Raw genomic sequence first — 144,179 nt, 5'->3', positions numbered from 1 at the left:
GTTGGTTCTAACAGAGCTGTTGGCTTTAGTCTTGTAATGGCTGAGGAAGGAAGGGGAAAGAACATGATGGGAATCCTTTAATGGCACAGTAGATAATTTCTCTTCTGCGTCCTGCACTAGCCTTTTGCTGTTCTATGGACCTTGCATTCTGCTAGGATGCAGGCTGAAGCCGACTAGCAGAGCAGCAGCAGTTACTCCTTTCATTCAGCTTTGTTGACTTCAGCTGGAGGAGTGGTTTGCCATTGGGCACATGAGTAATGGTTTAGGCCCTCCACAAACAAATGGAGGCAGTGAAAAATGTCGGGCTAAATTCATCCCTGGACTGACTGTTCTGAAGTCAAATAGCTTTTGGATAGAATGATCATTGAAGGTCTGCTAGGAGTGTGCAGAATGAATGCAAGTCACCCAGGCAAGATCCACTACCTTGCCTGATGGTGTGTGGAAATCAAAGGGGTGCAAAGAATATCCTTGGGTAAATCATTTGTGTTGATTTTCTGTTATTAGGTCCACCTTCAGCCTGTCTATAGTTGCTCCCTTGTAGCCCTAATAGCCTCTAGGGCTTAGGGTTTGCCCATCACTTGCTTGTTGCATCTATTGAGTGGGTAGTGCTAATAGCCTGCCCTTTTGTGGGGGACTTTGTTACCGGTACCCACTTGAGTGGTTTCCTTTTAAGAAGTGAGCAGCCTCTTCTCCATCAGTCATGCTAGTCATGTTTATAAAGCACAGGGAGAAATCCAGCATTAGCCAGAGGATGAGCTAGATTATCTACTTAGGATTTTCTCATTTTTAAGTTCTCTGCTCAGTAGGAGGCCATTTAAAAATTCCTGTTGTATTTTAACTGTAAAAGCAAAACTCTAACAGTTGCTTCCATGTGCTGAGGGGCCAGAGCTGTAAGTGGAACTTTCCTGTAACAAAAAGCAAGTTCTAATACTTGACTGAGGCAAACTTCATGTAAGACTGATTGACTTTTTATTTAGATGGATGATTTGACCCAGCATTGCAACTCCGTGGGACTGGTACTGTTATGACAAACATTGGAGCACGATTCTAAGGAATACTCTAAAGAAAGGAGTTTGATGATAGCTGACAGAGAAGAGGCCCACAAGACAGGCTGCCTGCAATGTGTACATGGCTTCAGTTCACGTTGGTCAAAATAGATACTGCACTTAGTTTCTCTAAAATGCAAGGACTCCCTCTGCTGTTTAGAGGCCATTATAGCTTCTTTGTGATGTGATTTTCCATGTACTAGAAAAGGGCATTATGAAAAAGGAATTTATGGGCCAGCACTCAAAAACATGGGGGTTTAACCATGAAATTACAATTAATGTTAATTTGAGCCATGGGGCTAAATCTCCAGCTGTGACCACCTCAAGACAGTAAAAAGTTGTTCTTCTCCCCCCCCCCCCCCAAAAAAAGATCCCAGTAACAGTCTTAAAATGAGTATGAAAAAGAGGTGGGTGTAGGGTATAATCAGTTGCAAAGTATTGAACATTTGAGTGCATTGATCAATCACAGATCACACATGATCCACAGAGCCAGCATGCCAAGCAGAGAGCCAACAAGAGGCACTGAGGAGAGGGTTGTGTACTTAACCCTGAGTTCAGCACTTAAATCCCAGCTATAGGGAGGCACCCCTATCTCTGCTAGTGATTCATGAACTGTGGAAAGATTGGCCTTAACATGCAGGTACCCAACCGCCTAGAGACCTCCCTTATAACCTTTAGCCCACTGGTTAGAGTACTCATCCAGGATGTGGGAGACTTCCCCCTCTCCTGTATAAGTCCCTGCCCTGCCTGATGAGAAGGGGCTTGAACAGGGCTTTGACACCTCTCAAGTGAATGCCGTACCCTTTATAGAATCATTCAAACTTTCTCTGACTCAAATAATATTCAATTACTTAATTAAAGTGGAACAACTAAAGTGAGATTGAAGAAGCCCCACCTCAGAATATTCCTTAGCCTCATCTGAGATGGGGTAGATTCTTGTTCAAACCCCTTCTCATCACGTGCGTGAGAGTGAGTGTGAGAGAGAGAGAGAGAAAAAATCAGGGTCTCCCACATCCTGGGTAAGTACCCTACACACTAAGCTAATAGTTAAAGAGAGATCCTCCTCTGCCTTCCCTCCTGCCCCCAGGCTGTTTGAGCTCTGCATGTGAATTTGCATCAGCTGTGTAGGCAGTCTCTGAACATGCACTGTGGATTGGCACTGCCCACACATTATGCACCTGAATGCCTATCTTCCCCAGTTTATGAATCACCACAGGACTTAGGGGCCCAAGCCCAGGCCCCTACTGCGAGGCAGCAGCGCACATGTTCCGAGGCAGAAACAAGCACCAAGGGATCTTTTATTGCAAAAACTTAGGCAGTGACTGAATTTAGGCCCCTACTGACTTTAGGCAGCTGAGCAGATTTAAGGATCACAGCAATGGCTGAAAATGAGACTTAAGCACCTTAGTGGATCTCATCAATTGTCACTTCTTTTATTCCTTCTTACTCCTCTCCCATGCTATCCTGAGCATAGATTTAGATTACCTGCTGTCCCAAGGTCTTTCAGATGAAAGGTGTTTTTGTTTTAAAAAGTAGCAATTTAGCTCCATCTACCATTGCAGATGGACAAATGGCTCCTTTATTTAAGTGCTCCTTCCTTGCAATCTCTTCCTTTGTAGTTTCCAGCACTGCAGTAGGGCACTCAGAAGATACTTTCTCCATATGCAGCCTGAGGCCTTGTCTAGACAAGGAGGAAAAAGGGGGATTCTTTCCTATTCAGATTAACTCAACACCACTTAACTAGGTCCATGTCTATACTAGGAAAGAAGCTTTTACGATGAGATTACCAACAGGAAGGATGGTCCAGAGGCTAGACATTAGCCTAGAACTTGAGACTTCAATTCCCTGCTCCACGACCATAAGATTTCTTATGTGACCGTGAGCAAGTCACTTAGCCTGTCTGGGTCTGTCTACACTATGATAAAAGACAATTGGCACAGCTGTAGCCAGACCATTCAGCTGACTCAGACTTGCAGGGCTAGAAAATTGCAATGTAGACTTTTGGGATGCACCCTAGGCTCTGGGACCCTCCCCCTCGTGAGGGGGTCTCGGAGCCTAGGCTCCATCCCACACCTGAATGTGTGCACTGCAATTTTATAGCCCCACAGGCTCTGCACCCCATGAACCCAAGTCTGCTGACCTGGAGCAGCCACCAGTCTTAGTGCAGTGGAGACACACCCGCTGAGCCTCAGTTTCCAAGGTGTGGATAAATATATTGAAGATTGTGAGGCACTCAAATAAATATGAGCAATGATAGGGGCCAAATGAGTACCTTAGATAGTTAGAGACCTAGTGCTTTTGTAAGTCAGGAGAAATTAGAATCCAGGATACATTTCATTAGTATTGTAGATCACAGGCATCCTTCACATGGAAAGTTGTTTGAGATTTTTAACGTATCCTCAGTGGGATTCATTGTAATGAAGCAAGGCTGACTGTGTTTAGACATGGATTGTTGGTGTCACCTTTCATCACTAATTGATAAGGTGGAGGTTGACAAATCTATCAGACCTATTCAGCTGACTTGAGGATAAACTTTAGTTCAGAACAAAAACACCCTCCACTCTTGCTTAACTGCATGATATCCCTCCTTCTTGCTAAGTCTCCTCTTTACTGCCATCTCACTCCTAGAAACTGGGACTTTATAGTTCCAAATAGGACAGATTAGATTAACACCAACAAGGAGCATGTTGGATATGCTATGGCCTCAAGGGTGGCTGCTGACAATGAGCTGAAAGATGCTCTGGCAGAGTACTTCACATGCGTTCAGAAATTACTGCAGCTGGTTAAGAAATCAAACTACCATTTGTTGGCTAAGTCTATCTTTAATACAGAGTTTCTGAACACTGGATGAACAAAACACACCGAGGCATCCTTGTGGCGCCTTAGAGACTAACACATTTATTTGCCCAAATAAATTTGTTAGTCTCTAAGGTGCCACAAGGACTCTTCGTTGTTCTTCCTGATACAGACTAATACGGCTGCTACTCTGGATGAACAAAGTTTATCCAAAGCATCAACACAACCTCACTGTAAACTGAACATATAGGGATTGGGTACTTCGAGTAATTAAGTACCAATAAAACACAATCTGTATTTTTTCTGTTTATCTGCTAAAGGAGCAGGCATGGGTATTTTAAAGACACTTCGCTATAGTTCTTAAAAGCTTGTAAAGAACTGAAGTTTGAGTTGTGTACACCATATTTCACATTACAACTCAACTTGTGACATTAAGTATTGATTACAGTTTGAGTTACCATATCATATATGCCTGCAAATCCTGCTATTATAAGGTTAACAGGTGCCCAGGCATTGTTCAGTTTTCCTAGTTATCTGCTGAAAGGACAAACTAGAAGAGAGTCCATGAACACAGCCAAATCATTTCTTGCTCTCAACTTCTCACCTGTCCTGAATTTGAAACCCACATCCAACCCCTCTAACAATAAATGGACAGTCTGATTGGATGTATAATATCCTGTCAACCAAAAGTTGCTACACAGTTAATGTGAGCAATTAAACTGAATTAGACTTTGGAGTCCATCTCACTGAAAGGGGGGAGGGGACACAAAGTTCACACTTCGTCTTGAGTCTAGAGCTAGACAGGCTATTCGCATTATCCTTTACAGCCAGAAGAACTACAAACTAGGAATGCTCAAATGCTACAGAATATGATAAAGATCCCTGAGAAGGCCCTCATACACCAACTAGACCTGGTCTACCCTAGGAAACTTAGCACACATCTTTAGTATCAAGTGCAGCTGCACTAGTGTTTGTTTTGGGGTTTTTTGACCTGTACTACTACTTTATGTGGTGCATCATTGGCAGCAGTGTTTCGGCACCAACAAATACAACAGCATGCAAGTGTAGCATGAAGCAGCCATTTTCACACAAAGTCTCCAGTACAAGTGTTAAGAGCTAATGTATACCAAACAAAACCCAATCAGATAAGAGTTACTGCTGGCTCAGTCTGAATCATGCTTATCCGGACTGGTTTTAAAAACCTGTCTGGTCTACACTTGCATTTAAAACATTTAGAACCAGCACCGCTGCTGCCAATGTTAAAAAGCTACACAAAATATCTCTGCATAGGCTGAGCTGTAGTCTCTTGTGTTTGCATCCATCCATTTCTATTGGACACAGTGATGTGTTATGGAGCCGGCCACAGCTTTCCTTCAGGGAGGAGCTGTGAGAACAATATGGAACCATGGGGGAAGTTACAGAAGTTTACATAAAGATAACATTTTATAAATTATATGAAATTTATTTATACCTTGTCTTCAAAAGCCAGAACAAGACAATTTAATTGCTTAGATGCTTTCTGAAACATTTTATCGGAATTACATGGAAGTGCACTTAAATAGTAGCAGAAATCTGGAATCAGTCAGTGTATTACAAGACTTTGGGTTCTAGCCAGAACCTAGAAATTCTATAATTCAATATTAGGAGCTTCCACCAAAAGTGCTGAGTGATGTTAACATCTCTGCCGAGCAGAGTATCAAAAATACATAGTAGTTTATATTTTCACAGCACTGTATGAAACTCTCTTCAAAATTCAACACACAAGTCAAGCAGATTACTGATCTGTTCCAAATTAGCAAAGTTATATTAAAAACAACATTCAATTTAAAAATGGTTTAAACTTAGCTTGCCCAGCCTGTGTGGATGAGGCCAAATGTCAAACAAACCATTTTAGCTAGAACTCTTTAAACCACTACTTAGAACAGTTCAAAAAAGTGAGTTAAAAGACCCAGTAGAGACGGGAGGCTTAGCCAATGGGACCCCAGTAATTTGAAGCTTCTAAGTGCTAACTTATCAATTAAAAAAAAAAAAAAAAAAGTTAAACCAAAACAAAAAGGATTTTCTAGAAAGGTAGTATCAACTGCTGGCCATTAATGAAATTAATAGTAAGCCACTTGAACATAAACCACCACACTAGTAGAGGTCATTGGATGACATGTCTGAAGTCTATTGTCACCAATACATGGTCTCAAAGTTACAGCCAGTTGACAAAGACTCTAAAGATGATTAAATTATACATAATTATAGAAAAATAGTTCCCTGGGGTATGCATCAACAAAACATACTCTGAGCCCTAGTTTTCAGAATTGCATGTTCTGAATTGCACAAGCATTTAGGTGCCTCATTTGTGCAAGTAATTATAACTGTGTGCTGAAATTAGATATGCAAATCCTGGTGCAGTTTTACTTCAGTTTCAGACAATGAAGTTTTTAGTGCAATAGTTACCATTAGACATAACAAAATCAGCATTAAGTCTTCTTTCATATCAGATTGAAGCTCACCCCCAACAGACATGAAGTAACAGTAATGAAGCTTTTGGCTCCATGTGTATGGGGAAGAGTTGGAGTGTTACACTTGACCTATCAAGAGAAGGGACATCATAAATCATGTGAGGCACTGCATATGAAATAGTAATTACACACACTATGATTTGCATGTTACAGTCACACATTTTAAATGGAATGCACCGTACCTTTGTGTGCCATATTTGAGTTGTGAGGCTTTCCACCAGTCCGCCACAAAACTATACCTGTATCTACACATTACATGAAGACCATATTCTAAGTACAGCTTCAGCTGTTTAAAATCACCTTTCAGAAGACACCTGAAAATCTAATTTAAATGAAGCTCAGGTGTTCAAACCTTTGTTAGAATTTGTAAAGCATACAGAGAGTGGGTATAAGCACTGCATATTATTAATCCAATTTGTTACTCTCAGGTTGTCCTGAGGAACAGGACAACTGAAAATGTATAGGAACATTTTATAGTTAAAAAAAAACAAAGCAGAGGTAAAAGTTAAGTGTTTTGCTTTTGAATTCCTCTGTCAGTGAAAGGCTGCATTTAATGGTCCAAACTATAGAAAATCAATGCTGAAGACCTAAAAAAAAAAAAAAAAGTTAAGACAGCACATAAGATTGATTAATATTAGATGTAACACTTACAAAGAAAAATACATCCTGTGGATTTTTTTTTTAAATAGTAAGAACTATCTTTTTAATACAGACTTTTACTTTCTAGGCTAGAAATTTGTCACCAGAATACAGTTATTTATAATTTATGCTAGTATGTAACATGCAGCTGCTGAACTAAATAAATATGGTGAATCAGTTTCTTATGCTGGTGCACAGAATTGTTAGCGTATAATTTAAAGACTCATTATTTAGGCAATGTATTGTGTATTAGTAATATTTTATTACTTATTACAATGTATTACGTATAGCCTTTAGACTGATTACCAGCATTATAAACCCCCGTTAAAGAAAGCATAGTCCATGGTTGTATTAGGTAATCTTAAAATTCAAACCACATTTCTGACAATTGCATTCCAAAACCAGAGTTTCCATTCACCAAAAATGGCTTCCAATGCTCAATCAACATTTAGGAAGTATATATTGCCAAGTGGGTTTTTTGTTGTTGTTTTTTTAAAACTAGTCTTCAGTCAATTTAGGCCATTCCTTCTTGAAGCTTTATAGTGTTTATGGGATCTGAAGAAATCAGAGAGGAATATAGAGAGCAGAAGGATACAGGGACAAGGGAAGGAAAATGAGAGCAAGCAGCAGTAATGTGGAGACAACTGACTAAACTTAAGCTATGTCTACACTACAGAGCTTTTACCAGCATGGCCCGCTAGTGGAGATGCAGTGCACATCAACAAAGTTTTTTCTGCCAGTATAGGAACACCACCACCACGTCTGTGCCAAGAGAAGCACTCTTATGTCAACATGGCAGCATCTACACTGGGAGTTTGTTGACATAACTATGTCTGTCAGGGGTGTGGGTTTCTCCACACTTCTAACCAACATAGCTACACTAGTACAAGTTTTAGGCACAGACCAGGTCTAAGGCCTGGTCTACATTAAAAAGTTAGGTCAATCCAGCTACGTCGCTCAGGGATGTGAAAAAATCCACACCTCCGAGTGATTTAGTTAAGCTGACCTAACCCTCAGCATAGACAAGGCTAGGCTGATGGAAGAACTCTTCTGTTGACCTAGCAACTACCTCTCCGAGAGGTGGATTACCTACACGGACAGGAGAACCCCTCCTGTTGGCATTGGCAGCATCTTCACTGAAGAGCTACAGCAGCGCAACTATGCCGCTGTAGTGTTTCAAGTGTAGTCAAGCCTTTGGAGTGAAGAAAGCAAGAGAACTACCCTGAAGTGGATGAGTAGCAGCAAAGAGACCACTAACATAGACAAGACCCATAGTAACATATGGAGAGATCAGATACTGGAGCCAAGAAACTGCAAGTCTTCAAAAATCTTCTATATTTATTTTCAGATGTGTGGGATCATCTTGGGATGAGAAGGGACAGGTGTCAGGGATGCTGTGTATTTTCATCTAATGGAAGGCTGGTATCATACAGTTTATCTCCCACTTAGTTCACTGATCCCTCAAGGAACGTAGTAAAACCTGTGCCATCATGTCATCTTCATCAGCATCATAATCCTAAAGACAAAAGAGGCAGTGTGCATTAGAAACTTGACTTCATAATAATTGAATAAGGATACTAATGAGAACAAAACATTCACAAAGTGAAGGTACTTAAAAAATCCATAAATGCCCACACACAAGCTATCTAACACAATTTGTCTACCTCATAAAACAATAAGGTGAGTTGCCTCTGTCAGGATTGCATCAAGATGGAACAGATTTCACAGAAACAGTTGAAAAAACTAAGTTTTAATACAATTAAAAAAAAATATTGTAACAGTTGCCATTTTGCTATAGCCCAAGATTAAGAAATATCCTAAAACAGCTCTTAGTGGCATTGCTATCTTCAAAAACCTAATCCAAGCCACAACAGATATTACAGGGGCAATAGATTTTAACAGTATGCACTCATTACATACCACAAAAGTATCATAGGAAAACTGATGTCGCCGTTGAAGATGTTCCATGAAGTTAGCACTCCTGTAATTTGGATCTCCCCATGGCATCGAGGCACAAATTGGGCAAACCTTAGAGAAAAAGCCATGAAAACAAATTTTACCCAAATACTGAATTATATTTATATTTGAGTTCATGGGGAATGGCCTCAGAACCAAAGACTTCTTTGGAGACCATTCTTATTACAACAGTCCTTGGAATCTAGGTTTCCCTCTTGAAATCCAGTTCCCTCCCTGGCAAAATATCTGATTTAAAAAACAGAACTGTATAAGAAATGAAAGGAAAAAAAAGATTTTATAGGCTTATGGCGATGACAACCACAACCATGACCTCCTCATAAGACACTCATGTCACAGGAAACAAATTTAGAACATTTTGCCAAATCATTTAACACTAGAATATTTGGTTCCTCACTGAATTCTTTTGATTCAGATTTCAGGTTTCTGAATTTAACTGATAATTTTGAGCTACCTCTGTGTACTGACAGTTAGAATATTGAATAAAGTTCCTTGAGTATTTCATTCTCCCTGTCTTTCAAGAATAAAAAAAATATTTCCTCCCCTATCATGCTCTTGCAGAAGATACATGTCTGCATAGAAAAAGAGAATATTCCTTTCTAAACCAAGACACTTGAGGCAATTCCTGAAGATACCAGAGCCACCCTTGGGACAAAGGAAAGAGCTATTAATTCTTAGAGCTGAATTTCTGTAAGTTTTGCAGCTTCTGTTCTACTTCCTGCCACACCTGCAGATAGAGTTTTCATCAATTACAAGACATTTTTATCATCACAGATTAGTGATCTACTCTTTTACTGAGGATGTAGGGAATGGTTTAGAGAGGATCTAATACTAAAACTTCATTCTACATGAGCCATTCTGAATAACCTGCAAATGCAGGCAGTTTAAGATTACTTTTTTTCTTTAAACTGAGTTTTTACAAGCTGCAGTACTGGCATGTGTTAATACTTGTTAATTCTAAGACACCTTAATGTCTTCATGAAAGTTTGTCTGTCCCGGGGCTTCCTTCCCCCAACCCGCCCCCCCAAAAAAGTGTTTTTTTGACATTATCTAAATTGGTATTTTATTCCAGATGTTCGTTTTATTAAATTACTACTACATGTTATTTTAATTTTGAGGCTGCAATACTTAGAAAAAAATAAAATATGAAAGAATGGCTTAAAATGGGTGCACCAGTGACCATGTCAGACCCAAGTTCAGATTTTTAACAGTTAGGCCCCAATCCTGCAAACAAATATGCACGTACTTAATTTTATTTGCATGAGTAGTCCCATTGGAGTCAACAGAAGTACTCAAATGCTTAAAGTTAAGCATGTGCTTGTGTGTGTGAGGGCCCCGATTCCATAGTTTCCCAGATTTCCTTATCAAAAAACTGTTGTACTGAGTTTGATACTGTAAATATTACCACTTGTTTTGCATCCATGCTGTGGTATTTTTTGCAATGTTCAACTAGTCCTTCCTGATCAAAGTTTTTCTCACTGCAGTAAGGACAAGGAAAGGTAAAACGATTTGGAACATTCCTGTTAAAAAAAATAAAAAAATTACATCATAGAAAGATGAATTAAAATCCAGAGAGTCTCTGGCTAGTCATCGTCACTTGACAGAGGATATTTCAAATACAAACTACTCGGAAGTTAAACTCTTAGTGTACAGTATACAAGAAAACTGAATTTAAGAACCTGCTTTCTTTATTAGTTACCAGATGACATCTTAAAACAGCGCAATTCTTAATACAATTAACATTTATACAGCGCTTATTCTTCAGCATTTACAAAAATTAGATCTAAGTATATACACACACACTATTCTTCAAGTTGCTTTCATTATAATTTTGCAGCACTTTAATAAAGCACACAATTAAGTGCTAGATATGCTACAGTGCAGATTCATAGAGCAACACAGTCATTTCCTTACCTCCTTTACCTAGGACCTGACCCCACAATAGTCTGCTTGGGCAATTTAAGTCAATGGAGCAGCATGCCTGTGCACTCAACTGCAGGATTAAGACCTCATTAACATCAGTATCAGAGGATTAATGTAAATATTGTGCAAAATAAGTGAAGAGCTACTACTGTTTTGCTTTTCAGTCTCACTTCCTGGCACAGAGGTGCAATGCACTAGAATGTTTAAAACCAAACAAAAAAAGAAACGAAAACTTTTCCAAGTTAATTAAAACCAGTACTGTCCAAAACCTTAGTTTTGGACAGCAGTTACCCAGCAGCATCCCTCTAACCAATCTGAAAAAGGAATGTTTCAAGAGGCATAGTCACCTGGTGTTACGAGGTGGTTCTTTAGTTACAGCTTTAACGCCTTCCATTATATAATTCTGGTATTTTGAACAAGAAGCTGCATGACTACGCATCTTTGAGAGGTACATCTAGGTAAGCAGAGAGACACACAGTTAACAGGCAAGGTTATTTTCAATTAAAAATTCAAAAAAGGATTGCAAATAAACAGTGGAATCTAGAAACAATCTGCTATAGAAAGAAGCTTCATGCTCAGATCAGACTGAAGTAGCGAAAGCTAAAAGTTTTGGCACATGGGACAGAATAGAATAGACAGCTATAAAATAGAAGCTAGGTTAGTGAAGCTATAACACTCTTCTATGAATGACACAATGCATTATATTGTGCAGGACAACTGACTCCTTGTTTACTTGACCATCGTAATTCTTATTTTATATTCCCTTTAGATGCAGAAAACTACTATATCCGTTTTGTACTGAGTCAGTTTTCTAGATCTTCCCTTCACTATTCCCTGCAACAACAGGATCAAGTGGCAGTAGGCTACTGTCAGATGACATACTCTAAAATCTACCCCATTGAGTATTATGCCAGGGACACATTAAGAGTGCCAAAGAAATGCAGGACAAAGGTTCTTTCCTAAACAGAACTTTAGTAATCAAAGTCCAGCTAGCTATGTTGTTCTGGTTAACATATTTACCCAAGTTAAACCACTAGCATCTTTATTAATTCTAAAAAGAAAATGGTTTTAAGTGTGGTCTTGCTCAAGAGCTGCATCATCAAGTGAAGATCAAAGATATTTAAAGATTAGTTATGAAGGGTGGGATCCACAAAGGTGTTTAGGCACCAAAGTCCTACTTTTGGTTCTACTGCAATACATAAAACTACAAATCTCTGTAAGCACCTACATTTTTCAGAATGGAAGTTCCCTCAGCACCTATGTTTCTGCTTGTGCGCATGCACACTGCTGCCTCTCTCTGGGTGTCTGGTCACCCATCTCCCACCAAAGCCCCAGAGGGGCCCACAAATGAGGGGAAGACAGGCATTCGGCAGTAGTAATGCAGCTGCCCACCTGCCTGATAGCTTTTAGCCTAGTGGCTAAAGCATTTGCCTGGCATGTGGGAAACCCAGATTTAATCCCCCATCTCTGCCAGAGAAGAAGAAAGGATTGAACAGTGGTCCCCACACCTCTTAGGAGGACACTCTAACCACTGAGTTACGTGGTATTCTGATGTAGGGCTCCCTCAATCTCTCCTGAGAAAGGTGCTCTGCTATTGATAAATAATGAGTGATTGGAGCAGGGGGACTGGACCTAGGATCTCCCAGCTCACAGCCGGATGCCTTCACCAACAGACTAGAGAGTAGTTCCCATTCTCTCTTTATGTCCAACAATTGCTTAAATATTTATAGATAGCAGAAGAATCACTGGGCCAGAGAGAGAATGGGAATGACTGCAGTTCCGTAGGATGCTAATCTAACATCATGGCACAAAAATGAAACCAATCAGAAACAAAAGTGAAACTCACTGGGCTGTTACACTTTCTTAAGCTACATTAAATACAAAAAGCAAACAGTATAAAAATGAGAAACTAAAAAAACAAAAAAACAACAACATTTTATTTAATCGGGAAGGGACTTTTAGTAGCCATAGATAGAAAAAGTATATTTAACATGACAATGTCCCTTAAAGAGCTTTTAATGCTTAATCTGATTCATCTTGAGGAAATTAACTTAATCTTTAGATGTAGGACTATATTCACAGGAGACATTTCAGTCTTTGTGCATATAACAAACTAACAAAAGTTCATTAGTGTTTCTTATTATTTATAGCATCTATCACCTGGTGTTAGGGTTGCCAATCCTGCAGGATTGTCCTAGAGTCTCCAGGAATTAAAGATTAATCTTTAATAAAGGCTATGTCATGTGATGAAACTTCCAGGCATATGTCCAAACAAAACTGGCAACCCTACCTGGTGTCCAATAATTCCTAAACCGCATTGTTGACATGAAGTACTAGTAACTCCACTGAGAAAGAAATACTACTTCCCTACCATTAGAAATAAAACGTATTAAAGTATTTTTCCATACACAGAATCTTCTTGTGAATTTCACATCTATAGAAAAGATTTCCCGTAGACAGTTTTGTCTTAAATAACTACCCCAAACATAGTGAATAAAATTCTGCTATACCTTTCTTTAGTAGAAAGTTTTCATTAAGAAACCAGTCTGTCCATCCCATAAGACATTTTTCACGTTGTACTGTATTTACAGAACAGAATTTACCCCTGCTGAAGTGCATGTAGCTCAGTAGCCTATTGCATCTTCTGCTTCATGTTAACTGTATATTTCTACTTGAAACCCACCTCCTAACGGAAAAAACAACAGGCAGGGGAAAGGGAAAACCTCTTAATGTTGCCCTACACGCAGTCCACGTGGATTATTTATCACAATTAAAGTTCTGTATCAGAGGGGTAGCCGTGTTAGTCTGGATCTGTAAAAGCAGCAAAGAATCCCGTGGCACCTTATAGACTAACAGACGTTTTGGAGCATGAGCTTTCGTGGGTGAATACCCACTTCCTCAGAAATTTCCAGGGGCAGGTATATGTATGCTAGCAAGCAAGCTAGAGATAACGAGGTCAGTTCAATCAGGGAGGATGAGGCCCTGTTCTAGCAGTTGAGGTGTGAAAACCAAGAGAGGAGAAACTGGTTCTGTAGTTGGCAAGCCATTCACAGTCTTTGTTCAATCCTGAGCTGATGGTGTCAAATTTGCAGATGAACTGAAGCTCAGCAGTTTCTCTTTGAAGTCTGGTCCTGAAGTTTTTTTGCTGCAGGATGGCCACCTTATGGTCTGCTATAGTGTGGCCAGGAAGGTTGAAGTGCTCTCCTACAGGTTTTTGTATATTGCCATTCCTAATGTCTGATTTGTGTCCATTTATCCTTTTATACCTGCCCCTGGAAATTTCCACTACATGCATCTGAGGAAGTCGGTATTCACCCACGAAAGCTCGTGCTCCAAAACGTCTGTTAGTCTATAAGGTGCCACAGGATTCTTTGCTGCAATTAAAGTTCTGATTGTTTATTCCTTAGAAAGCGGATGTGCAAATATTGTATTTCCATGTTAGCTGTTTGCCTAGTTCAGCCATGTATGTACTTCCTTTTTTTGTGCTTTCATACTTTTTTATTGCAGCCATCACAAGTGGTTTCTGTCATTTCAATTTGCTGTTCCAGGTCCACAGCTCTACTGCCAGGAGACAGGGTACTGCGGCAGACTCCACAAACTGGTTCAATAGGCTTCAGACATTCCTGCAGGCATGGAGTGCAAAAGCTAATATGGGAGAAATACGATTTGTAAAAATGCATGTTATAGAACAAGTTTGCACTGTTCTAATTAAAATACTCACAGACCTACCCTGCAGAAAATAGAAATCACAAGTAACAACATCCACTGACAAATAGCAATCTGTTGATATGCTAAGGAATAGTCAAGTCATTGTAAATCTAGTCAGTTTAAAAGCAGTTTCAAGTCACATCCCTGTCCCTTAATGCTCTTGCCAATTTGTGGTTTATGCCATATTTTCCTCTTTTCAAAGTTTCCCTTCACTGTTTCAAACACAAAAACCCAAACAAACCAATGATTACATATAGTGAAGCTGACTAAACAAAGTGCTATCAAAACACAAAGTAAACAAATTGAAAAAACATTCTTTTGATCTTTCAGTTATAGTAATATGAAACGCAACTGGCCCAACTATTCCCCTTAGTTGCATGCAGAGAAAGAAGGGGTCTCAGATACCTCTGCAAAGCCCTTTTCTTCAGACCCCAAAACTCCAAAGGGATGTACATTGTTCCTTCCCCATAAAACTTACAGTACGTTTCAGCTAAGAAAATTTCAAGTTAGAAAACATTAACTAGAACATTTTAACTGATAATTGTGACCACAACTTTGCCCTTAGTGCAGAAAAGGAAAACTGTGTTTAAAAAGGTATGTAAGAAGATTGTGGTTAATCTTAGGCTGGTTTAACTTGAGGGCATTTTTCCTCTCAGAGGCTGTCTCCTGTGAATTTTACTGGAAGGGAGGGCATCTTGTCCCAGCACAGACAGAACTGTAATTAAGTTTCATTTTAGTCACAGCCAATCAGAGATCTTGTTGCTGCCTACCCTACCCATCCTGTCAGTATCCCACCATACTCCTTCTATCCTTAGCTCATATCACCCACATTTTATTTAATATGGGGGGTAGCCATGTTAGTCTGTATCCACAAAAACAACAAGAGTCCGGTGGCACCTTAAAGACTAACGGATTTATTTGGGCATAAGCGTTCGTGGGTAAAAAACCTCACGTCACTTTCCATAAAAGACTTAACACCACTTCACAGCAGATTAGTCCACATACCCGAAAAGAAAAAGGCCGAACTCCTTTATTCCATTCAACACTTCCCCTTCGCCAGCGCACACTGCCTACAACCAAGTGCTTCGGTTTCTATTCCCTCCCAGGTATCGTTTCCAAGAATCTGCCCGCTGGTTCGCCACCCTTTCCCAGCCTTCGGAACTCCCCGCGCTCGCTGCTGCCCATTTGGCCCTTTGGATTTTCTGCTAGCTGCTCAAAAGCGATCCCAATAAGGGCCCAATCGCTCAATCCTTACTCAGGCAAAGCTCCCCCTCAACTACATGACCGGTGGCTTTGGGCCCCGCTGGCCCGCAGATGTTAACAGGCTCCGGGGGGGGGGGTGTTAAAGCCCAAGGAAAGCTTTTCGCGGGGATCTTACAGCACTAACAGGCCCATTTCTCCGGCAGGGTTCAGACCCCCTCCCCAGGGCTGCGGAGCGTAGGGGGCACAGGCGGCCCTGCACTCGGGCAGCTCCCTCCTAACCCCCTCCAGAAGCCGCTACGTGCCCGCGCCTAGGCACCGTTTACTCTGCGCCCCCGTGGATCTCCCCGCCACTGCCCAACCCCTGCCATCACGGAGCCCCCCGCTGGCTGCCAGATCCTCCCCGGCCCCGCGCCAGGCCATCCCCGGGGGTCTGCTCACACATGGCCGCAGGGGGCCCGCACGGGGCTCTCAAACACCTCCAAGCAGACGGGGCAGGTGAAGCGGGACAGCGGGTCCTGAAGCGCCGATCCCTCCGGGTACCGGGAGCTGCTCTCCACTCCCGCCATCTTCCACGAGCCGGCCGCCCCCAGTACACTTCCGCAAAGCAGAGACGGCGGCCCAAAGGGGCCGGCGCTCCGCCACGCCCACCCGAGTAGGCAACGGGCGGCGGCCTAACCCGCACGCGCAACACAGCAGCTCTTTCGAGCCACGCCCCGTCGCCGCGAGGCCACGCCCCTGGGCGGGCCCAGTTTCTTCAACTCCACCCCTCCCCCGCCACGGGCCTTTCTGCCCAGGGCTGAGCTGGGCGTGGCCAGACTGGGGAAGGGCGTGGGTAGCCTGGAGAAGGCCTGGCAGGGCCGGCGGCAGCCAGCGAGGGCGGTGCGGGCAAGGGGAGTGGCCAGGGGTCACAGCTGGGCAGGAGGTGATTCCAGTAAAGGAACATGTGGTTGTGGACAGGGAAGGGCACAGGCACACAAGGGCGTTCCTTGCGGTAGCGGAGCACAGCCAGGCAATGGAGAAAAGGGATGCAACCAGCCATTGGTAGATTAGCTAAAATTTCCTCTCTCCTTCACTCTATGGGTATGTGGCGTGACATGGGCCTTTGCCTGCCACCTTCCACCACAGATGTGGCTGCATTTCACTGATTCTCTGTGTGTACAGCTCATGCAGTACTTACTGTGGAGGCACTAGGACCCAAGTGATGCCTTTTCTCTCACACCTCCTCCCATGTGGCCTTTGTGGGAAAGGTAACCCCAGAGAGGACAGAGCTGTAGACTCCAGCTGGCAGCCAAAGCAGAGACCTCTAGACAGCCAGAGAGTGTCCTCATTTTTAGAGGACGTTCTCTGCCCTGTGCAGATTGGCTCTTTGCCCTAACCCTCCCCTTCACAGTCCTTTCACCTCTGCTTTACTCCACACTTGCCCTTCTTACTGCCTTCTCCCCTGCCTGGTCCTCCTGCTCTTCCCTTTCCTAAGTAGCTCCACTGTCCCCCAAAAGTGGCACTAACATGTTTGTTGCCCTCACATTGTTCACTCAGCATGTGTGGGGTACCCCTTCCCCCGCCCTGCATCTGTCTGGTCTATTTGAATTGTAAACTCCTCAGGCAGGGACCATCCATTACTCTGTTTGTACAGTGCCTTTTACAATGGGGCCCCATTCTTGGTTGACCTTTAAATACTATTGTAATAAACATGAGTAATAATACTAATTAATAAGTAGGATTCAGGTACTATATAGATGTAAGATTATTATAATTAGCATGAGAACACATCTTTCACTTCTACTGAAACAGCCTGGACTAGAAATGTGTAAGTGATACATAGGAGATGGAGCCTGAAGATGGTTAGAGACTGGGGTTGCACATATCTAAGGAGAGAGTGGGAGGAAATAGTGCTGAAGAATAAGGAGCTTTGGTTGAGATACTTCACATTAAGACTGGTTAAGTGAAAGGAGCTCAGCTCTATCTCTTCACGCCATCCCATAATATGGGGAGGTCAACAGGTGACAATATACTGGGGGTGTGTGTAAATTTAAAACTATACTTCCTCCCCCATATTGACTTGTTAGCCTGGAGAATCCACTGCATCCGGAGATCAAAGGCTGAAACCAAATCTTAACTTTAAAACAGGCTGGAAAATATGGCCAGAAACATTCATAGTAATGCTCAAATAGGAATGTCAAATCTCATGTCTCATGTCTTAAATACTTTACCACAGGGCACACTCTGTCATGCCATACACAATATTGAACAACTAAGTGAGTTATTGGCAGGTTTCATCTTCCCCTGAAATGGCAGGTATTGGCCACTATTTGGTGGCAGATCACCTTATGGTTTACGATTTGATCTTGTAAATCCTTGTTCACTGTGCAACAGGGAACATAAGGCTGCTGCACTGCAGTTAAGTGTGAGCAGAAGCTATGTGTGGGTGCAAGTACTAAGCACTGGGGGCCATTGAAAGCCCGGTGAAGTCAGTGAAAGGATTCCTATTGACTTGAATGGGCTTTGGATCAGGCCCAAAGTGTAGCCCTGTGGAATGAGCAAATAATAAGCTAAAGCCCCTTGTGTGTCTACTCCACTGCAACAGCGCAGGGTTAAAAAAAAGCAATGCCAAGGGAAGAATGGCTATGTCTGAAGAAAGGTGGTCTTAAATAGTGTCTTTATCACTCCAATTAAATATTTAGTTATATGATCATTGAGCCTTAATTTTGCTATTAGTCGGGAGTTACTTGTCAGTGATGCAGAAGCACTGCCATTGTAACACCCTCAGTGGCAGGCAGGAGCAAACTGGACTTCAGTACATGAGCCTCTATCACATGAGCTAAAAGCCTACTGGCTGTTAGCTAAGGCTGTAGAGCAAACTCATTAATCTCTCTCTCTCTCTCTGTGTTTCTAAGTGGTCTTGGTGCCACTAGATGAGACAGAACACCATACCCAGGACAAGAATGGTTTATACCAGTGGTTCAAGAAAAGCCCCTGGCGGGCCGGGCTGGTTTCTTTAGCTGCCGCATCCACAGGTTTGGCTGATGGCGGCTCCCACTGGCCATGGTTCGCCGTGGTTTGCCGCTCCTGGCCAATGGGGGCTACAGGAAGCAGCACGGGCTGAGGGATGTGTTTACACCATTATTGCAGAACTGGGTTCCCCTATGCTCCTGCTCATCATACTTACATATGCAACACGGCAGCTGTGAGATATAGGATCAAGACTTTAACAGACTGATGATCTGATACAGTACAGTGAATCTTTCGTGCTTAAGATTGCACTTAAGGGGAGCAGTGGGGGCAAAAAACCTAACTGGCTTCGAGACTGAGCTTGATAAATTTAAGAAGAGAATGGTATGATGAGACTGCTTACAACTGATCTGCAGCATATATCTCCATCAGCCAGCAATGGGACACTAGATGGGGGAGGCTTCTGAGTTACTACAGATCATTCTTTCCCAGGTTTTTGGCTGGTGCGTCTTGCCCACAGGCGAAAGGTCTAACTGATCACCATATCTGGGGTCAGGAAGGAATTTTCCCACACATCAAATTGGCAAAGACCCTGGGGTATTTTTGTCTTCCTCTGCAGTACAGTGCACAGGTCACTTGCCAGTTTAAACTAATGTAAATGGTGGATTTTCTGTAACTGGAAGCCTTTAAATCAGTGGTCACCAACACATCGATCGTGATCGACTGGTCGATCCTAGAGCCTCTGCCAGTCGATCGCAATTGCCAGGCTATTAAAAGTTGCCTCCACTCCTGACTGAATGGCCTTGAGCCCATCCGAGCTCGCCCAAGTGCCACTCCAGGTGAATCACTTGAGGAGCCGATCTTGATCCGGTGCATCGGGGCTCACGCAGGCAGCCTGCCTGCCCAGGCCCCATGCTGCTCCTGGAAGCAGCTGGCTGCAAGCACTGCTCCCACAGCTCCAATTGGCTGGGAGCTGAAGGACGGTGCTGGGGGAAGGGGCAGCACATGGAGCCGCCTCCCTGCCCCAGGGCTGCAGAGACATGCCAGCAGCTAGCTGCTTCCAGGAGCAGCATGGGGCCTGGGCAGGCAGGCAGCCTGCCTGAGCTCCACTGCACCACTGACCGGGAGCCGCCTGTGGCAAACGCCTCCTGGCCGGAGCCTGCACCTCATACCTCATGCCACACCCCAACACTCTGCTCCAGCCCAGAGCTCCCTCCTGCACCAGACTTCCTCCCAGAGCCTTCACCTCCTCCTGCACCCCAACACTCTGCTCCAGCCCAGAGTGCCAGCCCAGAGTGCCTGCACCAAACTTCCTCCCAGAGCCCGCACCCCTCACTCCTGCACCCCAACCGCCTGCCCCAGGCTCAGCCCGGAGCCCTCTCCCACACTCCAAACCCCTCGGCCTCAGCCCAGAGCATGCACCCACTCCCCCGCCCCTCTACCCCCACCCCAGCCTGAAAGTGAAAGTGAGTGAGGGTGGGGGAGAGTGAGTGACGGAGGGAGGGAGGAATGGAGTGAACCGGGCAGAGCCTCTGAAAAGGGGCAGGGTAGATCCTGGGTTGATCTTAAATTCAAAAAGTGATTTTGTGCGTAAAAAGGTTGGAGACCACTGCGTTAAATCATGATTTGAGGACTTTAGTAACTCAGTCAGAGATTAGAGGTCTATTACAGGAGTGGATGGGCGAGGTTCTGTGGCCTGCAATGTGCAGGAGGTCAGACTAGATGATCATTATGGTCCCTTCTCACCTTAAAGGCTATGAGTGACTGAACAGAATAATGATAAATCTTTTTTATAAAAAAAAAGCATCTTTTCTTAACCAAAGTGGTAGCAATTTATGCAGATATTGTCCTAACACACTGTCCCACTATGCAAGATTTAAGTAAAACTTTGAATATTTCAGAATTAACATTTGGTTGGGAGGAAGTTACAGAGAGAGGAGTGGTGTGAAATGCAAATCAGGAAGACAGAAAGAAAAATACAGGAGGAAAACATACTGTATAGATGATGCCAAATGTTTCCATTCATGTGCCAAAAGATACTTGTCACTTAACTAGCAGAATTAGAAAATCAAAGCCAGGGATACATTGCCAATGACAGAAGGTCTCTGTTCTTTTCTCAGAACTGTGTTCACAACACCCATATTAACAGCACATGCATATCCACGGGTAGATTTCATCCTGAGTTTCAATTTCTGAACCAGCTGCAAAATGTTAATGTGTCAGATTCAAGCCCTTATCTTATGGTGCCTGACTCTGTCTTATAGTTTAGACTTTGCTAACACCTTGCTGCTGCTGAAAGTGCTATAGGCCTCCTGAAAATTGAATTCACTGAGTGCTCTATCAGATGGAGTCTCCTGCCATATGTGGAATACAAGGCACTGAAGATGCAGAGAAAGAACAACGATAGTGTAGCCATACCCTGAGAAACATTCAGAGTTGGTCTTGCAAAACACTCAGCTTCTGTTCAGCTGTAAAACACACACATTGGCACTCACCAGCAGCAGTCTTAGAATCTAAACATTGTTAGTAGAACAACAAGCCTATTATGGTTCACATAGCATAAAAAAAGGAGGAGGACTACTTGTGGCACCTTAGAGACTAACAAATGTACTTGGGCATAAGCTTTCACGGGCTAAAACCCACTTCATCGGATGCATGCAGTGGAAAATACAGTAGGAAGATATATATACACAGAGAACATGAAAAAATGGGTGTTGCCATACCAGCTCTAACGAGACTAATCAATTAAGGTGGGCTATTATCACCAGGAGAAAAAAACTTTTGTAGTGATATCAGGATGGCCCATTTCCAACAGTTGACAAGAAGATGTGAGTAACAGTAGGGGAAAAATTAGCATGGGGAAATAGTTTTTACTTTGTATAATAACTCATCCACTCCCAGTCTTTATTCAAGCTTAATTTAATGGTGTCCAGTTTGAAAATTAATTCCAGTTCTGCAGTTTCTCATTGGAGTATGTTTTTGAATTTTTTTCGTTGAAGAATTGCGACTTTTAGGTCTATAATTGAGTGACCAGGGAGGTTGAAGTGTTTGCCGACTGGTTTTTGAATGTTATAATTCTTGACATCTGATTTGCGTCCTTTATTCTTTTGCATAGAGACTGTCAGGTTTGGCCAAGGTATGTGGCAGAGGGGCATTGCTGGCACATGATGGCATATATCACATTGGTGGATGTGCAGATGAACGAGCCTCTGATGGTGTGGCTGATGTGATCAGTACTTCTCGTTCTTTTTGCTGATACAGACTAACACAGCTGCCACTCTGAAACCAGTCACCATAGCAGAAAAAGTGAACAGGCTTGGACATCAAAAATTAGCTCCCTTCAAGCAGAATATACAGGAAATGGAGTTTGTCAGTTTCAGACTGATCTTAAGTGAAACAAGAGGTAAATGTTCCTGTACTAAAACAAATACTTTTAAAAATAGCTAAAGCAACAGAGTGTAAGTAATTGTAGTCAGCAGGCAGAATCTGCCTGGTTTTTGACATTAGCCTCAAGGCTGTAGGTTGTCCACATTTTATTCATTATGTTATTACTTGCATATGGTTTTGGGTGTCTTGTAGTAACAAAATGTAATGCTATTTTCCCCTTCATTTACCTTCAAGGCTGCTCTGGCTACGGAAGAAATATTGACCTTTTTAGAAAAGGATAATGCTGTTTTTTTTGTGGCTTTCAAACCAACCAGATATTAGAGAAATTTGTAGAATAATTGTATCATGATTTATCAATTGATTTCATTGTTGTGACTGAATAGCCACATTATTTAAAAGGAAAATTAATTTTTTACTGTGATTATGATGGAACTAATTTCTCCTTCCCTAGATAGAGAGGAAATTATGTTGCTGGAAGTGGCCTTAATATCTTTCGGAAGAGATGTAAGACCAAGGGTCTGAGTCTTTGGGATCATTCAAAATCCCATCCCATCCTGAGTATAAGCAGGACTAGTAACTCAGTGACCCTGTCTAAACTTTTCTTCCTTCCACTGTAGTGCAGCATGCTGTTGCCACCCTACACAAGTGGTTGTTTTTTAGCAGTTCTTCTGGAGTACTATGGGTGTCCCAAGAAATATGCCATGCTATGTTGCCAATTTTTGCTGTTTTATCACAAGTCTTACAATATTTAATGTTTTTTTCCTAAAGCCTCAGCTGCTGGATTCTTGTAATTACATGAAAATCTCAATTTTCATTTTAAAGTATGTTTCTAGTTCATGGTTTTAGAAAAAGGTGGAGAATGTGAACCTTAAAAGCTCAAAACCCAAAAGCAAACTAATCCCCCCCCCCCTCCCACACACACTTATTTTCAAGTCTCATGGTTTGGGGTCCTGAACCATGCTCTTTGAATACATAGCATTGGCAATTTTGGAACCTATAGCAGTAGACTGACCAAAGCTCATCCTCCTCTCTGGATCTCTGTGCAGCATAGGTCATGCAGCAACCACTAAACCAGGTCAAAACTTTAAAAGTATTCACAGTATTTTTTTCACTCCATACCATTTTCTGACAGTTAAATCATCCACAGGTGGCCAGGCCCAAGCTCGGAGACAGCATTTTCTTTTCAAGGTGGAGTCTGTGAGGTGGCAACTTTGTCCTATTATGAGGCATTGGTTGCAAAGCCTGTGAGGAGCTTCTCAGTCATTGAGGCCTGGGCTACACTACAGAGTTAGGTCAGTGTAAGGCAGCTTACATTGACCTAACTCTGTAAGTTTCTACACTGCAATGTTGCTCCCACTGATGTAAATTTCCCGCTACACCAATTTAATAACTCCACCGCCGTGAGAGGCTCCGGTTAGGTCCATGTAGTTAGGGCAATACAATGTCCTTGTAGACACTGCATTGTTTACATAGCCTGTTGGCTGTCAGTCCCATGCAAGGCTGTCAGTCCCATTCAATTTCACTGCTGGTAGGCTCCCTCCCTGCTCTGGAGCTGGGACCCTAGCAGCACCAAGAATCCTGCCTGCAGATGAGGCTCCCAGGGCTGCTGCTGTGGTATTAAGAGCCTGTCAGTACCCAGAATCCTGTCTCCAGCTGGGCACTCGCAGGCTGACTGCTGTGTTGAAGGGAACCTGCGAGCCTCATACTCCACCTGTGAGCCCTGCACCAGGCCAGCAGCTCGGGCTGTCAGCCTGTGGCAGAGTGAGAGGAGTGCTCAAGCAGTCGGTGCCCCACAATGCCTCACTTCAGTCAGTGGCAGCACTGCTGGGGAGAATGCACACCATTGACAGAACAAGCATGGTGTGGACGTGAAACACCACTTTAGTTACTGCTGTGGTTGTATGTAGACTTAAGTTAACTAAATTTTATATCAGAGGGGTAGCCGTGTTAGTCTGGATCTGTAAAAGCAGCAAAGAATCCTGTGGCACCTTATAGACTAACAGACGTTTTGGAGCATGAGCTTTTGTGGGTAAATACCCACTTCGTCAGATGCATGTCCGTACTGTAGACAAGCCCTTCGCCAGTGCCTCAGAGCCTGATCCATCTGCACCCTCACCAAACAAGGCTCCAGCTGAACTAGAATCTAGTTCCAGTTAGTCTGGCAGTGGCCAGGAGTCGCCCTGTTGTGGAAAGCCCAGTTTTGTTCAGCAGGCCACTTCCAGCCTAGGCCCTGCTGGGCAGGAGTACCCAGGCCCCATGTACTCTGAAGGCCTATGGGTGGGAGCCCTCAGGCCATGACAGGGAAACACCTGCCAGAGGCTACTCTAGCCCTTTAAATCCCTCTCTATGACATCACACGGGAGATTACGCCTCACCAGCGGCGCACGCGCAATGAGAACATGCAACCGTATTACGTCACTTTCTCTAAACTGATTTGCTGCTGGGTTGTGGCTGCCGCTGTTTCGCTTCGGCTGGACAGAGGGGTATGCGGTTGCCTCGCCGTAGGGCGGGGCACGGGTAAGAGAGAGGAGCGGAGCGCTCCCTTACGAGCTAAGGCTACTGTCGATTCCTTCTCGAGAGCACTGGGCATGCGCCAAAGCTCTTCCGGGTTCTTCTGCTTCCCTACCCGCGCCCACAGGGGTCACTTCCGGCTGCTTGAGGGAGGACGGGGGTCTGTATCCGGGGCACGGGCGGCTTCCTGCAGGCGGGCGGCAGCGGTGACTGGTCGCGGAACCCGGATCCGGTTTCCCCTCGTTGCAGGCTGTGAGTGAGGCGGGCCCAGCTGGGGAGAGCCCCGAGGCGGAGCAGGGCCCTGTTCCGGCTGCCCCTTCCCGGGCGGTCCCTCTCGGGCGGCTCCGGGTCGTAAGCGCTGCGGGTCTTTCTCGGACCCCCGCTTCGCCCGGCTCTCATGCGCCTACCGGTGCGGGGTGCCCGGCCTGCCCCGAGGCGCGGGCTCTGGGTTTCGCTTTCCCTAGCCGGGGGAGGTTTGTATAGGCAGGTATAGCCCTTTCGCGCAGAGCCCCGCCAAGCACAGGTGTAGAAGGGCCCGAGAGATCTCGGGCTCCCCTTGGCCTCCCCCAGCCCCAGTAATGTAATCGGAGACTTCCTCCTCTGGGGGATTGGGAGAAGATGCCTCTGAGGCTGTAAAGATCTGCCCAGGGAATTATTTTGGAGAGGTTGTGTGTCCTGTGTTGTGCAGGAGGTCAGATTAGGTGATCCCATCCCAATATTCCCTTCTGCCCTTGGGATCTATGAAAAAACTAATGCCACGATGTAGTGTATACAAACAAGATTCTTCCATTGACTGTCTCATGCACAGCAGGTTTTGAAAAGGGCCCTAAGGCTACATCTACACTGCAAACATAAATAAATACCATCGCTACCAAATGACAGCAAGTCTCAAAGCCCAGTCAACAGACTTGGGCTCATACTGTCAGGCTAATGGTAGCTGTATAGATGTGCTGAAGCTCTGAAATCCCAGGGGGAGCGAGAGAGGTCTCAGAGATTGAGTTCCAGACCAGTTGGGAAAATCTGCATTGCTACTTTTTGCTCTGTAGCCTGAGTCAGTCGACCCAAGCTCTGAAGCTTGATGCTGTGGTGTTTGGTTGGTTTTTGAGTGTAAATGTACTCAGAAGGAGCAGAGAGGATGGGAGCCCATGCAGGTAACTGAAGGCTAGCAATGATTTCTAATAAAGTTTCCTGACTTTGTATCTGGGCCAGGAAGGCTCTGAGGCAGAATTAGCAGCAAAGTTGGCTGATGATTAGCTGTGGAAGAATATTCAGGAGAATGCTTTCTTTGAAAATATAGAATTGGCAACATATTAAGTGAGGAGAGCGGGAGAGAGCTTGGTTTTCCCAAACAGCATATTATGGAAACAGAATTGAGAAGGATACCAGGTTAGATCAGGATTTCAGTCCATTAGCTATAGGTTCAGAAACTGAGCTGGGTACACCAGGTCAATTTATTCTATAGGTTCAGTTGAATTCGGGTTAAAAAAAAAAATAGCTGCCTGCTCGATGAGACCCTGTTGCATGAGCCTCTCAACCTCAAATTGCAGGGATATGCCTGTGGGTTTGTGGTAAAATTATTTTGATGGTTCAGCCACATTTCATGCCGAGTAGCTCAGTGTAATATGAAAGCTATGTTCTCGCTGCCTGGGTCAAGGAATCCCTCTTATAAAGTCCTGATTCAAAGAGTTCATGAGTATTTTGAATGATACCAATTTGAGTAGTTAAGAATTATGGCAGAAATAGCACGGGGATTTTCTTCTGTAGGTCAGGGGATTTTTCTTGTTGGATGCTTTAGAAACCATTTTAAAGACCAGTATAAGACTGCGTGGGTTTTGTTTATTCTTAATGGGACAGAATTATTTGACTTCCCTATAGATTGGCAATTTCAGAGCAATGATAATTCAGCTTTTTCTAATGTAATCACAGTTCTGAAGGTGGCACATTTATTGTCTTATAAATATGCTTAATATGTCAGCTATCTTTCTTTAGCTTTGTCATTTTGAAGAGTTTTTGTACTTCTGGGTCAACTCTTCTTAACTGAAATACTACAGTTTATAAACAAACTGATGGCTTTGATTGAGGGTGATACATTAATGTACGCTGTAGGCTGCTGTCTTTTAATAAATTTAATCATAATCTAGGATGCCTTAACATTCAAAACATTTTTGTGTTATTAAGCATTTTCTTGTGCTCAATGCAATAGTTTTCGTTTTTTTTTTTTTTTTAAGTGTTGATGAAAGCCTTAGTGACTGAAATCCTATTTCAGCCTCAAAGGTAACAGCATGAGTAGCAGCATATTGTAAACTTTCCTCATATTGCTATAATGGTATTTCACCTCTACGCTAGAGTAAATGTTCCTTGGATTGAAAGGGCTGCTGAATCTCTATGACCCATTCATTTTTTTATTTCTGTGCTGAGACTTTCAGTGATGAAGGGGTACAGATATATTAGTGGCTTTCTTTACTCCACTAGGAACTGGACTAAGATGACAGCTCATAGTATCAGAAGGGTAGCCAAATTAGTCTGGATCTGTAAAAGCAGCAAAGAGTCCTGTGGCACCTTATAGACTAACAGACGTATTGGAGCATGAGCTTTTATGGGGAATACCGACTTCGTCGGATGCATTCGTCGAAAGCTCATTCTCCAATATGTCTGTTAGTCTATAAGGTGCCCCAGGACTCTTTGCTGCTTTTACAGCTCATAGTATGTAGTTTATCAAATAGTCATGAGATGTTACAACTTTCAGTGAGTGATTTGCAGGGAAAGGGCTCAATATTCTTTAACAATCTTCTGAGCCAGGGAAAGTCATTGCTATTCAACCAGGTTTATTTGTGCACTGAATTTCTTGTCAAGTACTGTAACCATGTATGGTGGAAGTAAACTGTTGCCATCATACACCTGTTAGAACCCGCCTGCTGATTAGTGAACCGTTAAAGATAGGATTTTTCAGGGAGTTAAACTGTAAATGTTGAGAGGCAAAACAAGAGTTCTCTTGAAAGTTGTTGCCTTCTATCTAAGGCTCTGTCTACGCTGGCACTTCCGTTGTTAATTTTGTCGCTCAGGAGTGTGAAAAAACAAACCCCTGAACAACAAAAGTTTTAATGACGGAAAGCAGGTGTGAACAGTGCTTCACTGGTGGAGTCGTGCTCCCAGTGACAACGCTACTGCCCCTTGTTGAAGGTGGTTTTGTTTTGTCACCGGGAGGACTCTCTCCTGGTGACAGAGTGGCTACCCTGTGCACCTTAGAATGGTATGACCGTAGTGGCACAGCCATGCCGTTGTAAGGTGTGCAGTGTGGACGTAGCCGTAGTTTGTCTCATATTTTGATTTTTATACATGAGCTGATGAACCCTGGCATGCCCACAAATGGCAAGTCATGGGAGCTTGAGATGATTATGAATGTCCTGCTTTGAGCAGGGGATTGGACTAGATGACCTCCTGAGGTCTCTTCCAACCCTGATATTCTATGATTCATAAGATCTTTACGAAGGACTTACTTGTCTTTAGGGGACTTCCTAATCGTGATGCCCCATTCATGAAACAAAGCTGCTGTATCGTACAATTATTGAAAATAGAGATGGAGGTTAGGATATCTAATCCAGCTCCGTTCTAGTGCAGGATTGTTTCCTGTTTAAGTCTATTATCCAGACTGGTTTGAAAGTCCCAGTTGATTGGAAGCAATCGGAGCTCTTTTGCATAGCCTAATTATTTAATTTGGGAGGGAGGTGGTCGTTGAGTAGTGGCATTCTGCTGCTTTTATCCAGTTCTGTTTTATACAAATAAAGAAATAACTTTAGGGAAGGGGCAGTAAATTCATCCTGTGGAGAAGACTCAACTGCATTTTTATGTATGGATCTTGGGCTGAGGTGTGAATTTAGCACTCCATATTCCCTGTAATTCCCAGCAGAACTCTCTGATTTCAAGAGGGAAGCATGTACAAACAATCTTTGTGCAAAACTTCTAGCTTGTTTGTTCACTTCCTCATTGTTGTATTCAGCATTACTTGGTGAAATAATATACTTGAATTTGGGACCATTGAAATTTCTGCTCTTTGTTTCTTTCTTCTACGTCCTCTTTTTTCCCCTTTTCTTCTTCTTTAATGTCTTCCTGATGTATCATCTGTCCAACAGCAATTCTACACACACACACTCTCTCTCTCTCTCTCTTCATTCCCATCTGCTAAAATGATCAGCAACTGAATAATTACTGATGGCGTTTACATGGGCTTAATGCAAGTTGGGGAGTTCACACTTTTGAGTAATTGTTTTAGGCTGACTGCAGACTCAGAAAGACAACACTCCATTGACTTACATTTGGATCACAGCTGGGAGGTTTTCACAACCATAAGGACTAGATATGTACTTTCTTTAAAAATGAGAGCTTGTATTCTGTAGAATCTGGATGACATCAGGGCAACACAAATACATCTCTGCTTTGGTAGCATTTGGAAGCCAGTGTAAAGGGCTTGCCTATGCAAGAGACAACAAGTCACTAAAGTAGAAACACACATTAGTACACTTGTAAAAACCATAAGTAACAGGTTTTGTACTACACTGGCATAGTGGGTCCAAGCAGGGCCCGTACTAGCTGTTAAAAGTAGGGATCCCGGCCTTTTGATGTAACTGCAAGTTTCAGGCTAAAATCTTGGCTGTGCCACTTGCTGCCCACTGCTTCCTCTTCAGTTGCATGCAAACTCTTCCACAGTTGTGAGATGAGTGTCGAACAGCCCCACCTCCTTGGCAGGTAGAATATGCACAGCTGGATAGGATTATCAGTCGCACACAGAGACTCACAGATAAGGTACAGCTTGAAAGACTAGAGTGCTGGGCTGCGCAGTCCATGCAGTTAGAGAGAATTACAGCAGAAGTCCTGAGTTAAGTAGAAAGAACCCTTTTGGAGCAGTTCATGTTATTTATATATTTTTTTCTGGAGAAAGCAAAATAATAGATTAATAAAGTCCCTGATTATAGTTCTCCATGCAATTTAACTCAGTAGCCCCCAGAACAGTATAAACAAGTCACTTTGTTTTCATCGCACCATACCCTTGCTTTTAGTCATCAAGCCATTCTGTTCTTACAGACCAAAAAGCAGCTCTGCTCTCTTTAGGCTCACATGCACCTAATTTCTTTGGGGCTAAGGCTGCCTTGGCTCAAAGAGCCAGATGGGACTTGTGGAAATTGTTATGGACTCATTGCTGGGATTTAACTCCCAAATGTCTATATCAGTCTCTGACTTGGCTTTGTTCTAGAATGCAGTTGGAGAGGAGTGTATAATGGCTGTGAAAGGCTCTCCATGGGGCACCAAAAGACCAGTACACCTATTACATGATTACAGAAGCCTGAAGAGTTTGTGGTTGGAATCTACTGCTCCATGAACACCTCCACAGGCTCCTGTGGGTATGTGGAAATTACAAGCATGCTGGAGTAGTACCGCTGTAATGACTTATCTTTGTTTTTCTTTTTATTCCAGAAGAATCACGATTACTGAAAACTTGTAAAAGGCTCAATAATCCGCCTGTTGCAGAGTAACCATGGAAGAGACGAGGTAGCCACCCAAGAGTGAGCCACAGTCCTATTTCAATGGATTCAAAATATAAAGACGATTTATTTAAGAAGTATGTACAGTTCCATGAATCCAAATTGAATGCTTCTGACAACAAACAGCGCCCTGTTAATGATGAATATGTGCGAGTGGCAGCCTCAGCCTTACTCTGCCTTCCCAAGATTGATCCCTTTTATAGATTCCGGTTGATTAAATTTTATGAGATGGTTGAAAATTCACTAAGATCCCTGAAATCCTCAAATTTACGTTCTCTCCATAGTGCATTCACTATGCTGGAGATGATAGGAATTAATCTCTTTCTTTATCCTTGGAAGAAGGAATTCAAAACTATAAAGGTAAGACGTTTCACACGTGGAGGTAATACTTAGAACAATGATTTGTAGTTTCATCTAACTTTATTTCTGAGTGTTTTTTGCGTTGCTGCATGACAGATAGGCAGTCCTGGAGTCTGAAATCCTCTCTCTATCCATAAAACAGGCAGAATCAGTGCAAGCATCCCCCTCCGGCTCCCCTCCCACTGGCCTGCTGTTGTATCCTGACTTTGACAGCGAGGAAATAGCACTAGGGTGAATGAATAGTTGACTTCTAAGTTCACTCTATATTTGCCCTTTCTGCCAGAACTGCTATTAATTTAGCACTAATTGCAGTGTGCAGTATTTTGTGAAGTGGACACTTGTTTACCAGGAATTGGATTGGAAACCTCAACTCATTTCACACTGGCAAGCAAACTTCTTTAGTTTGCTTTAAGAACATCTTTCTTCATTCCTGATCACGTGGAGCCATGATTTTTTTTCTTTTTAATGTCATAAAAGATAAGTTTGGGACAGTGTTTCAAATGATTCATTTGTCTGCTGTGTTTTTCTGTCTGAATCAGTAAGCAAGTGCTCATTGAGTTTCTCAAGGCGGGGAATCTTCCATGGCCTTGGATTTTTAGAAAAGAGAGAGTGTACCTAATAGGCCTTGGTAAAAACTGGCCTAGAACATACTTGTTACGTACATGTGTGTTGCATCTTGGGCTTGTATTTTTAACTTCTTTCCCAGGAGACTTGCTCCTCCTCTTGAGGGATTTTCTGTCCTTAATAATTATTAGCATGTGAAGCACCTTTCATCTGAGGCACTTTGTAAATGCACATAATAAATATTATGTCTATTACAGATAGGACAGCTGAAGCACAGATTATTGTCAATGTTTCATGGCTGCAGAATTTGCTATAAAATCCATCCTTCCTCCAAATATGAACTGTCATTTAAAAATGTTTCAAGCATTATAGTATGAAAACCTTTGAAATGTGAATGGCATAAACCAATGCAGCACTCTTCTTCAGTCTGCAAACATCCTGAAGTATTTGCTGAGATTCAAACTAACACTGTTCATGTCAGTACATTTAAGTTTGAAATTGGATAAGATTTTAACGTCAACATTAACAATTTCACTGACTGCTTTAGCAGAAACATCCAGTTAATTTTGTGATCCCATGTTCCCAATATGGCCACAAGATTCTTAAATATTTAGCTGTCCACTACCCACTTCGGAAACCTCCATCTTTCCCCCACCAAAGCTTGTACAGTGCAGTTGTGTTGTAAATTCAATTTCTGGTCCGTTAAAACTGGATTATTTAAGGGAAGCTTAAAATAAACAATTTAATAACAAGAGGATTACATGCTGATCATATGGTCTTCAAATTTAAGCAAAACCTTCCTTTTTTGGATTTATCTGAAGCTGATGCAGAATTTTCAGTCTGTCAAACAGGAGAGCTAAAGAATTTGGGTTCAGCTTTCTTGGAGTACATGTAGTCTTTGATTGTCAGAGGTTGATTAGATAGGACTAACAAGGCTCCTATATTGTGCCCAGCACTGTAGTGTCCGAGCATCTAGTCTGCCACTGAGGTTATAACTTAACTTCCCTTTATTTTCCCCCTTCCAGACCTACACGGGACCTTTTGTTTATTATGTAAAGTCCACACTACCTGAGGAGGATGTAAGACAGATTCTGAACTACATGGGGTATGTCCAAGAACTGGGAACCATGTATAAGCTCAAAGAGCTGGTTGATGCCTTCCAAGTGAAAATGGTTTCATTTGAACTCTTTTTGGCAAAAATAGAGTGTGAACAACTGCTTGAAATTCACTTGCAAGTGAAGGATAAAGGTTATTTGGAGCTTGATGTTGTAAATGAGCGAAAAAATAGCAATGAAGATGTTAGAGGCTGCTCAGAAGCTATGAAACGGCGCACAGAATGCAAAGAAAACTTGAACACTTCTATGGCACGCATGGTTCTTCAGAAATCTGCTAGTGAAAGAGCCCCTAAAGAGTACTTCAAGCCAAAAGTAAGCAAGCCTTCTAAATCCGTGGATACGTATGACAGCTATTGGGAAATCAAGAAACCACCATTGATGACTTCGTTGAGTCTAAGAAAAGAACCAATTTTGGTTGATACAGCAGATGACATTAAAGATGAAATAATACGTCCATCACCATCTCTTCTTGCTATGTCAAGCTCTCCACATGGGTGTTCAGATGAATTTCTGCCAATTTCATCCCATCCCAATGGCATGTTAAGAACAAATGTCCCCTACAGCTCCTATATTTCTGCTCAAGAAGACTTAGACTTATATACTGATCCTGATTCTAGAAGTATGTTAAATTTTAAAAGACAAGAAGTTAGTAAACCTGATGTATGGCTAATAAGAAATGATGCCAATCCCATTTACCACAAACGTACGCATCTAGCCAAAGAGACAACTTCCCTGAAGTGCCAGAATTGTGGCATAACTTGCGGCACTTCTATTTGCCAAAAATGTGACAATCTGCTCATCTATAGGCAGGAATATCCAGCAGTGAAACAGAGCAGTTATTCAATCAAAACAATTCCAAATGATGGCTCGTCTCCTGGCTCTGCTTTAAGAGAGAAATCTCAGTATGCATTACAGACTCAGAGTCAAGAAAGAGCTGCTCAGCTGAGTTCAAAATCCAAGCCTTCAGGCACCCTGCGCTGTGGCTTCTGTAACCGATCTGGAGCTTCAAACACATGCACATTCTGTTCAAAAGTCTCATGTGATGCTTGCCTCAATGCTTACTATTATGATCCCTGCTGTAGAAAGAGTGAGCTACACAGATTCATGCCTAACAATCAATTAAACTATAAATCAACCCAGCTGCCCCACCTTGTTTATAGATAGACTTGAAATTCTGTGTTTGAGGGGAGAAACAAGGGCTAAAAACACACAGAATTTTCTGATCTCATTGGTAACAAATATGATACTGACCTCTTTATGTATAAATATTAAAAAAAAAACAGATGTGTCCAGTTTTTGGAAATACATTTCAACGACTAGGTGCCAGTTTCATTTCTAGTGGCTTCACAAATGCTGTGTATACATTAGAGTTCATGCTGCTACCATTTAGGTGGTTCTTATCTGATAACTGCGTTTCAATTTAGATGGGGGAGAAGAGCACATTTTCCTTTCAGAGTTGGCAGCTGTTGCACTTTAAGTGACACCACATCTTTGTTATTACATTGCAGTGATTGCCTCACCCAAATAAAACTACATAAGAGTATGAAATTAAGAGCAGCATTTTCAGTGTATAGTGAAATCACTGTCCGTTTTGATAGAGTAACTTTAAAATACTTGCAGGAAGTATTTGCAAATTACTTGGTTGCCAAAAAGGACTAATTTTTGACGAGTTTGGCTGCATTTCCTGAGCTCTAAAATGTAAACACCAGGACATCGCCTCCTCATGTTTCCTCCTTCTCCCTTCCATCCCCCAAGGTGTTTATCTCAAGCTTATACAATCTGAATTTGAAGAGAGTTCTTGCTTTATTTTCTAGTGTTGCCAATACCATCCTACTGGTTTTTACTGTGTGGTATTTTTAAAAGGTGAATCTGTATACATGTCACTTAAATTATGCCTGGAGTGTTCTCTTTCCAGTTCAGTACTGATTTTATTCATCTTCTGTTGCACATGTATTAAATCCCATTCCTTGTACTGTAAATAGGTGATTGGAAACAGTTTATTTTTTAATAAATAGATTCAATATGTTGAATTCTAAAAGTGGTAAAATCATTATGTAACTATGAAGCCTCTCTGGGTTATTTGTTCAGATGGCTTTTTTTTTTTACTTGTACTGTATTTCATGGTTTACTACAGTCACTGTGGCAGATTGATATTATTGGCTCAGAAAAAATTTTGTTTTCTTTGCTTCCTTCTTTAAAGCACCCAAAGCGCTCACTCAGGAGACACCTCTTCTAAATTAATTGGAGTCTTTCCTGAATAAGGACTGCAGGATTTTGGACCTAAGTGCACATTTTCTTCCCTTATGCTTATGGGAACTTTGTATGCATAGATGAAAACCCTGCATTTAAAGCCACTGCAAAGTCTATAGCATAGCTCAGCTGGCAAGGCAGTGATCTGATTAAAATTCACAGAGCTTGTATGACTCTCATTCGAGTAAGTCCATCAGTTGTAGATGAGAATCAGGCAACAAAACTTATTATTTATTTGTATGACTATCGTGCCTAGGAGCCCTAGTCCTAGACCAGGATTCCATTGTGCAGGGTGCTGTACAGTTTGGCCATCAAACCACGCAATAAATTAAACTACATCTTCTATGAACAGACTTTAGTCTTATGGGAAAAGAAAATCTGCAAGAGCCTCCTCTTATTTTTGTCTTTTTACATTCAGACAAGCTAGTTAAGACAAAATATTAGGGAACTCAATCTGAGTATTGGAATCAAACATTTAAAATATCTAAAATTATCTAAAGTGTTTATTATATTTTTTTTAAATTAATCCACTTTGCACTAAAATAATAAATTTTTGAACAGTTTGATTCTAGGTTTTGTTTTGTTTTCTTCCCAAATGTCCATTGTGTGGAAAAAACATGCATGAATGATTGGTCACCAATGTTTTCGTACTGTTTTGGGTTGCGGGGAATTAAATAGGTTAATATTGTAAACTTAAATATTTTAGCCATAAGAGTGTCAGATATACAAAAGAAAAGACAAAACTTAATTTTACAGAAGGCTGAGAGAGGCTACTCTGACCTGCATTAAGAAATAAAGTAAATGGCATGTGGTTAGCTATCAGAAGACAAATCAAGTGACTGCAACTGAAAATGTTATAAGCAGGTATTATCTTGCTGACTGAAGGCTACGGGAGGGGTTCCCAAACTTTTTGTTGGCATGACCCCATTTTAATGAATTCTTTCCTGCCAGGACTCCAGATAGCATGGAAGATGCTGTTTTGTAGAACAGCATGGCATCATCCATGCACTGTGACCTTGCCTGCACTGTATGTGCAAGGTCATGCTGTAGGAGCAAAATGGTGTCTGTCTTCTGTGACTCCATGTACTGATGGTGCATTGTGACCCACAGTTTGGGAACCATTGGGCTAGGCTCAGTATTGCTTAGGTGAATGATGTTAAGGTTTTCAAAATCTTAATGGCTTTTTATAAATACATACATATATATATGTATAAAATAGAACACATGTAGATACAGTATGTATATAATGAAGAATTTAAAACAATTTTACTACTAAAATACAGTCTGTAAGGGTGGCTCTCATTTTGGTAGTTACTTTTTTCTGTTCATCTTTCTGAAGTGTCACGCCTGTTTTGGCTGCTATTCAATGTACCTTCTAGTTCACTAGTTCAACTTCCATATTGTTACTTTCACTACAGTAATTAACTAAAACTGTGATGCCACGTAACTTATACAGTGACCATAGCAGGGACTACTATATTTGCTTTAAAAAGGAAAAGTCCTGTGTTTATATCTGTCATTGAATACTGTAGTACAAAACTGTGTTGAATTGCAAGTGATACCATGCTCTATTTTTTATGTATCTTACTGTATGGGTTGCTGTGATTGAGACAGTAAAATATATGCTAACTTAAAATGCAGGTGTTTTGCATCTGATTTCTGTTAAAACGTCTGAACATGTTTTGAAGCTTTCTCTTAAAGGCCTGTATCTTTATGGAGGGTAAGAGGGGAAGTTGAGTGCATTTAGATGTCTCATACATACTTTGCACAAAAGTTTCTCATTTGGGCACTGACCCATGTATAAGTGTATGTCAACCAGGAACCTCAAGTTCATGGAAATTCAGAACATTTCTCATTAAATGTAGACTTTTTAAAAAGTTATTTTAGAAACCTAGCAGCATGAATTTGCTTGGTCCATAATGTGAAGGTTGTCATACTGCTTTCTAAGACTATATAGGATACACAGAGCAGATATGTACAGTGTGAGATCCTCCTTTAGTTTACTTGTCAGACTTGATTGACTGCACCATTATGAGGACATAATATGTGTTTCTTTTAAAATCAGCTTCCTGATGTACATACATATGCTATAGCTTTTGTGTAAAATAAGTGGAACTGTTCACATGCATTTTTTGGCAGTTGAGTTGAGCTTGTTGGCTGCATCCTACTGGTTTTGGAGTAAAACTATCTTCCAGATTCCAAACTAGACTGACTTTGGGTTTGAATACGTTTTAAAACTGTTACGTGAATGTCTTAAACCAGTAGAGGCCCAGTCCTGCAAGCTCTTTATTTCCAGATAATTTGAGAAATCAGAGTTCCAGATGCATGTCTGGGAGGATCAGGCCCAAGAAGTTTAACTAAAACATTTTTGCAGTGGCTTGCATCCTGGACTTCTGTGCATGTAGAGCTAATGTATTTCTAGTGCATATACAAAAAAATTACTTTCTTACTGCCTGACACTTCTGGTTATGGTTCAATTTGTTTTGCTTCCTCTATTGCTTTGATAAAAGTTTAGACACATTGTCAAGTAGTTTAGCTTGACAGCTTGTATAATTTGCACTCTAAAGGTATTCTGTGGAGGATATCCCTCTGGGTTCTAAGCACCTAGTGTGCGTTATTGAAAAATATCCAACAGTACCTGTTAAAGGCTATAATATAGTTGCCTTTTTTTAAAGAATATTGAAGAGATTTTTAGATCTTACTGATCTGATTTCTGTAGTGATTATGATTTTGTCCGCATGCTGAGCCTCTGAGTGAGAGACAAAGGTGGGAGTTAGACAAAGTAAGGTAACGTATCAAATGTATTTATTTAGGCTATGATCCAGCTTTCTTTTAAAGTTTTGAGCAATGAACCATATTTTTAATAAAAGCAGCAAAGAATCCTGTGGCACCTTATAGACTAACAGACGTTTTGGAGCATGAGCTTTCGTGGGTGAATACCCACTTCTTCAGATGCATGTGGTGGAAATTTCCAGGGGCAGGTATATATATGCTAGCAAGCAAGCTAGAGATAACGAGGTCAGTTCAATCAGGGAGGATGAGGCCCTGTTCTAGCAGTTGAGGTGTGAAAACCAAGAGAGGAGAAACTGGTTCTGTAGTTGGCAAGCCATTCACAGTCTTTGTTCAATCCTGAACTGATGGTGTCAAATTTGCAGATGAACTGAAGCTCAGCAGTTTCTTTCTGAAGTCTGGTCCTGAAGTTTTTTTGCTGCAGGATGGCCACCTTAAGGTCTGTAATAGTGTGGCCAGGGAGGCTGAAGTGCTCTCCTACAGGTTTTTGTATATTGCCATTCCTAATATCTGATTTGTGTCCATTTATCCTTTTCCGTAGAGACTGTCCAGTTTGGCCGATGTACATAGCAGAGGGGCATTGCTGGCATATGATGGTGTATATTACATTGGTGGATGTGCAGGTAAATGAACCAGTGATGGTGTGGCTGATCTGGTTAGGTCCTGTGATGGTGTCGCTGGTGTAGATATGTGGGAAGAGTTGGCATCGAGGTTTGTTGCATGGATTGGTTCCTGAGCTAGAGTTATTATGGTGCGGTGTGCAGTTACTGGTGAGAATATATTTCAGGTTGGCAGGTTGTCTGTGGGCAAGGACTGGCCTGCCACCCAAGGCCTGTGAAAGTGTGGGATCATTGTCCAGGATGGGTTGTAGGTCCTTGATGATGCGTTGGAGGGGTTTTAGCTGGGGGCTGTATGTGATGGCCAGTGGAGTCCTGTTGGTTTCTTTCTTGAGTTTGTCTTGCAGTAGGAGGCTTCTGGGTACACGTCTGGCTCTGTTGATCTGTTTCCTTATTTCCTCGTGTGGGTATTGTAGTTTTGAGAATGCTTGGTGGAGATTTTTAGGTGTTGGTCTCTGTCTGAGGGGTTAGAGCAGATGTGGTTGTACCTCAGTGCTTGGCTGTAGACAATGGATCGTGTGATGTGTCCGGGATGGAAGCTGGAGGCATGAAGTTAGGCATAGCGGTCGGTAGGTTTTCGATATAGGGTGGTGTTAATGTGACCATCAGTTATTTGCACCGTGTTGTCAAGAAAGTGGACCTCCCGTGTAGATTGGTCCAGGCTGAGGTTGATGGTGGGGTGGAAGCTGTTGAAATCGTGGTGAAATTTTTCCAGAGTCTCCTTCCCATGGGTCCAGATGATGAAGATGTCATCAATGTAGCATAGGTAGAGAAGGGGCGTGAGTGGACGAGAGCTGAGGAAGCGTTGTTCCAGGTCGGCCATAAAGATATTGGCATATTGTGGGGCCATGCGGGTGCCCATAGCAGTGCCACTGATCTGGAGATATATATTGTCCTCAAATTTGAAATAGTTGTGTGTAAGTATAAAGGCACAGAGCTCAGCAGCCAGTTGTGCTGTGGCATCGTCAGGGATAGTGTTCCTGACAGCTTGTATTCCATCTGTGTGTGGGATGTTTGTGTAGAGAGCCTCTACATCCATGGTGGCTAGGATGGTGTTAAAAGGATAAATGGACACAAATCAGACATTAGGAATGGCAATATACAAAAACCTGTAGGAGAGCACTTCAGCCTCCCTGGCCACACTACTACAGACCTTAAGGTGGCCATCCTGCAGCAAAAAAACTTCAAGGACCAGACTTCAAAGAGAAACTGCTGAGCTTCAGTTCATCTGCAAATTTGACACCATCAGCTCAGGATTGAACAAAGACTGTGAATGGCTTGCCAACTACAGAACCAGTTTCTCCTCTCTTGGTTTTCACACCTCAACTGCTAGAACAGGGCCTCATCCTCCCTGATTGAACTGACCTCGTTATCTCTAGCTTGCTTGCTAGCATATATATACCTGCCCCTGGAAATTTCCACCACATGCATCTGAAGAAGTGGGTATTCACCCACGAAAGCTCATGTTCCAAAACGTCTGTTAGTCTATAAGGTGCCACAGGATTCTTTGCTGCTTTTACAGATCCAGACTAACACGGCTACCCCTCTGATACATATTTTTAATGTGTCAGTTGTAGTATGTAGCTTTCAAGAGAGCCAGGCTAAGAACACTGTCTTAGATTTTTTTTTTTTTTTTTTTGGGAGGTGGGGAGGATGTTCTACACCTAATTCTGAACTTTATATAATTGTGTTATTTCTTTAAGGTCAGCTTTATTAAGGCATCTGTGCTTATTCTTGTGAGAGAGCTTTTAACTTGAATGCATTGTTTATCTGTTCTTTATAATTGCACTCGTTTTTTACACTTGTACCCGTCTTGAAAACATTTTTTGGCAATGGCCTCTTCCATTTGCTATTTCTCTTCCCTGTCCATTTTCAATTCAAATAAATTTCTGCTTGTATGCATTAGCCTCATGGCAATTACCTCATTGTGCTCCAGAGTACAAAGTCACAAATTACTGGATCCGGTAATCTGTCTGACCCTTTGCTCTGTGTAGGGGTGATGCTGAGGATTCTTCGGTGGTGGTTTTGTTCTGAAACCATGAAAACCTGTATGTACATTATATGGTTAAGGTTTCACGGGTTTGTGGGGAGACAAGTGGTAGAGCCAGGGTGCAGCTCCTTTTTCTGATAGGCTTACATAATACATTTCCAAGCATGTGGTAATGTGTGGAAGATAATATTGCTCCTTACAGCATCTTAAGAACTTTGGGATAGGAATAAAGTCCATGTTTATACTGTGCCTAGCAACCCAGTTCAGATTGTTGGGACCTTTGGGTAATAACACAACAAACTCTCTAGTATGGCTTTACAGGTACCTGTGCTGTGGAGCAGCTAACAGCTGCTAGTAGGCTTGTATGGCAAAGGGTGTGTTTCACCAGGGGAGGGAGGAAGGAAGCATGTACTTAACCCCAGTTAGCTAACTGGTTAAAATATCAGTGAGGACAAGGCAACTGGGGTTAGTGCTCCAGTTAAAGCCTGTAGGGGAGCCTTGGGATTGAATCGAGCTGCTATCCCAAGTTAAGAACAGACAACTTTCTGCAGTAAAGACAAACCCAAAGTCAGGGAAGCAGCATGGAAGGTTGGGCTGCCTATGTGAGGCTATGAGAGTAAAATAAACTCTTGTGGAGTTGTCGGCATGGGCCCTGGCTATTTCAGGGTGTATATGATAGCAATGTGGGTGGGGAAGATGGGGGTCCAATTTAGAAAAAAATAAACTACTTCAAGGCTTACTTTTATTTATTTTTGTTTTTGTTAATTGCTTGGAATCAAAAAAGTTTTATTTCTTCACACATTAGGAATCTGGAAGCCACTGAAGCCAAGATTACAGTTAGCTCAAGGTAGGTCAAATGTTAATTATCTTAACAGTGTCTATTAGTTACTAATAGGCTCCTTTCTTGGCTGCTGGGGGTCCAAGGTCAGACTACTACTGTTCCTGTAATTTTCAGTTTAAGGTGCACATTTTCTGTGGCTAGTTTCTATCAAAGCAATTCCTGCTTTACGGTGAGAATGCAGATTGTTTTCTGAACTATGTTTCTAGAAATTTAGCAACTTTTCTTGCAGTGAGCTTTCAGTTGATCCTATTATCAAAGACAACATCAAAACTCCCCTTAGCTTCAGTGGTGCAGGAGCAGGCCTGAGATGTTTAGTATAATGAGTGTTCCAGCTACTTGTTGCCAATTGGGGCCTACCCTATTCCCTGCTTTGGAAATGGCTTACAAGTTCAACACTCTTCCCAGAGGAGACTTTTATCTTCAACTGGGGTTGCCAACTTTGTAATATTTAAAAAACACACACTACAGCAGGAGTGCACTCTCCCTTCCCTAAATGTTATCTGTGTGTGTGAGGGGTGGCTTTGTCCTTCTCCCACTGTGCTGGCCCCCACACTCCCCGGCACGTTTCGCCACTCTTATCTGGCAGCCACGCAGGGCAGGGAGTGGGATGAAGCCAGCTTCTGGGGTCAGGAGCCAAGCATGCTGGGGGGAAGGAAAGGGAAGGCTCATGGCTCAACTTAAAAATAATACTCCTTTTGGTGGAAAGGAAACTTTTGTCTCCCTTAAATAGGGCCCATTTTATTTGCATTCCTTTGTATGCAAATAGCTCTGTTTTAACTATCCTATCTAAGAGTTTCACACTACACTATTGTAAATCAAATTGCTGTTATCAGTATTGAGCTGTTATCTTTCTGACTAGAGGCAATATTGCACATCTCATCATTGCACATGCACAAATTCTACCCTCTTATGTACTTTCGAATTAGGCTAGACCAGGGGTCGGCAACCTTTCAGAAGTGGTGTGCCGAGTCTTCATTTATTCACTCTAGTTTAAGGTTTTGGGTGCCAGTAATACATTTTAACGTTTTTAGAAGGTCTCTTTCTATAAGTCTATAATATAGAACTAAACTATTGTTGTATGTAAAGTAAATAAGGTTTTTAAAATGTTTAAGAAGCTTCATTTAAAATTGAATTAAAATGCAGAGCCCCCAGACCGGAGGCCAGGACCCAGGCAGTGTGAGTCGCATGCCATAGATTGCCTACCCCTGGGCTAGACTATGAACTCCAGGAGTGACCTAGTTGAGGTTTGTTGCCAGAGGCATATGTAAGCTATAAACTTGGATAATCAAAACAGCTGCTACCAAGTAGCACATCTGAAAGTAACAGCCTGTTTGCAGGACTCTAGTTATATTGAAGCTGAATCTCCTTGTAGGAGAGGAGGGAGAGAGAGAATCTCCACAAGCTGCCTTGCCTACTCCCACATGGTCTGTGATTGACACATCTCAACCCATCCCATGTGTACTGTTGAAAGAAAGCACTCTGTATTTGTAACTTGTGTGGTCCAGTATCTGCTAATCTACTACTAATCACAAGAAGGATCTGGATAACACATCAGTCCTTAGCATATGGTAGGAACACTATTAGACACCAGCACCGACACCCTTTCTGACAGCCTTGTAGGAAACAGTCAACACCCAGCCTTAGAGAGGCAAATATGGAAGGCTCTCCAGTTGCTAAAACATAGTTTTCAACTCTCTAATGTTGATAAATACAACATACAGCTGCTGGAGAAGGGAAAGGTCCCAAAGGAAATGCAGGCTCGGTCTATCATAAATCACTGTGTATGTGATTTGAAGTGCGGCATTGATGATCTAATTAAAACCACTCCTTCGCTCAGGTGTGATGGCCTGAAAACTATTCAGTGTTTTGTGACTTATTCCGTGTTCAAACAATCTCAGTCTCTTTACTCTTTAGCATGTAAATTGTTCTGTTGGAAGACAGGGTGCCTCTAAGATTCTCCAAGAAGAGGAGATGGCAAATGGAGAATGAGTAAGAAACGTAGAGAACCTTGCACCTCTAAGTCATTGGTCCAAATCTGCATGAAGGCAATAGTGATGAAAAGTTACACTCTGATGCCTTTGTGAAGTGAATTTGGTGAGTCTCAGCCTAATTTCTCATCACAATGGATTTTCTTTTTAGCAAAGATGCAAAAAGTGAGCGGTCATGAACACTAAATAACCCTGTGACTCTGATTATAATCCCAGTGTATATTCTGGTAGAACTTCTCAGTGGCAATCTGTGACTGAGAGGAGAAAGTCACATTCCCTCTCCCTCCCCAGTAAAGCTCGCTTGCCCATACCAGGTGTGTCTGTGTCCCCTGAGGATCTGGGCAGTGAAATTTTAAAAGATATTGATGTATTATCAGGTAGAGCCAGGCACATAGTGTAGTGTTACAGTTTATGGCCTAAATGCTTAGGGCTATAGAAAGCCTGTAGTAGAAGATAAATTGTGGATTTTTTGTGGTGGTGGGTGTGTCAGCCCCAGAGAGATTGTGCTAGGGGTGTGTGGAGCACAGCTTGATGCCTCTGTCCATGGCAGCCTCGGGGAAGGGTCTGTGGCTGTGTGGATTCACTGGCCACAACTAATGCTATTTTACTCTGTGCCAGGAAGTGAGAGGGACAATGATTCTACCTACCTTATACATCCTGTCCAAAGCCTATTTAGTCAGACTGTATTCATGGGAGCAGGATTAACCCTTTATGGTCCTAAGAGATCTGCTTAACACTGCTGTAAACACAGTAAAATTTCACCAAATACTCAGTTCCACCACTTCCCCTTGGAAAACTGTCATGTTAGCAACCAGGGCATGTGCCCATGTTGTGTGTGTGTGTGTGTGTGTGTGTCTCAGTTATCTTCTCCTCATTGAGATTTTACGTGATGCAGAAACTGCTACTTCTATTGCTCCTTATGCTGGGGGCACCTGGGTTTGATTCCAGCATCTAAAATCAAGGACAGTGTGGGGACATCTTTTTCATGTCATCTGACAGAACAAGATGGAATCCTCTAGCCTTAATGGGCATCTGTAACCAGCTCTTTTTTGAGATGTCTCTGTGGAAAAGCCAGGGACTGAATGAGCCATGGAGACTGACCTACCCTCTCCCTCCTAGAGATGGCAGCTGCAGTTCGGGGTTGGGGCAGCTTTGCTGTGTATCTACACTGTGCTCAACTGAGAGCCCTTTTCCAGGGGTACTAGTGTGGCACCTTTCACCGGTACTAAATTCACCTTTTTTTTAAATCAAACCCCATCAAGGCAACTCTGGTATGCATGTCCTCTGCTTTGCTGTAAAGTAACTATAGATGGCACTCCGGTATCAGTTACTAGTTGTGCACAGCAGTTTCCGTGTTGAAGGTATACAACACTGTGACTGTCTGATTTAGGGGAGTAATATCAGTTCTGGTCACTTTGTAAAAGGTACATTTATTAGGTTTCTGCAGTGAATTAATAGCATAGTGTGGACCATAATTAATGGTGGGAAGGAGATAAATTCAGTTTAAGGAATGAGAACAGGATAACAGTTAATGACAACACAGTGGAAGCTTTACAATGTAGGAAATACTATTTCCAGTGTGAAAAATAGAGACTTCAGGGGAAAAGCTGTTGGAAAAATACTTTGCAATCAAAGAGATGTGGTTTTCCAGAAAGCTCTCCCTGCTCACATTAGATACTTGTGTGTGTTATAATTATCAGATGCTAATCTCCCCAGGCTCTCTTCTGTGATGCCTGAGACACCTGCATTAATGATTTAGGGCCACAAGATGTTGCCAGAAGTCCTCTCTTGCTGTAGTCCGAAGAGTACAGAGCAATTCCTGTGGAACTCCTGAGCAAGGTTGGCTTATGGCATTGACCAACTACCTAGTACTAAGCAGGGGCTGTCACTGTCTCTGTTCCCTTCCCCCACTGATTTTGAGCTTGCGTGTGCAGAACAGAATAGTGTATTTCAGATACTAAGCCAAAGAAACATTAGAATTAGTGAGAAGTTAACACACAAGCAGGTGCAGCTATTCTGTCCATATCTCTTCTCACAAAGAGAAGAGGGTCTCAAGTAGTGTGGATGACCTTGTGCAGGCTTGGATAAATGTCACTGTCACCTCTGTTTTGCCTCTGTGCACAGATAGGGATCCTGGAGACTATCATCTTTCTTCTTCCTTAGCCCTGGCGGTTTAAACTCCACAGGTCCCAGCATCAAGAATTTGTTGAAATCCATCTCTGTCTCCTTCCACAAGGTTAGCAGAGATCATTGCCAGGCAGTGCAAAAATGCAGACACTTTTCAAGGTTTTAAAATGTTCCATTTTCACTCTTATTCCTCTGTTTGACCCCCAATATCTGAAACACACTGAAATCTCTGATCTTACTCTCTTTTGCTTGACATAAAAATCACAGGCATGCTTCAGAGATATGCATACACACACAAAAATCATCTGCAGTCCCCAAGCCCATGGTGTTTTAGTGTGTTTGTGAAGATTTTACCAGTTTGGAGCCTAGTTAATATTAATGGTGCAAAATAGAGCATGACAAATGCATTGCTGTATGTACTACAGTGAGCACTGAGAGTCGCTAATAAATGCGGTGGTGTCTTCTTTTTAAAACACAAAAACTACTTCATAAGGGAAGGGAGGTTGTAGGTACCCAGATCCTGGTAGCTGAGCCCAAAAGCCTTTGGACCAAATTTAGTCTTGGTATAATTCCACTAGCTGCAACCAGGAATTAAATTTTCTCTTCGTGTTCAATGCCTGCTGTGTAAAGCAGTGGTCTCCAAACTTTTTTGATCGTGCACCCATCAGTAAAAATTTTTTTAAGTATGCACCCCCTGCTCCAGCCGAACTGTCGAAGCAACAGGAAAAAAAAAAAGCCACTCGGACTCCCGGTTGAACTGCCTGGGGGGAAGAGGGGGGGAAGGCGGCAATCCTCCTGCTGTGTACCCTGAATGATCCTCTTACGCACCCCACTTTGGAGACCACTGGTGTAAAGTATAACTATGTTAAGTATCACAGTATCCTACCTATTCTTGCAGTCTAGGGTCTGACTGTTACTATCCCCTTGTGTTGAATCCACCAAGTGAATGTGTGAGCAGGATGTGGTGATGGACACATTCAGCACCTTTGTTTCATTCAGAAATAGTCACACCATGTTCTGTGCAGGGGATAGACAACTATATCCATAAACTCCCTGTGATGAAGTGGGAATTTGCTGTAACATTTTTAGGAATCCCAGGCATGCCTCATTTCTCTCTGCATGTGGCATTCCTAACTAGTGGTTGCAAAAGGGTAAACATTGCTCCTGGAATGGCACAGCAGACAGGAGGTGTGTGTATCACCTTGCTATTTGGGGGAAATGAATAGGATCATTAAAGAGCAGCCCAAATCTACATGGAGTCCAGCAAGAGAAAGGGATGCCCCAACAACTGCACAAATCAACACCCAACAGCAGGAAACCCCAGCAAGTGGGACTTGTGAATGAAGCTGAAAAACAAGGTGGGCAGGTAAGTGGAAAAAACGTTTTGGCATTTTTTTTTTTTGAGGGCAGGCAAAGGGTAGAACAGAGAGAATCAGGTAGAGCCCATTACAGCTTGGCTGGCCCATCAGGGCATTGGTTTGACCAGGGTGGACCATGGCTTACCTTCTGCCTCTCTGTGTTAACCTCTGGCCTCTGAGATTCTGTATGCCAGGGAACTAATAATTAGTTATCTTGTTTTGGAAAAGGCTTCCTTTGTCACTGTGAATACTCACTGAGAGCATTGCACCCTGAATGGGGCAAAGTACAAGCCTCACGCAGGAATTTAGCTTGGCTGGATTCACTGTAGGGAGAGAGAGAGAGAGAGAGAAAGGGAATGCTTGTGCCAATGGTCCAATCTGTAAGCTCTCTAGCGTAGCTGCTCTAAGCTGACAGGAAAGAGCTCTCCCCTCGACTTAATTAATCCACCCCCAATGAGTGGCGGTAGCTACGATCATTGGGAGAAACTCTCCTGTTGACATAGTGTTGCCCACCACCAGTGCTTAGGTTGGTGTAATTTATATTGCTCAAGGAGGTGGCTTATTCACACACAGAGTGACACAAGTTTATGCTGACATAACTGGTAGTGTAGACATAGCCTCAGAGTGTTGGAGGGTATGGGTCTACTCCTGTGGAACTGTGTGGGTCCTTGGGGCCTGGTGCACTAAAGAGGTGATTCCCAGAGGACTGGCTGGGGCATAGATCAGACCCTGTGACACTTCCTCCCCCTCTCCCGGTTCCTTTTTTAGGCCATGTGGTTCTGTAATTAGGACACTAGGCTGTCGGTCAGTAGGCTTGGGTTCAAGTCTCAGCTCTGCCGTTGAATGTCAGCCCAGTCTTGGGTATGTCATTTTTATTTCTGTGCTTCAGTTTCCCCATAGGTAAAATGAGAGAGAATGAATGACCCCAGAGCAGGTCTGAGCTTTAATTTCATGTCTATAAAGCAATCAGAACTCCTTGAATGAAAGATGCTATATAAATGACATAGTCTGAGGAAGTAAATATAATTGGCACACCTGTCTGTGACAGACATGGCAATTTCCTGCAGTAGTTTTGAGACATCTTACTGTATTAAGTTATGTATCATTATGGGTCAGGGTTTATATGTAATTCCATGGGGGAGGGGGAACACAGCCCTCCAGGACTTGAGGGAGGGGGAGGTGATTAGGCAAATTCACTCAGCTTGTAAGAACTCCAGAGAAGTCCCTCCGTCTGAAGAGACTCATGTAAACTGGTTCAAAATGGGCTCTCCAGAGCCCAACAGGCAAAGAAAGAACTTCTGGATAAATAGCCGGAGTTTAATTTGACTCAGAGGCTTCTTTCTGATCCAGCAAATACCCAGGCCCTTTTGCTCAAGGAGGTCCCCAGTCCTACCTGGGGAGGGTTGGAAGGATTTGGCCTATTGATGCACTATAAGACAGAGGGGTGACATCTGGGTAAGCTTATTAGCCTGCATGTACATCCTTTATTGTTTTTAATATTTTTTCACTATAATGCCTTCACCTTAAGAATAAATGTACTTGCCTAGAAAGGGCTGTGTGGTAACTTTTAACTCTGGGCAATTACAGCTGCTGATAGCCTCTGAGGAGAAAGCAGAAACTTAGACACAGGCCTGTTTAGGTTGTATGGCTTGGTGGGAAACCTTCAATGTAAACAAGGAACTGTTCAGTATGGAAAAACTCAAGTCAGGAGGGAGAGTGGCATAGGTCTCCATCCAAGAGAGGTGACGGCTGAAGAACTGGAATCCCAGAGTGGGTGCCCTCAAGTGACCATGGAGGGGGAATTGAGGTGCATTTGCCCTGAACTGTGACACTGTCCTCAGACTTTAATTTGCATCCACAGCCAGGCAGGCTCTCCCTACTGGAGGAGCAGAGGTTAACAGGTGATTCTGTGATGAGGTCTGCTAGTACTTAGACCAAGGCCCTGTGTGCTTAGTAAGAAGTTGGACCTTAATTCTGCAGCTAGGCTCCCTGGATGGTGTGGCATTCTGGTGTAGCTACTGTATTTATTTAAATATGAAAATGGAGGTTCTCATTTCATTAGATGTGACATTAAGTAATGCATACAGTAATCCCTGGGTTACTTACTGATATTCAATACAGTTTATTTGAAGCTGTTCCCATCTTTTCAATGTGCTGCTGATTTTGTATTAACAAAGTGTAATGGCCTCAAGTTGTCAAGGGGAAAAGGGGAGGTATGTCACATTTGGGGCTTTTGGTACTTAAGGAAGCATGGAAGGCAGTTTAGGATTGTGGGTTGTCATGTTACCTGGATGTTTCTGAAAAAATCATTGTTAGTGAAATACATAACAGTGCTGACATTTAAACAGTCATCTTTAGGCTTCAGAGTTATCACCGCTGAACAGGACAGTTCACATATTTTACAGATGTTTCAGGTTGTCTGCAAACTCAAAGACTAATTTAAAATTTACATTAATTTAAGGCTTTCTGGACAGCTGAGGGCTAGAACCATAATTTAATAAAGAAAAATGAAGAGAGATGCAGGAGGACAGTTTTGCAGCCATAGAATTGCAGGCTAAGGCCCTAAGGCCCTAGGATACAGTAGAACCTCAGAGTTACGAACACCAGAGTTACGAACTGACTGGTCAACCACACACTTCATTTGGAACTGGAAGTACACAGTCAGGCAAGAGCAGAGATTGCCCCACCACCACCCCAAAAAGCAAATACAGTACAGTGTTAAACATAAACTACTAAAAAACAGGAGGAAATTTAAAAAACAGTTGACAAGATAAGGCAACACTTTCTGCACTTGTTTGTATTAAATACCTTTTAACAAATCTTAATTTTCTTCTGCATAGTAAAGTTTCAAAGCTGTATGAAGTCAATGTTCAGTTCTAAACTTTTGAAGAACAACCATAAGGTTTTGTTGAGAATTATGAACAACCTCCATGCCGGAGGTGATTGTAACTCTAAAGTTCTACTGTACTCTGAACTATCCTGGACAATCAAAACTAAGTGACATTCATCACGGTAAGTGAACAAAGTACATTTCTTGCTGCAGTATATTTATTATTTTGTTTATCCAGGATGGCCTGGCACTGTGGCTCTCTGCAGAGGAAAAAACTTCTCCAGCCTCAGGCCTGGAATAACTTTCACTTTCTTTGTATGTATTAGCGTGGGTCTATGCATTAGCACATGCAATGGTTCTCTGCAGGAAGTTGCTGTAGAGATCCTGCCCCCTGCATGTGGTTCCACTGCAGGCAGGTCTTTCCAGCTCTTTGGAAAAAGGAACAGGATTTGGCATCTGTTTATTGGTGGAAGTATCACACAAATCATTACTGTGAATGACCCATCATATTTCTAATGCCCCCATAGCTGTAGTGTCCAGACTCCAAATACAGAAGTTAAACCTTGCCTTCAGCTTGATCATAAAGTGACCTTGCTTTTCACCACTCCTAAACTCACTTTGTGATTCAGAATACTCACACAGTACTTCATGTCTTCGCTATCTGTTTTCATGATCAAAGGATTACTTTTGCCAAGAGGGGTGTTCGCACTGTACTGTAAAAATAGTCAGGCTTTAGCCAGGCTCTCACTCATCTCTAGGAGAGAGTTCCATTCCTGTTCTCTCGTCACTGAGAATGCCCTGCTCCAGTCTCAGCAGAGCTGAAACCTGCCATCTGTCAGCTTTGAGGGCAGTTGCCGTGGCAAGTGTACTGTGTTATAAAGTCTAACTATTGCCAAAATGTGTGTGTCCGCTGCATCTGCCTCGTGATTTCAGACTGAAAGGTAGGACTGACCAGTCTGGGACCTCAGAAGAAATAAAGGGTCATGATCTGGGTGTTCATCAGCACTCTCCACTGCCTACATTTAAACCCCCTTTCGTCCCATCACTGCAAGCCCAAAGCCTTGTGACCAGCCTTTCATTCTTTTCCAAGTGGGACAGGCAACGTGTATTATGAATAAATGTTGGCTTAATAGCCATTTGATTTTGCTTTTCAGCCTGAGGCATATCACTCTCATAAATTTTCCAGTGAAGAACTTTATTATTTCCTCAGTCAGAATAAATTTTCATGACCAGAAAATGGCTGAAGCAAGAGATTTTCCTGTCAGTGTTGGCACTGTATATTTTTCAGTCAAGCAATCATATGACCACATAAAAACCAGTCTTAAAACACAAGTGCAATATCTGCTTAAAGTGACAGGATGAGTGAAGTGCAAGTCTAATTTTTCTTTCATAACCCTTGCCCTTCTCTTTATTTTTCTAAGGTGACTAAAAGTCCAAGTAAAGCTCATCCCCATCAAAAGGCTATTTTGAAGAAACATTGTTAAATTCCTGTCATCTTTAAGGCCACACTCTGGTTTCTTCTCTTACCTTTTTTGGTGACTATAGGGCCTGTGAAAGATGTCAGATTGCAGCTATGCAGCCTGAAGTCTTATCTACCCCCTGACTGGGTTTGTCTTTTAGTTTGGTGGCTGGTGTGTAATTATTGTGGTAGTTCTCAGTCCAGTTCCTGGGGATAAATATTCACCATCACAGAACCCATCACCAATTGGCAACCTGAGGAGAAGCTGAGGACTGAATTCCCCTCATTCAGGCATTGTTGGCACACACTGCCAAGGCTGGCTGTTGGGGGTAGCTTGCACTGCCACTGCCCAGTCAGGGGATAGATAAGATTTCAGGCTGCACAGCTGCAATCTGACCTCTTTCACAGGCACTATATTCACCAAAAAAATGTAGTAGAAGAAACCAGTTTAGGGCCTTAAAGATGACAGGAATTGAACAGTGTTTCTTCAAAAGAGCCTGACCCCTCAAAAGAGCACCCTCAGTTCTCAAAGAAGTCATTTGGGTTTCACACTGATGTAACTACTCACTCCAGAGCAGTTGCCCCCTGATTCTCACTAGTGTAAGAGAGAAGCATCAGGCCCAAAATATTAACACAAGATAAAAGAATTCAACTGTTTAGGTTATTTTAAAAACAAAGTATAGAGTGAAGGAAATGTGGGCTAGAAATATCATTCAATTTGCACCTTCAGGGCAGAATGCTTATTAAGTAACACCTAGACCAAATAGTAGTATAAATAGGGAGATAAGGTGAGGAAGTCATTGGCCTGGAAATTCTTCAAAGGGAAGGAGGAGAAATTGATTTTAAAAACTGAGCAAGATAACAAAGTGGTATCTAATGCCTCCACATGCCTAAGCGACTCTTTCCTGAAATACTCTCATTCTGTGTTCCAAGTCAGAGAAGCACAGTGAGTGTGAAGGGAGTTGACAGATTTCAAAGGGAATATTAATTAGAAACAAATTGACTATACATGCAAAGATGTATTTAAACCAAGATATTTCCAAAGGGAATTCACTGCAGTCACATTTGCTAAGAACTTGATAAGATACCAAAACTGGCTGCTTTCAAGGTAAAAAAAAAAATATTTTTTCAAAGGCGCTCACTCCACTTGTGTCTGAAATGGCTAACCCTACTCTAGTTAACTGCAGAGATGCTGGCAGGGCTGATTTGCAGGCCAGTAGCCAGAATGCTTTGTGCTTACAGCTACTTTGCAGCAAGGCTGCTGTCTGAGTTACAGGAACGGACTGCTAGGTTTGGCAGGAAGGGGTCAATTGTTTCCTGGGTGCTTCCAGCATCTAGACTTTGACTGTTTATTATCATTAGTTAACATGAAGTAGCAAGAGCTGTGCGCCAGGGGTGGAGGGAACCCGTTTGTTCTTGGTGAAGGAAGAGCTAACATAAACTCAGGTTTCCCCTCCTCTCACACCAGTGCTGAGGGGGAAGAGGAGTCCAATTAGTTGCTTTTAAAAAATGGAGAATGCCTCAGAACAAGGATGACCATAGGTCCCATTTTAGCCAGGACAGTCCCTTTTTTAAGCTCTGTCCCAGTCATCCCAATTTTTATTTTTTTTTTTTTTCAAAACTGGGCTGGCCGCACAGGGGTTGGCAGCAGGGTGGCTCAGGCCTATCTGTGCACAGGGAGGAGAGGGAGGACTCAGGCTGGCCCTGGGTGGATAGCAGGAGGGCTTGAACTGCCCTGTGTATGGGGGGTAGAGGGAGGCCTCAGGCTGGCGCTATGCTGGCAGGGGGGCTTGGGCCGGCCCTGTGCATTGAAGGGGGAGGGGACCTCAGGCTGGCCCTGTGCAGATGGAAGGCAGGGAGGGCTCAGGCCAGCCCCATGTGGGGGGCGGTGAGGGGGCCTTGAGCTGGCCTCTGGGGTGTCTCATTTTCTCTTTGGGAAAATATGGTCACCCTAAGCATAGGAACATTGGGAAAGTTATAGGTGTTGAGAAAACCATTGTGCAGGAAGGTTGGCTAGCTCGGCGGTTTGGTAAAGGGCTATGGATCCTTATAGAATGACTTTATAAAGTATCAGAGTTGAAACATTATGAAATCCTAAATTCTTCCCTTCATGTGGCCAAAACAAAATGTACCTGCCACTGGCACATCAGTGCCTATCGAATTCTCCATTTGATGAGCAAATAAGCTTTTGTGCATATAGTTTAGGAAAGCAGACATCCCCCTACATACACAGTCTGGGGCACAGATTCTGCTTGCGTACAAAAATGCAAGGCTTCATTGACATAAATGGATGTGCAGGAGTAAGCACATTTGCAGATATTCTGTTGCTAATTAAGCCTTTAACTTCCCAATTTCTTCAGTAAAGGACTGGAACCTAAAACTGGAAAAACCCTTCCACAGTTCTGTCTGGAAAAGCAGGCAGGTGTGGCTACCAAGGAGACACCACAATGCACAAAGGACTTAAGAAATTGGAGCTAGGGAATGCTATTTGATCACAGCACATCTGTTCCCTTTAAGATAACACCATGTAGCAAGCTATGAAAACAACAGACTTTTCGTTCTATCCCCACAGCTCAGACACCACCCTTTTATGAAATAGCTGTGAACTAGAACAGTATTGTAAGTAATAACATGTACATGATCACCAAATGGTTTTTGCAAAGGGAAATCAGGCCTCATCACCCTACTAGAATTATTTAAGGGGGTCAACAAGCATGTGGACAAGGGAGATTCACTGGATATAGTGCCAAGGTCCTCACCAAAGTCTTTTAAGCAGCATAAGCTGTCATGGGATAAGAGGAAAGGTTCTCTCATGGATTGGTAACTGGTTAAAAGATAGGAAACAAAGGGTAGGAAAAAGTGGTCAGTTTTCAGAATGGAGAGAGGTAAATAGTAGTGTCTCCCGGGGTGTGTACTGAGACCAGTCCTATTCAATATATTCAGAAAAGATCTGGAAAAAAGGGGTAAACTGAGGTGTCAAAGTTTACAGACGAAGCAAAAGTACTCAAGATAGTTAAATCCAAAGCAGACTGTGAAGAGTTACAAAGTCTCACAAAACTGGGTGACTGGGCAACAAAATGGCAGATGAATTTCAATTTTGATAAATGCAAAGTAATGCACATTGGAAAACAATCCCAACTATACATATAAAATGATGGGGTCTAAATTAGCTTTTACCACTCAAGAGAGAGATCTTGGAGTCATTGTGGATTGTTCTCTGAAAACATCCACTCAATGTGCAATTGCAGTCAAACAAGCGAACAGAATGTTGGGAATCTTTAAGAAAGGAATAGATAAATATCATATTGCCTCTATATAATTCCATGGTATGCCCCCATCTTGAATATTGTGTGCAGATGTGGTCACCCCATCTCAAAAAAGATATATTGGAATTGAAAAAGGTTCAGAAAGGACAACAAAAATGATTAGGGATATAGAACAACTTGCGTGTGAGAAGAGATTTAAAAGACTAGGACTTGATAGATATGATAGAGGTCTATAAAATTACGACTTGTGTAGAGAAAGTAAATAAAAAAGTGTTATTTATTTCTTCTCATAACCCAAGAATTAGGGGTCACCAACTGAAATTAATAGGCAGCTGGTTTAAAACAAATCCAAGGAAGTATTTCTTTACACAATGCACAGTCAACCTGTGGAACTCTTTGTCAGAGGATGTTGTGAAGACCAAGACTATAACAGGATTGAAAAGAGAACTAGATAAATTCATGGAGGATAGGTCCTTCAATGGCTATTAGCCAGGATGGACAGGGACGGTGTCCCTAGCCTCTGTTTGCCAGAAGCTGGGAATGAGCGACAGGGGATGGATCACTTGATGATTACCTGTCCTGTTCATTCCCTCTGGGGCACCTGGCACTAGCCATTGTCAGAAGACAGGATACTGGGCTAGATCAACCTTTTGTCTGACCCAGTATAGCCGTTCTTATGTTCTTAAACATGCCCCTTTGCAACTCTCAGCCCTGGTCTACACTATGGGGTTAGGTCAAATTTAGCTGCGTTAGGTTGATTTAAAAATGACTGCGTCCACACAACCAACTCCATTCCATCGATCTAAAGGACTCTTAAAATTGACTTCTGTACTCCTCCTCGACGAGGGGAGTAGCGCTAAAATCGACCTTGCTGGGTCTAATTTGAGTTAGTGTGGACGCAAATCGATGGTATTGGCCTCCGGGAGCTATCCCAGAGTGCTCCATTGTGACTGCTCTGGACAGCACTTTGAACTCCAATGCGCAGGCCAGGTACACAGGAAAAGCCCCGGGAACTTTTGAATTTAATTTCTTGTTTGGTCAGCCTGATGAACTCAGCAGCGCAGGTGACCATGCAGTCCCCCCTGAATCATAGAGCATAGAATATTTCTTCGCTCTCCCTATCATCTCCGTCCTTGAGGTTATCGCAGATTAGAAGACAAAAAAAAAAAAAACTCACTCGCCATAACATGTTTTCCGAGCTCATGCAGTCCTCCCACACTGACAGGGCACAGTTTAATGCATGGAGGCATTCAGTGGCAAAGGCCAGGAAAAAATTAAGTGAGTGCAAAGAGCAGAGGCAGGACACGATGCTGAGACTAATAGGGGAGCAAACGGACATGATGAAGCATCAGTTGGAGCTGCAGGAAAGCCAACAAGAGCACAGACCCCCCACTGCATCCACTGTATAACCACCTACCCTCCTCCCCGTGTTCCATAGCCTCCTCGCCCAGATGCCCAAGAACGTGGGTAGGGGGAGCCAGCCACTCCACTCCAGAGGATGGCCCAAGCAACAGAAGGCTGTCATTCAAACAGTTTGATTTTTAGTGTGGCTACAATAAGCAATGTGGCCTTGTCTTTCCCTCCTCCCTCATCCCACCTGGGCTACCTTGTCCGTTATCTCTCTTTTTATTTTAAATTAATAAAGAAAGAATGCATGGTTTCAAAATAATAGTTACTTTATTTTGAAGGAGGGAGAGTGGTTGGCTTACAGGGAATTAAAATCAACAGAGGAGTGGGTTTGCATCAAGGAGAAACACACACAGCTGTCACACCAAAGTCTGGCCAGTCATGAAACTGGTTTCCAAAGCCTCTCTGATGCACAGCATGCCTTGCTGTGCTCTTCTAATCATCCTGGTGTCTGGCTGCTCAAAATCAGACGCCAGGCGATTTGCCTCAACCTCTCATCCCACCATAAATGTCTCCTCCTTACTCTCACAGATATTATGGAGCACACAGCAAGCAGCAATAACAATGGGAATGTTGGTTGTGCTGAGGTCTGACCAACAGCAACAGCGTGCTTTTATATGTCCAAAGGCACATTCTACCACCATTCTGCACTTGCTCAACCTATAGTTGAATTGCTCCTTACAACTGTCCAGGCTTCATGAATGGATCCCCAGAGCTCGTCACTGGGGAGCAGGAGTGCAGAGTTGCAAGGGAAGTGATGGAGCTGTACACCATGCTTGGACCTTGCTAGGAGCCGGGCAGGGAAGACGTTCCCAGAACCCACAGCTAAGCTACATGTCCGACAAGGACAGTTACCAGTCTTACTGCAACATCTGCTGCCAGCAGCACCCAGGAGGACCAGTACCGATCCCCCAAGTTTGTCACTGGGGAGCAGGAGAGCAGAGTTGCAGCGGAAGCAGTGGATGAAGACTGTTAGCAGTTCTACTGCACCATCTGCTGAGAAGGCAAGGAGCTGCTGCTGTGTAGCAATACCAGCTGCTGAAGGTGTTTCTGTGTCGAATGCTTGGAGGTCCGGGTAGGGCAAGGTACCTCGGCCAAGCCAAAAGAGCAAGAGCCCTGGAGCTGTTACATATGTCAACCACAGAAGTTCTATGGGGTGTTACAGTGCCGACCGGACTGGAATGTATGGCTGCAAGACTTCTTCACCAGTGACAAAGAACAGGAATATGATGCACCTAAAATCTGAAAAGGCCAGTACGTTTCCCAGAGTCACTACCCTTGATAACAGAACATCAATGATTGCATCGGCTACTTGGATCACAGCAGCCCCCACAGTAGACTTGCCCACAACAGCAGCGGTGACGGTGAGCTGAGCAGGCTCCATGCTTGCTGTGGTAAGGCATCTGCACGGGTAACCCAGGAAAGAAGGCACGATATGATTGTCTGCCATTGCTTTCATGGAGGGAGGGGCACTGATGACATGTACCCAAAACCACTTGTGACAATATTTTTGCCCCATCAGGCATTGGGAGCTTAACCCAGAATTCCAATGGGCGGCAGAGACTGCGGGAAATGTGGGATAGCTACCCACAGTGCATCACTCCGTAAGTCGATGCTAGCCATGGTAGTGAAGACGCACTCCGCCAACTTAATGCATTCAGTGTGGACATACGCAATTGACTGTATAAAATCAATTTCTAAAAATCGACTTCTATAAAAGCGACCTAATTTCATAGTGTAGACATACCCTCAGCTCACCAGGCAACATGAATGCCTATAGCCTGTGTTGTCACCACCCTTTGGTTTGAATGGCAACCTGCTCAGTGTCAAGTTGTAATATACTGGCTGTGCAAGGAACTGTTATGGATATTACCCTCTAGCTCAGAGCCTGGCCAAGGGGTCTGCTAATGCTTCTAGCTCTAGGCGTTCTACTTGTAGTTGAAGGTCTGGGGTTCTAGTCCCAGATCCTTCCACCCATGTATTTGTGTATTTATAAGTACAGCTGGCCAAAAAGTTTCCTACAATCTTTTTCCCACAAGAAAATAAAAATGCTGATTTGTTGAAATCAAAACTTTCTGTGCAAACGTTGATTTTTCATAAAAAAATTCATTTAGAAAAGAAACCAAGTGTTTCAATAATGTTGAAACATTCCATTTTGACCTTTCTACAATGGAAGGCTTTGATTTTTCATAGGAAATGACAGTTTTATGTTTATTTTAAGTTAAATTATATTAATTTAAAAAAATCAGTCAGAATGTTTTTAATTTACCCAAAATGTTTTTTTTTAAATGTCATGTTCTGGGATATTTCTAGGGGTTTGCTCTGATTTGAAACAAAAAAATTTGGAAATGTAAAAATTTCCCACGGAATGGAGATTTTGAGTTTTGATCAGCTCTCTTTATACTGTAATGGTGTATTGGATTGCAACACAACATCCTCCTCCATGTTTGAAAGGAATTTCCAGTACGTGTTTCCCCTCCACTAATGTTAATGGGAATTCTGTGTGCCTGTTGAGGGAAGAATAGAGCCCTTAATAAGCAATTACACTGATTGCTTTTTTTTAAAACTGAAGGTTCAGCTGACATACAGATAGGGAGCTTCCAGTGTTTCCAGGACTCTCAATTTTATTCCAAATCTTAGCATATTTGGTGATTTTCTTAAAGCCCCAGCTCCTGGATTCATGGAGTTGTGGAAAATCTCAGTTTTCATTAAAAAAAAATAAGTTTCTAGCTTTCATAGTTGAGGAGAAAAGCTTGAAAAAGGGACCCAAGTGAATACTAAAGGCTTAGAAGCCAGAAGTCAATTGAAAAAAATGTATGAGCCTTAAGCCAAACTCATGATTTTTAATGCTTGGGACTGGTAAAATTGGCCAAAGTTTTTGACTGCATCTGAACTGGAACTCAGAAATAGGCCTCTCTCCAGTTTTGACTCTAACCCATAAGCATAACAAAATTCAAAAGGTTGGGGGTTGGATCCAAATAAGTTAATCAGAATTCCCTCCCTGTGAAAATTGGAAGGAGTTCTGATTTTGGTTCTCTCTCATCAGAGTGGAGCTGCTTCTTTAACTCCACAAAGATGCTGCTTCAGTACATGTATACTCAGGAAATTATAGATCAGCGAGTTTGACCTCAGTCGTAGGTAGGATCCTAGCGACATTAATAAGGGATGAGATCACAAAACATCAAGAGAAATATGAGTTGATTAAAAACCAGCCAGCTGGGCTTCATCACAGATAAATCTTGTCAAACAAATGTGGTGGGGATTATTTTTTTTAAGGCGATAATGCACTGAGCAGACAGGCAAGCGGGAAGTGATGGACACAGATTTCAGTAAGACATTTGACACAGGGAGGCACAGTAGACTAATAGATAAGATTAGTAGGTACAGAATGTGCCTGGGAGATGGAGAGAAAAATATTACTTTGCTGTCCTATAGAACTGATCATGAGAAGATTTCAGAACATTGCCCAAGCAATTAATGTAATCTCATCACTCTCTGTGGTAATTAAATATTATTTCTGTTTACAGATGGGGAAACTGAGGCATAGAGCGCTTATGCGACTTGCCCAAGGCAACAGAATGGTGCTGTGAATAAAACTGCCTAGATCCTTCCATCCAAAGATCTCACAACACATAGTAAAAATTATCTAGTTTGTTATGGTAGGTGTCACTTTTATTCCTAGTCTTCCATGGTGTCTTTCATAGCATGTGTTCAGACTTGGGAAGACATCTTGTGTATTAATTTTTGGTCATGCAAGAATCTAGGTAAAGGGAGATGTGAGAGTAGCAGGAGAGTTTGCTCTCTGCCTTGGTAACTGATGGGAGTTTGCTTCTTGGGAACCTGGCATTGGTTTGCCTGCATGCTGTTTTTGACCACCTCTGTTTGAGGACTGGAAAATATGTGTAAATAAAAGAAGTTATATTTAAGATACCCACACTCCTCATCACTGATTTCTTCTCCACTGAGAAGTCAACCTGCAAGATCCTGAACATCTTCTACTGCTTGACAGTGAGGCTACAATACTATAATTTTACAGCTGGGGAAACTGGGACATAAAGAGATCAGTAGAGCCAGGAATAACATGCAGGATACAGTCGTGGCTCACAGACCCCTGATTTAAAAACTAGACCACACTGTTCCAGAGCTAGGCATAGAGCACTGGGGACAGATCCAAAGCAATCTTTACTCTGGGTTTATTAACCCAAATTAAGAAATCTCTCTCTGTTTTTTCAGTGTAGACATACCCTAAAAGTTGGGTACATTAAAAGCTTGATTGCTGCTGACTTGCTTTCACCAGTATTGTTAAGATACTGTGACTGCTCTGCAATTCCCTTCTTTAGGAAGAGGTTCAAGCTTCAAAATGGGAATCCAACTCCAAATCCAAATGTAAATTTCAAACACCCAAACTCAGAGGTGGTTTAAATTCAGGATTTTGAGTTGGGCCCATCTGTGGGAAAGTTTAGCAGTTTTCCTAGTTCCTAAGAATCTGACTTCTCAGAGGACTTGGGGCTCAGTCCTTCTCCCATTGGAGTCAATGTGACAGGTGCAAGCCCTTGGGAAAATATCTTTTACCCCCTTCATAATGTTATAGGCCTGTCTTCTTCTGGGCCTAGTATTTTTTCTGCTTTATTTTCTAAATGTAATGGTCTAGTGGGTGCCAGATGTGTCCATGTACCAATCCTGGATTGGCCATTGACGTACTTACTGACTTCTGAACCGATCTGTGCCTATCTACCAGACTGTGTTCATGAAGTGTGTTGATGATGGAAAGTGCTTTAGAAAGGATCTACCAACTGACTTAGCCAGCTTGCTAACCTATCTCCCATCTGTAAAAATATAACAGTCAACAAGCTGACTCTTCCCTACCCATTGCTGTCAATTCCACACTATTTTTTATTGAATGGATCAATTATCTATTTTCCATTGTATTTACTGATAATGTATTTGCAGATCTTTTTCATTTTTAGTGAAGTATTCCCCAGGTTGGCATCCACGGGCTCTTTCTCCTTCACTAATTATCCTTTTAACACTCCACTGCTTATTTTTTTTTATAGATCTTTGCCCATAGCTTTTTTTAAAAAGTTATCAGCCTATTGCTTGCTCTGATCTGTTAATCCCTGTGGAACTGTGCTGGGTACTGGAGCTATTTTCATTGATTAACTTGAATGAATCTCAGCTGGATGCCTGCCAAGTATTTCTTTAATATTTCCCACTTGCCTGTGGCAGATCCTATTGAAAAGTCACAGGGCTGGTAAAGAGAGAGCGGTAGGCATGCTCAGAGTCAGGGAAAGGAGAGGAATCCTTATCTGAGCTGATCCAAACATGTAACCTAATGGAGGTTTGCTCTAAGGAATGATTAGGGTTCTAACAGCTAGTTCTACAATAACTTCTCCAGTCCTGATATGCAGGAGTGACATACCCAGGATAATCTCCAGAATAGTAACAGAAAGACTCACACTAACAAACTAGGGAATCGGGTAACGGCTAGTCTGTTCCCAGCTCTGTCCCCAACCTTGAGCAAGTCATTTCACTGTCCTTTAGTTCATAGTTTCCTTATCTGTAAAGTGGGTATAAGGACACATCTCCTTTGTAAAGGGGTAACAGTTCTCTGGTTGAAGAGTGCTATATATTAGCATTATGTGTGTTCTAGGACTAAGAGGGATAGTGAGATTTTTCACTGAAATAAGTCTGCCTCTGAGGGGCTTGAAGGCTTCCCAAACATTAATTAAGCCTCAGCATACCCCTTTGAGGTAAAGAAATTGCACGAGCCGTGTTTAATGGTTGGAGAAATTGAGACAGAGAGAGGTTGTCACTTGCCAGAAGTCACACACAAGTTTAGAAGCAGAGCTTGAGCTAGAAGTAAGGTGTCCCAGTTCACAGCCCCCCTGTTCTTACCACCACGTGTGCAAACACTTCCTGAGCGTGCTGCACAATATGCAGCACAATACAGATCTCTTTCGAAGGGCAGGAAGAAATGACTGTGTCAAATGAAAATGAATTAACAGCACAGGCGGAGGTTCACAAGGAAAAAGGATTTATCAAATAGTTCTACAGAGATGATAAACATTAGGGGGAGCCTAATGGAGCAGAACTTTTAAGTGAAAAATTATGAAAGAGAAACCAATTTCAAGGTAATGCTTTTTATATTTATATAGCTTCTGAAATGAAACCTCGATTTTTGCTTTCTTTGATGGGTAATGTTGCCCACCTGGACGATCCTGTGCAGACTTCTGTGCTTGGAAAAGTAAGAAGTTGTTTGCTGTTCTTGGAGGCAGCTTGTTTTAATGAAGCAGTGTTGTCTGGAGGTTAGAGAAGGTGACAGAGCCAGGAATTCTTGTGAACTAAACCCACCTCTGCCACTGTTTCACAGTATGACTTTGGGAAAATCATTAACCCATCGACCAGACAGATTTTCAGTACATGTGCAAGCAACTGCATGTTTAATGTGTACAGGCATTTTTTGTACACACTATCCCATTAAATAACCAGTTGGATATGTAAGTGACTATTGTATGTGCAGTTGCAATAGTTGTGCATGAAAATGTATGGACATCTTTGCATATGTAAAACATTGGCAAAGTGTGTGTGCGCATCTCTTTCTAATGACTAGTCCACTATAAGTTAACAGGTTACTGCTACTACTACTATTACAACCCAAAGGCTTTACTCCATTAACTCACGTAATAGAGATTTATGCTGCAATTCAAGCTGTGCTGATGACTCACACAGGCAATACTGAAAGTTCTTATAATGGTGAAAATAGCCCTTAGCTACCTACGTCACAGTGGGGTTGTGAGATTCCATTCATTAATGCTTTTATGGTGTGGTGACATGTTATATAAGTGCTAAGAGTCATTACTACTGGCCCTGCAAGTAGGTGTGATTATCTTTTATCACTACTGGGCCTGAACGCCCCCCCAACATTATATTATCCCAATAGGTAGTCTAAATATAGGCCTTCTCCAGTACCCCAGCATCCACCTGCAGGGAGGAGATAGTTGGCTGCATGTGGTACCCAGCCTTTTGCTGCCTTGAGATATTGTCAGTATCAGAGACAGCTGTTTGGCCCACACTCCAAGTCATTAATCCTGGTTACGCTGGAAATAGCTCCCTCCTGATCGTCTCCGTGCTTCCTTGTATGCAGAATACACCACTGGCTAATTTTTCATTTGCCTGCAGGACAACCCTCCTTGCAGCTCAGACAATACAGACTCAGTCATGTAGCTCTGGGCGCACAGCGCTGCTGCCTTGTATTGCTCATGACTCCCTCCCAACCCCCTTGCACGCCTGGCTGTCTGAGCCTGTCAGGATGCAGTGCTATTTCTAGTCACTTGCACATTCATGACACAACCTACCCATTTGTGTAACAGGAGTTGAGTTTCCATCTCCTGCTGCTGGCCCCTCTGGATCTTGTGTTCCCACTTGCATTTGTTCTGCCTCACCCCACTTCCCAGAGCCTCTAGCATCACAAGTGAGTGACTGTGGGGACTGAGGTCTTGTCTACACTACTGGGAGCTCTAATTCCTCCTCTCCCGCCTCCTCCACAGTTGTTGGGAAGCTGCAGGGGGGAAATCGCATCTCACATATTGTGAAGGGCAAGACCTAACCCCCTGGCCCAGAGTCTCCATCTTCTCCCACTGACACAGATCGATGATTCAGACCCATCTTTAGAGTGAATAGCTTTGCTTTCATGTTCTTTTGAATACAAAATCCCCAGAATTCTTTCACTAGGGGAGTCCCGGCTCCCTGCGCTTTGTCACATTGTTTTGCTGCTCTCATCTTGATTATTGATGAGAACAGTTTGTAGTACATGATGCTTTATTCGGCAGGAATAAGCTAGGTTTACATGACAGCTTGAGCAGAGAGTAAGTGTCCCTGTCCCCTTTGCATGGCATTGGGCAGTATGCACGTCCCCCTTCGTCCACACAGCCTGGCACTGATTCATGGTTCTGCGGACAATTCTCTCATTTGCATATGAACAAATTTGGTTCTTTCAGGCTTCACTACCTCCTCGGCTTGCAATTTGCTTTCATGCTCATGTCATGGAACATGTTCCCACACCATGGCTGTCAATTACACTTTGTGTAAGCTAAACCTTGTTTCTCCTGCAGGGTGCCCTAATGACCTGTTTTAAACCTCTATCGCTGGATGAGTTGTGTGCTCTGATAAATAAACAGATGATGATAATAGCTTTCTATCCAGGGGTCTTAAAACACATTACAAGCAATACATTATGCCTCCAACACCACTGTGATGCAGGTTGTCATCAACCCATTTCACTGATGAGGAAACCGAGGCTCTGAGAGAATCATAACCAGAGATGGCAAATCCTAGCCAGTCCCCTGTTGCTGAGGGTTATTTTCTGCAGGACATTTAGCTGTGCTTTGGCCAGTAGAGTTTTGAGTGGCTATGCCAACTCTTTACATTCCTAGTTATTTCCTTTTTGTCCCATGCCAGGGACTGCTCTAAGTTACTGCAACCTGTCTGGGCTCTGAATGGACCCTGCTGCGGCCCAGACATCAAGCATTATGAATATTCCCTTTCCCATCCCTGGCTCTTCATCAGCCTCAGGAATGCTCCTTACAGTGGGGCTTGCAAGAGGGAGCAGTGTAAAGAGACATTATTGGCCCTATGCTGCTCCTCCACCTGGGAAGTTAGTTCTTCACCCACGTCTTGTGCCTCATTTGTTATCCCTCATAAGCCATTAGAGCAGGACCCAGCATCAGCCAAATTAGTCCCTTTAATCTTTCTTCGTAACTTAGTTCCTCCAGGCCCATAAGCATTTTCAGCTTAACTTGCTCAATGTCATGCTAGAATCAGAAGCAAAGACAGGACTAGAACCCAGGAGTTCAGGCTCCCAGACTAACCATTACATATCACTTCCTTTAAACATAAAATTACCAGCATGCTTGTTTGTATGTACATAAAAGGACAAGTGATTTTAAAAAAAACACTTTGGTACTGATCCTTCAGTATTTGAAACAGAGTATTTTGTAAATTACAAGTTTATCTCAATTATAAATTTTATATGAGAGATCATTCTCACAATCTTTGGAGCAAAGCCAGGTTCTTGTAGCTACAGGAGAGACTTTTATTTGTGAATAAGTTCATAATGAGACCAAAAATGTATCTTGTCTTTGTAAGATGTCAAACTGGGAATTTTTTTTTCTATTGTTTTCACTGGAGCTAAGATTCTTGATCAGCATTCCTGGTCTAGAAGTATTCTACGCTGTATGGGGCTGGTACTTGAAATGAATTATTGTGTAGCCTTTTTTCTCTACTCAGGTTTCATAGTAAACTATGCCTTCTCTTCATCACTATCTTCATAGGCAAAATTTTCCCCTTTTCCACTTCCCACTCTCTGGCATCTGAGAAGTGAGATAGGAAAAAAACCTCAGCACATTTTATTTAAGCTCAATGATTTTAAGGGGTAGCCATATTTTCAAAAGTGGGAAATTTAAGTTGCAGCTACAAAATGTGCACAGACCTTCAGCAAAAACACATGTGACTCTGGAGATGCACATTTGTTTTAAAGACTCCTATGAAAAAATTTCCATAAGAGTTGTTAAAGTACTAGTTGGTGCAATCATAGTCATTATGGGTACAAATGATGCACATGTGCAGTTGCTGAAGTCCAGATTTTGTATTCAAGCTATTTAGAAGATGAAGCCTTCATTTAGAGGTTAAGGGTAGAACTTTCAGCCCTGAGTTTTATTCTGATATGAACTTTACATTTTCAAAGCACTTCATAACAACTAATTAACCTCCCCCATCCTCAATGAAGTAAATAGGTGTTATACTCATTATACAGAAGAGTAAAATGAGCCAGAAAGGTTGAGTGTCTTACCAATGGCCATGAGTCAGTGGTATAGCCAGGATTAGAACTCAGCCATACCTAGCTCCCAGCTCAATATTTAACGTGCTAAACCCCATGGCTTTCCTTGGAGAACTAGTGTTCCTTAATGTTTCATTTTGAACATTTTACTAATTAAACCTTTGAAGACTGTGTCCTAATCTTTCATTTGTCCAGTAGTCTAGAAGGCACCAGCAAGGGCAAGAGTTAATTTCAAGACCTCCCACACACAAAAATGTGCTGGTTTCTTGACAGTTTTCTAATGGAAATAAATGAGTTTCCTTTTTTAAAGTCAAACATCTGCTCAGTCTCTAGTCATGTGAAGTTCTGAGCTGTGTAGACTCAAATTCATTCTTCATGTGGAGGGTTGTACAAGTATCCCTGGATCTCTGAAAAATCCAGCTGTACTTGCAGAATGTAAGACTGAGGGGTTTTTTTAAGAATCATTTTGTTACAAGGAAATCATATCAGAGACACATGGTTTTACTTAAGTTGCAAGTTTTTGGGGCCTGGAACATGCCTGTCATTCGTCTGTAGAGTGCTGTGCAAATCTGTTGGAATGATGCAGGGTTTGATATTCTGGGGCTAATGTTTGTTTTGGGTATTGAGAGTTTCAATTGACATTCAAAGATCACAAGGTATGTACACCTCTGTGCAAAGTATGTCTATGATTCCATACCCAGGGCAAGGAAAGCTATTGTCTAATGTTTAGGGCAGGAAATTGGGATTCAAGACCCTGTTCCCTATTCTTCTTTGACCTTTTGTTAATTAGTTTCTCCATCTGTAGAATGGGAATACTAACTTACTGAGAAAGTTGAAAATTAGTTAGTTGCTTGTACAGCTTTGGGTAAGTGCTACTCATCTCTAAATGTTATTAGTGGTATAAGTAGGTCAAGCACCACTATAACATACTTCAGCCACTTTCATACGTAGTATCCTCAGGATGTAGACAGGGAAATGGAGATTAACTTGCTCAAGGTTACAGATTTAGAATTCAGAAGTCTTGTGATAAGGCCACTATGCCAAATGACCCTTTGCCTGGGGAGAATGTCACAGACAGTTATACCTTAAGGCAACAAGAGACCTTATGTCCTGCACACACATGTCCAAACACTGCATGAAAAAGACCATTCAAATAAATAAATGCACAGGCCTATTTACAGAATAAAGTAATAGGAGGCTGCAATTTTTCCACATTGTTTCCCTAAAGTTAACAAAAAAGGAGCTACCATAAAACTTAAAACTGGTAAAATTTAGGAGAAAACTTGTTCTCTGAGACTGAAGACTCAAGACTTTTCATGAACAAAGATGCATTCTGCATTTTCCCACTGCAACCAAATGCATTCCCACCAGCCACAAGTACATAAAACTACAGAGACGTGACTGCAATGTGTATCCTTCCTAGTAGGCTGGGTGCAGGCTATTTGTGTTATGCTGGGAAAGTCCAGTTAGACTCAACATTAAAGCCAGCTAGGATAAACAAGCCTGTAGCAGTCAAAGAGGGCCAAAGAGATCATTAGTGATTAATCAAATAATGATTTGTTAGTGATGAGTAACAGTAAGTAAATTCCCCACAGACATGGGAAATCTATAGATATCAAGCTAATCTCAGCCAACCTGATCAGCTGCAATGTACAACCTTTTCTGACTTGTAGTGAATCAATGCTTTTAACAATGACTAAAGTGCTTGCAAAGGAGTGCTAGATAACCTCATGTAATTTAAAAATAAAACATGTGTACAACCAAACCACTGAAATCCAATAATTTCACAAATTACCTCCCAGCCATAACACTATAAAACCCCTTAATGCAATTCTGGGATCCTCACCTCCTCCCTTCTTACACTAAAAAATAAAATAAAAAGAACAAATCCAATAATAAACTGGGTAGGTAGGAGGTACATGGTACATGTAATAAAACGAGCACTAGGTGCCTCAGAGAGGGGTCAGTAACACATGGAAGCCTAATAGCATTTTTATACAGCTAAAATGGCTTGCAAATGTGTGCAATCCATGCACAGATCTCTCAGTTCAAGAGGTAGAAGCAGGGAACTCTGCCTTGCTCATTTAAGCAGCCCAGGTGGATTGAAATGACTGATTAATTCACTCTCTGAATGACAAAACCCATAAAAGTATGAGTTAGGACTGCAGTTTATTATAAAACCCTCTGCCAGAAGGCTGCCAACGTGATTATTTTATAATGAAATAAAGTTTGAGAGAAAGGATCAGATCCAGAACTGAAATCTGCCCATTAAGATTTTTTTCATCTAGGGGACTGGATGGGTCCAAGGAATTGGTAATGGCCAGTGGAGTATCTGACCTTAAGGCCACCAATACACATGCAGCATAGGTCAGTATGGCACCAACAGCGTTACCAACTGTTTGGTGACCTGTATCCACACCACCAAAGACCATCATAGTGATGGTAGGTGGCAGTTTCCAGTTGCAGCAGATGGGCTGAAAACTGAAGTTACAGTCTAAGGACAGTTAGATACCTTGTCCCTAAAAGAGCTCCCCCTGGGGAACCTCACACTTCTGCTGTACCCATTCTGGGAATGACTAGAGGCCTTTGATCTCCAGGGCTGCACAGTACACTGTACTCACTGCCAACACCCACCCGCACCAGGCCCTTCTTGCAGCAAAGCAGAGCATAATGTAGCCTGAGCTCCCCCAACAGCTGTTCTGGCCCTGCAGTCATCTGCACCTTCTCATCACTCAGCTCTCCAGCCAGATTACCCTCAAAGGCTAGGATTAAAAGTAACAGAAAGTCCAGCAAACAGTATTCAAGACAAGTCTGGACTCAGTAGTCCTTTTGCACCTGCTCCCTGGGGTCCTCACACCACCTTTTCCAGTGACTGGTGAGGGTGAAACCCCTTCTCCCTCTCTTGTAGGTTGCAGCCTAGGGAGCCAGTATTATTCTGGCAAGGTATGTCTACTCAGTACCCCTGCATCCTTCTGCAGCTTTTTCCTACCTCAGCCATCTATGAGTCTCCCCAACAGCTCCTTTCTGGGCTTACCTCATAGCAACATCCCTCACCCCAAGGGCTCAAACTTCTCCCTTCCTTCAGGGCTGTGGTTTGCAGGATTCCCCCAAAGTTCTCCAAAGAATCCAAACCCAAAGATATAGACTTAAACCACCTCTCCCCTCAATGGTTTTGAGCTTTAATCCTTCCTGACACCCTTCTCCTCAACTGAGCACCAGCTCCCCAGGGCTGCCTCCGTAGAATTATGCTCCTCTTTCAAAACCCCACCACAGAAACTAACTCCTTTCCATCCCATCCCATCCCCCTGCTTTTCTAAACACTCCTCTTTCCTGATTTCTACTAGGCAGAGGGGCAGCAACAGCTACTCCCCACCTCCTTTCTCTTATATCTTTTCACTAACTGAACTTTCTCATGCCTTTAAGGAAAACCTGACACTTTGCCAGGTGGATCAGCTAATTGACCTACTTACCACCACTCCTGATGCCCTCAGCTGGGGATTATCAGGCACCTGTTAACCCTTCAGTACCAGCTTCTTTCAAAGGTCTCTGATTTTGATCTCCAGCACCTTTCCCCAGTATTAAATTCCCGGGGCCAAAGTCAGACCAGGCTTAATGTGCAACTTCACTGTAATCAAAAATACACCCACTTATCCCAGGTCTGAATTTGGCCCTAGGAATTTATTGCAAGACTGTAGAGAATGATTTGTGGAAATGAATTAATCAAGTGTCCAATGTCAACCAGAACACAGAGATGCCAGATCCTCAATAGGTGTAAATCAGTGTAGCTCCATTGTATTCAGTGGAGTGGTTCCAATTTACACCAACTGAGGATCTGACCCAGGGTGTCTATGTTCTGACAAGAGAGGTGTGTGACTGGTAAGAATCATTCTCCCACTTTGCCATTGTTATTGCTGGATGCTGAGGGTAAAGCATTTGAACCTTTGTTTGATGCTGGACACAAGCTCCTCACACAGGAACTTTCACTCACTGCTTCACTGAAGTATCCAGCAGGGCATCTCTCCCCAACACATATAGTGTGCAGTGCAGTACATGACACTGCAAATTTCTTGTTTCTCATTCTGTCCCGTGGAAATGGTCTGTAGCTCTAGTTACAGTTGATCTAGAAGCAGATCAGATGTTCACACCTGTAGCAATTTGACTGCAAAAACCAGTTCTACAGCTGTGTCCTAAAGAAAGCGACACAGAGTCATATTCTGATTCCCCTATTCATGCTGGGTCACACACTACTCCAGTAATTCCACTGCCTTCAAGGAGAGAATTTGTGAAATAAGATCAGAATCTGACCTATAGGGGCAAGGAAGACAACTGTTCGTATCCTCCCCTTAGTAATCATACCATGTTTTCTAATCCTTTAATCAGTCTCATAGCTTTTCAATGAGTCCTCCAATTTATCAACTTCCTTCTTGAAATGTGGGCACCATAACTGGGCACAGTATTCCAGCAGTGGTCACACCAGTGCCAAATACAGACGTAAAATAACCTTTCTAAACCTAACGGAGCTTCCCTTGTTTATGTATGCCAGGATTGCATTAGCTTTTTTGGCCACAGCATCCCACTGGGAACTCATGTTTAGCTGATTACCCACCCTGATTCCAAAATCTTTCCCCATGATAGAGTCCCCTAACTTATAAGCATGGCTGACATACTTTGTTCCCAGATGTATATATTTACTTTTTACCATATTTCAACCAGCTATTGTTTGCTTGTGCCCAGTTTACCACGCACTCTATATCACTCTGAATCTGTCCTCTTCATTATTTGCTACTCCTGCAATTTGTGTGTCCTCTGAAAACTTTTATCAGTGATGATTTTATGTTTTCTTCTAGTTCATTGATAAAATGTTAAAATGTATAGTGCCAAGATCTGATCCATGTGGAACCCCACTGAAGCAGACCAGCTAGATGATGATTCCCTGTTACAGTTACATTTTGAGACCTATCAGTTAGCAAGTTTGTAATCCACTTAATGTGTGCCATGTTAATTTTATATTGTTCTAGTTTTTTTAATCAAAACATCATGAAGTACAAGTGAAATGCTTTTCAGAAGTGTAAGTATGCTACATCAACACTATTACCTTTATTGACCTTTATTATTGGATATGAGATTTACAAGATGAGAAGAAAATTAAAACCAATACACAGTTGTTCTGGGGCTGTGAAAGGTGACAGCATTCAGAATTCTCCTTTTTCCAACTGAACACTTGAAAGAAAGAAACGTCTGGTAGATGTAAAGATAAGGACAAGGTGAGACAATCTCTCTCCATAACACTTCTCTTTGTCAGTCTTATATAGACCTATAGCCATGTGTCCCCTTGCCATAATGCCAAGATGGGGCACTGAGATATTATTATCCCATGTGGCATTGGCTCTCAGAAGTGAGAGGAGGGTGACAGGGAGAAGTCGTCTTCATCAATGACATCTTTGTGCTGGGAAAACTGTTTTCTTTGCTATCATGGACAAGATGGTTTCTGGGGCCAACTACTTTTTCTGGATCAAATACTCAGAAATTTGAGTCCAGAGCAGTAGGAATTCGTACTCTGCAGTAACGATGGGTGAGTCTGCAAAGATTTCGTGTATGGGCTCAATTTGAGTAAACAACCTAAAGTTGTTCTGACCCACTGAGGCTCGCCAATGAACCTTGTAAAACCAAGGCTTTAGAGCGGAGCCTGGAGCTGGAGCACAGAGCATCTCTGGAGCAGTGGAGCTGCAGGTTTTTGCCTGGAGCCGGAGCACAGCTCTAAAGCCCTGTAAAACTCTCTTCCAGCATAACCCTTTGCTTTATCTAGGGATGCTGACATGACCCTCTTTACCATGTAATGACTTCAGTCATGAATGGACTTTATCTTCACAGCACCCATGAGGTAGGGAAGTATTAGCCCCATAACGAAGTGAGGCACAGATGTGTGGCAAACCAAGCTGTCACAGGGAAGCAATGAGAGCTAGGAATTGATAGCTAATCTCCCAAGTCTGAGGCCAGTGCTCTGTCCACTGACCATCTTTCCTACATACCCATGCATAAGCTCTGGCTCCACAGGACTTGCTCTTTCTGGTTAAACTCGTTTCCAAATGAGTGTTGGCGCTAGCTCCCGGGGTTGGTAGCTGTATTGAAAGAAATGGAAAGTCCTGCCCAGGAATGTCTCTCAACATCTACATAAGTGCCAAGAGGCTGATTAATTCCTGTCTGCTGCTTCTTTTTCATTCAGTAACTTCCACCACCTTACCCTGGATTTTGCTGGACAAAGACAATCAGCTGTAGCGAAAGCTTGTTATTTCACAGAAAGTGCCTTTTGTGCAATCATTTTTTGGACTCAATTCAAGCTAAATCAGTTTAGTACACTTCAAACACAGGAGACTTGGAAAACAGATAGGTAGGCCCAGTATTCTCTACTGTTGCCACTTGCTGCCTCTGTGAGTGTGACATGATAATTATAAAATTTGCCACCCACAGTATCAACCCTTTACAGGCATGCACAGCTATTAATGTTGACAAGGCTGATACCTGTGCAGCTCCTTTCTCTGTGGCTTGCCCAAGTTCCAGCTCTGCAGATTCCAGCACATGCACCTGCCTACTTCTCATACATGTGACCACAGCATCCCCCTCATGAAACCGTTCTGTTGGCTCACCATTCATTTCAGGATCCAGTTCAAAATTGCCCCCCATATTATTTTTTTCAAACTGTGGCACAGACTAGTCCATGTCACAGAGAAATTCAGCAGAAGAATCAAGAATGGATTCCAGAAATCCTCACTTCCAGATTCTGCTCTAACCTTTTAAGTACTTTTTAAAAACATGTAACTAGTCAAGGGCAAAAATACCCACCCATAGGTAGCTGCTGGACAACTAATTTAGAGCCTGATTTTAAAACAAGATAGATGCACAAAATGGATGTGCAAAGCCACTTAGCCCATAGTAAAGTTGAGCATCTGGCCAAAGCAGGGTATGTAACCATTGGTTTTGACCGCTAGTGTTGGCAGCATACGAGGAGATATAAAACTTCAGCTACAGAAAGACAGTGAGGAAACAAGCCTAACCTTTTCTAAAAGATCTGAAATCTGATCCCACCTCGCTGAAGTTCATGTAAGTTTTGCCATTGACCTAAATGGGAGCAGTTTTACAACTTTGCCGCAAAGTGATGTAACAATAAGATTAATGTCTATATTTGATATGGGAGTGGAGTTCTCCAAATTGTACATTCCCAATCTCAAACTGCAACCTGCTTGGTGAATGTTTTCTTGTTTACACTATCCCAGCTGGCATACAAAGATGCTCATACTAGGACAGTTTGCACTGTGGATGTGTGATGTGCTGCAGCATCTTAGAATAAATGTGGCCTCATACTGTTAGCTCTGTAACATTTCCAACATCCCAGGATACTTTTCCATCAATGGAGGATTGTTCCTCTTGGGGTTTGTGGTTAAGTGCTCAGCTCATCTTTTGTTTACTTAGCAGCTTAAAAAAGCCTTTGGTACACAAGCCAACAAAGGCTATAGCTGTGTCTCTGCTATACACAGTATTGTAGTAACAAGGATGGCTCAAGTCTATTTGGGAGGGTTTGCCTACTTAGGAACTACACAGTTAACTGAATTCCTTTTTAAAAAGTCCTAATTAAAAGTTCAGTTATTTGCTTTTATATGGTGGGAAAGAGACTATAAAATGAATAAAATAGTCTACAATTTAAACACAAAAAGCTAGGAAATACTCAGATAAAGTTACCTATAACTGTTGACCTAAATCTTCAGAAAAAGAATATACATGCAACTGCCCATGTGCACACACACACACAAAGACACCTTAGCAGATTGTTAACAGGTAAGTTCTGTAATTCAAAATCTGTATTTTAGGATAGTCTTGTGGGTCAGGCATTGGACTGGGACTCAGGTGATCTGTATTCAGTTTCCAGCTCTGCCACAGATTTCCTGAGTGATCTCGGACAAGTCACTTTATCACTCTGTGCCTCGGTTCCCCATCTGTAAAATAGGGATATTTCCCTTCTCACACCTTTTGTCACATTAGATCTTAGGCTCTTTGGGTATACAATGGGCATGAAGAAATGCCCAGCACAACAGGCTCTCAAACTTGGCAGGGGCCTGTAAGGGTATCTCAGTGCTGGCCTGAGTCAACTGACTTAGGCTGGGCTACAGGGCTATAAAATTGCAGCATAGACATTTGGGTTCCAGGACCCTCCCACATGGTGAGGTCTCAGAGCCTGGGCTCCAGCCTGGCTGGACATATACACTGCTATTTTATAGCCTCAGTCCCACAAGCCAAAGTCTGCTGACCCTGGCCAGCTGCAGATGTTTTACTGCAATGTGTTTCTGGAGTACAACTAATAAAATCTATCAGATTATAAAGGCCTGTGTTTCTATTTATCATGTTGTTTAGTGCATAAAAATATCTTCTCATAAGAGGACTGTTTCTAAGCTGTGTCTAGCATGCTGTGCAGTTAACTGGATTTTGAGTACCTTTGGAAGCACAGTTTAAGAATCCAAACCTCACTTAGCTGGCAACGCTTACATTGTTTGGAGCTTTGAAAATGAACAGCAGGATTTTTGAAGTGGCTCCCATATCTATTTGGCAAGCAAAGAAAAGATCTTCATGTGGAGAGGAGGAACAGTAGTGTAGGGGTAAGTGATGGTCGTGACTAGGGATGTGCCAAGCAGGGATGATGGGCCAACCGCTTTGAAGGAAAAACAGAAATCGGCCCTAATCTCAGCCCACATCAGCAAGGGACACTTCATTCACCCTGGTGAATAGTTTCTCCATTAGGATTTTTTGAGAGTCCTGTGTGAGGCAGAATGGTGGTAGGGTGACCAGATAGCAAGTGTGAAAAATCGGGAAGGGGTGGGGACTGGGGGTAATAAGTGCCTATATAAGATAAAGCCATAAATATAGAGACTGTCCCTATAAAATTGGGACATCTGGTCACCCTAAATGGTGGTGGGTTGGAGAGCCCGAGGGAGGCGGAATCTGATCCCCAGTTTGCATGCTTTACTAATGCAGAATCCCAAATAACCTGGAGAGGCAGGGGGCTGGAATGGTTAGACTCCAGGGATCTATTGCCAGCCCTGCCAAGGCTTGCGTCAGGTCTCCGTGCCTCAGTTTCCCCCCTCCAATAGCACTTTCGGGGTGGGGGGAAGTGCTGCGGGAGCCTGGGCTGGAAGGTGCTACCCGAGGCACCACCCCTTCTTCCTGGCTCCGTGCCTGGGGTGCTCAGGCAGCGAGCTGCCTTTCCTGGCGAGAGGAGTGGCCACCCCAGAAAGCCCCGCTGCCTGCAGAGGGACAGAGTCCAGCCCCTCAGCCCCGCGCTGCCCAGCCCCGGGGCCCCTTCCCCAGCCCGGGCGGGCGGCGGCTTGGCTCGCACACCGCGCGGGAGCCGGCGGCGGCTGCGGGCGCTGTCCGCGGGCTGCGGGTGCTGATGGCCCTGCCCGCGAGGAAGGGGCTCAGCGGGGCTCCGTGAGCCCGCGCGGACCCTGCTCCCCAATTCAGCCGCTGCCATGGGCGCCGCCGGAGCGAGCAAAAGTTTGGCGCTGCGGAGGACGGGGCTGCCCGGCGGAGGGGCAGGGCGAGGCGCGGAGTAGCCCACGCGGGAAAGGTAAGGGGAGCCCCAGGGCTGGCGCGGAGGCTGTGGGGTACCCCCACCCCAGCGGGGCTGCGGGGGGGGAGCGTCTGAGAGACCCCCAAGTCTGCGCATGAGATCCCCTCCCCCAGTGGGGCTGTGTGTGTGTCATAGAGAGAGAACCCCCCCCCCCCCGTCTGGGACTGTGCGTGAGACCCCCTTTCCCCCAGCTGGGGCTGTGTGTGTGTGTGTGTGAGAGAGACCCCCCCAGCTGGGGCTGTGTGTGTGAGAGAGAGAGACCCCCCAGCTGGGGCTGTGTGTGGTGTGTGTGTGTGCGTCATAGAGAGAGAGACACCCCCCCCCCGTCTGGGACTGTGCGTGGGACCCCCTTTCCCCCAGCTGGGGCTGTGTGTGAGAGAGACCCCCCGCCAGCTGGGGCTGTGTGTCATAGAGAGAGAACCCCCCCCCCGTCTGGGACTGTGCGTGAGACCCCCTTTCCCCCAGCTGGGGCTGTGTGGTGTGTGTGTGTGAGAGAGAGAGACCCCCCAGCTGGGGCTGTGTGTGTGTGTGTGTGTGAGAGAGAGAGACCCCCCAGCTGGGGCTGTGTGTGGTGTGTGTGTGTGCGTCATAGAGAGAGAGACACCCCCCCCCGTCTGGGACTGTGCGTGGGACCCCCTTTCCCCCAGCTGGGGCTGTGTGTGAGAGAGACCCCCCGCCAGCTGGGGCTGTATGTGGTGTGTGTGTGTGTGTCATAGAGAGAGATACACTCCCCCCCTGTCTGGGACTGTGTGTGAGACCCCCTTTCCCCCAGCTGGGGCCGTGTGTGTGTGTGTGTGTGTGAGAGAGAGAGAGACCCCCCCAGCTGGGGCTGTGTGTGGTGTGTGCGTGTGTTATAGAGAGAGAGACACCCCCCCCCCGTCTGGGACTGTGCGTGAGACCCCCTTTCCCCCAGCTGGGGCTGTGTGTGAGAGGGACCCCATCAGCTGGGGCTGTGTGTGGTGTGTGTGTCAGAGACCCCCCCCAGTAGAGCCTTTGTGTATGTGTCATAGACCCCCCTGTCTGGGACTGTGCATGAGACCCCCTTCCTCCCAGCTGGGGCTGTGTGTGTGTGTGTGTGTGTGTGTGTGTGTGTGTGTGAGTCATAGACCCCCCCCACCCTCACAGCTAGAGGTTCTGTGTGTGTGTCATAGACCCCTGTCCAGGACTGTGCATGAGACCCCCTTTCCCCCAGCTGGGGCCGTGTGTGTGTGTCAGTCATAGACCCCCGCCAAGTAGAGGCTCTGTGTGTGTGTCATAGACCCCCCATCTAGGACTGTGCATGAGACCCCTTTCCCCTAGCTGGGGCTGTGTGTGTTTAGGTGTGCAGAGACCCCCCCCCCACAGCTGGGTCTGCATGTGTGAGAGAATGAGAGCCATCACCCCCCCCCCCCCACAAACCTTGGCCTTCCCATGTGGCCCCAAGCCCCCCAGAGCATCTTTTGTTGTGTGACTGAGCGCGAGCAAGTGCCCAGGCAGGGACATGTGTGGCTGTGTCCCCCCCCTCCAGGGCAGGGGCTGCAGGGGTCTTAGAGCTCTGACTGCACCAGATGGAGACAAGACTTGACTTATCTCTAGCGGGGTGGGGAAGAGGGGGAACCCTGTTTTAGGAGATGTTAAGCTATGTAACAATTGATTTTGCGGGGGGGGGGTAGCTAGGGAAAAATCCCGCCTCTCCACCACCCCACCTCCCTGCTCTAAATGGCCAATAACCTTCCAGCTGGGGGGATGTGTGTCCCCAGTTCTGTGCTTTGTTAAGCATGTGGACGGACTTCCTACCTGGACAGCCCCATGCTGTGGCTTGGCTTCCCCCGTTTACTAGGACCCTCGCAAATCAATCCCTCTTATTTACTACTGAAAGATAGACTGGAGCCCAGTAGGATCTCACCTGCAGCAGGTCCCCTTGCTCCTGCAGAGACGACTTGGACCTGGTGGCAGATTGGCAGGGGAGAAAAGCAGCTGTGAAAGGCTGAGCCTAGTGAGGAAGAGATCAGACCCTACAATACACAAGGGAACGCAGGGTCTTTCGAGACAGACAAAGAGGTGTGAATTCCAACCCCCGGTCCGTTTCCTACCAGCCCCCTGATGCTAGATCTGGGCACAGGATGCTGCCCGAGCTGTGACGGTGGCCCAGCATTTTGTTCCTCCTGTGAGCGATAGAAAAGGGTCTGGAGCGCGGAACGCCTGGGCTTCCTGCTAATGCACCTGCGGCATCTGCTGCTTGGAAAACTCCATCTCCTTCTGAAATCTGATTAACTCGAGGGAAAGGAGCTTTCACAGACCTTCTCTTCCCGGAACTGGGCTGAGCAATGGAGCGTAAATCAAATTCAACAGCCGCCTTGCAAGTCCAAAGAGTAGCTGGCTAAGCAGTTTTATTCTAAAAGGAGCAGTTCTGTGGCCAGGTAGGAAGGGATAAAGGAGTCTACTCTCCGTCCCTTCTCCCCCCAAAGACTATTTAGGGTTACTCAAGTATAGTTTCATTTGTTCCCTCTGAGATGAGATAAAACCCAGGCAGCCACCACTGTCAAAACAGTGACTTCAGTGTTTGTGGTTGACAGAGGAGTTCAGGCTCCAGAACTGCCGGCACAACAGGTACAGCACTGAGCAAAGGGGTGTTAGCTTCTCCCTTCCTGGGTGCTTCAAGCCCTTACCTAAGGGAGCACCTCGAGGCAGGGGGAAGAGAGAGAGAGATGCTAGATTAGTCCTTTGCATAGATTTCTAGCACGGGGAAGGGAAGTTTCTGTGATGTTACTGGGACATGAACTAGGGACTGGACTGAGACCTACCAATTCATTTCCCACTGGTCACCAAACCGCCATCCGAGGGTAATGGCTTTTGGTGACTACATCCCAAAGCCAGGTCTGGAACACTATATCAGAAATGGAAGTCCCTGGAACCCAGGACCAATCTCCCTAGACCCATTCCCTCCCATCTAATCACTCACAGAAAACAAATGAATTGCTCTCTCAAGTATTCACTAGGAGGAAGGAAAGACTTGAGGATCCCAGAACTAAAGCAGCTAATGACAGACTGATATTTTTTCTTGACATTTTCTCCACTGATTGATTCTAGTTTAACTTGCTCAAGCTCACCAGAATATGTAGCAAAGTAAGTGTCGCGGGTCTAGTTTGTTGTCTACTTTGGAGCACACAGTTGACAACTTCCTTATTTCTCCACAACTAATTTATAGTCAGCATGGTCAATAATATCACTGTCATAGATACGTCTCTCAGTAAGCAGCACTAATAAAAGTATGTTTTACAAACGGCTCTAGACCAACCATAAAAATAGGACCTATATAAATAAAGTTCATATCCTAGATTTTTTTGCTTTTGTTTTTCTGCCGTCTTAATTTCATGGAAGAACACCTGTATACTGTACCCTATACATTTATCTCCAGTTCAGACCTATGACAGAGTTCTCTTTTTCCCCTCCCACTTCAATATGCTCCATGTTACTTACTTACAGAATCTCTTTATTGGAATGTTCTTAATTTGTGTATGCCTAGCAGGAGAATCTCAGTCATGCAGTTATGTGATGTATACTGTACAGCATTAGTCAAGTGCTCCCAAAGAAGAATGAAATATGGCCCTAAAAGAGAACCATGCATAATCAGAGTCTCAGAAATAAAACCTAGATGGAGCTACTATAAGGTGGATGAATAACTGGTTGGAAAACCATTCCCACAATCAAGCTGGAAGGGCATATCAAGTGGGGTCTTTAACAGATCCCTTCTGGGTCCGGTTCTGTTCAGTATCTTCTTTAATGATTTGGATAATGGCATAGAGAGTACACTTATAAAGTTTGCAGATGATACCAAGCTGATAGGGGGTTGCAGGTGCTTTGGAGGATAGGATTAAATTTAAAATGATCTGGACAAACTGGAGAAATGGTTTGAAGTAAATAGGATGAAATTCAATAAGGACAAATGCAAAGTACTCCACTTAGGAAGGAACAATCAGTTGCACACTTACAAAACAGGAAATGACTGCCTAGGAAGGAGTAATGCGGAAAAAGATTTGGGGGAGTCCTAGTGGATCACAAGCTAAATATGAGTCAACAGTGTAACACTGTTACAAAAAACCCAAACATCATTCTGGGATGTGTTAGCAGGAGGGTTGTAATCAAGACTCAAGAAGTAATTATTCTGCTCTACTTCACACCTATTAGGCCTCAGCTGGAGTAGTGTGTCCACTTCTGGGCACCATATTTCAGGAAAGATGTGGAAAAATTGGAGAAAATCCAGAGAAGAGCAACAAAATGAGTAAAGGTCTAGAAAACATGACCTGTGGGGGAAGATTGGAAAAAACTGGGTTTGTTTAGTCTAGAGAAAAGAAGACTGGGGGGCGGGGCCCTTGATAACAGTTTTCAAGTACATTAAGGGTTGTTCCAAGAAGGAGGGAGCAAATTTGTTCTCTAACATCTGAGGATAGGACAAGAAGCAATGGGCTCAAATTGCAGCAAGGGTGGTTTACGTTGGACATTAGGGAAAAATTCCTAACTGCCAGAATAGTTAAACACTGGAATAAATTGCCTAGGGAGGTGGTGGAATCTCCATCATTGGAGATTTTTAAGAGCAGGTTAGACAAACACCTGTCAGAGATGGTCTAGATAATACTAAGTCCTGCAGCCTGGCTTTAATGCAGGGGACTGGACTAGAAGACCTCTCTAGGTCCCTTCCAATCCTATGATTCTATGAAATGACTTGCATGCCACTAAATAAAAGGTGTTTCCAATTATGTTAACGAAGCTACAGAACAGCTGCATTCTGGGAGCCAGATTCACTGGAGCTGGCACAGGAAAGTATAAATACAACTCCCTATTCCAGTGAAGCTTCTTGATCTTACTCTAAGGCATGTGATGTTTCCCACTAGGGGAAGGAGCTTTACGTTCCACTGAGAGCTGCATAGGAGTGCTGCCTGTTGACCCCTTGAATCAGTGCAGTCTCTGAATATCCTACCCACTTCCCTTTCCACACCAATGCACACCTTCATCCTCATCATAGAAAAAGGGAGACTGCAGGCATCTGGCACTTCTGCAACCTCCTCCCCTACTGGATTCTCTTTCACGTTCATCAAATTTCACTGTGGGTGAATCTGGCCCATGTTCCCACAGCATGACCCATGGCTACACCATTCTGCAGTTTCTGAAGGCAGTGCCTTGGAAATACGTTAACAGCACCCCAGGTCTTCTCATGGAACTTCACAGTTAGTCTCTTTATAGCACAATACCAGTGCAATTTACTTTCCTATAACAATACACAGCCCAGATCTTATTATTTCCATGGGATTCACCACCAGAAGGTCTTCAAACAGCTTGGCCTCTCTGCTAGCTACTGTAAGGTTCATATAGTTGCTAGGTCCTCAAAGGCTGCTTTTGGCAGGAGGTAACTAGATTGAGCTGTGACAGTTGAAGGCCACAGATAGGCCCAAATGTTCAGAAATGTACATGCTTAATTGCACAGACAAAACTGAAAGTACATTTGCATACACAAGGGCTGTAACTTAATGAGCAGCCAATTAGACATCTAACTTTCCCATTATGTGTGCATTTACTTCAGTGCATACACAAGTAAATCACGTATACAAATACATAATCTAAATATATGACTTTGGGGGAGGATCCTTGCATTTTCTATCCGTTATGCTTTTGAGAAAATAGATGAGTCACTTTCTCATGAAATTCCAAAGAGGAATTTAAAGGTTGATTAATAATATATAGTGAGGGAAAAAAGAAACCATTACCATACCTTTCCAGCATTAGCACAGTCATACTGTGGATCTTATAATTTGGGGCTTTAATAAGTTTAAGCATTTTAATTGATGCTAAGGCTAGACACAAAAGGAAGTGAGAGGTGAGCTCCTAAGGACATTCATCATACAAAGAACAGTGAGATTGGACTGTCTTTAGCTGTGAAATTAAATACTGTGAAGCAGCTTTTTCATTCTGACAATTATGAAAACACCTTAAGAAAGCAGTGTTTTCATCCCAGTTCTCATGCTCCTTTCTGTGCATTCAAGTCAGAAGGAGAGCCCAGCTGGGTGCCATGTGCTGTAAGAGAGCTCCTGCAATTCAGAAATTCATTACAAGTGTCATGAAGTGTGTGTGTGTGTGTGTGTGTGTGTGTTGACTTGGCCTTGTGTCCTTCTCTGCTTCTTTGTGATAGAGGTTAATCCCAGAGGTTTTTCGATTTTTTTATTCTGCTTGCTTTTTACATTAAAAAGCACCTGTCTAGGCTAACAGACGATAATGACTCAAGCACTAGTGAACTGGTGACACCACAAGAGCCAAGAGAGTAATAGCTGTACTATTAAGAAGGGAAGTGGATAGGCTGCTTAAAGCATTTTTTAATTATATTTTTAATACTACTTATCATTAATGGCTAATTAACATTTTTGGCTAAAGGAAGCTTTTGTTAAAGATCCAGAATCCTCACCCCTTCAATTAAGGTACTAGAGCAATAAACCACTGAGACCTCCCAGTGGTTCTCCAGCAAAACCATGGAAGACCAGACCTGCTAATTTTTCTAAGGTAAGAAAACAAATAGTATTTTAAAAACCTCTCTTTCTCCATCATACAGAAATGAAAGAAACACAAACCCAAATTGTTTTTCAGTTCTTTGCAGCCATGGCACAGGAGGGAAGGGATTTGAGGGGAGCACATGAGGGCTGCATGGGGCAGCTGGAAGAGGCTTGGGAAACATTTCCCTTCCTCATTGGAGCGGTTCTAGTGTGTTCATCATCATGATTCCATTGCAACTAGCCTGTTTTTTTCAGTGGAAACTCAGACAGATGAGCCAACAGCACACACTCAATAAAAGGATAAAATTCTGGTGGAGTTGAATCTCTGAGTGAAGACAACTTGGTGCGAAAACAATTGCTGCATTTGCAGGTAGCTCACATCTCAAAGTCAATACTTTGTCTATGTCAAAAATGAAATTTCATTTTTAAAAGAGACCCAGAAACCCTGGTTAAATACAACGAGCCGGATTCTCTCCAGTTATGCTGGTGCAGCCCCAATCACTTCATTGGGGGTTTCATTGGTGTAACTCAGATTATTTGTCTCTGTCATCCAACAAGCTTCATTTACTAACACAGCTGCTCCAGCAAAAGGGGTGGGGAGAAAGCTGTGAAGGTTTTTTCTTTACTCTCCTGAAACAAAAACAAACAAACAAAAAGAGGGACACAGCAAGCTAGATCCCGGGATGTAACTGGCCAGGAGAGCAGCAACTACACAGGAGGGGTTGTGGCCAGGAAAGGGGGTGTGGCTGAGGTTTATGTGGGACCCTTGGGGCAATTGGCAGACAGAAAAAAAACTGTATAGCAGTTTTCAGGCTGCTTTTAGTTATCCTGGAAGCCTGGCACAGCACAGAACAACCCAGGATTGTGGGAGCATAAATGTGATTTAAAGCCACCTTTGCACTCAATTTCTTGATCTATGCTGGGTGCTCCTTGGCTGGAACTCATGCTGTGGACATGGATTAAATAGCTCCATCTATTCAAATCTCACTGTCCCTCACAATTTACAGGAGGAAAAAAGTGTCTCAGATTGTTAATCTGTAGATCACACCCATCTGACCTGGAAATTAGCAAGAGGAAGCTTGCTGGATTTCTATTTTCCATCAATCTTACAGAGGACATAGAGAGGGGACTGTCATTCTCACTATAAATCAATGCAGAAAAGCCTGTGAGAAAGGTAAGGGGCACTGAGCATGATATAAATGTGGAAGGAGTGGGGAGTGGATTGATTCCCTTGGTTATTTAGCTCATGCTAAGAACAAGTAGGCAGTTTCATGGAGTTAACATTAGTTGCGTTGATTTCCTGTGCAGATCTCAATCTACTTTAACTCTGGTGACTTTTTGCATCCTGTTCCTAAGGATGTACTCAGGGTATACAAGTAATTATGCTATGTGAACAATTACTTAAGGAGAGTCAGGGAGTTTTCACTCTGCCCAGAACAACTATGAAACCTAAGTGGGCGGGTGAAGGTCTCATAGACTTACAATAACCCTCTCATGGATGTATTCTGCTATTGAGGAGACACCTGCGACAGTTACATTTTCCACTGCATTACAAGCAGTTAGGAAAGCTCCAGAAGAACAGGGAGGGGGAACGGAATAAATCTAACACTTGTGAATTACAAATATTTTAAAACCCACCAGTCATGCAAATAAGCATATTCAAACAAAGATGGACTGGATTATCAGTAGGAACTATTATATTCCCAAAATAATCATTGCAGAACAAACAATAACACTCATTAAACAAGGCAATGCAAGAAAAACAGGATGATATTAGCTATTAGTCCATGTAACGGTAAAGTACATACTAATGAGGGAGTATTTTTCTTTAAGTAGAATTTATGGTATTTGTTGTTGCCTCCTTGACACGAGCTCTGTCTTCTTCACAATGGAAGACCTCCAGGATGCAAATTTTAACTGATTTTCTTCTTTCATATTTTTACTGCCAGTTTATTAACACACAATTAAAATTTAAGCCTGAATGTCAAAAGTGCACATCAAAAACTGTGTGGTTGCATACCTAATTTGTACATCCAATTGTCCTCACAAATTTTATGTGCAGATAGGCAATTATGTGCATGACTGAGCAAATTAACAAGAGTGTACATGCACGTCTTTTTCTATCCATAACTGTGCATGCACAAGTAGAAGAGCCACTCATCAGCCAGCACATCACCTTGTTGCTGGGCATGGCATAACATGTTCTCCTTTGGCACACCCCTCTGATAGCCACTCCAGCCCTGCAGTGATCTAACTTATCCCCTAACTCAGCCCTCCAGAAGGTCACTTATAATCCCTCCATTCTGGGGTAACACTGTCCCAACTCAAAGGAACAAAAAAATTCTTCCACTCTTTCTGCACCCCATCCTTGACAAACTTTCCACCATCATCAGGCTCTACAGTTCCCCCACTTCTTCAGAATGTTGCCTTCCTAGGCTATCTCCCTGGAGGCCTGCCACTTCCTGAGCTGCTGGCCATAAGAGCTTGTTCCCTGGAGACTCTTCCCCTAATCTGGATCTACTCCAGTCTGCACTCCCAAGCATTTGCTTGTAGGTTGGCCTTCTCTCTGTCTTACTTCAGGAGTCTCCTACAACTCCTTCCCATCAGGACCAACCCTAGAATGCAACTATCCTCCCAGCAGCTTAGCTTTCTCAGTCTTTTGTGCAAATCCTCTCACCTTCTTAGCAGGGTCCAATCATTACCCAAGACCTCCTGATCAGCTGGGAGAATAGTTGATCTTCACAGGTAAGGCTGAACCTGACTCCCCTTAAAGGATCAGTCTGCCTGTGACAGTGCAGTTTTGAAAATCAACAGCTATAGTGTAGAAGTTGAATTGGAAGATTGTAGCAGGGGCTTAAATTTTCTGTGTGAAATGCAGAAGAACTTACTATAATTCAGATTATCTGTCCTGGCCTCTTAATTTTACACATTTTCTTCTGTACACACAGTTGATTTCACCTGCAAAAGTGAGCATGCACTTCTTCTGTGGACATAAGAAGCCATGTGTGCCATCAAACTGGCCAACCAGCTAAGAGTTTGGCCTGATTCACAAATTAATTATTATTTTTATTAGTAGTAGTACTAGTAGCCCCAGTCATGGACCAGAACCATATTGTTCTAGGTGCTGGATAAACACAGAACAAAAAGATGTAGGGTTTGGGTGCATGAAATCAGAACCTAGCTTGAGGCTGGACGAAAATTTGTTCCAGTGTGTGACCAGAATATGTTCACTAGCCACAATGTTTCTTTGACTCTGAATTTAGCCATCATCATTGTACTTAATAGATTTGCTATTCTGTAGGGAAGTGGCTCAGTCCAGCAGATACAGCACAGAGCTGGGAAGCAGAAGACCTGTGTCTATATTGGAGTCTAGCCTTTTCTTTCCATTACTGCATAAAAACAGCCCTACTCTCCTGTAAATATTTCTTTTTCTTTCACAATGAAAACCTTGTTTCACAGAAGTTTGACATCATTATCTGAGATGATCAGCTGTAGCTGGAGTTTGGCTGGAATAGAACAATTTGATTGGATAGCTCTTTTGTGCAAAACCTGAACAAATATGCTCAGGTCATCATCCTGGTGTTCACATATGTCTCCTAATTGGACACATTATACTGTGCAATCTCGTTCATGAGACTGGGACGTTTCTAAATAGGATGTTCAGTTCTTATTTCTCATTATCAAATAAAGAGAAGTGGGAGGAATGAATGTGATAGGTTTTAAGAGGCTCTTCAGACTCAATAGGATGACTAGCAGGGGGCTGTGCTTAATTTAAGATCATATTCACACTTGTGCTGCCTAACCACTAACCAGGACTAAAAAGGTCCTGAAGATTTGAGTGTTTGCCAGTGGCACAACAGTTTGGCTGTGACTGTTGCTGAAGGAATCAATAACTGGCTTGTTGTTCCCTGTGATGCCGACGCTGTTTCATATATAACACCTTGTTCCACAGGACAAACACAAGTGCAGTGGCCGAGTTTGCATAGCTCAACGGCTGTATTGGTCTCTCTCCCCCGCTTTGTTCATTAACAGTCATTAGAACTTAAAACGGTATTCTGTGCAGATGCAGTAGCTCAGTAGGAAATGCTTTTGCTGAAATATGTGTTAACATTTTTTTTTTGCTTCTTTTATTGAGCTTTACATTTGAGACCCAAATACCTGTATACAGTAGAGCTGTGCTCAGCACCTGACATGGTGTGGGGTAGAAAGGCAGGTCCTCTGGTCCAGCCTGATGGGGATCGGGGAGGGGACCAGCTGCAGCCTAACTTACAGCAATCTAAAGTTGTGTTCTTGTTGTGCCTCTGGGTAACACAGATCCTCTGAACTTGGGGTGGGGAAACAACTAGCATACGGACAGCTACACTAGTTTTATTAATGCCAACCCAGGGTTCCTGCTGCATCCCTCATCTTCCCAGCTAGGGGTGCCCTTTGTCCCCTTGGCACTGTTGAAGGTGTTTCCAAGGAACAAATCCTGCCCCTTCCTCTCCATGGCTGCAGAGGTTCTCCCAAACATGGTGGAGCTGGTGTGGGTTTGCTGCACAAAAAGGAGGAGGATGGAACTTGGAGTGCCCACATAGGGCTACGCACTGTGGAGTCCAATTATGCAGGGAGTTTTTGGGGCATGTGGCAGGGTAGGCTGGAGGAAGGCTAGAGGATTTGTCAGCTCCGTGTGCTGCGATCTTCCACAGGGGCTCAGGAGCTGCTACCTTGCAGCATGGGGTCAATGATTGCTTCCTTGGCACCAGAAAAGGGTTTGATCTGAAGCAAGGAGTAGATAAACACCCACTGCAATGGAACACTTTTCAGGTGGAAAGAAAGATGCCTCTCCCTGTCCTGGCCATGTGAGCCCTGCTTTCAGTGGGCATCGGGCAGACCTCCCTGTGTTATGGGATATTAGGCAAGCAACCATCCTTTCCCCAAATACATCCCAATGGGCACACTCCCCCTTCCACATCTCCTTTTGCCAAATCCTAGCCATCCTTTGGGAGTCAAAGAGCCTTCCCAAGAGCTCCCCTGCACCTGCCTGTTTTTCTCTCGATTGTTGTCTGCCAAAGCTTGAAGCCAAGTATTAAACATCTGCATCACCCAAATGGTAGAAACAGCTCCACAGGGTGCTGAGAGCTCTCGTGCAGACTCGGGCTATGCAGGTTTATTTGCATTTCCCAATAATGGACAGAGGCACCTTTCTCAACTTCTGACTGAACTGGGGCCTCATTCCTTAGGTGTCTGTGTGTGTCTTGAAAGACAATGAGATTCCAGTCTCCTGGCATCCCTAGCAGCATTTAGACCAATCTGATGAATATTTAGTGAAAAGAAACAAAGAAAAGGAGGTGAAACCTCCCTTTACCCAGATTTGCTGGTGACCTGAGCTGAAATTTAATGTGTCCAAATCCAAATCTTCATCTGGATTGGCTACATTTAATTCTGCCTGAGAGTAGGGGAAGGAGGAGAGGTTCTTTCCCATCCTATATTTGTATGGTTCTTTCTCAGTGCAAAATCAAAATCTTAGTCTCAGACTAATCCAGAGCCAGGCACTTCCTCCTTGGTCCAATGACTTCTTAATGCATTTCAAATACCATGTGGCCCTATATCCGTTGTTTTATTACTAATACTTCCCAATAATTTCACCTTGCTTTCCAAAGGAAACACAAACATCCAAGATACAGGCTCTCTGGTATGTATCTGGTATGTAATAGAATTAATCAGGTTCCTTTGAAAGGATCAGTATGGAATAGATTAATCCCAGATGAGTTCTCCAGTTAGCCTCATAGGACTAGTACTGCTTGTTGAAGGCCCACATACAGAAACGTGCATTACGCTCAATTAATCTACCATGGAGTAATGAAGGGCTCCAGCATATGAACCCATTTTCCCAGGGAGTCTAGATTTCTGTAGATGGGTGGGTTAGATTCCTAAACAACCAGTGCAGAATGGAACTGTTATATTAATTTACATGGGATAAATGGGCTAAAGGTATTATCATAACCCAGTCACTGTCCAACATTAAACAATGTTAAACAAGGTCTGGGGTTTGGTATACAGAGAACTCAGCCCGCTTAGCACTATGGCAAACACACCATTAAAATCCTTTTAACCTTTTATTAAAGATACAGAAAAGAAGGAAAAACAGTCAAAACATTTTAAATGTAAAATATTATATAAAGCTTTCATTCTAACAACGTTCCTTGTTCCCTTTCCTTCAGCAAGAGAGAGTCTTTAGAACGGAAAACCCGCTGTGTTTAATAGTCTCTTAGATAGTATCCAAGATGGTAATAACTGTCCTTCTGGGGAAAAGAGAAGAAGTTAGTTGAGATGTTGCTGCTGTTGTTGCTGAAGCCCAATCTTAGAAGGAAAAGCCCCCTTGTGTGACAGTCTGTTAGATGGTATCAGAGATAGCAATAACTATCATCCCACGTGGTGTTTAGGATTCAGCGGGAGCTGGTAGGGATGATGTAATCTGGGTCCTGCTCTCTCTGGCCAGTTCTGGTCAGAACACCTCTAAGGATCAGGATGAAGATGACCCAGGGTGCCAGGAAATGGTGCAAGTGGCAGCCATGGTTGGTGAAGCCTGCTCCAGTTGCCTCCATCTCTTCTGTTCTTCTTTTTGTCCTTTCCCCCACAAAACCTATTTCTTTTATGGAACCAAAAAGGGAGTGATGGATGAAATAGGCCATCCCTTCATTATTTTGTCCACCAATTAGGCCTAATATCTGACACACTCATTTTGGCTTATTAACTTCTGGCTCCACAGCTCCTGTTTTAAAAACAAGCATAATGTCAATATAGTCCTTGAATCATACATATCAGCTTGGTCTTTTTGTTTAGACTAATTCAGCTATTCTATCTCCTTTTCATACCTTTTCCCATCACCATTTGTTCATCTCAGACTGAGACTCGTGAGCCACAAGTGGCTCTTTAATGTGTCTCCTGCGGCTCTTTGCAGCACAGGATATTAAAACACTCTGTGTGATTTAATTATTAACCATCTAAGTTATTAACCAATCCGGATGCTTTTACTATGTTACCCAATTGTAGTTGATAAAATAATACTTGGTCAGTCATTTTGCTGGGAGAATAATGTGTATATATACACACACACATACTAAATATTTCCTGTCATACTGATTAAATATGACTATATAGTACTATAGTAAATGAAACAGTGAATGTGGCTCTTTTGAATAATGTTGATCACTAATTTGGCCCCTGAATCACTGAGGTCTGCTTATTACTGTTCTAGGTTATTGTAACATTATGAACTTTTACATAATTTTGACAGTTGAGCTCACAGTTTGGGTAAATTCGTAGGCCCATTTGTCGCAATATAACAAACTTGGCCATTTTATCTAATTTCTCCAGTCAGCTCCACCATTTTCATAGTACTTGGACATTAATCCAATGGGAATAATTTGATCATGAAAGCATTTTTATTGGCTGGCTAAGGCATAGCCTCCACCCTGATCACCAATCTGACCTAAAAAGCCTTTGAAATGTTTCCTGTTGACTCCCCTTTCTGATTACTGGTGGGGAAAGCTACCCACATTATAAAAACCCTGTGACTTGTGTGCAGAACCAACCCAATGTCTTGAGAAAGTCATGAACCAGGCCAAACTAATTTAAGTCCACAGTGAAGTGGTGTACAGGGACCAGTAACTCAGGGAATGAAGATCTATTGGCAGTTTAACACCAATTAGTGCCTTAAAATAGATTTACACTCAAAGCCAATTTAGTTGCTACTTGAAGTAATTAGGTTCATCTGTCTGAGTGCAGTTTTGGATGGGAGTCCGGCTTTTTTACCCAGGTATAAATAACACTTTGTAGTTGCTCCATTTGTGAGTTCCAATGTCATCAGTAATCCATGAAAAGAAATACTGTACCCCCCAGAGCTATTAGCCCAGTAGTTATCCTCTAGGTAGTCTTGTGTCTTAAATGAAATGCTGCAGATAAAAGCCTGTTAGCAATTCCATGGCATCCCACAGTTAGCAGTGTAGTCTAGTGGACTAAGCACAGGACTGGTAGCCAGGAACTTGTAAGCTTGAATTCCAGTCTGATATTGACTCCTTCCGTAGTCTTGGGCAAGTCACTTCACCGCTTTGTGCTTCAGTTTCCCCGTCTGTAAAATGGAGGTAATACTACTTATCTTGCTTGCAGAATCACAAACGTTGAAGGTGGAAGAGATCCAGCCCATATCCCTGAGAGCAATGCATGAATGTTCCCTACAGTACGTTTACTATTTCTTTGTCCAGTCCAGCTTTAAAATTCTAAGCACTGGGGTTTCCACTCCTTCCCCTTCGAGACAATCCCATGCTTGACACAACTCATTGTCAGGAAGTTTTTTCTGATATTCATTTCACATTTCTCCTTTCTCAGTTCCAGCCTATTAGTCCAGGTTATACCCTCATGGGGTCTCCTAAATAATTCAAGATCCAAAAAGAGACAGGGAGCCAAATTTTATATTTTCACACCTGCTGGCACCTTACTGAGACATTTAAAGACTGCCCATGGAAGCTCAGTTCAGCATTTAAATGTCCTTTCAACCAGAACATTCAAACCCAGTGTTTGGATATTCTATTGCATCCCACATCTCTGAAAATAGGGCCCAGCTAATCAATGCAATGAAGAGACACAGAAAAGCTGTTGCCTGGTTGAAGGAGCTGCAGGGATGAAGGATCTCACCTCAGCACACTCTCACCTTCTCTCTCTTTGGAGATAGTTATTACTGTGTATTCAATATTCTCTCACATCACTGGGGGATGAACTAGCCATGCATCTAGGATAGCACTATCTGTCGAATGGATCTCATAACTGCTTCCCCAGCACACTGCTTAGGACCCACTCTTCCAAGCTGCCCTGCCTGGGGCAGGGATGTGTGTGTGCACTGCTGGATGGATGTCTAGTTACCTCCAGCATGCACTAGTTCTAGGATGGCTCTTATAGCAGAACTCACCCAACACTAGGGTGACCAGATGAGGGAAGAAAATGTTGGGACACATGGGGGGAGGGGGGTCGCTGGTGGAGAAAAAAAAAGAAAAAAAGAAAAGGAGTACTGCAAAATATCGGGACAAATTGTATCCCAACCAATGTGGGACAAATGCCTAAATATCGGGTCGTCTGGTCACCTTACCCAACATACCCTCAGCACATATCACCTCTGGCTTCGCATTTCATCCCAGGGTGGGAGCTCCTCATTCCACCAACAGGTAGTGTGGGTGTCAGTTGTCCTGCCCGGCACATGGGGACCCCTCTCCTCACATTGTCTTCAGCTGAATTCCTTTTACAACACTTGCCATTCTATCACTCATTGGCATGGTTCCTATTTATAAGGGGTTCCTACAGTACACAAGTGTGGGGCAGAGAGAAAAGATCAGAAATGATGCAGGTATTAAACATCCCAGACGCAGGCTAGCAGCCATTAAAATGTAATTATCTCATTATTTCCTCCCCTGGTTTTTTTAAAAGAGTAAAATATTTTTCAATTTATTTGTTATCAGCAGAGGGAGTGAATATTCTGAAAAGTGTGAAACGTTCCACTTTACTACCCCCTATTAACTTTCTAAGCACCTTGGAACCTTTGGCACAGCTGCATGAAATAACAGGAAAACTAATTAGACCAATAAAACATGATGACTTAGGCATCCTAAGAAAATGAACATAACTTTTAAACTTTTTTTTAAAAATACACCCATATCAGCAAGGTTACTGTCTATCCTGCTAGGATTTTAAATGAGGAAGTACTTGGAGTAAACAAACAAACAAACACACAAATTACCAACTAGAAACAGCCATGAAACGTGGGGACAGAAGGTGATTCAACAGCTCCTCACAAACAGATGTGTCTGCCTCATCTTTCTAGCGCCATTTCAGATATCACATGGCAATGGAAATTAGAAAAGGTCCCGCTGGTACGTGAATGGTTTCGGAAGTTTCACAGCACATCACCAAATGAAGAACTGCAGCCAGGTCCTCAGCCGGTGTAAAATTGGTGTCACTCTATTGACTTCAGTGGTGCAATGCTGATTTACACCTGCTGAGGATCAGGCCCCGGTGTATAGTGCAAGAAACAACAAGACTTTTTTTAAAAAAAAGTGGGGGCTCCAAGGATATAAAATAGACAATTCCTTAAGTTCACTCCTTTTGACTGTAAAATCCTGTTATGGAGCAAGAATCTCTGTGAAGCAGTTTGTGCAATCATTTGAGTACAGAAATGGTTTAAAACAAACCCCGTAACTAGAATTTGGGTTGCCAGGAGCAAATCCTGTGGCCTTCCATGGCCTAGGAATTTGCTGTTGCCCACAGGATAGCAGTTAGTTTAATTGTATAAGGATAACCATTGAAAAACACCCTAAGGCTGATGTACCAGTACTGGCACTGGTGCATCTTCAAGATGTAGCCATACATCCTTGGCTGCAGAAGGCTTTTTAATGGTATGAAGCATCATCTCTTTCCAAAAAGCATGTACTGGAATCCAGCCTCTTTGCACTTGAGGTGCTGCAACTCATGGAAGGGGTAGCACATGGCAGAGTGTTCACAGACTGTGAACCTACCCTGGATGGACTGTAAGATAGGAGGCCATATGGAAAGTGCCTTTAGCAGCTGGAATCAAACAGCATGGCTGTGTGTGCGATTATCCTGACATGGACATTTTTTTCTGAATGCTCACTGACTACTTCTTCACAAATCATTACAGGATCTCGGGATTTGAAGACATCCCTGTAGTGGGGGTGAGGTAGAGTCGCACCAGCAGAAGGTGGGCATTAGAAGGCACAACATCCCATAAAACTTCTTGGTGAGCATTAGGAATGCACCTGCAAGCTACATCTCTTTGTGGCATGCTCAATTACTCCCCCCGCCCCGACACACACACATACCGGTCATACTTTATGGGCTGGTATGATGGAGGAAGATGGCATCATGGCCCCTTTGAGGCACCACAGGGTGCTCTCCATGGGAGCAGGGAAGGAGCAGTCCCTGAGCTCCTCAAGCAACAGAACTTCAATTCTGCCTAGTTCTTAGATGCATGCCGTAAGGTGGGACAGACTTTGTGTATCCTTCTCCTGCACCACTGTGCATCTGTGTGAAGAGACAGGCACAATTTAGCCCTGTATATAGACATATAGCCTCATATTTTCTACACTGATGCATGCTTGTGTGCTGACGTCTGCAGGTGTAAATCAGGGGCGTGCAAGTATATGCTCCACATATTGTATGTCTGAAAATCTGTCCCACGGTGATTAGAGCTTCTTGGTGTCTGGGTTTCAGAGATGATAAGCAATCTCTGCTCCTGTTGAAATCTGCTGGAACTGTTGGTGCAAAATGCTTGTGAAAATCAGGCCCTGATGCTCTTTTCCCAGCTCTGTCGTTTCCTCTCTGGGTGGCCTCAGCCAAGTAGGTCTCTTTTTTCCGAAGGTAAAGAGAGGAGTGAATCATTTCAAAATAAAATGGCATTGTCTGTTTGTTACTGCAGCATGTAATCTGGGGATAGAGATGAGTGAAAGCAAGACAGGCGATCAGTGCTGCAGGGTACCTTCACCAAGTGAACCTTTAAGAGGGACTTGAAGGAGGCAGCGAGGTTGCAGGCTATATGGAGTCATGGAAAATGCTGCAGACACAGGCAGGAAGAGAATAAAGGTGTGGAGATATTGTGTTATTTATTGGCATCCCATTGTCCTAAATGAAAAATAAAAATTAAGGCCCATTTGTTGCAAGAGAAGAATGATCATAATTTGTTTCCTGTGGGAAAAGTCTTGCTTTTCTAAAACTTGAGGCCACACTCTCATCTGGGTAAACTGGCCTAGCTCTGTGGATAGCTGTAGAGCTAGACTGATTTCATGTCACATATCAGAGGGGTAGCCGTGTTAGTCTGGGTCTGTAAAAGCAGCAACGAATCCCGTGGCACCTTATAGACTAACAGATGTTTTGGAGCATGAGCTTTCGTGGGTGAATACCCACTTCATCAGATGCATGTCACATGGGGATCTGGCCTTGGCTATTTAGGCAAACTGAGTTAATGAACAAACAGCAGCTTTGATGGGGCAGAACATTCTGTTCTACTTTGTACAGGTCCTTGTACTACACCCATCACGAGAGTGCTTGAAGGAAGTAATCAAGCAACATCAACAAAAGAAGTTTTATACAATGCTCATGGAGACTTAACCACAGACCACATTATTAAATTGCCTTCAGCCCTTTTGCTGTTTACCTTTCAATCCAGGACACACTCTTTAACTGAATACAAAGTTGATTGTTTTGTTGGAGGGAGGACGTGGGTGAAACCTGAGGATAAAAATTGTGTAATCCTTGTAGTCCATGAGGCTAACAAACTTTAACGTGTCGTCAACTTAATAAAAACAAACCCCAAGCCCAACAGTAAGACAACTGCTCACAGGTAAGGGCCTGATCCAAAGTCCAGTGCAGTCAATGGAATGACTCCTACAGATTTCAGTGAAGTTTGGATCAAGCCTTAAACCTACCTCTTCCTCTGGGTCTTCCTGAGCATGTTGGGTGAAATCTTGACTGAAATCTTGACTCCTTTGACTTAAATGGAGCAGGATTTACCCCTTCTTTTATGCTTAGGGTGTAAACAGCTTAAGGCAGGGCCTGTCTTTGGTTTTGCCCTGCAGAGGGCTGAGTACATTATCAGTCCTTAGCAAATAACATTTACCCAGGAGAGCTCAGATCAGCAGCTGGCCTTCAACAAGGTCCTCCCTCATGCTAACTCCAAGGGTGGCCTGCCATCTTTGACAGAACTGGCTAGTACATACTACCTGCAAGTGAATCTGAAAATGGGTTGGTGGTTCAGATCAGAGGAGCATCCAATAGTCCTGAATGTCTTTGCAGTGGAAATCTCCCAGGAACAGGCTTTTTTGAATGTTTCACAGTTCACCTGGGTTTATCTGGGCTGTATACCATGAAAACTGAATTTCTGCTAAGTTCCTGGATGAAACCAGGAGGCTCAGGAACAGGAAAGTTTAAAAGAGGGGAACTGGATGATTCTGGGCCTAGGAAATGGGTTGGGGAGCTTTTCAAAACAGAGGAGTCAGTTTGAATCCAGCTCAGGTTAATAGTGAGAGAAAGTGGTTATTACCTGATTAGAATGCAAGAACGGCCATATTAGGTCAGACCAATGATCCACCTAGCCCAGCATCCTGTCTTCCAACAATTGCCAATGCCAGGGACTTCAGAGAGAATGAACAGAACTGGGCAATTATCACGTGATCCATTCCCTGTCGTCCACTCCCTACTTCCAGCAATTAGAGACTCAGGGACACCCAGAGCATGGGGTTGTGTCCCTGACCATCTTGGCTAATAGCCATTGATGGATCTATCCTCCATGAACTTACCTAATTCTTTTTTTTGAACCCTGTTATAGTCTTGGCCTTCACAACATCTCCTGGCAACAAGATCCACAGGTTGACTGTGTGTTGTGTGAAGAAGTACTTCCTTTTGTTTGTTTTAAACCTGCAGCCTATTAATTTCATTGTGTGACCCCTTGTTCTTGTGTTATGTGAAGGGGTAAATAACACTTCCTTATTCACTTCTGCGCCACCATTCATAGTTTTATAGACCTCTATCATATCCCCCCTTAGTCATCTCTTTTCTAAGCTGAAAAGGCCCAGTCTTATTAAGCGCTTCTCATACGGAAGCCGTTCCATACCCCTAATCGTTTTGTTGCCCTTCTGTATACTTTTTCCAATTCCAATACACCTCTACCTCGATATAACACAACCTGATATAACGCAAATTCAGATATAACACGGTAAAGCAGTGCTCTGGGGAGCGGGGGAGGGAGGGGGGAGCTGCGCACTCCGGCAGATCAAAGCAAGTTCGATATAACATGGTTTCACCTATAACGCTGTAAGATTTTTTAGCTCCCGAGGACAGCGTTATATCAGGGTACAGGTATATATCTTTTTTGAGATGGGCCAACCAGAACTGCACACAGAATTCAAGGTGTGGCCGTACCATGGATTTATATAGTGGCATTATATTTTCTGTCTTATTATCTATCCCTTTCCTAATGGTTCTTGGGTATCAGAGGGTAGCCGTGTTAGTCTGGATCTGTAAAAGCAGCAAAGAATCCTGTGGCACCTTATAGACTAACAGACGTTTTGGAGCATGAGCTTTCGTGGGTGAATACCCACTTCCTCAGATGCATCTGAGGAAGTGGGTATTCACCCACGAAAGCTCATGCTCCAAAACGTCTGTTAGTCTATAAGGTGCCACAGGATTCTTTGCTGCTAATGGTTCTTAACATTCTGTTGGCTGTTTTGATTGCCACTGCACAGTAAGCCTGTTTTCAGACAACTAACCGAATGTTACTCTGTGGCATGGGTGGTTGCAGTCCAGTCTCTAGTGTTATCCACACTACAAATACCACAACACTGCAGCTGGCACTGATTACCCTGGTATCCCCTAAGGCACCTGGGAGGCAGCAATCTGGTATGAAGTGGAGTAAGAGGCAGGATAGGGTGACTGTGACCAGGAGGTCATACAATCCTATATGTTTCCATAGGGGCCTTCATACCAAAAGACAGCACATTTTATAGAAACAGCTCCAGTGAAATGCAGCCACTTATAGGCAGGTTATCACAGTGCACAACAGTGAGAGCAGGAAAAATTTGGACAAGGATATAAGAGCAAACCTTTGTTGGTCAGTGCAATAGAATCCGGGGAGTACAGTTCCAGCTGGCTGGCTTCTCTTTTGCAGAGACGATTTGTGCCAGCAAAAAGTATGAGCTCAAAATTTGCTCCCACAATGTTTGAGTTCATAAGTATTTGTGTGTGGGAAACTAATTACCTGCTCCAGGCCCACAAGAGCTAATATGTGCACTTGCACCTAGGGTTAGCAGACAGCAAGTGTGGAAAATCGGGATGGGAGTGGGAGGTAATAGGAGCCTAAATAAGAAAAAGACTCAAAAATCGGGACTGTCCCTATAAAATCGGGACATCTGTCCGCTCTACTTGCACTAACTGTAGATGCCAATTATGTTTGTGTGGGCACAAATATGCTTCCTGGAATTCCGCACCCACTCTTTTTGCAGGTGGTGGTTGTATTCACAGATAAGGCAGGTAGGCCTGAGCCCAGCTGAATCTTAGCCCTTTAGTGACCATGCACAATAGATAGAACCTTGGGCTTGACATTCGTCCTGCAAGAGTTGTGTATAATAAATTATTGGCTTCTCAGTTTATGGAGATAAGGTGGGTGAGGTAATATCTTTTATTGGACCAACTTCTGCTGGTACAAAAGACAAGCTTTTGAGCTTACACAGAGCTCCTTTTCAGGTATGGCTTCTCAGTTTCTCTCAGAAGGAGGAACTGCTGAAAAGTGATACTTAAAGCTACACACCAGGCCCCCAGTAATCTGTTTGTGGAATTTCAGGAAATAAACAGGGAAGGGAGAGTGAGAAGCAGGAGGTGCCAAAGGAAACATAGCACTTTTCTCTTTCCCGGGGTTTAAGTGGTATATTGCTCCAACTGTGGCAGATAAATCTATCCATCAGAAAGACATTGATTTGTATTTTATGTATACCATAACCAACCTCTTGCCTGTGTGGGCAGAAAGTCATAACCAGCCACTTAAGGCCATGTTTTCAGCATCCCCACTTTTTTGTGAGCAATTGATTGGCCTAACAAAAATGATTCTGGGGGTGTGTTGCGTGTGCAAATGGCTATCAGTGTGCAGAGAACAGGCATATAGGTGGAAATAAGGGTTTTGCACATGCCTAGAAGTGGTGATTCATATTTGGAGGCTACCTTGGGCTTGGCTGAAAACCTAGCCCTTCAATTTTAGTTTCTACTGGTCATCTTTTTGAGGGTATATAGCCCATTTCAATCTGCACGAATTTAACACATGTGACAAATGGAGGTCAGACCCTAAGGAATCCCGCTGACAGATGAGAAAGATGCTTGATATAAAACCACTTTGCTAAAATAGGGCAAAACTCCCATTGACTTGAATGGGGCCAAGTATCACCCATAGAGAGGAACATGGCAATTGAATCAGTGAGTGGCCTTTTTGTCATGTCACATATCTAAGTCAGATGGTTTTAAAAAGTATTAACTTGCAGCTAGTCAGTGTAATTTGTAATTAATTATACCATGCTCTGAGTGAGATGACCAGCAGCTATGCAGTACAATCTGGTCCTATCATCAGCCCATTGCACAACCAGTTAGCTGAGCGCCACACCCTTTATTAACGGTGTCGCTTCCTTTATTCACAGCACCCATGCAATGTACATGCAATTCCAGCCGCTAACTTTTGTTTATCCGCAGCCTGAGGAAGGCCTCATGCCAAAAATGTGTCTTTCCAACAGCCATGCTCTCCCAGGAAGAGGGAAAACTGAACATTCCTTAATTAACAAAAATTCACCTCCCCTTACATTTGTATTCTGTTTTGCAGATGGGAAATGCCTCTGATTCTTCAGCGTTCACATCCACCTTATCAGAGAGAGAAGACCTGATTTTTGGCACACTCTATTTGCTCTTTGGTAAGGAAAGACTTCTTCTTACGCAGGTGATCTCACACCCATCTCCATCAAGGATGGCATGGTACAAGCTACTGACATGTCTGTCACAGGGAGATTCAGGCACCTCGCATTCACTTCCACTAATAGTTTATTACTTCCAGAAAAGTGTTCCATGTCCTTTGGGTTCATCTGAGCTCACCCCACCCACACTCTCCTCCATCACAGACAAGTAGGGCATGAACACAGGACTTTCTGGGTTCTACTCTTGACACCAATTTCCTCTGGGTCCTTGGGCAAGCCACATCAATGCTCCGTGCCTCATTTTCTCCACATGCAAAATGGGGCTAGTAATGCATATCTCCCTCACAAAGGGCTGTGAGGATTTATTCATGTTTTAAAATGTTTTGAAGTTGAAAAGTCATATATAAAGCCCTGATACAACTCCTACCGTAGGAGAAGAGAGAAGAGTCAGGCCTCAGATACTTAGAATTATTAATAGCTTCAAGCATGCAAAATGCATTAACCTCAAGGAGTGTGTACACCTCTGAACTGCCCTTCTCTATCAGCAGGGGACACTGGTGACATCTGAAAGCCAAAAAGCGAAGCTGAGGTATAAAGACATGTTTTGACAAGGCCTAATCCTGGCTAAAGTGAGCAATGCCATAGATTCCCATGGGGCTACTGCTGCTCACATGAGTAAGACAAGCAGTGTTTTGTCTGTAAAAATAACAATGAGGAAAGTAAGGAGAAAAACCAATCAGAAAAATGTTTTGGCAGAATTTGTCAATTCCGCAAAATCAAAATGTTCTGTGGAGATGGTTCGATTTGGCCAAAGTGCCAGCTTGTCCTTCTGGCTGTTGGGCAGCTACCTAGTACACCACTGGTGAGTCTGGATTTCCAGGGTGTATGGCTGTGGGGCAGGCACCCCTGCAGACTGCCTTGGGGGTGGGAACCCCAGGGATTGCAGGGTATGTGCCTCCAGGGCAGCTCACCAAGCAAACCACCCTGAGGCTGGGGTTCCATTCACTTTTGAAGAGAATGTTGGAAGTTTTTATTTAGTTCCTCACTGAAACAAAACCAAATGTCAAAATACTGAAATCCTCAGGGAAAGGATCTAGCTCTCTTCGCCCAGCTCTAGGAATGAGTGTGAGCTGTGAGTGAAGCCCTGTGACACACACTGTGGTGTGGGGAGAGGTGAATAAATCCTGAAAGAAAATGAAGAATAATTTGCAAACATTCATACAGCCAGATCCTGGTCTCAGATACACTAGTGTAAAAGTGGAACAACTCCATTGCACCCAGAAGAGTTACCAGTTTAACTGAAAACAGGATTTGACACACTGTCCCACACAGCTGCTTTCTCAATCACTTGTTCATTTCAGGTTTCAATAGATAGCAAGGTAAATTAATCAGCGTCTCTTCTGTCTACGGCTAGGAGATGCTTAATGATGCTCTGAACAAAGAATCTCTTCTGTCAGGGAGAAAAGGAATTAATGGCTTGGATGCCTCTGGGAAAAAAGTTTGTAACAAAGTGATCAGCCAGGGCATCTGATCAGGCATGGGCACCAGACCTAGACACAGCTCATCCAGGCCCTACATCTCAAAGACCACTTCCTAGGTCAGAATTCTGTCCCCTGGCCAATGAGCCTGCCTTGTGCCATTCCTCTACATCCCCCCAGAGCTTAGACCCAGACTGGTCAAGTCTGTGTATTTTCATTCTTGTGAGCTGTGTGTAGAGGTGGCAGCTTATTCTAAAAAGGAAAGATTCCCAACAGTAGTGTTGCCAGGTCGCAAAATTTAATCATGAGTCTTGTGACATCTGGGGTTTCTCACAGAGTCCAGACACATGCAGTCATGTGATTACATGTACATCTCCCCTTTCAACCAAATTTCTGGCTCTTGTGGTGGAGGAAAAGCTTGAAAATGTGACCCAAGTGCCCCCTGAAGGCTCAAGAGCTGTAAGGTAAAAGAAAAACAACCTGGGTTGTTTGGGTTGTTTAAACCTCCTGATTTTTAGGGGCCCAACTCTACTTTTGAATGTTTGAGGTTAGCAACACTGCAGTAGCTGATTCCCAGTCAAAGCCAGGGAGGGAAGGGAAGGACCAGTCCGCCCACACTCCTGCCTGGGATGCTGCATTTCATATCCTAATTTTCCTCCATCCCACCCAAATGTGGTCATCTTCCACTTTTACTATCAGAGAAAACTCAGTTCAAAAACCAGGAACCGATTGCAAAGCAAGGTCGCAGGAAATCTTATCTGAACTTATGCTGAAGAAATGGATCCCATGTCATTTTAAACAGCCTGAGCTCATACACTCACTCTGTGTCCCATGTGTCGAACTCTGTAAGATGAGAAGTGTGCAAGCAATGCACAGAAATGCACACACAAGAGTGCACGTACAACACACAGATACACATGTAACCACACCAGGAGTACATTGAAACACAAACACATGCCTACACAAATGACCACACACACACGTATGCACACCAGAGCACTCAAACACACACACATGCATATGGAAACAAACATAGGAACAAACAAACATGCGCACACGGGAGTGCACCCGCTCATATAATGAAGTGACATACATGGAAAAAACCAGCCTGCTTCATGCCGTTCTGAGCTAGGTGGAGGTGGTAAGACTGAGAAAGTCAGCAGCTCTTGCATGCAGCTAAGAAAGATCCTAGAAGATAATAAAGCTAGTAAAATACAGCTAATGAAGAGGTAAGGGAAGGAGTCAAAATAGCTTTGTGGAGGAGTCCTCTAGCAGTGCTAGAAACAAGGATATGCATTTGCAAACTAGTTCCCCTTAAGTGACTCATAAAAAGCGTTCAAAAACTATGTATCTGGGAGCAAGTCCCCCCTGCAGGATCCTACTTATTGAGGCTAACATGTTTCTATTAGCCATTATACAGCTTTGGCATGTAATTGTAACTATAATATTTCATTTACAAGCTAATCCACTGGGAATTAATTCCAGTCCCACATAACCTGCCCCTTGAGTAGCTAGGTTCTCCTTTGTGCTTACAGAGGAAAATTCTTTCAGAGTTACTTAACAGACGAAGAAAACCCTGGTATGAACATTTATTTACCACTGTTGTTTTAAATACATTCCAAGAAAACAAATGACTTTTTCCTGTTGGTTAGGCTGGATTTACATAATCTTCATCATGTCCTTCTTGTTTATGTTGTAAACACAATATTGCACAGCACAGACTCACACTAGAGAAATTGCCAGGAAGAAATTAAAAGCGGAACATGCTCAGCTTCTTGGCTTCACCACCCTAACAACACTGTCACAAAGCTCCCACTATTTATCCAGCTGAAAAGGGTTGGAGGCTCCTTGTCTTCAGTCAGAGGAATTCAGCTCTGCCTTGGACTCTGCTCCCGGAGTCCGTTTCACTGACATTCTGCCTGCTGCCCCATCCCCAAAGCATCTAACAATGACATTCCCATTTAAAATTGCTCTGAAAGTGCTCAGGCAGCCTCATGCCCTTAGGTGTCTAATGGTTGTTATTCACTGTGCCAGCTGAAGACACTCTTTTTGCCAAGTGCAGCAAGTCCTGGAAGCAGATCATCTACCAGGGGGTGACCAGCCTTGAAAAGCCTGAAGACACTTCTGCCTTTTGTATAGCCTGAAAATGATGCTTCCAGGAGAGCTTGGAGAGTTGCCTGGCTCTTGCCCTATATCTGGTGACCTGGAGCTCCCTAATGCAAACTGAAAGGGCAGTTACCAAGTTCTTAGAATGGCCATGACTGTGCAGAGGAGATGAGGTAATGTTAGTGTGGAAGGAAGGTAATGCCCAGTGTGAACTAGATCATTCCAAGAGCCAGACTGGACAGAGTGCTTGAGCAGTCCATACAAAACCCTTCTTCTTGTCTCCAGCCAGCCTGCCTGCCAAATGCTCACTAACCATCGCACACGGTGCTGATGCAGCAGAGATACAAAACCAGGTGCTTTATTGATCACGTCTGTCCTGACTGAGCATTCCCCATGTACTCTCTAAACTCCAAATTCCTGCACCAGCACACAGTGGACGCTGGGCAAAAGCTGAGAAGCAGTTTTCTCCTTGCATGTTCCAAAGTCCTGGTTAGCAATTAAGAAGGGATGTGACCCAGGGTGTTATAGGGCCAACAGATCCTAAAGTGGGAAATCTGCATGTGTGGGATCTGTTCTTCCCTTTACACATTCATACATGCAGTGAGCGGCATCTCTGCATGTACATGGCTACCAAATAAACACAACTCATCAGTGTGTGAGGATAGTAGGTGACCAGCAAGACAGACCTGCACACATGCCCTCCCTGTCCCTATGTCATGCACTGCTCTGCTGCTATCGAGCTTGGGTATCCTATTCTGGGTCTGTCTCTCTCTGCCTTTTCTCAGGCATAGTTTCTCTCTTTGGAAATTCCCTGCTCTTGCTGGTGGCCTATCGGAAGAGATCTATGTTGAAGCCTGCTGAATTCTTCATTGTGAACCTGGCTATCAGTGACCTGGGCATGACGGTGACCCTCTTCCCTTTGGCCACGCCATCCTTCTTTGCACACAGGTAGCTCATTTGCATGGCATTGCATTTAACGGGCATTTCCGCGGGTGTCAGTTTGCAAATCCTGCCTTGATCTGGAGAAGGAATGAAGACTAGAGGTCAAAGTCTGAGCTCAATCATAGCGATGTAAATTTGAAAAAATCCCATTGAAGGCCAGGGACTTACACCAGTGTAAGTGGGAGCACAGTTTGGCCCCAGATCTCTCCTAATAGGAATTCATATCCTGCACTGGGAACAGGAATCATTCCCAAGGGACTGAGCCAAATATAATCAGATATGAGCCACCTCAGCAGGAAGAGCCATCCCCGTGCCTCCCCTCAGCAACTGCCCCCCCAAAGATATAGTGCTGCTGGCCCTTCTGTGGCCACCCCATAAGCGCCTCTCAGAGGCAGTGGCTCCAATTAGTCCCCTGCACTGGCTTACGCTGCTCCCTTGTTCATCGTCCTCAGGTTTGCCATACAGGGCTTTTATGGGGTGCACCTCCCCTCCTCACAGCTCAGCAGGAGGTGCAAGCCCAGTCATCAATCTGACCAATGCCTAGTGTTGCAGGTTGGAGTCTATTTGAATCCATGTGGCATTGTGGGGATGTATCCACATGGGGCAGTGGGAGAGTCACAAACGTGGTCCGAAGAAACCACATGTGGCTCATGAGCTGTAGGTTCCCTGCTCTAGAACCTTGCAACCCTGCAGGACCTGACTACAAGTGTCAGGTTTGGTTTGGGTATGAAAACAACTTGACCCTCCCAACCTCAGGTTGGGTCATCTCTACTCACCTTCTGCTGGCTAGGGGGTAGGTGTGGCAGCTGCGTGCCCCACTCCTGCTGGCTGTCACCACCTCGCTGCTCTGTGTGTTGCAGTGTGAGCATGCCAACAAGTCGCAGCACGCCCCTCGGCGGCACACACAGCACAGCGTGGCATCAGCAGCCGACAGCCCGGCCCCACAGGGAAGCAGCCAGAGACAGATCGTGGCCATGGGACGTAGAGTGCAGGAAGCTCCCACCAGGCTCAGGCCACGCTTCAAGGACTAGGTGGCAATGCCGACACAGGTTCAGAGCAAAACATTGGATTCGGGTGGAATCATTTTCAGAACTGACCTGACACTTCAGTTGGGTTGGGGTCGGCTGTGCTCAGGTCAGGTTTGGGTCCAGGTTGGGCTTTAAAATGAGGCCCAGGCAGACCTCTACTGTGGCTCCACCCAATGGGAGGGGGCTGGCGGGACTTGTACAGTATGTACCATCAGCTGCTGCAGCATATTTAAACTGAGCATTGCTAGGACAAAACCTTTCAGCCACGTGCAGCGTCCTTCCGAAACTGACTTATCACCTTTCTGTTTTGAGGGAGGTAGCATGGACTAGTGGTTAGGACACAGGACTGGGAGTCAAGAGACCAGAGATTATTCCCAGCTCTGCCACTGACCTGCTGTGCAACCTGGGGCAAGTCACTTCGTCTCTCTGTGCCTCAGTTTCCCCATCTGTAAAATGGGGCTAATGATATTACTCATCCTCTGTAAAGATCTTTGAGGTCTGTGGATGAAAAGTGCTAAACATTATTACTACTTCCTTGAAACTGACACTCCAACAGTAATGTGCAAACAGTGAAGCTGTTTCAGTTAAATATACAGAAGGCTTTTTTTTTTAAAAAAAAGCAATACATGCAGCTTGTGTGTACAACTGCATGTGTGACTAGCTAATCATGGTCATTTGCATTCACGACTCAGTTTGTGCTCACAGCCATGATAACTGTGTGTACCATAGGGACACAGCCACATGTACATCTCCTTAAACAATCAGGCCCTATGTATTCATTTCCCCATTTCGTAGCATCCACCAGAACAGCCTCCTAGAGCCCAGCTCTACCACTTAAGTAGTTTTGCTTTCTGTGTCAAAGCATGAGCTGGAATGATGCCAACCTTCCTGTAATCAAGTGTCTGGTATGAAATGCCGGGTGGGAAATACCCATGTGGCTTCATGAACTGCACGAAGCAACTCAGACAAGTTCCCACCCTCTCAACAGAATCACAAGCCTTGTGAGCTAAGCATGTGGAGTAAATGTGAAGATTTCGATTTTACCTGATGATTTCTCTCTTCCAGATGGCTGTTTAACCATGCGATGTGCACATTCTATGCATTCTCCGCCATGTTCTTTGGCCTCTGCAGTCTTACCAGCCTGACAGTGTTAAGCACGGTTTGCTGCCTGAAGGTCTGTTATCCAGCATGTGGTAGGTGCTGGGATGTGTAACCCACCTTACTCTCTCCACGTCTGCCCTCCCGGCTATTACTGCCAGTAACCTCACTCCATCTTCCCCATTCTTTAACAACTTAGGTTAGTCACAGATCTCTTGGCAGCAGCCCCCTGAAAAGCTCTCCATTAGGGAACATATTCATAAACATTTTAAATTACTCTAATTAACACAAACAATAATACCATAGCTACTTGTTTTCCTCTTTTAATTTGCATATCTAAATTCATCACCATCCCATTTACTGTTTGGTGCCATACAATCAACGCAGCAGGTCTTAGAAGTGTGGGTAGGAGCAAGTTAAATTTATTATTTCACAGCCCCTAATTAAACAGGGTGTTGTGTTACAGTTCCAGTATCCTTGCCAGGTGCTAATTGTACACAAGGGGGCATCAGTTGAGTGATAGCTGCTTCCAGAGATCATTGGGATCTATGGATTAGCAGTTCCTTTCCAAAGTCACTTCCTAGCGGTGCCAGTGTGGTTGTTGCCCCTTTGCCCTACTGCTCTGTGTAGCTTTTGGTTTTAAGGATTTCATGGATTGTCTCGGGGCAGGCAATTTCACACCAGTCTGAGTGCTGGGCTGCAGATAAAAGCAGTTATGCTGCATGTGTGAGCTCCTATCTTAGTGGTAAATACATTTTGCGTGACTGACTCTGTCCTTGCACAGTGGAAATGGTGCACATCTGATTTAGGAAGTTCCCTGTTTTATGGCTCTTGCTCTAAGGGTTATTCAGATCTAATCACCATCTTGTAGTTGAATGTTAGCCATATGGCTGGTGTTGTGCAAGAAAGAAATACAAAGAAAATCATAGCCCGGCCCCCCAGTTGTTCACAATCAAGGCAGGGTTTATCCAAACTGATCCTAATAACTGGGGCCCTACCAAATTCACAGCCATGAAAAATGCGTTGTGGACCATGAAATCTGATCTCTCCCTGTGAAATCTGGTCTTTTATGTGCGTTTACCCTATACTATACAGATTTCACGGGGAGACCAGTGTTTCTCAAATTGGGGGTCCTGACCCAAAAGGGAATTGCAGGGAGGTTGCAAGGTTATTTTTTTTGCGGGGGTGTCAAAGTATTACCACCCTTACTTCTGCGCTGCCTTCAGAGCTGGGTGGCCAGAGAGCAGAGGCTGTTGGCTGGGCACCCAGCTTTGAAGGCAGTGCCCCGCCAGCAACCGCGCAGAAGTAAGGGTTGCAGTACTGCAACGCCCCCTAGAATAACCTTGTGATGCCCCCCCACAGCTCCTTTTGGGTCAGGACCCCTACAATTATAACACAGTGAAATTTCAGATTTAAATATCTGAAATAATGAAATTTAGGATTTTAAAAATCCTACAGCTGTGAAATTGACCAAAATGGCCCATGAATTTGGTAGGGCCCTATTTCTGACAGATTATACTGCAGAGATAGCAAAACAAAAAAGTATTCTAGGTGCAGATTTTTAGGACTGTACATGCATAGGTTTGCATGTATTTGCACACCTAATCTGTGCACATAATTATTGTGATTGGACAGGTAAATGCTTATTGCCATTTTGGAGGATGATTAGCAGCTGTGGACCCAAATTAGGTGCACAGACAGCATGCACAGATGAGCACTTGTAATTCTGAACATCTGAACATCCTCTCCCCCCACCCCACCCCCGCCCCGCCCCCTATAGAGTGAATTCATAGACCTCGTCTCATGCATTTTGATGTGAAACATAGCAGATAGCTTTCTTGGGGCTTTCCTACTTTGGAGAGTGCCTCCACTTAAAAGAGAGGGAAGTGGCAACAGAACATTCTCCATGAGGGACCCTCAATCTGAAACGGCTCAGGTCACTGGACCTTCAGGGCACAATATAGGGCACATGCATTTATCGAGAGCCCAGTTCCAATGCCTTACTCACATGGAGTAGTACCTGACTCCAAGTGGTCTCTCAGAAATCAGTGGAAGCACTTGCAGTGTCAGATACTAGCCCATGTGAGTAAGGGTGGCAGAATCAGGCCCCAAAACACCTTAGGAGATTGGGGCTTATTAGGGGCGGAGATTGGTGAGGGAGTGGGAAGCTTGGGGGAAGACTGAGTTGGAGGGCTGCTAGGATTGCTAGTTGTTCATTTGCAGCTGATTGTTAGAAAGGCTCTTTTCCACTGAGGGGAAGGCTCATGCTACAGCACCTGCCCCAGAACCAGCACTGCCCCTACATACAGCCAGGGCAAGAGCCCTGGGGCACCAATAAAAAGACAGCCAAATGCTGCAAAAATGACTTGAATCTTTTCTGGCAAAGTGCTGTGCTTTAGCGAATGCCAAGGAAGTAGCTTCCATAGCAGGGCCAGGAAACACCAGAGAGTCAGAGCTGTTTTCATAACCACATGAGTGGGAAGCCTGGGAGAATTCCCACCCCCAAATTAGAGCTGGATGGCAGATGTAGTCATTGCAGGTAACATCCACCCTCCACGCTACTTAAACCCCACAGTGGGGTCATGTATTGGGGCCTCAGGAAGACCAGCTGCTTCTGGGAATCTTTGAATCCTCTGTGTGCTATGGAGAGGGACTCCCTGCCTGCTCCAGACAGGCCAGTGCAGTGGGCAGTTGAGGAAGGCTGGAGGACGAGCCAGTGGATCCACAACTGCACAAAACACAGAAGCCAAGAACATCCCACCCCCTAACAGGAAGGTTTGAGACAGGGGGGTCTGGAAAAGCCAAGGCGAGTTAGTGGCTGCACAGGGGCTGCAGGTTGGGCTGGATTCCATTCAGCCTTTGGGAAGGGAAGGGTGAGTTTCACACTGTAGGACAATAGCCTGCCTAGGCTTCATCCCAGTGGGACCATCACTCCCAGAGAGTTGTATTTTAAGAACATTACATCATGAAGCATAATCGGAGTGGTGCAAACTAGAGCCTAGATCTTTATACACAGGCACACAGTAGTGAGCATATGCCAGACTCATGCATGAGAAATGAGGTGTGGTGCAAAAATCTGGCTCTAAACTGTTGCTATTGATCTAACCATGATATTGCAAGAAAACACAGTATTTCCCGATGGCTGTACAAGGAGGACATGGAGGGCAGGCTTGACTGTGACATGGTCAGTGCTGACCTTTTATTTTGATCCACTATTGGCAAGACATGTATAACACTGGGAAATAATTAACATTGTGTGGCCAAATTCACAATGGGGCAACTCCGTTTTGCAGCACAATTTTCACTTGCATTATTTTTGCCTGGACTTTAGTTGTAGATGCTAATCTGAGGGCTTGCAACACACCAAATGTGGGTGTGAATCACGTAGTTAAAGAGACATGTACCTAGATTTGCACCTGCAGTTCATTGTCTGGGTACAAAAATTGGGGTACAAATTGCACCCACAAAAGAGCAGCTGAGGTCCAGACACCTATCTGTAAATGTACCCTGTATGTTTTTATATTGTCCTGCAGGAATTACTTGCATTTTCTCATTTAGACAGCTGAACCTGCCAATCAACATGTATCTTAACAGATTTTGGATTACAGACAAATAAAAATATAATAGAAACCAACAATATTATTAACTTGACTTGCAGACAAATTCTCCAAGATATATTCTCCAATAAATTCCCTCCGCAGCAACCCAGGATGGATACTGAGTGGGAAGGACTTGAGTAGCTGAATTTCAGTCACTCCTTGCATTGGCATCCATCTTGTGGCTGAGTTTGGTAGATTGGTGATTTATACACACTAACACACAGCAATGTATTTCTGAAATGGCATGCCTGAGAAGGGAAGCCCAGGCCAGCCTGCAGAGCAGCATCTCAAAGGAGGCCGCAATGCTGGGTAATTAGTGCCTGATCTTGCACCATTGAAGTCAATGGGAGTTCTGCCATTGACGCCAATAGAGCCCTTTGAGGAGCTGCATGCTTAGCAGAAAATGCCATGTACCTTGTAGGAATCCAGACACAGCTAAGTGACTAAATTGGTGTCCCTCTTGGTAATGAATAAGTACCAGAAGAACATACTGCGGTAGTGAGCTTCTGCAGCCCCTGAGCCTTAAACCACCAGTGGCAGCTGCCTGTGCCCTACTTGGGAGCACGTACCTCCAGCCAGGTTGGAAATGTGCCTTCTGTTCTAGCAGGCATGGCTGGCATTTCCCCTCTCAATCTTTTTCTTTTCTACACTCTCCCAGCCCAGTCACACAGTGGGAGAAAGCAGCACCAAAAGGAGAGAAGCAAATTTTAAATTCTGTAGGACAACAAACAAAACACAAAACCTCCTGTAGAACTTTGCTTGGCAAATGCCACTAGTGGCCACATTCTCTGACTGGAGTGGCACAAGGCACCTACAAATTCACACTTTTGCATACTCCAGTGGTGTGATCGCACACACACAAATACTGACAGGAGGAGGTACCCAATTTCCATGTGCAGGAAGGTACATTTCACATTTCTGAAGTCTCACCTTCTGTGTTCTCTTTGGAGAATCTAGGCCTTAGTGGTAGGGAAAGACTCCCCGTAGCTAGAGCAGGGATGTCTGGGTTCTAGTCCCATTTCTGCCAATGACTCCCTGTGTTACATTAGCAGAAGTAATTTGATTGTTTGTGCTTCTGCCAGCTGTATAATGGAGATAATAAATAGTGACCTACCATATGGGATTTGCAATAATTAATTGCTTGTATGTAAAGTACTTTGAAAGAAATGAAGGACACAAGAGAAATGCCACTGTTACTTAGCTTATTACTAGATGAAAGTCAGAGCCAAAACTTTCAGCTGATTTCGCATTAATACTTCTGTCAAACTTGTGGTGCCTCCATTCTGCACAATGCGAACCCCTGCTTTGCCACAGCTGAACTCAACTGCAAAGCTGCAGGGACACACTGATTTGCTTGCAAACTTTTGCAGATGCATGACTGGCAGCCACAAAGCAGATAGCCTCTAGGGACAAACGGTCCAATTCATAGAGAGAGCATTGGAAGGAACAAAGATTCCTGTGGCACCTTATAGACTAACAGACATTTTGGAGCATGAGCTTTCGTGGGTGAATACCCACTTCGTCAGATGCATGTACTGGAAATTTCCAGGGGCAGGTATATATATGCAGGCAAGCTAGAGATAATGAGGTAGTTCAATCAGGGAGGATGAGGCCCTGTTCTAGCAGTTGAGGTGTGAAAACCAAGGGAGGAGAAACTGGTTCTGTAATTGGCAAGCCATTCACAGTCTGTTTAATCCTGAGCTGATGGTGTCAAATTTGCAGATGAACTGAAGCTCAGCAGTTTCTCTTTGAAGCCTGGTCCTGAAGTTTTTTTGCTGCAGGATGGCCACCTTAAGGTCTGCTATAGTGTGGCCAGGGAAGTTGAAGTGTTCTCCTACAGGTTTTTGTATATTGCCATTCCTAATATCTGATTTGTGTCCGTTTATCCTTTTCCATAGCGACTGTCCAGTTTGGCCGAGTACATAGCAGAGGGGCATTGCTGGCATATGATGGCGTATATTACATTGGTGGACGAGCAGGTGAATGAACCGGTGATGGTGTGGCTGATCTGGTTAGGTCCTGTGATGGTGTCGCTGGTGTAGATATGTGGGCAGAGTTGGCATCGAGGTTTGCTGCATGGATTGGTTCCTGAGCTAGAGTTACTATGGTGCGGTGTGCAGTTACTGGTGAGAATATGTTTCAGGTTGGCATTGGAAGGAAGTCACCTCAGTTAAGCAGCCAACAGAAAGCTTATGGGATCACTTTGTATAACTGCAGAAATTATCACAAAAGATGGGAAAAAAAGAAAGATTAAATTTGGCCATTAAAAGACAGCCAGGTACCAGCATCTTTTCCCTCTACAATTTCTGTTTCTGCTCTCTAGATGATTACTGCACTTGATTGTGTGGCTTCTCAAGCTTATCTTCCTGTAATGCACTTGTGCATTTTCCACTAGGAAATGACTAATCTCAGCATATTTTTAATTGCTTAGTTTCAAAGAAAAGTTATTCCAACATATGTCTGAAGATTTAGCTCTTTAAATTAAGCCCTTAGAAGATCAGAGAGTTTAAGATTTAAGGGACGGGGGAGGGAACTCAGAGAAAAACCCAACTCGTTTCATCAGCTGGCTTTTCTGAAGTAAACTCTGATAACACTGTCGATTTAAAACTTAAAATAAAAGCTCTGATCTTTCTCCATTTCCAGATGCAGATCCCCCCAGGTGCCTCTCCCAAACCCTTATTTTCACTAAGGTTTAGCAAATCTGCATCTTACTTAGCATTTCACCTCCAGAATTTTAGGGACTCTCAGAAACTGGGGCTGAAAAAGGTCCATCAAAGCCATCTTCCCTGGAACCAGTACAGGACAGAACTTGCAGGACTGCCCCCAACATATTCTTCAGCACTTTGGCCCTGATTACTAGCCTTTATGCAGTAGGTGGCTTGTCATACATAAATATATATAATGGGCACTATACAGATGATTAAGTAATCACAATTCCTGCTCTAAAGAAAGTACACACTCAATATGCAGTGAACTTGCTACACTTTCAAAGTGTAGCACTGAGTATGCTTTAACTGCAGAGCTACTATGCTTGAAGGGTTTGTGTTGTGTATATGCAGGTCATTTCAATGAACTCAACCCCAAATTAGTGCATAGTAAACCCCACCTCCTTCCCCAGTGCAGACAAACCCTAGAAGGCAAGGAGTGGGGGGAAAGGCAATATTACAAAGTAGAAGTGCCTGGTCCAGTTTTAACTACCCAAATGCTGATGCTCCCCATGTCTTGCATGTAAGATTATTGCCAGTGAAATAGATCTCACCCTTGGGTATTTCTCAGATTATTCAGGTGAAACAGGCTTTACCTCAGTTTCCTCTGGTTACATGGATCATCTCACCATGAATTCCATGGGCCCCCACATGGAAGAGGAAGGCCAGGATTTCTAGCTATTACAGTCAGTCAGGTTTTTACCACTAACTGGGGCAAGTCATTCCACCTCCTTCTGGGCTTTGGTTTCCCTGTCTGTCTGATGGGGATAAGAGTACGTGTACACTGCAGTGCTTAATTTGTGCCAGGGCTGACCCCCGGCACCTCTGGGGCTTGGCAGTTCAAAGCCCCGGCACCTCTGGGGCTTGGTGCATCAATTATGAAAGTAAAAAAAATTGCTTGAGCCCAGCACCTCTTTCATTACAAATTAAGCCCTGGTGTACTGCCCAGCACAGCGGCTTGGTGAGGCTTCATTAGTTAGTGTTCATTAAGTTCTCCTAGCTGCTCAGCTCCATGCAGATTGTTGTTATCCATTCCAGTGTTTCTCTAAGCCAAGGCTGATTGCTTCAGCTCAGGAGTGCCATGCTATGCACAGTGTTCATGGAGGCATCCTCCTGGCTGGACACAGGTTAAAGTGGTGAATGGCAGGCAGCATGCCCAGAGTTTGCTACACTGGCAGAGCTCCCTGTAACAATCATCATCTCGTCTCACTGAAAGTAACTACAGTGAAGTGGAAAAGGTTCATTTCCCAGCAACCAACTGCTTGACAGCTTTTTGTTCTAACCTATATGGAGTTACACCAGGGAGGACTTTAACCCACTGGATATAGGACAATGTGCCTGCAAACTGTGAGGACTTCAAGCCTACATTTCCAGAAAGCCACCTGATTTGTACCAGAAATTGACAGGACTGCTCTGGGATACCTCTTGTCCTACCTTAGAGGATGCTCAGAGAGAATGGCGATAGGCAAATCCTCCTCCCCATTCAGACCAAGGATCTGTGGAGTCCCAGAAATCTCAGTCCTCCTTTTCCAACTCTTTTAAGACCTATGGGGAACTATGAAACACCATGGTCTCAAATGCCAACACCACAGAGGACATCATCTATATATCATTGCAAATAGCCTCATCTCCCTCTGCCTGGCTGAAGAAGAAACCAAGTACAACACAGGTGATGCTGGGAGAAGATGGAATCAGTTTGGAGACCTACCAATTATCATCACCTTGCCCTGCATCAAAGGTCTCTGCTGAAGATGGTGACATCAGCCCTCCTGGACTCCTCACTGTTGATGAGCATATGCCACACTGTGACCACACACATTGTTCTCTTTCATTTGTGACTAGCCAGAAAACTGCACCTCAGCTTAGCCAAGAAGCTTCGCCGCAGAGATCAAGGCCCTCCGACACTCCAGGCTGGGCTCCTGCCGCTCACTGGATCTAGATGTGAACACTCCAACATCAGGAAAGCTTCAGTAACTCCAGAAGACAGCAGTCTTCTCCTCAGCAACACCAGTCACCAGGAGCACTTCATTCTCCCCAGCTCCTGATGCTCTGCTTACTACCCAGGGTCCCTGTGAAACACTGCATCAAGTTCAAGGTTTCAGAGCTAAACTTCAAGGCCTTACAGGGGATTGTCCTAAGATGTCACAGGGAGAGGCGGCCTCTGAAGTAACACCTCCCTCACAGCTGTTTTTCTCAGGAACAAAGAAGCTGCCAACCTCCAGTGGAGCTTGTGGAAGCAGGGCTTTCTCAGCAACAGGGCCAAGGCTCTGGCACACCTTCCTAGGGAAGACCAGAGCGACCGTAGATCTCATACTCAGAACCCACAAAGACAGACTGGTGCATTTGTGCATGCAGTGACCAAAACTGTGCACATGTTCATGATAACTTTGTGCTGGTTGAGGCGTGCAATTACACATGCATCTTACTGAAAATGCAGGCCTAAGCAACACTAACGCCAAAGCTCTATATTTTTGGTGTTTGTCTTTAACAACTTACTCTGATAGCTAGGACACCAGTCACCTGAGACTCAGACCCAAATTAAAGTCAAATACTAAGTGCTGTCCTGCATACGGTAATGTATGAAAATACCCAATCCAGCCTGTTCCAGGTATATAGACACACACACACAGGCAAAATCAGCCTTCAGTGCACATGTGTATTGGATTCCCATTCTGATCATTGCTCATGGCAGACACGAGGAAATGCTGCCTTTTGGGTTACATTTAACATTGCTAGAGTATTACTTTGGAAGGTAGGGGCCATAATCTGCTGCTGATGCATCCATACGGTGACTGCCACCAAAACAAATGGAAGTGACTGGCTCAGTGGTTTGAGCATTAGCCTGCTAAATCCAGGGTTGTGAGCTCAATCCTTGAGGGGGCCATTTAGGGATCTGGGGCAAAAATCTGTCTGGGGATTGGTCCTGCTTTAAGCAGGGGGTTGGACTAGATGACCTCCTGAGATTCCCTTCCAACACTGATATTCTATGATTCATACCAAGAGGAGGATATACCCCTGGGGACTGGAGCTGTCCATCAGCACTGACATTAAGGGACACATGTTCAAATGGCTTCTGAAAGTATTTGCAGGTGCTGCCGTGCACATGTGTAAATATGCGGAGAGGTGCAGACTATTTACTGTGCATCAAATTCCAGAAGCCCTTTGAAAACGCAGTCCTGAGCCCATGTAATGTAAAGCTTTGTTGAAAACCTTGGAGGAGCTGCCAACATTTTCTCACACAATTCCTCTGAAAGTAAAAACTGAGAACAAGAGTTATTCAAGTAATGCTACTAATTGAAGCTCAGGAGGGAGAGAGGGGATCTCTGCTAAGGGTGGTTGGGTTTGTAAAAAGATCTCATCAATCCAAAAGAGCATTTGCTACCTGCAGCAAAAGCAGCATGCATCAGGAGACAAGCCCAGAGCTGGGCAGCAGGAGACACATTCTGTTCTTAGCTCTGCCTCTTGTCTGTGACCTTGGGCAAGTCACTTAGCCTGTCTGTGGTGCCTCAGTTTCACTGTCTTTAAAATAGAGGATGATAATGCTGACCTGCCTGTCATGGTATAAACCCCCACTCTGAACCTTAGCGTCCAAAAGATGGGGTACCAGCATGAATTCCTCTAAGCTCAATTACCAGCTTAGTACTTGTAGCGCTGCCACCAACCAGGAATTCCAGTGCCTGGTACACTCTGGTCCCCCCAAAACCTTGCCAGGGGACCCCCAAGACCCAGACCCTCTGGATCTTAACACATGGAAAGTAAACCCTTTCCCTCACCGTTGCCTTTCCTAGGCTTCCCCTCCCTGGGTTACCCTGGAAGATCACTGTGATTCAAACTCCTTGAATCTTAAAACAGAGAGGAAAATTCACTTTCCCACCTCCTTCTCTCTCCCCCTCCCAGACTCTCCCTGAGAGAGAAAGTAATCCTAACACAGAGAGAAAATTAACCTCTCTCTCCCCCTTCCCTCCTTTCTCTCCACCAATTCCCTGGTGGATCTAGACCCCGTCCCCTGGGGTCTCACACCAGAATAAAAAAACAAACACACAATCAGGTTCTTAAACAAGAAAAGCTTTTAATTAAAGAAAGAAAAAACAGTAAAAATTATCTTTGTAAATTTAAGATGGAATATGTTACAGGGTCTTTCAGCTATAGACACTGGGAATACCCTCCCAGCCTAAGTATACAAGTACAAATTAAAATCCTTTCAGCAAAATACAAATTTGAACTCCTCCCAGCCAAATACACATTTGCAAATAAAGAAAACAACCATAAGCCTAACTTGCTTTATCTACCTAGTACTTACTGTTCCGAACTTATAAGAGCCTGTATCGGAGAGATTGGAGAGAAACCTGGTTGCACGTCTGGTCCCTCTGAGCCCCCAGAGTGAACAACAACCAAACACTAACAGCACACACAAACTTCCCTCCCTCAAGATTTGAAAGTATCCTGTCCTCTGATTGGTCCTCTGGTCAGGTGACAGCCAGGCTCACTGAACTTCTTAACCCTTTACAGTCAAAAGAGACATGAAGTACTCCTGTTCTATTAACTCAACTATCTGTTTATGACACTGCCTTCCTAAGTTTGTTCTGCAAAACCAGAACTAGGGAGCAGGGGGGTCATATGTGGGTCCTATTTTATCTCAGTGCCCTACATTTGGGGTTGACTCAGAGAAACGGCTCCAGATTATGGCCCTTTTCTGGAAGTCATCCCCTCAGAACTGAGGGAGCTCAGCCTTTGTCTTTGGAAACCTGCCAACTGCTGTCATTTCTCTCTTTGCAGGCAATAAGTTCTCTCCCACACACGCTGGTGTCCTGTTACTGTGTGTCTGGGCATATGCCCTTGTCTTTGCCATAGCTCCTCTAGCCAACTGGGGCAGTTATGGACCAGAGCCCTATGGGACAGCCTGCTGCCTTAAGTGGAAAGCTTCAACCAGGGAGGCAGTGATCTATATCGTGGCCCTCTTCATCTTCTGTTACCTCTTCCCTTGCCTTCTGATCCTCATCTCCTACTCGCTCATCCTTTGGACTGTGAAAGTGTCCCGAAGAGCCGTGAAGCAGCACATATCACTGCAGAGCAAAGCCAACAGCGTGCACAGCTTGATTGTAAAGGTAGGGCAATGAGGCTTGTGTGCAGCAATGAAAGCAAAGGGGCTTTGCTGGGAGATCTCTCACCACACATGGGGAAAGTGTTACTAATGGGATACAGCATGGGCTGGAATGTAGGACCCCTGGGCTCTGCTCCCAGCTCAGCCAGAGATTTCCTCTGTGACCTCAGGCAGGCCAACATCTCTCTCTGTGCCTCAGTTTCCCTGACTGTAAAATGGGGACAATGATACTTATCCAGCTTTGTGGAGCTCCTTGAGATCCTTGCATGCAAATTGCTAAGTATGATCAATTCTTTAAAACAAAAAATAACTGGAAAAAATAATCTGATTTGAGCCTGCTGAGCTATTGGGAAAGTTCAGGCTCTGAGCCAGTTTGCAGCAGAATTCTGCAGCTTGAGCATAGCTTCTAAGACAAGGTAAAACATCATGCACTTTGCCTGTATCTCTTCTCCATTCTCTGTTCATCACTTACCAGAGTAGGGCCTGATACATGGCTTGTGGGGGCTAGATGATCTTGCAGCTCATCAGTTGAAGAGGACAGTATAGCATTACACAGGATTTGCTTTACTGCATCAGGTCACTAGTACTTTAAGTCCAGCATTCTGCCTCCTGCAGTGGCCAATACCTCATGCTTTAGAGCAGTGGTTCTCAACCCACTTGTGGCCCAATCAGCACACAGCTGCAATCCATGTGACATTCTCAGGGCCATACAGGTAGTATACATATTGTGTGGATGCGGCCCACATGACACAGAAAGAGCTTTGTATGCAGCTCACAATGGTAAATAGGTTGAGCATCACTGCTTGAGAGCAAAGTACCCTCCTCTTCTCCATGCTGCTGGCTAATTGATCACATGTGCCTTTCCTTCCTAACACCAGCAGGGATCAGCTGATGCCAGAAGTATGAGGGTTTATTACCCTTTCCTGAGCAATTAATTGCTCTGTTAGCTGAGACACCCTGAACACTGCCCAGGATTTGAGGGCCAGATTCTCAAACAAGCTAGGCATACAAATACATGCCTAATATGCACGCACGTGGCTAATGAGTTACATTAGGTCCACAATTATCCTGTTTGATTGCACAGCTGCAGTAAATGCATGCACATTTTAGGCTTGTAGTTGCTGAGTCACTGGAAGATCTCATCTGGCCCAAGCGTATCTAGACAAACTCAGCAGAAGACTAAGAATTCTGAAGCTACTTGCTCCTCCCTAGAAATAAGCCCAAACCAAAAGTCAGATGCTATGCCCACAAATTTTGGGTGAAATCTGGATCTGAACCCTGGCTCCAAATTTTGGAGCTCTATCCTATTTCTATTCCTCTCCAAAAGGAGAAATACGTACACTACTATCCAAATACCACCTAAGCAATCTTGCAGTCAAGACACACAATGGAGAGATGGGAAAGCATAGCTAATAAATAATTGAGAACATAAAAATAGGAAGGGAAAAGATGGCTGTTACCATTTCCCTGCATAGTGACACATGAAAGAAACACACAGGATCATGAAAGAAGAAAAAAATCTTATCAGATCAGCAACAAATAATCTTGTCTGCAGTTGTTCCATCCCTCCCCCACATTCCCCAGGTACAAACCATTAAAACAAAGGCAGGTGCAGGCTGAAAATATGACCACCTCCACCCCCCATATCTCAAAATCTGAGCATCTACTGACAGCAGCATAACTGACTGTTCCCAGAGCTGCCTTGATTTGTTGGCAAATACATTCTTCTTTTATTATGGAGGAGTTTGAAGCCAGGGTGGCAAAGCCACCTTCACCAGTGACAGATGGAGGCAACTTCCTGGAGGCAATATCCAAACATGCTAGGGTCTTGCTCATTCAATCAAACACTGGTTTGTTTGGAATTCTGAGTCAAGCATTTGAATGAATCCACACGAGTCCATATTTCTTTACACCTAAAATAATGAGACTCCTTGAAGGCTTCTGAAAAGTAGAAGTATTTACCAAGCCAGATTAATTCTCCAGGTGTTTGTATTTGTGCTGCTAGTAATACATCCCTTCTCCACCTCCTTATTTAAAGCCATCTGATGGATTTGTTTTCATATTAAATTACATTGGAAATAATAAAAAAATGCTGCCTTCATGACTCATTGTTCCCCAGTCTACCGCTAATACTATAATTTAGCAAGGGGTGCAGAAGCAGTCTGTCTAAAGAATTTATGCCTTTTTTAAAGGAAGAAAATTCGATTTTCTAACATAGACTCAAATGTGTGCGCGGTATTGGAGGAAGGATGGACTTGTGGTGAGACCACTGGACCAGCACTCAGGAGATCAGCACTCAGCTCTGCCACTAACTTCTTTTGTTTGTGCCTTTGTTCCTCATCTGTAAAATGGGAGGAAAAATGCCCCTGCCCATTTGTTTGCTGTCTCTCTCTAGATGATACATTCTTTGGGACAGAGACTGTCTCTCATTGTGCACAACAGGGCCATGGTCCAGTTAGGGCTTTTTGGCGTGACTGTAATACAATCATTCTTCTCTGTCCCAAAGAGCTTATTATGTTCAGCCTACTTGTGCTTTTTGCCTTCACATCCCATCACGATAAGAAAAGCCTCAGGATTTTTAACCTTTCCCCAGCAAGCGTCCTATGTGACATAGAACAGAATGATATGGTTGAAGCAACTAACGTATCTGAGCTGTAACATGCTGACTTGCTTTGCCTATGTTACATTGCCAGCTGTCAATTTAACCATTTACATACTGAACCTTCCTGCACGACCAAGCATCACCCAGCTTTTCAGATCACAGCTATTTAAATAAACAGAGAAGCAGGGCTCTCAAATTGTGTTCAAAATACCACCCCAATGGACATCCATCCCAACATACAGATAGGGTTAAGACCTCACAGCAGGAGAAGGCAGAAAGGGGATCTCACACACACCACCTGGTTTCTTTTCAGCACCACAGTCTCTCTCCGGAGCTATTTCCTGCAGTGAGGCCTCCTGACCCCACAAACATATCTAGTGTGGATGGTCTGTTGGTGATTGGGAGGGAATATTGAAAAACAGAGACCACCTAACTATTGTGCCAGGGGTCTGTGGCATCATTTCTCCCCTTAGATACATTGCTGCAAATGGGATGGCAGCCAAAATGCTCACTGCAAAGCTAGGAGCTGTCTTTATTACTATTCTTTGTACACGTGTATGCTACAGAGGGGCTGCTGAGGAAAAGTTTGATCTGGAACGTTTGAACCGGGGGGCTGGCTCTGGCCCTTCAGGGCCATGGCTGAATGGTTTGGGGTTAGGTTCAAAGTGTAACCTCCCATCCTTTCAAAGCTTAGGGATGCTTGGGCTTGGGATGTTGGCATAGATCTGTGTGCACTTCATGAGTGTTGGGGGAACACTGTGCTTCATACCATAGCCATTTCCTTTTCTCTTCCAGCTAAGCATTGCTGTGTGCATTGGATTTCTGGCTGCTTGGACCCCATACGCAATTGTTGCCATGTGGGCAGCCTTTGGAGATGCCAGCCAGGTTCCAGTTCTGGCCTTTGCACTCTCTGCTGTTTTTGCCAAGTCCTCAACGACCTACAACCCTCTGGTCTATCTGCTCTTCAAACCCAACTTCCAGAAGTTCCTCTCCAAAGACCTGTCCCTGCTGCAGGCCATCTGTGCTGTCATCTGCTGCAGCCACCAAAGTGTCATCACACTCCAGTCTTTCCAGACCAGAGAGGGCAGAACCTCTGCCAGGCTCTCCACAGCCTTCCCTGAGTCCCCTGGGGCTTGCAGGAACTGCAACGACACTTTTGAATGTTTTAGTAACTATCCCAGGTGCTATAAGCTCACCCAGCAACCCGACCCTACAGACAGGCCTAATCTCCTGGCAGACAGGCCTGCTTGCCAGCCGGCTCTGAAAAGGACCGTGCAGGTCATGGTGCTTGTTACCAGGAAGAAGACGGGAATGGGGACTACAAGCGTGGCAGGAAATGTTCTGCCTTCAGACCTTGTGAAAGATCTTATCTGAGCATCCCGAGAGGCCAGGAGCTCCTGAGCAGGGCTAGGCTTCCCCATCCTAGACAACAGGGAATATTTTAGCTTCATATTAAAAAAAATAAATCTGTGTATATGCCTGATGGGTCCTAACCTGCAAAACACCCTTTATGTGATACAGAAAACTGTATACCAGCCTTCCATTTTTGCTGTTGCAATTTCGGACCCACAATTTGCCCCTGTAAAAATGGACACTGGTGTCTGAAAATCTGACTACGTATTACAGTTATGGATGTTTCCACTGAAATACACTCCTCAGGGCCCTTTATCTTTGTTTTTCCACATTCTGGTGCTTTGATGGCCACGCATGAACTTTATTCTCTTTAGAAGCATTGTCTAGCATTCAAGGCTGGGAGCTAGGAAGTTCTGATCCCAGCTCTGATATAGACTCCTGTGGGCCTTTTGCAACCAAGTCACTTAATCATGTCAGTTTTCCCACTCATCTACCTCACAAGAGGACTGTGAAGATTAAGTAGCTAATGTTTGCAAAGTGCTTTGACTCCAAAGAGCCTTATATAAGCACTAAGTATTGTATTAAATCTCGAGACATCACTCTGTGCTTATGCCATATTACCCAATCCTCTCACATTAATACAAACCACCACCATTAATATAAAACAAAGCCCTGTCCTACAAATAGGGATTTGGGTCTAAGATGATCCAGTTCAATTAATACAGATTCCATGTACTTCTCCCCACAGTGTGAACAGCAAGACTGCAACTCCATGACATCCATTTAGGTAGATTTGCAGTGATGCAAGACTGGGCTTTATTGTCCATTTAGCTTTTAGGTGTAATTTAAACAATGTGTAGGCAAAACATTCCTAGGGGAGGGGACTGGAGTAGAGGACAGCAGAGTAGTTATCGAATGGCATGATCCAAAGTCCATTGAAGTTGATGGAAAAATTCCTGATTAGGTGCTGACCCTGTCACAGGACAATTTACAAGGCAGAAAGAAATGGAAGTGAGAAGCCCGTGCACCAATACACAATCTGGTCAGCTCGCATTGTTTCCTGTTCTCAGAACTTCACCTTCTAAGGGCAAAACTGACAGAGTGGGCACAAATACTACAAATTTATATCTGCACAACAGCTCCTGCATAAGCACTGCAAGGAATGCAGTTTACGAGAACATTTGAGTAAATAAGGGAATCCCAAAACAAGAATATCCTTCTGTGACAGAAAAAAGGCGACTATGTCCTGGATATATAAAAAAAGATTTAACTCCAGAAATGCCACGTTCAGGAGAACTCAGACTGGAGAAAGAGTGGCTACGTGGAAGACAAAAAGGGGTGCCCAGTCTCTTTACTATAGAGTTGTCTATTGGAATTACATATCCCAAACCATAAAACGAACTGGGGAAATGAATACAACACCCTCAGGAAAAACATCCTCAGCACATGGAACACTAGCTACCATCTTGTATAATATACAAAACATTTCTAAGATCCTGTAGAAACTCTGTCGGTTACCAGGACCACTAATCAAATGAGGAGTGAGAGGAAACAATACACACTGGAAATGGAGCAGACAGCCAGGTAACTCATACACATTCTGGACAAACTGAAACCAGTGCATTTTGAAATAAGTTAATGGCTAAGAAAAATTTCCACCTTGAAATACAGCGGTGAGGGTGGGTAGAATGACAATATGCTCAGATTAGGAAATACAAAAATATAATAAAAGAAGAATGGAGGTGTAGAAGAGTAAGCTCATCACTAGAGCACCCCTTTGTGACTGAGGATGGCCTAGCAGGCCCTCCTTGTCCAGCAACCCCTACCCACAGTTTCTCCAGCCTTGCAGTGGTGTGGCTCATCTTGTGACACAGCCCTCCAGCCAGACCACTTTTCATCTCGCCCCTTTGAGGGTAACAAAGTCCAACAAACAATAGTCTCATGGCCTCAAGCTGAGTCTTTGGCTCAAGTCTGGACTTGTTAGTATTACTACCACCCCCTATCTCTGGGGTCTTCAACCACCTTTTCCAGTGGCTAGTAGGGGAACCCAGGCTTCCCGTCTCTTCTAGGTTCCAAGGCAGGGACTTTGTATTAAGCAGGCAAGGTCTGTCTACTCAGGCCCTCTGCTTCTTCCTACCTCAGCTTTCTTGGGCTCAGCGTGTAGCAACATTCCTCACACCTACCCCAAGGACTCAGGCTTCACCTGTCCTTCAGGGTTGTGGTTTGCAGGATTCCCCTTGGGGTTCTCTAAAGGATCCCAAATCACTAGACTTGGACTTCAGTCCTTCAGAAATCCTCCCTTATACTCTGCTCCTCAGCTAAACACCAGCTCCCCAGAGTCATAGCCCTCTTTTGAAATCCACCATAGGTGCTAACTCCCTCCTATTCCCCACTCCCTTATTAAGGGAGGTAATCTCAGAGAGCAGGAGCTCATAGCATCCTCTCTAACTGAGCTTTCTAAGTCTTTTTAAGGAACAACTCTTCTTCAGGTGGATCTGCTAATTGACCTACTTACCACTCCTACAGGTGCCAACAGGCAAGCTAATTGAGTTCTCGGGCTACTGTTAACCCTCTCAGGACCAGTGTGGGATTTATACTCCATCACCAGGGAAGGTGGGAGAGGAGAAAGATAATACATGTTTCCTAACAGCGAAGGGCCAGATTTTGATGCCCCGCAACCCACACTCACGTTGAACTGTACTGTACTAACACAATTGGGTATATTGATTTCAGTGGGGCTACTTGCAGAATAAGGATCCACTGAGTGTGAGTATGGGTGGCAATATTTGGCCCTAAATAAACAGATGCTCTCATCCACTGGAAGACAGAGCAGCTCAGACACTAAATGGCTCACAGTATCTGCACTAATATTCAGCTGGCCAGATGCCTAAGCCTCCCCATCCCCGCAATACAGAAACAGCTTCCAGACTAACTAAATTCGACAAACATAATTAAAACAAGATTGCAAAATTCTCCCCCCTGGTTTGACTCTTATTACTTTAATGTAGCACTCAGGGCTGGGAGGCATCAGTCACAGCACCTATTCCTAGCTAGTTCTTGCATTACATTAGGTAACTCACATCACCTCTCAGTGCCTCAGTTTCCTCGTTTGTAAGATAGTTTAGCATCTGTGAAAGCCGGATTATGACTAAGGTTTCTAAAGTGTTTTTAGATCCTTAGATGAAAGGGGCTATTGAAATAAAAAAGCATCGTTGATAGGATTCTTATTTTCCAGGATCTCTAAGTATTTACTTCTGTTTCATACTAAGAAATGTAGGTCTGTCATAAACCAGAGTAACTCTCAGATCCAGTGACTGGGTAACAGCTGCTCCAGTCAGTGTCACATGGAGGTAGATGGGACACTAACTACCAATAAGAAACGCAGGAGCAGAATTGCCAGTGCCAACTGTTCAAAAATCCTGAGTCAGGTCCCAGAAATCCAGGATATTGGCTTAAACATCCTGAGATTTAAATACAATTTGGGGTAATTTATACTTCCCTCTGGCTGCTGAGCCTCCATGAGGTTTTCAAGCTTTTCTCTGTAACCATAAGTATGAAATAAATAAATAAAATGAAAAGTGAAATTCTCACCTAATCACATGAATTTGGGAGCTGGCGCTTTAAGAAAACACTAAATATTGTGAAATTGTTGACAACACTGTAAAGAGTCACCTGGCAGAAGAAGGAAAACATTTTGAAAACCCTGAACACTCATTAGACCACATCATGACAATTGGCCCATAGACAGAGCAGAAGCAAAACAGAAAGAGGTGGTTTTCACTATCTACTTTGAAACCCTCAAGTGAAGGGCATGATCTCTCTGGATCTAAGCTGCATTAAGGCCTTGTCACACCTCTCTAGTAGTGCAAATGGGGCAAGAAAGCAACCAGGTCTCCTTAGGTGGGGCCTGCTCTCCAGCTGGCACAGAGCAGATACAGCCAGCTCTTGGAACCCAGAATAGTTTTGAGCTGCTTTGAAATACTTAGAGGCCAGCACGGAATCAGCCCAAGGTCATGGAGCTGCGCTGCTCAGAATCCAGCCCTCTATGCTCTCCTATCGTTTTGTTTACCGCTGAAATCATGATGCTCATCACATAGCTCCTTTCATCACAGGAGCTCACATTACTTTGCAGCCAGCAAGTAATTTAGCCTTCCCCCGGTTCTGTGAGGTAGGTAAGAATTGTTATACCTATCTGCAAAAGGGTCAGCCAAGAAGCAGAGGTGTCAAGAGACACAGTTAACGTCTCAAAGAGTCAGTAGCAGAGGTGGGAACAAACCCAAGCTCCCTCATGTAGTGATCAGAGCAAGCTGCCTTCTTGGTCACATTTAATTAGCTACTCCTAACAATGATTTTCTACATCAATTTTTCAGTATTATTAGTTAATTAACAAAACTACCCTCCTCCACAATCCATTCAGCAACACTGCAGGGAAGTGGCATTAGACCATTAAGGCACTTAACTGGAATGGTAAATTATTTTCTCTCTAGTGAGCTATTGGCAAATACCATCTCACATATACAGTGCTACTGTGATAACATGTTGCTCTGTATTCTTTCCACAGCACACAACAAATTACTTGTCTTCTCTATTCTGTAATCTGATTCTTATCTCTTTCTCATGGATTATTCTCTGCAGATACAGATATTGCTATTCTTAGAATGCACTCTCTGAGCAGTGGAATATTGCTATCTTTTCTTAGCACCATGTGGACTTTTCAGTAATGCTAATACTTTACACATATGTAGCAGCATCTGTTATTCAGACAGCACAAACCACTTTACAAAATATTAATTAATTTGAGCATCTTACAAAAGAGAAAAGTGTTATCCCCATTTTACATATAGGGAAATTGAGGCACAAGGAGGTTAAGAGACTTGTCCAAAGCCACCCCATCAATCAGTGGCAGAGCAGGGAATACAATTCAGGCCTGTGGTCAAATACTGTGCCTTCACCATGACTATATTTCTTGTGCATACTTCTGCCCCAGTTCACAGAGTTTATCCAATAGTGCCTAAAACATCTAGGGCTAAGAATGGCCACAGGATCAAAGAGGAAAGCAAATCTCACGTTCCCGGGAAGAGGGAGTTACACTCCATGCAGGAAACAGGAAGGAGGCAAATCATTCATCAGCTGATAAGATGACACACGGTCCAAAAGTTTCTCCTGTAATTTGATACTGGCTGTGGACTGGGGTTTCATGTGAGATAAATTTGTGGTGTCTCATGTCACTGAGGAAGCTCATCTGCCTCAAAAAAATGTCTCTCTCCATTGCGCTGATACTGTCCAGAGAAATGAAAAATGTCATCAGAAACAAGCTTTGCTTTGCAGGTGTCCCGAAGAGACACCTGTGAACTAAATGACCGCAGAGGGAGCAGCTGCTCCTTGCCCAGCAAGGAGATGGTAAGGGTTCCAGTTATACCCAGCCGCTGACTGAGCTGAAAGCAGTTTGCTGTCCATCGTTACATCCCAGCAAATCTTCATTCTCCACATTTCAAAGGACACCCTCCAAGGCCCAAACTCAAATTCTGTGAATTCCATACTCTTTTCAGTTCCTGGCTGCACTGACATACCTTCCCACCCACTTTTCAATTAATATAGAATCAAGCAGTGTGCAAAAATGGACAAGTGACTTATACAGCGTTATCCAGGGCCATCACTTGTGCCACCCAGGTGCTGTGGAAATTGTAGACTCCCAGAAGGGACTGAGGGCTGGAGCAAGGCAGAAACAGATGAAGGGTGGGGAAATAGGATCATAGGGGTTAGAGATAGAAGGCACCTTCCACTGGCCACCTAGGGCAAAATCCTAGGCCCCAGTGAAACCAACGGCAACACTCCCATTACTTCAGTGGGGATTGGATTTCACCCCAGTGCTTCACTCCCTACTGTGTATTTTCTAGGGGCTTTATCTCATTTGGGTTTAAAGAGGATGGCAGAGATGCAGGCAGTTTTTAAAAACAAGAAACAGGGTGTTAGCCCCCAATGTCCTGATCGAATTCCAAGGTCGATCATTATATTCTTCCTACCTACATTTTTCTAGCAGTTTCTACTGCACTTAGTATCCTCCATGTCCTGTCCTTAGGCTGTTGTGTTGTGTTGCTATGGAGCGTTGAATGGTTGCTGCACTTTAACCCAGAAGTGGCTGCACCCCAATGGTGGAGAAAGTGATTGCTGTACATTGACAGTAAATCAGAGTGCCAGGGTTGTAACAGGACCCTGGGATCCTGCTAGATGAAAGGTGCTTTCTATGTGTATGATCATTATCAGCTTCTGCTGCATAACTATAACTAGCATGTGACAGCATGACAGTCATGTGAATGGTGGCAAATACCTTTGTGCTTCAGTGGTCTCTGCTTAGCCTCTTCTAACCGGCAATTCCCTATGAAGTGAGTGGGTTTGTGAACAAGAATGGGGCTCAGCTTTTCAGAACTGAGCGCACATTTACCCCTCCCCCCGGTACTGTGATTTCATGTACATGTGCAAGTGACCAGTTAGACAGCCATTTGTACCAATGGAACAGGTCAAGCTCTGAAAATCTGGGCTTTGGTTTCTATTCATGCTCTGCAAAAACTTACAATATTTGCAAAATCTGGAAAAACAAAAAACAGGGCAGCAAACGAAGACAACAGCCAAAGGGAAACCAAGTTTCAAATGTTTGCAGCTATCTGTGTGTCACAGCCGCCTTGGCCAGTCAAGACAGCAAATCCCACCTGAGCCAGGCCAAGCTCATTCAGTAGTTGCCACAGAAATCTGTAGGGCTACTGCTGGGAATGCCCCCACCACAGTGACACCCCTGCCCACGAGGAAATCCTTAACACTCGCTTTCTCTGTTTAATATTCATTGTCTTGCAAAAATTGTATGGTTTGAAAATAAATTCACTCCTGCAAAACTTGTATTGAAGTCAGTTCCGTTAGCCTGGTATTCACTCTCCTGTATAAAAGATAGCTCTCCACCTTCTGCTGAACTAATATCACTACTAATGCAGGTCCCCCTGGGCACGAGAATATGGAAATCTCCTGGATTAGGAGCACTATATCAAGAAGATGGTAGGAATGGCTCATTTGTCAGTAGTTCTAGCATAACTGGGAGAGAAATTCTTCTCCAAAATTTCAGCCCTTATCAAAGGGACATATCCTCAGCCAGCTGATTAGCCATTCATCCCCCACTACTCCCCGTAGACACTGAGCTCAGTTCTGACTCATTCACATCCGTGTAAATGAGGAGTAACTTCAGTGAGTCAGTGGGGTGACACCAGAAGAGAATCAAGCCAATTAACATACTATTGAGTATCAAAGGCTCATACACTCCAGACAAGGGATTGGAACAATTATGTCAGATCAGTTCAGGATTGTTTCTTACAATTTATTCTTCTGAGCTTTGTCTAATGCAGTATATATAATTCCTCAAACAAGCTGGGAGGCTACCACTTCCCTTGGGAGACCACTCCACAGTCCACTTGATCTCCCCATAAGGAAATATTTCCTCAGATTCAGCCTAAAATAGCAACATGGAGAGCAAGTCTGGGCTCCTTTCTGGCTGGACGTGAGGGACTAGCTTGCCTGAGCTAAACGGCCTCACTTAGGCTGCAGCACTATCAGCAAGAGGAGGCCTCTAAAATCTGAGGGAAAGGGCCTATAGATGGGCAGCACACATTATTGTTTATCATTTTTATGAGTTCAGGGCCGCTTGTGCTAGGTGCTGTGTATACACATAGCGAGAGGCGGTCCCTGCCCTCCAGAGTTTGCAGTCTAAATGGCAAAACACACAAGAGGTAGGAGGAGAAACAGAATCACAAAATGATGAAGTCCAAGGTTAGACAGTTAGTGCAGAGCTGGGAACAGAATCCTGCCTTCCCAGTCCAGTATCCTATGTGCCAGCCTGTGCCAATGTGCTTTAGCATGGTTACATTTTCCTGCCAGGTACAGAGCTCCTTTTTCCAGGCTGGCTCTGTTTTAATCAGCTCTCCTAGAAGCCACAACTCTGGCTCTGCAGGACCTTCTGCAGCTGTCAGTGCAATTGCCCTTGCTCCGTGATGCGTGGTCAGTTGAGCGCATCCAGTTGGATTTCAGACAGGGGAACAAACTCCTGAGCTGACAACTTGTATTTGCTTTCGGGCAAGGCACAAGCATATTCTGCTGTCTCCAGAACCAAAAAGCAGAACAGGCCATCTGGCCTGACAGACCAGAATAGGGGATCAGCTGCTCCTGCCAACCCCAGGACCGCTGCCATGTCTGCTCAGCTGTGGCTTGTGAATACTCCCATGGGCTGCCCTGAATCAGGGAATGTTCTGGTTCCCAAACTTCTGAGAGAGAGGAGCACGAATCAGCCACTGCTCCTGCACCTCTGTGCTATGGGCCCAACCCTGCCAGCCTTACTCACAAAACTTCATCCTTGCTTAATTTGTAATGAAAGAGATGCCAGGGCTCAACCAATTAGGTGCTAAGGGCCAAGCAACTTTTTTTACTTTCTTAACTGATGCGGCAAGCCCAGCAGTGCTGGGGCTATGAACGGGCAAGTGCTGGCACAAATTAAGAGTGCCCTTGCCCCTATTTTCTCAGTCATTCTTCCCAGTGCTAGTTGAACCCAGAGCTCTGTAGTCTCTCCCTCATCTGTGGGGGAGAGGCCTTTTGTTCTGGTGGACTTAGGTTTTATAAGCCCTGGTTCACTGTTAACCTCAGCTGAGCTTCCCCTGTCTTAGTGCAGAAACATTGTCCATATGGTTGCCCAGGCAGGCTGTCCTTGGAGATGGGTGGGCATTTTGTCCAGCTTTGTAGGACTGGGCTGAAATTCCAGCCAGAATTGCTCTTGGGCTTCTCTGTTTGTTTCTGCTCCCTTATTTCACATTACTTGTTGAGGAACAGACCTTGCTGCCTCTCTCTGAATTCTATCCCGCAGCACTGGCCACTAACTCATTCCACCAGCCTTCTCAAGCCGTCTTGGAGCCATCAGCAATGCTATTTCAGACACTACAGGTTTCTGCAGCACCCGCAGCCCAGGGAGTGAGAGCTGGCTTCAGCATAGGCCCTGGGACAGGCTAATAACTGCAGAAGGCTCTGAATGAAGCACCTCAAGGAGAAGGTTCTGAAATGGGGCATGCATGTGATCATGGCCAACCCCCTTGCTGGGTGCAAAGCATCAGCTCACATGCTTAGCCCTCCCCTTTAACATTATTAGTGTGCGGCAAGGTGAAGAATATTTCTCTTTCTGTGACATGCCAAGGAGTGTACAGTCTGCGTCGATATGGGCTATGTTCCCTCATGTGCTGGGGTCTGCATGCTTAGAGTGTGCTCCCAGCTCATCACAGTGGTGGAATTCCCTTAAAAGATTGCTGCACAGGTCCAGGGTGTTCTTTCTCTCCTGCTGCTTTCCCCCTGCTGCCCGATTCCCACCCTGTGCAAGATCCTCTGGCCAGACAGCGCACAGCCCTCAGCGGCCCTGTCCATTTGGATTGTATTCATCTACAGGGCCAGCTTTGCACTCCAATGGAAATAATTGATCCCAGCTGTCTCAGACCAATGCAGACTAGAAGATGGGAAGTCCTATTTTCCAGCCTGGGGATAGAAAGGGAATAAGCAGCCTGAACACGCTAAAAAGACTCATTTGGTGGCAGACAAGGTAATCAGAACGCCTAAGCAGTGCAGCAGCACCTTCATCCTTCAGGTAAGGAGCACATGAGGGACCATTAACACCTCATCTCAGATTTATTGTTCTAGGTTTAGCTTTCCTTTGAAAAGAGATGTGGCCTTGAGGTACTTCTGAAGACCTGCTAATCCTGGTTGTGTGAATAGGATTTTGTCTCGCCAGATATTTTTAGTTGCCCATCGCTGAGCTGCAGGGATGTCTCTCAGAGCTTAGCATGTCCAGGGCAGACCAACAGGGTGGTTGTAATAACCCCAAAGAACAAGGCTGTTGAACTAATTGAACTAACAGATCAACGCATACGCTTGCTAGCTGTCAGATCCAGCAGGCTGCAACCCTCCAAAACCTGGAGACTTAGAGTACCAGCACATGTTGTTTCTCAATAAAAATTGTTAAACTTTTCCTCTCAGCCCAGTGAAACGCCTCATGAAACCTGCTCAATCTAGAATTAGAGGCGCCATGAAGGTGTCCTTCTGAATTACAACTGTGCTCATTCATTGCTCGTTGGGCTTAGGGCCCATTGCAGCTTGTTATGTTTCCTTGTCATGGCTACTACCACACAGTGTTGTAAAAATCAAGGCAAAGTATCTTTGCAGAGGGAGGTCTGTATCCTCTAACACCCCTGCACAAACGCTCCTGCCATGCTGAAGGATCCCAAAGCACACACAGTGACAAGCCAATCTGCCAGACACTCTGAGAGCCTCATTTCCTCCTCTAGGTGAGATTATCTCTTGGTTATTTGCTTAGTGCGTTTAACCCAGCTGCTGTTCATGCCCAGTGTAGGAACGACACTTAGCACACGCAGCTATGTTCAACTTCTCAATGATATTGACAATCTTAATCCATCTGCTGCTGTCTCAAGGGACTCTGTCATTTATTTTCTGCCACTCAGTGCTAAAAACAGACTGTGACTTCAGAAGGTTAGAATCCCAGCATGCCGCAGGAGAGACATCTCATCTTGAAACAAAACTATCCCTTCAACAGTGGCCCATATTTATCTTTACTGTCTCATATCAACATTCACATAAAGGCATAAGAGTGACCTTTATGTTCCAAGAACATTCATTGAGCACAGGGACACAGTTACAGAAGAGCACCAGAAGGGGTGGGGCTGGCATCACATGGCTATTTGAGGGTGGTGACAGGCTGTTCCTCCCACCCCCCCAAGGCAGAGAGTTTAATTTAGATAAATTAATTTTATATGCTGTACCTGTGGGAGGCCAGCACTCAATAAAGCCTAATGGAAGATGAAGTACAGCTGGGAAGGAGCAGACTGGGCCTGCATAAAGAGAGGAAGCTGCAAAGAGCAGGGGCTGCTGGGGAAACAGCCTGTTGTCCTTCCCTAGGAGATGAGGGAATTATCTAGGGCTCTGGAACCTAGTGAAATGTGAAAGAGGAGAAATCATAGACTATTAGGGTTGGAAGGGACTTCAGGAGATCATCTAGTCCAACCCCCTATTCAAAGCAGGACTGATCCCCAGATTTTTACCCCAGTTTCCCAAATGGCCCCCTCAAGGATTGAGCTCATCACCCTGGGTTTAGCAGGCTAATGCTCAAACCACTGAGCTATCCCTCCCCCCAATCTATAGTTATTGCCTCAGAGGAGGAAGTTTGGGCTGGGAACCTAAAAGAGAAGGTGTGGACAGAAGGGAAGGAAGAGTGAATCTAGGGTCTAGGAGCAAGCAACCTGTAGTTGTTAGATGTAAAGCACCTGTCTGGAATCTAGAGTAGTGGGTAGGCCTGGGTTCCCCTACTAGCTACTGGGCAGGTGGTCCAGGACTTGGCCATAGAGCAGACGACTGTCTGGAATGGCATGTAGACAGCTGATCCAGTGGGACTCTGAGACCCAAGAAGGAGAAATGACTTGTCTGGAGGTCTGAGTCACAAAAAGGGAGCATTGCAAGTCCTGGAAAGTGAGAAGAGACACCATGTGAGCAGCCATTGGAAGGAGGGCATCAGACCTGAATGGTGCTAATCCCCAGGTGCAGTTACAAGGAAACACTCCAACAGTGAATGAACCCTGTTAAGAGGGATCCACCAACATTACTGCTTTTTATGTTAGTGTTGTAACCTGAAAGGCTACAGATCCAGCCTTGGAGCATTCGCAGCTTTGGCGATTCCCATTCCCCTCTAATCTAATCCCTGGGTGAGGGATTAGACTCGAGACCAGTGTTCATTGAGTCAATTATCATGTGACATTTACATTCCCTTGTCTGGTTGAAAAGACTCAATGTGATGCATTTACTGGCATATGCTAGATCTGTCAGCAGCTGATCAAGCCATGGTACCGTGTATGCATGTGCAGGGATGAGTCACAGAAACTGGAGACGAGTGCCTCCACATGTCAGTGTAGCTCTGTTCCCTGGAGTGTCTTGTAGGGTTCTGTCCTATTAATTTAAAAAGTCCCATGTGATGGCACTTCTGCTGGAAGAGGCCGTTCATTTAGCTGGCAGATGTTGCTGTCAGGAAGGTTTTCCTTTGCTTATTTTAATCCCCTTATCCCCAAGTTATTGCCCCTTCCTCTGCTGTGTGTAATTCCTCTTCCTTGTTTCCAGCCTTCAAATATTTATAAACTTGTGTGCTACTAGCCTGGCGCTTTTTTTTTTTTAATTCTGAGGGTGTCAGTTTCACTTACCATTCTAAAGTCTTTGGTGGTAATGTTTGGGCACATGCGTAACCTTAGTTACAGGAGTTATCTCATTGAATGGGGTCACCAGCAAGAGTAAAATTGCACATCTGGCTATATGTTTGTAGGATTGGGCCCTTACATTGCACATAGGTAGCACTTCTCCTCCAAGCATCTCAAAGAACTTTACAAAGGCAGATGAGCATCATCCCAGAGCGGAAACTGAGGGACAGTGCCACAACCGTGAAGGGCTGGGTGGTACTAATCTTTAGGGTGATAGCCTGTAATTCTATAGTACCTATTATAAAGACGAGGTAAAAAAAATTTTTATTGGATCAACTTTCGTTGGTGAGAAAGACAAGCCATTGAGCTACACAGAGCTAGTATAATGAAGCTTAAATGGTTTCAAGTATAAGCATGCTAATGTCCAATATTTACCTATTTTTAGCAAAAGAGGATAAATAAGAATCCTCTTTCCTCTCTAGAGATGAGAGCTTTTCTTAAGGTACTGAACTGGGACTTAAGAGATCTGAGCTAAAGTCCCATCTCAGTCACAGACAACCTGTGTGACCTTGGGCTAGACACTTGGTAGTTCTGGGACTCCTTTCCCATCAATATAGAATAAATAATGTTTCCTTTCTCCCACCCTTTGTCTGTTTAGACTGTAGGCACTTGGGAGTGGGACTGTCTCACAGTGTTTGTACAGCACCTAGCACAATGGGGCCTCTATCCTGGCTGGGGTCTCTAAGTGTTACTGTAAACTAACACAACTGTCCATGTGTTGCCTGCCTAGTGCTCAGCACCACTGTGGTGTTGCATAATACCAGCTTCTGCACATCTGCCCAAAAATCTGCAGAGTGGAGAAGTCTGATGGAGACTCAGTTCACGTGTTCCTGATTTTACAGCTTCTATCTGCTTATTAAATATCTACTGAAAAGAACAGAAATCCCTCTTGGGGGACAGACTGTCTGTCCTCCTATCTGCAGTACAAGTGAGCTGCAGCCACCAGCTTTGGTCACTATTTAAATAGTCCTCTGATCTGCCCTGAAGACTGTCACCCTGGGTCCAGCTCAGCCCTCTCACTGATTTAAGGGGAGCGGGGAGGGAATGGTGAATGCTGCAGCTAATGATTCCTGATCTGACTTGAAAGGTGTTTAGGGTGTCTTTAGAGACCTGAGATGAGACTTGACACACAGCCCCAGCACAGGAGATGCTTCAGGGAGAAAGAAAAGCCTCCTGCTGCCAGGCATGGGTGTGGATTACATGCTCTGTGAGTAACTGTGGTATCTCCTGACCAGGATTCTAGTAATAGTGCTAATGCATGAGACCTGTGGGAGGGGAGGGTAAGCTGTGCCCTTGGAAAGCTGGGCTGCAGGCAGTGGAGTCTCACCCACTTACTTCACTGGAATTGTGCCAGGAAGGAACTTGACAACCACCTCCCTCCTTGCGTTGGGCCATGATTCCCACATTAATACATTTTTAAAGAATTGTAGCCTTAAATAAATGACACTGAAGGTCAAGGGGGATGTTTCCAGAAGGAGCTGGGGGGAGTGAAAGCCTGAGACTTTTTAACCCTGTAGCGCAGACAAGGGCGAGTGAGACAATCCGGCCAACCAGAAGATGCTGCAGCTTCATGTCAAGGCCTGGCTGCAGTCATGTGCAAGACAGCAGAGGGACAGGAAAACGGCAGCCAGAGATGAGCATCACAGCCCAGTGGGCTCCCTTTGACATTGGCTTCAGAGCCAACATCCTTGCTGTGCCCGGCTCACATACTGCATGCCACTTCCTGGGGCAGCAGGAATGGACACGCCTGGGTATTAGCTCTTCTGAGACCATTCCCCCACCCTTTCCCATAGTGCCTTGCTGCAAGTCCCGAGGAAGAACAGGGGAGGGATGGGTGTCCAGTGTCTCCTTGGCTCTCTAGGGCATGTGATTCCACCCGTGCCCTTGGCAGCATGTCCCAGTGTGAACACATGCCTGAGGCTCTGCCTGGGTTGCCCTGGAGCAGTGAAGCCCATGGCTGTTCTATCCCCATAGATTCATGACTAATCATTGATCCCTCTCAGCTTTCTACTGGCCCTTGCATATCTGTAGACAGCTATCAGACCTCCCACAGGTCCCATACCTAGCTCTTATCCAGAGCTCTGACTTTCCAGCTCATACACCTTTTGGGCTGCTCTCTGCCAAGCTCCCTCCAGTTTCTCCTTTTGAAAGGCAACGCCCTACCTGAGCCCACCTTCCTCCAGGAGCAGCACTTCCTTCTGGAAGAATAACTAATATTGAAACAGCGCCTGTCTCTTGGGACCCAGAAACAGTGATAGCAGGGGGAGGGTGGAGTGAATTCTCCACTTCTAACTGGAAACTCCCATCTGGAAAAGTAGCAGCTGTGGGGGCAAGCCCCCCTGCCCAAAGGCCGTGAACAGCCGGCCTCACCTCCTTGACAGCAGCACCAGCTCTTCTGTCAGCAGCACCAATGAGGAACAGGGGTCTGCTGTCCTGACCCAGCTATAGAATGGGCTTTGTAGTTCTGGAGCAATGGAGGCAGCATCCTGCTTGGCCATGCTGCTCACAAGCTGCTGCTGTACTTCCTGCTGGGGAGAAAAGGTGATGGTGGCTGCGGTACCAGAGAAGAGCCTCTTGCAGTGAGCCGGGCACCTCTGTCTCCTCCTCTGGGTGAGCTATGGAGAGTCTCACTCCCGCAGAGGCTGCTCTAGCCCAGTGCTGCTGCTTCTCCCCACTTCTTAAATATAGCTATATTCCCGAGGGCATTCTGCACCAAAAAAATAAAATAAAAAAATTCTGTGTCCAAAAAACCCATCTGTGCACAATATTTTAAAATACTGCAAAATTCTGCATATGTTATTTGTTAAATAAATGTGGAGGCTCCAGCATGGCACTGGGGAACACAGGCCACTGGCTGCACAGAGGTGGGAGATCACTCTGTAACTCCCTTGCAGGACATGGACTCAACGGTGAGGCTGTACTCAACCTTGACACAGAGGAAGGACTGGACCTGCCCCAGAAACACCACAGGGCCCTTCCCCTCCATGCCAGGTGCACCAGGTGTGGGCAGGCAGACTTATCCTGGAAGGATCCAAGTATGGAGGTGCTTATTTGGAGAGGGGGAGAATCCAGGTGTGAGTTGAGAGTTCTGTGTGGGGCAATCTGGGAACAGGTGGCTCGGTGGGGGATCTGGGTGCAGGGAGGGGTATGGATGCCCAGGTGCTTCTTGGGGGTTATGGGTGCAGCAGTAATGAGACTCTGGATGCAGGTGGCTCATCAGGGTGGTCCAGGTGCAGAGGGAGTGTGGCTTGGCAGGGGAGCTTTTGGACGTGAGTGGGTGAGGCTTAGCATGAGGGTCTGGGTATGAGGGGGTCTGGATGCACAGGGGTTGGGCAGATGGGGGAACAGCTTTCTGTACAGTGATTCCTTCCCCTACAGCAGAGTAGTGATGAGTGCAGGAAGCGGCAGGGTTGGGGAAAAGACTTTGCAGAGCTTCCTGCAACCTGGGGAGAAATCTGGAGTTGGATCTGACCCAGCCCAATTGCTGTGCATGGGACAAGGAAGTCCCCTTTTCCCTAGCCCCGCTGGGACTAGCTGCTGAGCCCAGTGCAGGGTAGGAGTCCCCAGCCCCGCCCTCTTCAGCTGCCCTGGACACTCAAAACATATTGCTGGGGGTGGTTGCATGACCGCTTTTGTGGCTTCCCTTTGCTTTCCTGTGAGAGAGTCATTTTTTTGCGGGGAAGCAAAGAAATCTGTGGGGGACATGAATTCTGCGCATGCACAGTGGTGCAGAATTCCCCAAGGTGTAATAGCCAGTGGGTGGTGCTTTGAATCTGAGAGGTCCTCATTTTGCCTGTGACCTGCCCAGCCGAGCCCAACCCAACCCAACAACCCCCAAGGGTCAGGCAGGAACAGCCTCAGGCCCTGCAGGGTCTGAAAGAGGAGAAACAATAGGATCTTCTCAATCCTCCTTCAATCCTTTCCTCTGATTTTCCAGCAGAAGCAATTAGGGCCCTGTCGTTACTGCCCTGCGGTTAGTTTAATTATTTTCTTATCACAATTCTTTGATCTACCCTGAATCTTAATTTAAACCTTAATCTTATGTTGTGCAGCAAAATGATCATTATTAATTTTTACTTCTCTGTGCTGAAGTGCTCACTGATTGTGCCAAACCGCTGACCAAGGCTTCACGCACAATAACCAAGGGCCGGGCATTGATAGGCCCCAAAGCTTCTCCTGTCTTCTGCATCACTTCTGGGTTTTACTACAATAAAGAAGTGAACAAGGCAGGCTTTAAACATTAGCAGCACATGCTCCCCAGCCTTGGTGCGCTCTGCTGGCCCATTAGCCTGGTTGCATTAGCACAGTGCTACATGCCACATCTTGACTGTGCAGTACCAGTGACCGTTCAGGGCTCAGCATGTACACTATGCTTTCCACCTTCAAAGCACAGTGTTCTGCACACTACTTCCTAGAGCTCAAAGGTTAATTAGCTCAGTCCACTTACAAGCTAGAGCCTAGATGAGTTCAGTGTTACCTGGTTCTGTTAGCTAATAAACAGACAAAAAATCTTTTTTTCATGTTCTAGCCTTCACGTGCCTCCTCTGAAGACAGTTTGTAGGAGAACACATAAAGATCAGATTGCTTACTCTTTAGGGGGTTTACTGTACAATGCAAGTTATGCCTTGTTTTTAAGGAAATAGAAATGGGGGCTTTGTATTCCTCAAACTAAAACAGCTTCAGCTCAACTTTTGCTTGAGGAAAGGTGGCAACGACTGCCTTCTTGTGGGATACTCTGTTGGACCAATGACTGGGTCTATTAAATTGTGCAGACTATGAACCGGGGCATTCTGAAAGGAGAAACTCACTGAGCAAAGCTTACTGGGAAAGCCCATTTACACCCAGCTGTTTCCCCATGCAGTGGAACTGTTATCTCTTGGCAGTCACAGCCTGGCCTAGAAGCCATTTTCCAGCTACTCATGGACCAAGAGGCTCATAATAAAAATCCCATCTTAGAATGTCAGTTTTATTCCTCTTGAATTCTGTGAAAACTGCTCTGTGCTGCTGGAAGGAATTCTGTGAACACAAGCCAGTAATATTGTTTCCATCAAGTTGGCACAATTAATACCCCACTTTAAAAGTTTAGCATTGCATGGAGCACAATCCATAGCTTTTAATTTGTTTAAAATTGTTTAAAAAGCCACCTTTTGAAAATATGCCACTTCAGCAGAGCTGCTGGAATGTTAATTTCTTTGTACGCCTGGAGAACTTCCGTCCATGCTGAGACTGAACATCAAATATTGATTAAGCTACTTTCTCATTTCTATGCTATTTCAGGTTCTTGTACTGCGCCCATCATCATGGTACACAGACTTGCCTTCTGATAACTTAGTGTGCCAGCTCTTGCCAGACTGGCTCACTCTGAGTGACAAGTAACAGCCACCCAAAAAGGTATTAAGCCTTTCAGAGAGCTGGAGATCTGCTAATTCAATGACATTAGGTCCCCTGGATTCCAACATTGCCCATCAGCGTTTAGGGAATAAGCAGCTGGCTAGCTTCCCATGAAATGGCATTTCCTGGTGCATCGCTCTGCTTTCTCAAAGCCCCTCACACACTGAGAGTCTAAATGTGCTGATCAGATGTGGAGCTACGACAGATCTGTACATGGTCCTTGATCATCCCCCTGCTCTAACATCTGTTCTCGTTCCATGCACCAGTACAGCCTGACAGAATTGGAACCATGAAGAAAGTCTGATGACAACCACTGTGCAGCTGCAGGCGAATTCATGGAAGGGGTGACACAACAACTTCATGTGCTTCAAATTAGGTGTCCCTTCATCTGTTGTAATAGTGTGGCAAACAATTGCAAAGAGGGCCAAGAACAGAGATGCATGTAAAGATGTTGCTGGTTGTTTTCTCAGCTCCGCTGAAGAACCGCTTGTTTCCTTTGCTTGGGCAGTTTTGCTAAATCCTGCTGCAAACCCAAGATAAAACTTCATACAAATGGGCTTTGCCATTGGGGGAATTTTGCACGTGGGATTCCCTTGCTGTGTTGTCAGTGATCTGAGCCACATGCTCAGTGGCACAGTTCACAGTTGCCAGGAAAACCAGCAGACCTTTGCTATGGCTAAGACACTTTACAGAGCCTGAATTTTCTATCTGGGTATTCAGCAACAATGTTGTTACTGTAGTGGCCTCTGGCCTGGGGAATGTACAAACTGTACATATAATGCAGCTGTACAAACACATAGTAAGAGATTGGTCCTGCCTGATGTGCTGACAATCTAAATATACAAAACTAACAAAAGGGAGTATGATTTCCACTGCCCAGATAGAGCACAGAGGCACAGAGATCCCACAGTCAGAAGTGTGTAACACAGGTAGGAATTGAATTGTCAAGAATTCTTCCGTTGACCTAGCTCCTGCCTCTTGGAGGGGTGCATTAACTAGAGCAATGGAAAAAAATAAACCCCTTCCATCACTGTAGCAAGTGTCTACAGTGCTACAGGAGCAGCTGCAGTGTCACAGTTGTGCCGCTATAGCATCTGTCATAGACAAGCCCCATCTTTTGTCCTCAGTCCTCTCTGTTATAGACTACTAACTCCTGGACTGCCTTCCCTGGAGTCCCTCTTGCAGTCTACCTCTCACTGAAGTTCCCTGCTTTTTGCCCCTATTTCTGGGCCCTACAGCGCTCTTCTTTGCCCTTTAACTGAGCACTGTCTCCTACAGCTTTCTGCCCTGAATCTCCTTCCTAGCAGGCTCCCACTGCCTCCCCTCCCAGGGGACTCAGCAGCTTCTGGCAGACCCTGCTTCATGGCCTCCCAGAGGAGCCTGCCCTGCTTCCTGTATTTTCTGACTTCCTGAGTTCTCTCTGGCCTTTTATGAGGCCCATGTGTGACCCCATTCGTCCCATCCTCTCAGGCTGGGAGGCAGCAAATTATGGGAACAAGTGGAGCTGGCCCCATTTCTCCTTTAAAGAGCCTAGGCACCTTGTGACAGTATGGGATGAAGAAATCTGAAAGAGGTTGGCGTTATTCCATCATCTACCTTTAATAGCTTTCAGTTTGAAAACAAATCAAGGAGAACACTAAAATGAAGTGTAACAGGATCTCCACTGTAGCAGCTTATTAGTAATATTAAGGCAATTGATGGGGATTTTTTGTCTTGAAAAGAGTCAGATGCCATTACAGACAGCTGTGATCAAATGGACAGAGACCTGGGAAAAGATCCTCAGCTGGTGTAAATTTGTTAGAGCACCATCATAACAGAGGAATCCATTGAGAGAACTCTGAGGCCAACTTGCAGCAGCTAAGGATCTAGCCCTTGGCCTCTTTTCTTGACATTGCCATTGTTAGACTGGCTCGTATTACTTGACTATAGGAACAAGCAGGTCATTAAGCATCTACATTCTGTTGATGGGAGGAGCAGAACTGGAGTCTTTAGAAATTTGGCTAACAGTGTTTTGTTTACAAACAAACAATGTGTTAACTGATATATCAATTGTGTAAGCAGTGGTGTAGCCCTGTTGGTTACAGGATATTCGTGAGACAAGGTGGGTGAGGTAATATCTTTTATTGGACCAACTTCTATTGGTAAGACAGACAAGCTTCAAGCTGCCCCAGACCTGTTCTTCAGGTCTAGGAAAGGAATTTTAGCTGGGACACTGAGCACTTTCCTACACCTGAAGAACAGGTCTGTGGAAGCTCAAAAGCTTGTCTCTCACCTACAGAAGTTGGTCCAATAAGATATTACCTCATCCACCTTGTCTTTCATTTGATTACTTATAATTATGGATTGACTGACTGATTAGAAATACCCCTTACACTCTAGTTTTGCAGGGGTCTGCCTTGTGACCAGATCCTGAAGTTTTGGTTATTACACGGGCTCTCCTGGGCATGAGAGAGGCAATTATGCTTACGAAACGGGTTCTGCCCTTGTAATATTTTTGTTAGCTCCGTTAACAAAAGCACAAACACTCCCATCCAGCACAGTAGACAGAGATAATACAAAATGGTCAAAACATCCAGCATCTGAGCATCCGTATACTTGCCCACCACTTGCAGAAAAACCTGAAGTGTTGGTTATTATCCTGATCATCCTCATCACCATCGTCATCAGTCTGGTCATCGTCCTGGCATCTCCCACGTCACGCAGGCTGGGATACAGCTTCTGTAATATTATGCGGACTCCCACTATGCCTAATGCATATTCAGTAGGGACTTCTGTCCCATTCCCATATTTTGTATTTCCTTTCCTCACAATGTTGGTGCCCTTTTCCTGCAGGTGACGAGGCCTTTTACCTCCATGCTTATACATCAGTTACCCTGGCATCTGGTCATCGAATGTCTGCTGATTTCTCCCCCCAACTTTAAGTAGCTAAAGATGGTATAAGCTGGCATGATGTCTCTGTTGGTTAGAGCAGTCCGACTAAACTGCTGACAAGTATAGCTGGTGTTCTATGATTACTCCTGGTTAGCTGCTTATGCTAAGGCTTCTTGGGCTTTATGAGTCAATTAGACTCATAGACTCATAGACTCTAGGACTGGAAGGGACCTCGAGAGGTCATCGAGTCCAGTCCCCTGCCCTCATGGCAGGACCAAATACTGTCTAGACCATCCCTGATAGACATTTATCTAACCTACTCTTAAATATCTCCAGAGATGGAGATTCCACAACTTCCCTAGGCAATCTATTCCAGTGTTTAACTACCCTGACAGTTAGGAACTTTTTCCTAATGTCCAACCTAAATCTCCCTTGCTGCAGTTTAAGCCCATTGCTTCTTGTTCTATCATTGGAGGCTAAGGTGAACAAGTTTTCTCCCTCCTCCTGATGACACCCTTTTAGATACCTGAAAACTGCTATCATGTCCCCTCTCAGTCTTCTCTTTTCCAAACTAAACAAACCCAATTCCTTCAGCCTTCCTTCATAGGTCATGTTCTCAAGACCTTTAATCATTCTTGTTGCTCTTCTCTGGACCCTCTCCAATTTCTCTACATCTTTCTTGAAATGCGGTGCCCAGAACTGGACACAATACTCCAGTTGAGGCCTAACCAGCGCAGAGTAAAGCGGAAGAATGATTTCTCGTGTCTTGTTTACAACACACCTGTTAATGCATCCCAGAATCACGTTTGCTTTTTTTGCAACAGTATCACACTGTTGACTCATATTAAGCTTGTGGTCCACTATGACCCCTAGATCTCTTTCTGCCATACTCCTTCCTAGACAGTCTCTTCCCATTCTATATGTGTGAAACTGATTGTTCCTTCCTAAGTGGAGCACTTTGCATTTATCTTTATTGAACTTCATCCTGTTTACCTCAGACCATTTCTCCAACTTGTCCAGATCATTTTGAATTTTGACCCTGTCCTCCAAAGCAGTTGCAATCCCTCCCAGTTTGGTATCGTCCGCAAACTTAATAAGCGTACTTTCTATGCCAACATCTAAATCGTTGATGAAGATATTGAACAGAACCGGTCCCAAAACAGAACCCTGCGGAACCCCACTTGTTATACCTTTCCAGCAGGATTGGGAGCCATTAACAACTACTCTCTGAGTACGGTTATCCAGCCAGTTATGCACCCACCTTATAGTAGCCCCATCTAAATTGTACTTTCCTAGCTTATCTATAAGAATATCATGCGAGACTGTATCAAATGCCTTACTGAAGTCTAGATATATCACATCCACCGCTTCTCCCTTATCCACAAGGCTCGTTATCCTATCAAAGAACGTTATCAGATTAGTTTGACACGATTTGTTCTTTACAAATCCATGCTGGCTATTCCCTATCACCTTACCACCTTCCAAGTGTTTGCAGATGATTTCTTTGATTACCTGCTCCATTATCTTCCCTGGCACAGAAGTTAAACTAACTGGTCTGTAGTTTCCTGGGTTGTTTTTATTTCCCTTTTTATAGATGGGCACTATATTTGCCCCCTTCCAGTCTTCTGGAATCTCCCCCGTCTCCCATGATTTAGAGAAGCTTGTAGGCTCATTGTGTTACTGCCTGATGCCTTGCCTAGCAGCACCTGTATCCATAGGTCACAAATGGAATGTAAATATGAATAACTGCTGTCCTCTAGTGGTGAGGGGTTGTCGTCTAAACCTGTGTTTAAACTATACAAAGGCCTGTCACTGGTGCTGCCTTGGTTTTGAAAGCAGCTCGGTAGATAGGGAGGCAGAACACCTAGACGGTTGAAATTTAGGTCAAGCCAATTCAGAAGAAGGTTAATGGGGCTATGATCTTGCCTTGGCATACGAACTGCATTTCAAAAGCTGGCTTTTTCTAAATGTTACCAAACTGATCCGTGGAAAACCCTTGCTTTACTCAGTGTTTTTCTTAATGTTTTACTGAAGTAGCAGCAGGTCAACAGGCCCTGCACTCACTAACTCAGCATGCTTTGCAATGAGTGCTATGGCCCCTAGTCATCACCTCAAAGCAGCAGAATGGTTCAGTTGAGGTGCAACATGCATTTGTATTGTTGCTCTGGGCAGGGACTATCTTTTTGTTTTGTTTATGCAGCACCTGGTGCAGTGGGGTCCCTGGGCCATGCCATACCTGAGGCTCCTAGGTGCCACAATATCCTGGCAGGCTTAAAAGGCCATGTTGCCTGCTACCTTCTCCTGTGAATGGGCTCGGTAAAAAGGAACATGGCCACAAACCAGTACAGAAAAGGGAGAGCCCCTTCCTTGTTATAGGAAAAGCTGCAGATGACTTTTCTCCTGGATGCTCAAGTTCTTTTCAGAAATGACTTGGGTCTTTGTTGGAGTTTAGATCAGTCAGTGTGCCTTGTATCAATGGCACTTAAGCCAGTTCCTTACCAACTTAAGTTAAATTCATATAAGGGACTCTTAAATCAGTTTGTGTCCACCCAATGGGGCTGCATTGTGTGTGTGGTTTTTGTTTTAAACTAAACCAGTTTTGAGTTAGATTGATGCAACTTGTGTGTCGATAGGCCTTAGCGGCTGGGTCACTAAGAAGGACAAATGCAAATTCTGGAACAATAAGTCCTATTTAGCTTTGGAACAGAGAGCAGCAATGCAAGTTTCCTCACCCCGTGACCTCTAGGCTCCAGAGCAGGGACCGTCAATAGGTAGACGATGGGCCAAATCTGGACCGCTAGATGCTTTGAATGGACCCCAACATCTTTTTATTTGTATTAAATTATTATTTTATTAAATGAATTATTTTTATTTATTTTTAATTTTCTCTTGAGTCTGGACCTTGACTATACCTTGACCAAGAAATTTGGACCTTGACAAAAAATGATAATCTACCCTCTAGAGCAGGGGTAGGCACAGTGCTAATTCAGTCATGGTCTACTGCTGGAAAGGGTGTTTATCAGCCTACTAAGAATTGTCTGGAGCTCACCAGCTCATGTCACATTCAAAATCAAATCTCTGTGAGATGAGGAGTCTAAAAGGATTTGAACCTGTGACTTCAAAACAAAAGGCTTTATTTCTAACTAATGCCGTAGGTTGGCACACAGCCAGGGAGTGGCAAAGATGGCACGTGAGCCGATTTTTGATGGCACACAGTGGTGCGCTGAACGCTCAGCCCACCGCCATTCTGGGGTCCCCACTGCTGGCCCCTTGCTAGCCGGGGTCCTGCCACCGGCCCCACTCAGTCCCTGCTGCTCGCCTGGGTGAAGGAAACCCAGGCTGGCAGTGGGCTGAGACCCCAGCTGGCAGGAGCCGGCAGCCGGAACCCCCGAGCAGCCGGCTGAGCCACTCAGTTGCTGCTCTGGGGTTCCGGCCGCTGACCCCTTGCCAGCCGGGGTCCCCACCTCAGCCCGACTCACCTTGCTTCTGGTTGGAGTTCCAGCACAGGCCCCCTGCCAGACAGTGTCCAGGCTTCCGGCCCTGCTCAGCCCTACCAGCCACCAGCTCCACTCACCTCAGCTGCTGATCTGGGGTTCCAGCCGCTGACCTCCTGCCAGCTAGTTAACAACTGATCACTCAGAAGCCTGTGTGCAGCTTAAACAGGGTGATCAGACAGCAAGTGTGAAAAACTGAGACAAGGGGTGGGGAGTAATAGGAGCCTATATAAGAAAAAGACCTAAAAATCGGCACTGTCCCTATAAAATTGGGACATCTGGTCACCCTAAGCTTAAAGTATCCAAATATGTGCCAGACACTGGAAAACTCAGCAAGGAAAAGCAAGGGCAAGGATCATACTAAACTGATAAGATCTGCATTTTAATTTAATTTTAAATAAAGCTTCTGAAACATTTTGAAAATCTTGTTTACTTTACATATAACAGTAGTTTGGTTACATAGACTTATGGAGGGACCTTCTAA

The 144,179-nt window shown here is 44.1% G+C and overlaps 3 protein-coding genes across 5 annotated transcripts; 2 read left to right on the top strand and 1 right to left on the bottom strand.

Annotated features, from left to right (window-relative positions):
* Nucleotides 1-8,311: 8,311 nt before the first annotated feature.
* On the bottom strand, nucleotides 8,312-16,407 carry RNF114 (ring finger protein 114). The gene is made up of 6 exons (XM_050918153.1): nucleotides 16,238-16,407; nucleotides 14,383-14,533; nucleotides 11,236-11,342; nucleotides 10,371-10,485; nucleotides 8,912-9,019; nucleotides 8,312-8,507 (listed from the first exon to the last, which is right to left on the bottom strand). Exons 1-6 carry the CDS (start codon nucleotides 16,363-16,365, stop codon nucleotides 8,442-8,444), a joined length of 675 nt encoding a protein of 224 aa, XP_050774110.1. The 5' UTR covers nucleotides 16,366-16,407; the 3' UTR covers nucleotides 8,312-8,441.
* Nucleotides 16,408-24,575: 8,168 nt separating this feature from the next.
* Nucleotides 24,576-36,108, top strand: SPATA2 (spermatogenesis associated 2). Of its 3 annotated transcripts, none has more exons than XM_050918135.1 (3): nucleotides 24,576-24,652; nucleotides 30,116-30,543; nucleotides 32,133-36,108. In XM_050918135.1, exons 2-3 carry the CDS (start codon nucleotides 30,226-30,228, stop codon nucleotides 33,384-33,386), a joined length of 1,572 nt encoding a protein of 523 aa, XP_050774092.1. In that variant the 5' UTR covers nucleotides 24,576-24,652; nucleotides 30,116-30,225; the 3' UTR covers nucleotides 33,387-36,108. The 3 variants fall into 3 exon arrangements, with proteins under 3 accessions (XP_050774092.1, XP_050774093.1, XP_050774091.1); XM_050918136.1 differs by having other exon boundaries at nucleotides 24,578-24,618; XM_050918134.1 differs by lacking the exon at nucleotides 24,576-24,652 and adding an exon at nucleotides 24,685-24,898.
* Nucleotides 36,109-74,508: 38,400 nt separating this feature from the next.
* On the top strand, nucleotides 74,509-119,634 carry LOC127030986 (opsin-5-like). Its single transcript, XM_050917665.1, has 6 exons — nucleotides 74,509-74,593; nucleotides 97,514-97,601; nucleotides 101,971-102,133; nucleotides 104,221-104,348; nucleotides 115,334-115,662; nucleotides 119,056-119,634. Exons 2-6 carry the CDS (start codon nucleotides 97,514-97,516, stop codon nucleotides 119,632-119,634), a joined length of 1,287 nt encoding a protein of 428 aa, XP_050773622.1. The 5' UTR covers nucleotides 74,509-74,593.
* Nucleotides 119,635-144,179: the final 24,545 nt, after the last annotated feature.

Source organism: Gopherus flavomarginatus, chromosome 11, assembly GCF_025201925.1.
Source record: "Gopherus flavomarginatus isolate rGopFla2 chromosome 11, rGopFla2.mat.asm, whole genome shotgun sequence".
Lineage (NCBI taxonomy): Eukaryota > Metazoa > Chordata > Testudines > Testudinidae > Gopherus > Gopherus flavomarginatus.
Note: the sequence above shows the minus strand (reverse complement) of the source record. Positions and strands in the feature narration are given on the sequence as shown.

Bases quoted from the DNA above. Each gene is read 5' to 3' on its own strand.
- RNF114 (XM_050918153.1), bottom strand. From the start codon at position 16,365: ATGGCGGGAGTGGAGAGCAGCTCCCGGTACCCGGAGGGATCGGCGCTT. The intron at 14,534-16,237 runs GTGAGCAGACCC...CTCCCATATTAG, and splicing joins CGGGCCCCCTGCGGCCATGT to CTTTTGCACTCCATGCCTGC. The intron at 8,508-8,911 runs GTATGTAATGAG...TTTTGTCTTTAG, and splicing joins TTTCCTATGATACTTTTGTG to GATTATGATGCTGATGAAGA.
- SPATA2 (XM_050918135.1), top strand. From the start codon at position 30,226: ATGGATTCAAAATATAAAGACGATTTATTTAAGAAGTATGTACAGTTC. The intron at 30,544-32,132 runs GTAAGACGTTTC...TCCCCCTTCCAG, and splicing joins AGGAATTCAAAACTATAAAG to ACCTACACGGGACCTTTTGT.
- LOC127030986 (XM_050917665.1), top strand. From the start codon at position 97,514: ATGGGAAATGCCTCTGATTCTTCAGCGTTCACATCCACCTTATCAGAG. The intron at 102,134-104,220 runs GTAGCTCATTTG...TCTCTCTTCCAG, and splicing joins CCATCCTTCTTTGCACACAG to ATGGCTGTTTAACCATGCGA. The intron at 104,349-115,333 runs GTAGGTGCTGGG...CTCTCTTTGCAG, and splicing joins GGTCTGTTATCCAGCATGTG to GCAATAAGTTCTCTCCCACA.